At 38.2% G+C, this 143,595-nt stretch overlaps 7 protein-coding genes and 1 long non-coding RNA gene across 14 annotated transcripts in view; 5 read left to right on the top strand and 3 right to left on the bottom strand.

Moving 5' to 3' along the window:
- LOC102236622 (protein phosphatase 1B-like) overlaps positions 1–20,828 on the top strand; it is a 29,428-nt gene extending 8,600 nt beyond the window's left edge. Inside the window, exons 1-6 of one of the 3 annotated variants that reach the window (XM_023340894.1) lie at positions 861–984; positions 4,299–5,141; positions 9,456–9,573; positions 10,492–10,603; positions 12,018–12,075; positions 19,588–20,828. In XM_023340894.1, the coding sequence (XP_023196662.1) occupies positions 4,311–5,141; positions 9,456–9,573; positions 10,492–10,603; positions 12,018–12,075; positions 19,588–19,617 (1,149 nt within the window). In that variant the 5' untranslated portion in view covers positions 861–984; positions 4,299–4,310 and the 3' untranslated portion in view covers positions 19,618–20,828. Of the gene's footprint in view, positions 1–860; positions 985–4,298; positions 5,142–9,455; positions 9,574–10,491; positions 10,604–12,017; positions 12,076–15,175; positions 16,566–19,587 lie in introns of those variants that run through there. The other 2 variants (XM_023340893.1, XM_023340895.1) reach the window with 2 other exon arrangements.
- Positions 20,829–28,754: 7,926 nt separating this feature from the next.
- LOC102236374 (homeobox protein SIX3) lies at positions 28,755–31,155 on the top strand. 2 transcript variants are annotated; one of them, XR_002753371.1, is made up of 3 exons: positions 28,755–29,550; positions 29,916–30,157; positions 30,319–31,155. XR_002753371.1 is itself a non-coding variant. In XM_005794640.2 (2 exons), the coding sequence occupies exons 1-2, from the start codon at positions 28,856–28,858 to the stop codon at positions 30,052–30,054; spliced, it is 834 nt and encodes a 277-aa protein (XP_005794697.1). In that variant the 5' UTR covers positions 28,755–28,855; the 3' UTR covers positions 30,055–31,155. The 2 variants fall into 2 exon arrangements, 1 of the variants encoding a protein (XP_005794697.1); XM_005794640.2 differs by having other exon boundaries at positions 29,916–31,155.
- A 4,756-nt stretch (positions 31,156–35,911) lies between these two features.
- prkce (protein kinase C epsilon) lies at positions 35,912–79,166 on the top strand. Its single transcript, XM_005794639.3, has 15 exons — positions 35,912–36,256; positions 55,256–55,319; positions 63,799–63,964; positions 64,073–64,107; positions 65,519–65,607; positions 66,156–66,285; positions 68,626–68,768; positions 70,422–70,524; positions 71,522–71,712; positions 72,802–72,975; positions 73,087–73,241; positions 74,253–74,391; positions 74,934–75,122; positions 75,385–75,531; positions 76,585–79,166. Exons 1-15 carry the CDS (start codon positions 35,912–35,914, stop codon positions 76,732–76,734), a joined length of 2,220 nt encoding a protein of 739 aa, XP_005794696.1. The 3' UTR covers positions 76,735–79,166.
- Positions 79,167–79,258: 92 nt separating this feature from the next.
- Positions 79,259–87,667, top strand: epas1 (endothelial PAS domain protein 1). Its single transcript, XM_005794777.2, has 9 exons — positions 79,259–79,521; positions 80,317–80,483; positions 80,886–81,115; positions 81,189–81,273; positions 82,325–82,422; positions 82,503–82,666; positions 86,110–86,216; positions 86,322–86,496; positions 87,503–87,667. Exons 1-9 carry the CDS (start codon positions 79,382–79,384, stop codon positions 87,564–87,566), a joined length of 1,230 nt encoding a protein of 409 aa, XP_005794834.2. The 5' UTR covers positions 79,259–79,381; the 3' UTR covers positions 87,567–87,667.
- A 20,161-nt stretch (positions 87,668–107,828) lies between these two features.
- LOC102235867 (glutamate dehydrogenase, mitochondrial) lies at positions 107,829–126,323 on the top strand. Its single transcript, XM_005794638.2, has 13 exons — positions 107,829–108,378; positions 115,147–115,227; positions 115,393–115,448; positions 115,845–115,908; positions 117,699–117,793; positions 118,543–118,722; positions 120,923–121,060; positions 121,153–121,290; positions 121,381–121,461; positions 122,408–122,531; positions 124,289–124,380; positions 124,603–124,665; positions 125,449–126,323. Exons 1-13 carry the CDS (start codon positions 107,982–107,984, stop codon positions 125,566–125,568), a joined length of 1,629 nt encoding a protein of 542 aa, XP_005794695.1. The 5' UTR covers positions 107,829–107,981; the 3' UTR covers positions 125,569–126,323.
- LOC111609946 lies at positions 122,540–124,278 on the bottom strand. The gene is made up of 3 exons (XR_002753414.1): positions 123,740–124,278; positions 123,257–123,338; positions 122,540–123,056 (listed from the first exon to the last, which is right to left on the bottom strand). It is a non-coding gene; the product is annotated as an uncharacterized LOC111609946 (long non-coding RNA).
- A 1,349-nt stretch (positions 126,324–127,672) lies between the features above and the next one.
- Positions 127,673–140,045, bottom strand: LOC102235452 (synuclein-like). Of its 3 annotated transcripts, none has more exons than XM_005794636.2 (5): positions 139,646–140,045; positions 134,736–134,777; positions 133,620–133,747; positions 130,854–130,895; positions 127,673–129,790 (listed from the first exon to the last, which is right to left on the bottom strand). In XM_005794636.2, exons 1-5 carry the CDS (start codon positions 139,764–139,766, stop codon positions 129,782–129,784), a joined length of 342 nt encoding a protein of 113 aa, XP_005794693.1. In that variant the 5' UTR covers positions 139,767–140,045; the 3' UTR covers positions 127,673–129,781. The 3 variants fall into 3 exon arrangements, with proteins under 3 accessions (XP_005794693.1, XP_005794694.1, XP_023197272.1); XM_005794637.2 differs by having other exon boundaries at positions 133,629–133,747; positions 139,646–139,864; XM_023341504.1 differs by lacking the exons at positions 127,673–129,790; positions 130,854–130,895 and adding an exon at positions 130,902–131,866 and having other exon boundaries at positions 139,646–139,864.
- A 1,400-nt stretch (positions 140,046–141,445) lies between these two features.
- Positions 141,446–143,595, bottom strand: part of LOC102235006 (LIM domain-binding protein 3-like) — a 20,225-nt gene continuing 18,075 nt past the window's right edge. For both annotated transcript variants that reach the window (XM_005794635.2, XM_005794634.2), the window contains 3 exons: positions 143,230–143,399; positions 143,099–143,135; positions 141,446–142,038 (listed from right to left, as the gene is read on the bottom strand). In XM_005794635.2, coding sequence (XP_005794692.1) covers positions 141,942–142,038; positions 143,099–143,135; positions 143,230–143,399 — 304 coding nt within the window. In that variant the 3' untranslated portion in view covers positions 141,446–141,941. The remainder of the gene's footprint in view (positions 142,039–143,098; positions 143,136–143,229; positions 143,400–143,595) is intronic.

The raw sequence follows: 143,595 nt of genomic DNA, 5'->3' as shown, positions 1-143,595 counted from the left end.
ATATTTCAAAGTTTAATATTGTAATTCAGTCAGTATTAATACAGCTGATACAATGTAATCTTAACATTTAACTGTTTGTTTTTTTAATTCAGCATATTATAAAATATTTTTGCCCTTCATGGAAAGATGGTCGGCCATCTTGATACAGACAAAACTCAGGTTTGTAAGAAAAATGGCCGCTTATCAACTAATTGTTAATTGACTGATGAGATCATTCATTAATCAATAACTTACATCCGAAGTAAAAATGGTAGAAAAATATTTGCAATATCGGTTATTGGCCATAACAGAAATATTAATATTGGAAATTGATATTGGCTCATATTTTCATATTGGTGCATCCCTAGTAAACCAGAGATGAATATTTATTCCCAAAACTCTGCTTTGTGCATATTTCACATTTTAAATATCCAAAAATAAATACATGCAAATTTAAATTGAGCTTGTCTTAATTTATTATACGGTTAATTGATTTATTGCTTACTGTTATCCTTTTAAAATCTGTCTTTGAATTGCCCTACAAATCTGTTTGATGTGCTTTTTTTGTCACCAGGTTATTGTATAAAAATGTACCCAAAACCAACAATTTTGAAAACTTTTAAGAAGTAAATTGCGGTAATTTTTTTCCAAAAATTTGGCATTAGTTTGCTTTAAATGTCAGTGTATTGGCTCTGCTCTCTCAGTGTGTAGATGATTGTCGTTCAGCCTTTTCTTCCAGGTTTTCTTTAGCTAGTTTACAGCGACGGCTCATATTTTCTGAGCAGCGTTTGGATCCTCTGCAGCATTATGTAATCTGTGACGTTCCGCTTCTCTCTTGAAATGCTTTTTTTGGCTGACGTGAGTTTTGCTCGTTGGTGTTGGTTTCGGCCTGCGGTTGCAACACTGGTGACAGCAGTGACTGAGCCTTCCTCGTTCTCCTCTGGCTTTTTCCGGGGTTTCTGTCTTTGTACATGTCTGTTCGCGTGATTTCCCCTCGCTCTAAAGGTATTGTGAACAGCCAGTATAACCTCACAGTATCTGTGTGTCTTTAGAAGCCAGACTGACATCTTTCTGGTTCTGTCTGCTGCGACTGCTTTAACGGACGGATGATGCAACGACCCGCTCCTCTAGCTAACCAGCAGCTGACTGTGTGCGCCTCTTTTTAGGAGTGTGAGAGAAAGACTTTTGGGAGAAAGAAGGGTAGGGAGGGGGTGTTGCTGAATGAAGCTCAGGCTGGATGTTTGCACTGTAGGGTGGGCGGTTGCTAGGCAGTAGCAGTGTGTTTGTTTTATTTTTAGAGCGAATCACAGCTGGTCAATGTTACAGAATTGTCTTTCTCTCATATGTTGCACGTGAGTGCAGCTCCACATTTACTAAACGACACTAAAAACGTGGGGCAACATCAAACGGCGAGCCTGAGAATGCATATTTTTTTCTATAACCGTGCGACAGGAAGGTGGCAGAAGTATGAATGGCCCGTCCTTGCTGTCTCACGCTGGACGTGAAATGTAAGCCGACCTGCCGTATTTATAGAGCATCTTTTTCTCGCACACAGACCGTGACGGTGCACACATGCGCAGACACACACAAAAACACACACGGCGTCCTGAGAAAGCAGCCGGAGTCGCTCCCTGCATGTAACGACCTTTTTTGGGCACACTCTTGTCATGGCGCAGTCATGCTCATGTGTAAAGTGAAGCTCTGTGAAGAATCAATCCTCTCATCAGGACGGTTTGATTATTGTTGTTGTTATTATTATTATTATTACTTTTTTATAGACTTCCTGATCTTAGTATTGCTTGGCAAGCTGTCTCTAAGAATTTTTACTTCTTCTGCGTAGAACTCAAAATATTTTTACCAATTGGTAACAAGAAATACCAAAAACCTTGATTGCTTATTTGATTATTTTTCAAGCCTAACCTTTTATTAGCTTTCTTACTGGATAGCAAAGTGTATTGGACCATTCTTCAGTTTGCCACAAATCCACTTTGATTGTGATTTTGGGCCATATCAATAATCTGAATGTTCTTAAAGGGCCGGTTTGCCAGAATATTTTGACAAAACCAATTAAACTATCAATAAATAGCTGTTCCTCCATGATTTTGATTGTTTTAGTGTTTGTTGGAATCAAAATGATAGATTTTGTGGTACCAATTTACAAATGTTTGTTAGGAATTTTTACGATATTTGCTCTAATGTATGATGTTGAGTGTAACGTTTTATTACTCGCCGTATAAATTACATTCTATGACTTGACGTCAAGTAAGATGAGACAGCAGTTACTTAAACTAAATTTTTTGACCAATTTTGAGAAAAGTTCCATATAAAAATGTGGAGATTTGTTGATTTTGTGTGAATTTTGCAGATTTGAGAAAAGCTGGGAGGACTTATTGATGTAATTTGGAGTCCAGAGGGCCACATAGAAAGCTACAGCGGGCCAGATTTTTTCCCCAGGCCTTGAGTTTGACACAGCTGCTGTAAATCATCACACAAACCCCAAATAGAGGGATTCAGGCGGTTGTTTTGTTCAGGCAGACTTTTATTAAAATTTAGTTTTAGAAATCTAGTCTCAGGCTGGTTTCAGAGAAAGGAGTTTTTCTGTGCTCCCCTTTGTCTGTTTCAAACGTTCTCAGCAGCATTTTTAATTTATCTGTAGAGACGGAGGCGATTTCCAAATTCAAAAGGGGCCTCTTTGCAGGTTCTTGCCTGGTGTGATTGTAGTTCTGGGCCTCTGGTGCTCTAGGTCGGCTCCAGTACTGCCAGGATCACTGCTTCTGTCCGCAGTTCATCTGGAAAGTATTCACAGCACTTCACCATTTTCACATTTTAATCCAAATTGTATAAATTAACTTCTTTCCTAAAAATTCTGCACATTAATGTATGACAATGTGGAAATGTATTAAAATAGAAAACCAAGAAATCATCTTTCTTTGAAAGTTTGTTTACAACAGATTTGTGAAAGTAGTAATAACTTTCTTGTAGAAACCTTAAAAAAATCATCACAAACTTTCTTAATTAAGCACATAATGTTCATATACACTGCTGTCCTTAATTCTTTAAATACCCTGAAGTTGCCTCAAGTAATAACTGAGAAGGCATTTGGAAAGTCTCTTTCTTTTTTCTTTTTTTTTACCATCGAGATGATTATATAAAATCACATACCTGGACAATAAAACACACAGTGGAAACATTTCCAGTCATGAATCTGCTTTACCAGAGCCCAGAAATCCACATTGTAGAAGCAGAGAGCGATCATTTTGACATAGAACAGGACACAAGGTGTCCAGAAAAAATCTGGGATGTTCTTCGGAAAGCCAGGAAAGCCACTCCTAAAGAGTGATTTAAGGACGCAAAAAAAATTATATAAATCACTAAACAGCCATGATTTAAAGGATAAAAGTTTGTGGATTGTAAATAATTTGACAGTTCAGTGCAGAAAGATTTTATTCTATGATGTTCAGATGGGGAAGTAGCAGCATTTAGGATAAGAGCAATGCATGAAATTCACTGAAGCACATATCTACTTGATATTTGACTCAAAAATCTACTTGATTTTTGTATAGGGCTGAAACGATTCATCAAATTAGTTGTGATGAATCAATAATTGAAATAAGTGTCAACTTGTTTCATAATTGAGTAACGGGAGTACACAGACTCAGAAAAAGGCCATTTGCTGAAAGTACAGCAATTAAGCCAAAGCTGTGCAAAAGATATACATATTTTTGATTTAAGATAAAAAAATAAAATAAAATAAATTAAAACCTTTGTCTGTAATTTACCCAAAACTGTAGTGGCACTTTCAGCTTCACTAGGTGCAAATTATGTAAATAAATAAAAGAAATCTCCTATTGCTAGCCAATTATCCCAAAAAAATAATCAATGCACTTAACACTGTATTGATGTTAAGTCAAGCAGAAAAGGCTGAGCTTTCCACTTGTTGATGTTGAAAGCATTTTTTGTAGCTGCAGATTCATCCTTTGCTGCAATTAATGAAGCGTACATGACAGGAATGCTTTATTATTATTGTATTTCTGGCAATAAAATGTTTACTTTCTTATTTTTTTTCAAGAAAGGACTTGAATTATTTGTTTGCATAATCTTTTTCAAACATTGTATAAAGAGTTTGTAAAAGAAAAATCTGCAGAATGTGCTAATTTTTATATCAGTTAATCATCAGAATAATCTATTGCTAAAATAATCGCTTTGTACATGTATGCTTATGGCACAACAGTGAAACTGACTCGGATTTTAAATCATTTCTTTGCAGGTGATCGTATAAAAGTTTTCCTCACAGTTTTTCTCCTTTGTTTGTTCTCCAGTTGTAGGCAGCGATGGGTGCTTTCCTGGACAAGCCGAAGACGGAGAAGCACAGCGCCCACGGTGACGGAAACGGGCTACGCTACGGTCTGAGCTCCATGCAGGGCTGGCGGGTGGAAATGGAGGATGCCCACACGGCGGTGGTGGGCCTTCCCCATGGACTCACCGACTGGTCTTTCTTTGCCGTTTACGATGGCCACGCCGGCTCGCGGGTCGCCAACTACTGCTCCGGGCACCTGCTGGAGCACATCCTGTCAGGAGGCACCGAGTTCGGATCGGGGCCCGGCTCCGTGGAGGGCGTAAAGGACGGGATCCGCTCGGGCTTTCTGAACATTGACGAATACATGCGCAACTTCTCCGACCTGCGGCAGGGCCTGGACCGCAGCGGGTCGACAGCCGTGTGCGTGCTGCTCAGCCCCACTCACCTCTACTTCATTAACTGCGGCGACTCGCGGTCCGTGCTGTGTCGAGACGGAAAGGTGGGCTTCTCCACTCAGGACCACAAGCCCTGCAACCCCCGCGAAAAGGAGCGCATCCAGAATGCTGGCGGCTCGGTCATGATCCAGAGGGTAAACGGCTCCCTGGCAGTGTCACGAGCTCTTGGGGACTACGACTACAAATGTGTGGATGGTAAGGGCCCCACGGAGCAGCTGGTGAGCCCGGAGCCGGAGGTTTGCGTGTTGGAGAGGGCGTCCGAAGGAGACGAGTTTGTGGTTCTGGCGTGCGACGGAATCTGGGACGTCATGTCCAACGAAGAGCTGTGTGATTTTGTACGATCACGACTATTGGTTTGTGAAGATCTGGAAAAGATATGTAACTCGGTGGTGGACACCTGTCTTCATAAGGTAAGCCGTTTTTAACAATTACTATCTGCTTCTATTGAATACAGTGCTTTGCTTTCTCTTTAACATAAGTCTGTCACAATTAACAATTAATTAATTGCATTATTATGAGCTTGATCATTTATAATCTGATCATTAATATTTTTTGAAGGGCAATTTTTGTTACAGAGACCCCATAGTTCACTTTATGTATAGTTTTGGTTGTTTTTTATTCCTTTTCATTTACTGTTTTTGGTTGCAGAGTTTTAATTTGAATATATAAGCCTCAAGAGCAGCGCAAAAAATATCACAATGGGACAGCGGGGGTTTCTCCTCATCAGACCACCAACAAAAACCAAACAAAAACAAAAAAACCTGGTAAAAGCGCACCAGGTCAGTGCGACCCCACCAGTCCGTGCACAAAGTAAAAAACCCACCATCTTTCCATAACATATAGAGCTACATTTTTTTATATGTTCATTTAGAACATATAACAATTTTAGTTTTAAATTTAAAATTTTTGTCAGGTGCATTAAATACTGACTAAAAAAAGCAGAAAATGTGGGTTCTCTCACACTAATAAACTGACACATATTTATAAAATGTAACAAAACAGCAACTTCTCTATTCATCAACTTAGATTGCTGGATAGAAAAATAAAAAATTAACAGGATAAAATATGTGAAACAATTCCTCATTATCAGAGATACAGTATATTCACACAGAAACAGTATGTGGTTGGTCTTGAAGAAATGTTAAAATGTTGCGTCATTAACAGCCCTCAAAATCAACCTTGCTTATATTGGCATAGTGTCTGTTTCCATCGTGTTACAATGCTCTGCCATGAAGCTCGGCTAAATAAGCACCAATAAGGTGAAACTTCAGAATATTGGTGAGTGTTTGTATGTCAAAAACCTCATAAAGTGCATTTTGGATAACATGCCAGACTCTGTTTGAACTGTTTCTCTTTCTTATTCTGGTATGGCACCGCCATCTTTATTCCAGTAGTAATTGGCTTTGTCTAAGGATGACCAGTGGTGCCCTCTGTTGTATGGTGGCCAAACTACAACTCTGAATGAAGGTCTAAGTGGAAATTATTTAATTAATTGGAACTAATTTTAATAGACAATTAATCATAAGTTTAATTGTTTGCATCCCTACTATGGAGTGTTCTGTACAAAATTAAAGTTTATTGGTTTTTGAGAGGACAAACTTGCATTTTTATGACATTATTCAGCTATTACTTGAAAACGGTCTGTAACAACATTATCGTTTATCGCAATAATTTGCTGGACAATTTATTTTCCAGCAAATTTGATCATTACTCACCTAGTTGAACATCTTGTCTCATCACATCCACACACACAAGAATGTATTTTGAGATTTTATGTGAACATTTTCCATTCAAAGAGCAACTTTTCTTATTTTCCTTCCACTTCACCACAAACTAGTTTGCATCAAATCCCAACAAAAAAAACATGACATTTTGTCTCTGTAATTTGTGAAAAAGTGTGAAAAGTAGGGCTGTTGTAAACGAATATTTTAGTATTCAAGTAATCTTGAATACTAAATTCAAGATTACTTTTGTAAGAATCGTAAGAATTACGATTAATCGTAATTCTTACGATTAATCAAGTAATCGGATAAAAAAAAAGATAAAATAAAACATTGGTAAATCTAACATAACAGCAGAGTTAATATTAGATATCAACATCAGTCCAATTTTTTCAGTTGAGCATCAGCTAACAATAACATTTCGTGCCAGTTATTTTAAGGATGCTTATTGGTCCCTGAAAAACGACGAAGACCCAGACATCATCATCATCGATCAATAAAATCCTCCCAGGCTGAACTTGAAAACTGGATGTTATGCTGCCAACACTTAGCTTTCGTCAACAACTCAGGCGAATGTGAGAGCTCCGCACAATGCAAGTAATAACTCGGCCGGAACACGGTGCGCTAAATAATTACGTAAATATAAATTAACAAAGCTTCGAGGCAGATAAATTTTCCTCGAGAAATTTTAACAATCGAGGTACTCCGATCACTTGAGGAATCGTTTCAGCCCTAGTGAAAAGTATGAATTCTCTTACAAGTTACAGTGTCTTGGGATAAAAGTTTATGTAGAAAAAAAATTGCATAGGTTTCCATCAGACCTTACCTCCTTATTTAATAATCCTAAAAACGGTAATCTTCTGGAAGTAGTTTATTAACTGAGCCATCTGGGAGGAGGTTTATCACCTGTATTAGTGCTTAAAATATATACACCAACTGGCTCCTGCTCTTCCTAGTTCCTGTCCACATCTTGGACATTTCACTGTCCACGTGTCTTTAGCTTTGAGTCCTGGGCTCTCCAAGAACCAGCAAGCGTACAGCAGACGAGTTATTTTTACCTTACTGGATGGGTTATCTCAAGTATCAGCCACACAGGCATAAATCTGCTCTGCTGCCGCTACCTTTTGTGAAGTATGTGAAACTGGACACCTTCAAAAATCTACTGTGACCACACTGAGTCCTTCGGTGTGGCGAGAAGTCGACTCCTTTGTGTTTTTTTTGCTGCTTTGGGCTCCATCTTCTGTCGCTGTTTGACTTGAAAAAGGCAATTATGGTGATGTCTAGTTTGTGTATTTATTATGTTGAAGACTTTGAAACTTTGAAAGACATTCCAGAAGCTTTTTATTATAAAACTATAGGTAAAAAATAAATAACTGGTTCACATTTCTACAGTGCATCAACATTTACTTTACATTTACTAAGAGCAACATTTAAAACCACAGGACTTTTCTAGTTTCCTCTTTTTTTTTTACCCCTCCAGGGGGTCTTTTTGTGTGCTCTAGTGTCCCTTTTTACGAAAGTAGGCTGACAGGAATGGGGAAGGAGAGGAGGGAAGACATGCGGTAAATGTCGCCGGGTCCAGGAATCGAACCCACGACGGCCGCGTCGAGGACTCAAGGCCTCCAAATATGGGTCGCGCTTAACCACTACGCCACCACGGCACGCCCGTTTCCTCTTTTTTTAATTGGGTTTTCACAGAAAAACAAAATGAAACTTCTTAGAAAAAAAAGTAACTTAACCATAAATAATTTAAGTGTTGAAATAAATATGAGATATAATTAAATGTAATAATCAAATCTAGAAGTTGGCTAGATTGCTGATGTTTTTGGTTTTTTTCTTCGATTATCAGCTGGTGTAAAACTAATAATTCCCTATTTTTGTTTTTGGTCTGTAAACTAGTCTACAAACATGTGGGTAATTCTGCAACACCTTTGTCGTCTGTTTTATTCAAAACTACAACCTTTATTACAAATATTTAGTTTAAACAAATAATTTTTATCTGTTAAGAGGCTAAGAAAATTTGACAGACTTCGGCATTGACCAGTGAAAACCTGAACGGTTCCTCTCTTGTTGCTCCTGTCTTTGCGGAGTAATTCATTAAGTTGATGGAAAAGATGTGAAACCATTTTCATCAAATACAAAAAAGAAATCTAAATTGCTTTGTTCAATAATAAAACAAATTCTGTTACTCAAAAATACTTAATTTATTCCAATGGGAAATTAAATGTTATAACTTATATGATCCAAGTATCTTCAATGAATTGTGGATGGTGGAAGGATCTCTGGTAGCAGTCAGTGTCGCAACAAATCTGAAAAGGCTTCTGACTGAAGACAGTTGCTGTATGACGGTCTCATAACTGTCATGACATGCTGACATCTCAACATCCAGACAGCAGAGGCGATATTCCACACCAACCCCATCAGTCGTTTGCAATCACTGCTAATCCACTTCATTTGCTTTTGCCACTCCTCTTTAAACTGTCTGTACCGAATCCATAGGAGATTTTATGCAACTGTAGTCATTTATGAAGCTAGTTGCAGTAAAGCGTAGCATTTCCATGTAATTTCAGTTGTAGCTCTCAAAACGTGCCACAGCCTGGCACGGATTAAATGTCGGCTTTAGGGAGTGGTTGCCGCTGCATGCCACTGTTAAGAAGGAAGCTATGTCGGATTTGTGAGGCAAGACAAAACAAGAGTAACGTTGCAAAACAGCATTTAGAAGAGCATCTCGTTTTTGTTGTTTTTATAACCTGTGAAGAACCAAAATCGTAATTAGGAAAAACTGGATTAACTTGTGTCCTAGACAGAACGTTTTGTCTCCTGATGTTGATTGCCTCACATTCACAGGTTCTGAGTTGCTTTATTTTCCACACAAGCAGAGAAAACTCCTAGTCGGGTTCAGTGAACCAAAGCCTTGTTATTAAAATGTTCTGTTTGCATTTGCATAGTACAAACCTTACCCAATGAAGCTGAGTTGTCTTCTCTCTGTCTGTGTTTCTGCAGGGAAGCAGAGACAACATGAGCGTGGTGTTGGTGTGTTTGCCCGGAGCGCCTAAGATCTCAGAGGAGGCCATGAAAAAAGAAGAAGAATTGGATAAATATCTAGAAACGCGTGTTGAGGGTCAGCATTTCAAACACATGCATCCACAGAGACGCGCGTTATTTTAAACTACATGTTTTAAACCACTCTGCTAATTATTGCTGACGCTACATTCAGTCTTCTACTTAAATAAAATATAGCAACAAAGTGTCAATTCATATAATTGAATACATTTTAACAACTTTAAGTAAAAAGTATTGATTTAATTACCTTCGTTCGTCACACACAGAAACACATCTCCCAGCTATGTAACGCCATACATCTGTTGCGACTGGAATTTTCCAGTTTGTCCGTTAATCAACTACAGCACAGTCGCCCGCAGTGTTCAGCCTATATGCTCACCTCTTCCCTGCCGTTCGCTCTGAACCAGCAGTTCCAGGAGGAGAAAGGCTGCCGTACTCCAAGCATCGCGTCAGTCAATTTAAGGATGCTTATTCATTCCCTGAAAAACAACAAAAACTCAGACATTATCATCAATCGATAAAATCCTCTCAGACCAAACTTGAAAATTGGACGTTATGCTGCTGGTACTTAGCAACAACACATAGGCATAGCGTTGCCCAACACAAATAATGACCCGGCCGGAACATGGTGCGCTAAATAATAAAACATACTTTAACGAAGATCCGAGGCAGATGAATTTTCCTTGAGGAATTTTAATAATTGAGGTAATCAATTATTACCTCAGTAATTCCTCAAATCAAGGAATCGTTGCAGCCCTACTGATAACGAATAAGAACATTCTGCTTATAAATTTTGAGCTGATAGTATTTAAACAGAAATAAGTAAAATTGTATAAAATCAGCCTAGTATACCAAACTTCACAGGCAGCAAGTATTTTTCTAAACATCAATTTAGCACCGTCACACTTTTTTCAGCGTACAACCAATGACCACAACATCTGGCCTTATTTGTCTATTCTGCTTCTTTTGCTTGCAGAGCTGCTGGGAAACTGTGGGGAGGAGGGAGTCCCTGACCTGGTGTCTGTCCTAAGGAATATCGCCTCAGAAAACATCCCTAACCTTCCGCCTGGTGGAGGCCTGGCCAGCAAGTAAATATAACCGAGCTGCATGTTATGAACGCTCACAGCAGATCAGGAATAGACGCAACCTTGACTATCCACGTTTTAGGTTTGATTACTTAGAAACTTGTCCTCAAACTGATGAATAAACAATGAATTTTCTAGACTTTTCAAAACACCAGCTATTAAATATCGATGTATTTCTGCTAATGAATCCAGTTAATAATACATGCTATAGAATAGACCTGTCACAATAAACAATAAACCAATTAATCGCATGATAAATCAGAAAAAACTCAATAGTTTTCATTTGCTTGATTTATCGATTTCTCTTTTCTTTCTCTTTTTTACCAAAAACTAGATGATAAAAGTCGTCAGTCTGGTGATTTGGTCTCAACTAGCCCGTCTTTGAAAGAAATTTTGTATAGGAAGACTTCATAATTAATTTTATTTGTTGTTTTATATTGTTTTCTTTATTTATTTTGGATATTTAAAATGTCTTCCAGTTCAATCTTTAAATATTTATTAGAATTTAAAGGCAACTGATCCTTGAGAATGTGTTCTTGCATTATTGTACCATTATTACTATATTATTACTTGAAAATGGTCTCAAAACAATATCATCAATTATTGCAATAACTTCTGGGTTAATTTATCGTCTGGCAAAATTTATTTTGACAAGCCTAGTATAGAATTAATGCTAATATTTTGTTTGATATTAGCAAGATAAGCAACAAGCAAATGCAGAAGTGCTTAATTAAGAAATCTATCAAATTAATTTGTGTTTAATCAAAATTGGTGATTTTCAGCATTTGAAATGATTAAATCCTGATTGATAAATCTGTGAATATGAGTTCTTACAGAAGAAAACTCATTTTAGAAGTTAAAGATGTTGAGTGGAAATGTATTTTTATGTGTGTGCTGGATTTGTTTGTGATGGCACAGCACAAAGTAGCGTAGAACTTTGAAGAGGAAGAAAAATATGCATAATTTTCCACTTTTTTTGTGAGAAGTGTGGTGTGCATCTATATTCTTCCCACCTGAACCAACACTTTGCCTTCCGCTTCAAAATTAAGCACTACCTTGTGCTGGTTTATCACAAAACATCCTAGTAACATGCATTGAAATCTGAGGTTTCAACATGACAAAATTGTTTAAAAAATTCAAAAGATGTTTAAAACTGGAGGTTTTGCATCAGCATCTTTGTCCTTTCTTGATGATTTAGGTAAAAAGTGAAGCAATAAACAGATAAACAAGGTGGTTGTCATTCTGAGCAGAACACAGGCCAAAACCCGACGCTGCGCCGCATTTTCAACTGAGAGTTTTACTTCCATTAACCTCTCAATCAATACACATTAGTGAAGAATGAACAGAGACTGCATTATGTTGGGTGACGTTCTTCCCCAGGGGCCAATGTGTGTGTGCTTGTTTTCTGTTTTTTCAGGCGCAGTGTTATCGAGGCGGTGTACAACAAACTGAACCCTCACAGAGAAGAGGAAGGGGTGAGTTTAATGTTTTCTAAATTACCTCCCAGCTCCACACCCTCCAAACACACACACTCCAAACACACACACAAAACAGGACATCCATCTGTGTGTGTGCTGTGTGTTTGTGATGCAATCTGAATGAGATTTGAGCGAAGATGGATGAAATTAAATCCTCTGTCTCGCTTTTACGTTCGATATTGAAACAAAACGCGCACAAAATACTTTGTAAACCTTCTGAATTTTTCATTTACGATCAACATGAAAGTCGTGACACTCTGCGCTGATGGTCGGTTGTTGGGAACACTTTGAATGTTTTTGCCGTTTGATTCACCATCGTCAGTCTTGTCGGACCAGTACGACATATTTCGAGTTTCTTAGCTCTCAGCTAAGTCCACAAAGCACCAAAAAATTCAAAGCAATCTCTTTATATAAACTGAAACTGCTTCCGCTGGGGTGTAACGGTGCAGATATTTGTGCTAAAAGTATTCTGCCTGCTCGGTAAGCATCTGTACCTAGGAAATATGGAGTTGTTTTATTGTTTAATTCATACAGAATGTTTGTATGCGGAACTACAGTAAGTGCACATTGCACAACAAAACAAAACGGAGAGTCCTCTCTGAGCTAAACAGCTAACGTTTAGCTAAGGTTTAACTCAGCTATCTGAGAATATTAAGGATTTTCATGGAGCTACAGTGGAGAAAGAAAGTGAACTGAAACACAACCTTGTCAGCATATACTTCTTGAACCAGCTAAAGTCCAAATTCAGCTTCATGTAGATTTCAGCCTGTCCAAAACGCTGCACAGCGTACGACTCGAGACGAAGCAACTCACTGGTGCCGTTTCTAGACCCTCTGACCAGAAGGGATTTCTCAACAGCTTTGTTTTTACAGCCCATTTAAGTACATCTAGTAAACTGAACTGTTTAAATATCAAAAGAGCTCTAAAGTGGTTTAGACTTGTTTTATTCTCAAATGTCTGCACAGTTGTATTAAAAAGAAATCTTAAACACTGTTGACCATTTGCAAATGGTTTTATTGTTTTATAGTCAAAACAAATCTCCTGTCAGTTTTGTAATGACCACTTTTTGTTTCTCTTGACTGATGCAAAGCCAAAAAAAAAAACCATGACTTTAAATCAAAAGTATGTATCGAACATGGATTCTTGTGTACTGGTACACCATGAGTCATACCCAACTTCGCTGAAAACAAGTTGTATATTTAAGAAAATGAATTGCTAATAACCTTACTTCATTCAATTAGAGTTTTAGTTGTGTTTTTATTGACATAAAGCATGTGGTGACAGTAGGAAGCCTCTATTCTAACAGGAAGAAATCTGCAGCATAAACCTCTATCTGCAGTTTTTCACTGGGTGCTTGAAAGAGGGGAATGAGACAGAAAAAAACATGCAGGACTACCATTTGTGGTCCAGTAATGCCTGTGTCAAAAAAAAGGAACCAACTAAACACAGGAGTGCTTTTTATGAGAACGTTGAATTAAAAGCAGAGGTAGGAAGCAGACATAGGTAAACATGGAAGCCAACAGTACTTCCCGTGGTGGTAAACAAAGAAAGTAATCAGTTAATTGGAGCAATATCTCTGTTATTGACTTCACCCAGGAAATAGACACGGATAAACACTGAACCATTAGACCAGGTGTGTTTTCTGTTGAAAGGAAAAAACTGATGAAAATTACAGAAAATATTTCCAAGATACATTATGTCTCCTAAAAGAGTCGGTGTGTGACAAGTTGAGATTGAAATTATCTTCTGGCGTTTTGATTATAGTATTTTTCGATATTCCAATGGTTATATTGAGACAAACAAAAATGAAAAGAACGTCTCGTTTTTAATTTGTAAAATTAGATGTCGTTTGGGTCAACTTTATAGTAACAACATACAACACGCAAAATCTACAGTTATTGTGTAATGCATTTAACTAAATTAGTGAAACAAAACAGTTATTTTATTTTGATAGTCCACTTCACACATCACATTTATTTCTGTAGCCAAAGAAAACACAAAATTCCTTTTCCCAGAAACTAAAATATAGTTGTTTTTTGGGGGGAGGGTTTATGCAGAAAGGCTATGTTGTAGCATCGAGTGGAAAACTGTAAACTGTAAAATACTTCTTCCATTGGCAGATTATTTCACCTATAATATAGGGAAATTGTCTTGTTAAATTTATCTGTCAATAGAATAAGCACTTTTTAATCAATATTAAGGAATTATTTACTTAAAACAAGCCTTAATATCTTGGTGAAAAGATACTTGTAAGTTTGTTTTGGCTTATTTCAAGTGTGTTTTGTGTTTTTACAATGTAATTGGTAAAAGTGTATCAAAGAAAAATATACATAAACATCCACTTGCTCACTGCAAAAACAGAAAATCTTGCCAAGTATTTTTGGTCTTGTTTCCAGTGCACAAATCTTAGTATACTTTAAATAAGGCAAATTTACTTAAAAGTAACTTTTTAACAATATATAGAGATTTGTTTTAAGTAAATAATTCCTTAATATTGATTCAAACGTACTAGCTCCATTGGCAGATTATTTCACTTATAACATGATATTTTTCCCTGGTTATAAGTTAATTCATCTGCCAGTGCAACAAGTACTACTTTTTATTATTTGCTTTAAAAAAACTTCTATTTCTAGGTAAAAACTTGCTTCTAAGTTAGTAGATATTTGCACGAGAAACTAGACCAAAAATACTTGGTAATATTTTCTGTTTTTGCAGTGCATGCAAATATTTCCAATAAATTTTCTGAGTCATCCAGTTCATGTTATATATAATTAAACATAAACAACAATGGCTTTAGCACAAAAAGTAGAAGAAACTTATTTTCAGTTTTTGAACTGAATTAGTAAAACAAAAGAATTTTTGACATTTAGATGCACGTGTACAATCATTACATCGATGACTTCATTTTGATGAAAAGTGTGTGAGGAAAAAAATCTTTTTTTTTTCCCTCTGGGCTGCCCCCTCTCCCAGCTAAAGCACGACACCGGGTCCGAACAAAGTCAGCTGTTGTGTGCCTGCTTGTTGGATGAAATGAATGCTCTTATGTGTTTGAACATGGAGGCTGTCTGTAGTGTCTGACGCTGGCGTGTCACCTCAGGGGGGAGGAGAGGAGGTGGAGGATGAGGAGGAGAGTGAGGAGGGAGGTGGCAGCACAGCAGCTCATCTGATGGAGGCTCTGCGGCAGTTCCGTCTCCACCACCGGGGGCAGTATCGCACAGTGCTGGAGGAGTCTCTGGCCTCCTACCATCTGCGAGGGGAGGGCACTGTCGAGGGAGCCGGGGAGATCAGGAGGACCTCTGACGACGGCGATGAAGAGGAGCAGACCGACTCCCCGCGCTCGCCCCCGCCCTCGCCCGCTCCTGTGGAGGCGGAGGCCGGCCAAGATGCCCCAAAGCCTGATATCTCCTCTGACTGAGCGCGCAGCCAATCATCCACCCTCCTCCAGGGATGACCTCACTCCTCTTTCCCCAGCCACAGACCTTGACTAGGCAGATTGGCCATTATTTTTGTTAATTTTCTCATTAATTAAACAATTTTATGATCATATTAAAATAAAAGTAGCCTTTCTGTGTATTCAAATTCTGTTTCCAACTCTCCACCGTTTAAAGAAGAGTCTATTTCCTTTTTTTTGTAGAAACTAGTCAACCATCATATGTTGGTTATTGCAGAAATCAAAGTGAAATTTCCCAGTGCTTACTTTGGACTTGCATTCTTCCTCTGCACTCCTCTTTCCCTCTCTCCATGATTCACTCAGAAACACATAGTTTCTCTTTGCACAGCAGAAAATGAAACTATTATATGAATAAGGGAGTAAATGTAGCTCAGAGCGTCCGAACAAAAGCTTAAGGTGGAAAATCTTGAAAACCAATTTGTTTGCAGATGCGTTTAATCTGTTCGTAGATCTTATCTGCCCTCATCAACCTTTGACCTTCTCTTAATCCAAACTACATGGAGGGTGAATGCAGATACCTGGTTAGAAGAAAAAAAATGAACAAAACAATTTATTTGCAAGTTACAACACATATAATGCCTTCCACATTTATTAGCACCCCTTGGTAAAGATGTGTTTAAAAGATTTAAAGTTTTTAATAAAGCCCTTAGTTTTCTACTACATTTCATTAGATCAGTGTTTCCCAACCCTGGTCCTCAAGACACATTGCCCTTCATGTATCAGATTCCCCACTTTACTGAACAATCAGCATGAGTTAATTTTCTACAATGGAGTTTTAGAGCCACATTAAGAAAATATTCACTAAAGATTGCAAGAAGAAAATCGCGCTTTCTTCTCGTAAAGTCAAAATATGAGAATAAAGTCGTAGTATTACAAGAATGAAGTAATATTATTACCAGAATGAAGTCGCAATAGTCCAACGCGAATAAGCAGTGTTACAACCGCTGTGTCACAGTTCTCTTAATATAACTTTATTCTTCTAATACTACAACTTTATTCTCGTATGAGTTTTTTCTCATAATATCACTTTTCTTTTTACCCCTCCAGTGGGGTCTTTTTTTTTGTGGGCTCTAGAGTCCCTTTTTACAAAGTAGGCTGACAGGAGAGGAGGGAAGACATGCGGTAAACGTCGCCGGGTCTGGAAGTCGAACCCACGACAGCCGCGTCGAGGACTTCAGGCCTCCAAATGTGGGTCACACTATCCCCTACGCCACCACGGCACGCCCATAATATCACTTTACGCTTATAATTTTATTATGTTTTTTTATTTTCTTAGCATGACTCTACTGCTCGGTTGTACTTATCCTATTTCAAGGCCTGAGGTTAATTCTCACCCCACTAACAAACCTCTCATGTTAGCATTTGGTGGTTGTCATGGCAACTCCAAGATGCCATTCTTGAGATTATATACTGTTTTAAATTTTAATTTCCCTTATCATCCATCCCTCGGTGCGTGGCCTAGCAGGCAGCTATTAAAAGAAAATACAATGTGTCGCGTCACATTTATTCCTTAGTGCAACAAAAAGCGTTTGGGAAGTTCCTAGAAACTGTTCAACTTAAAGAAGGATAAAATAGAAGAATGCTTACATTTTTAGAGATTTTACCAATGAGTGTTAATGAAAAAAATAGTAGCATGAATACAGATTTCTCAGTGTGAGATTTAGCTGCTGTGATAAAGTCTTGAGGGTTTTTAAACATTTTTACCAAGGCGGGTTAATAAATCTGGCTGCTAACATGAGACATGCTGTTGTGCAAATCTTTGCCAGGAAATGTATATAATCGCTGCTGATGTTGACATGTAAAAATAAAATTCATGTGAAAGATAGCTTTAGGTCGGTGCAAGACAATTACAAGCATGCAGTAACTCCCAACTCTTTACATGAAGCATATTTCTCTCTAGGCCTTTCACTTCTGTAACTCTTCAGCACTGGACGCTTCATCTTAAATGTTTACTCTTCTTTAAATGCAGCTAGTCGGGGAGTATTGTTTGTCCGGTAATGCTCGCACTGCAATTATCCGCTCAAAAGCATTTAGCAATTTGTATGGCAAGATTTATGCTAAAACTGTCTGTATGTGTTTATGAATCAGTTGTTTGTATGTGGGACCTAATGAGTCCTGCAAGAATGACAAAATTATCAAATAAAAAGATTCAAAATGCACTGCTCTAGATTATTTACATTTTAAAGGCTGTTTGTATCAGTGTGTTAGATATGTGGTCCTGTGACAGATCAGGCATCTTGTGCAGAATCTTGATTAATTCAGTAATTTGATGAAAATAACTCAGGGTTTGATGCAGGGCCTTTCCCTCACTCTTTTACTGGTGTTTTTCAGATTTTTTATCTAGTTGAATGTGACTTAAATATGTGTTTTCTGTGGCTGTGTGTATCTAGTATATATGGGCTAAAAGTGCTGCTTTTATTCAAAATGGAAGAGCAAAAAATATTCCTAACGCTTCAAAACTGAAAAAAACTCTGACTACTATATTGTTCTCTATTGAGATAATTTCTGCTATTTTTTTTTAGGTCCGATTAACTAATTTTGATTCACTTTTGCTTTTTTTTTTTTTCTCTCCAAGGTTCACAAATGTGTGATGCATTGGGGGTTGTAGTTCTTAATTCAAAACCCACACTGTTGGGTTGCATGTAAAGACAGAAAATGGTGGCAGTTCTGAGTTTTTAAGCAAAAATATAGAAAAAATACTAACTGATAGTATTAATGTGATCAACTCTCATAAAACCAGATTTATAAAAAGGCTACATTTAGTTTGTTTTCCCAAAGCTACTTTTATGTTTAGTACTGGCCAAAAAAAAAAGACAAGAACAAAAAGCTAGGACATTTTTAGCATATTTGGTATCAAATATCGTTACTATTAAATCTATTACTATTAGTAATAGATTTACTATTAGAACCTCAAAACATTGTCCTGAGCCGTATGCAACGAAATTTCGTTCTGTATACACCCTGTGCATGCAAAATGACAATAAAGTCAGTCTAAGTCTGATGCTGATGACGTCAAGTCAAAATTTTATTTACATAGCACATTCAAAACAACCTCAGCTGACCAAAGTGCTTCACAACATCACAGGCTGATAAATGATGCAACAAAAAATAAGATTAAGTTTGGTAAAAATTATTAAGACAATTGTAAAATTGACAGAAAATACCAAAAACTAATATGAATAAAATAAGGACATACTTAAGTTCAGTTGTAGCGATTTGCCGAAAAGAAAAAAAAAAGTCGAATAAGCGAGGTATCGATATCCCCCTTTTTTTTTTTTTACTTGCATAACTGAGATTTGTGGATTCTGTGCATAAAAAATGGAAATTTTTGGAACTCACAAATTCCAAAATTTTGTTTGGAATTTGTCAAATCAAGGTTTTTTCCAGAAAATTTTTGACTTTTGACATTGTAGCAAATTTGACTTTTTAAACTTAGAAATTTCCACACATGAAAAATCTTTTTAAAAAAATACTAGAAAAATATCACATTTTCTGAGTTGTTTTTTTTTTTCTAGCAAATTTTCGACATCAAACTCAGAAATTTTCACGTTCTTTTCTAGACATTTGCTGACTTTTTTGTTGCTAATTTTTGACTTCTCAAACAGAAATTTCCTTTAAAGAATTCAAGAAATAAAAAACAAATTTCTAGGAAATTTTTGAGGGTTTTTTTTGGTCTTTTTTAAATTTTAGCGGAAATATCTTTTTTTTTTTTCTCTTCTATCTACAATGACCCTAAAACGTCGCCGTAGATTTGCCTGGTATGTCATTAAAAAATACTTTAAACTTAATGGTAGCTTGCTCTCCATTCCTAGCATCTAGATCGTAAAACTCTCTCCAGTTTCCCCCAGTCCCGCCCCGTTTCTTTTCCCAGTCTGACAGTTCTGATTCTCCGTAAGGTGAGTCAACTGAGGTACTGGATGTGTTGGGGATCATCTCCAAATGTGAAGTAGAAAAAATAAACAATAGGTTGTTGAGTTTAGTAGAATGAGTCCTAGCTGCAGTAACAAACCTAACATTTGTCTTTCTTCCTGTCTTTTCTGTTTTTGGTCCGAACCCAGAGTGCCGTCGACCTGGACGACCCGTATTAGCCGCGTCAGCACCTTTCCCGTCTCCTCCCAGCGATCCGAGCATCCACCAGGAGGAGGCTCGTCTCTCCATTGCGCCGTGTCTTTCTCCACTAAAAAGACGACATACAGTGTGTGCTGGAATGCGTGTGTATGTATTGGTCGTGCATTTGTGTGTGTGGGTGTGTGTGTGTGTGTGTTTTTCGCAGAAGCGGGACAAAAAAAAAAAACCTACAATTGAACACACGCATAACTGCTTGAAACCCCCCCTTGGAGGAAAAACCGAATCAATCTTCAACAAAAAAAAAAGAAAAAAAAATTGTATAGATTTTACGAACTGAAGCGTTTTGACGGTAGAAACTGATTTTTACCGTTGGAATTTTTTTGTTTTGTTTTCTTGAATGTTGAACACCTGACGTCACAATGATATGAGGACCTATCGTGCGCATGATTTTTTTTTTTTTTTCTGTGAGCGTGTGTTTGATGGAGAGAGAGTGTGTGTGTGTATGTCTGTGTGTGTGCATGTGGGAGTGTTTAACTGAGAGGGCCAAGAGGACACACATGACGGATAAAGACATTATGTAATTCTTCACATTTTTTTGTGCTCTAACACCCTTTTGCTTCTTCCCTCTATTAAAAAAACACACTCTCTCTCTTTCTCACACACACACACACACACACACTCCCTTCGCCCGCATCACTTCCACCTGTGCAGGTATAAATGACGTGCCACAGGCGCAGGGCACTGCATGAGGACTTTTGTTGTACGTGGACAGCTACGCGGTTTTCTAATAATCGTCCTCAGCGGACAGCCATTGGTCGAGGCTGACTGAACCTGGAAGCTCTCTGGACTCTGATTGGCTGTGTGAGAATTTATTTGGATTTTATTTTTGCTGATCGAATTAGGACAAGATGACGATAATCATGGTGGGGAAGGAGCGGGGAGTGAAAGAGCGGTTGTTGTAACACTGGTTGGACTTCCTCGATATCGTCTGAGACGCAGCAGACTATCCTGACGGAGGAGGAAAAGGCTTTCTTTCTTTTTTTTTTTTTTTTTAAATGTTGCCCATGAGGTTACTAGTTGCTCGCTGTGTAGAGTGAGTGAACTCCCAGTTTTAACCCTGTTCCTGGTTCTCAGACTGCATTGGTAATATTTGTATTGCTGTTGTTTGATTGCACTCACATTTGATTACAGAAAAGCGTCTATATATGAAATAAAATACCTGCCAAGGACACAGCGGCGGTGGTTGTGTATTTGAATACAAGAAGGAACATTTCCTTTGGGAAGCTCAATCAGTTCGAAAATTATAGAAAAGTTGCATCAGTAAATCAAATTTAAAATTTTAACTTCATTGCACACAGTGATTCATATCAAGACTTTATTTTTGTTTGCTACAGCTAATGAAAACCCAAATTTCAGTTTCTCAAAAGAATTTAAAAATGATGTAGCAGCAATTTAAAGCTACGTAACGTTTATGAAAAAAAATTATTTTTTTTTTGCATATTTGTTGAAACTGTCACTATATGTCCTGTCAGTATATGAAACAAAATCTGTGAGAAAAAAAAAGGACACCTTCTTCCAGGGCTCCTAGTTCTAACTAGAAACAACCAATCAGAGGCGCTGATTCATGACAGGCTGTCTCTCCAGTAAACGAGTATGATTGACAGCGCTAAGACCCTCCTCCTGGCTCTGATTGGTTGATTTTGATCTGGAGCGACACATTTCTTCAAACTGCAGTATTAGCTCAGGGAGGCGGTGGGGGAGATCAATCTTTTCACAGGTTATCCGTCTCATAATATTCTGTCACTACTTGGTAACAGTTTTAATGAATATATAAAAACCCATATTTTCATAAAAGTTACAAGTTAACAAAAATAATACAGCAACATTTTCACCTGCGCATCATGTGGAAGACTAACCAAATATTTGTCAAACTTGGAAAACTTGTTAAAAGGACAAAGTGTGAAAAAAGCAGCACCAACTTGTGGCATGACCTTACACAGGCTGCTCATTTTGGAAAACTGATTAAGATGCAGATTAATTAGAAAATAAAACGTAAAAGATTCATTGCCAGTTATGACAAAAGTTGCTTAACGATCTGAAGCAGTTGAGCGCGACAGAGAGGCAAAAACAGAACAAAATGTGATCTGTAATTCGTTTTTATGAACTGCAGGTGTCATTTTTAATCCTGCTGTGTCTGTTTAAATGTTATAAAACAAAAAGAGCTGAAAGCTGAAGCAATGTTCAGGATTCAGGTAAAAAAAAATAAAAGGGGGGGAATGCTGTAAAAATGACACATCCCAGTTCACGAACAAAAGACTTAAATTCAAGATATTTCTTGTACTTTTTCATGTGTTATTCTGAATTCAGCATTTTGTTTCTGATTGTCAAAGAAAAATAACTTAATGTTTCTGTCATAAAAGCAACTAGTTTACTGAGGTCGCTTTGTGCTAAAGAGGTTTGCTAGCAATGATCAGAAAACTTGAGCTCTGCGGCTCTGCTCACATAAACACATATTATGTTTAATCTGTCACTCTCTTATAATTTGATCCTAATCCCTAATCATAATCACATCGTATCTTAAAGGTGTTCTCAATCTGGTGTGGGGATTATTTGTGGGGGTTGTGGGGTGTTGGAGTGAGAATGAGCAATCCAAATATATCATGACGGGCAAATTTAATTTGATGATAGCAGGCGGGGGGACAAATCGCGCCCGCTGAGCCGCCTTTAAGCTGCGGCTTGTAACAAAACAAAACAGAGGCACTGACCTGGTAAAAGTGTGTTTAGGTTTTGTTCATCTTTAATCTCTTTCACTTTAATTTGTTTTCCTACAGGAGAAAACACAACAAGTTGTGTTTAAGAGGTACAGGTCTACTCTCCCTTATCAGACATGCCAGCTTGGATGGTGATCTAATTTCCCCTCAACAGCTGATGAGATGCTGGGATTATAATATATTTTCTACCTCTAAAGTGTACCTTTTTTATCAAATAAATGTTCAACTAGTGCTTACAAAACAGTACAGGAAGATTTAGCATGATTTGTGCAGGAGAAGTAAACAGAAATAACTGAATCAGTGAATCTGACCTGTATAAACAAGATAGAAATGTAGCATTTTTGGTTGCATTTGTACCAATTATGACTCTTTGCAACTATATTTTTTAAATAAAAATCTCACCTCCATCTTGATTTTAATTAACATAGAGGCAATTTATTAAATAATATTTACATTCTGATCGATTAACAAAAATTTAAATGAGCAAATATTAATTACAAAGTACTTATTTACGCAAAATCTATAAGAATAGATGTTGAATTGAGAAATTTCAATGTTTGGTGACAAAAGAAACACATTAAAATCAGTCATTTATTCTGTAATGGGAATCCCAACTATTTCAGATTCAGGATTCGGTTCTCATCCTCTCTGTTACATAATCTCATTAGAAGATTCAAAGATGTTGGGAAAAAATCTTTACACATGGGAACTGGAGGAAAACTAATGAAAACTCTTTATCCTGTCCCAGGAGGCATTAAATAATAAACTTTTAAAACCATAAAGAGTAGTTCTATTGCTTTTCTAACTTCTTAAGCAGTTGGCTGCGCTGCCATGCTAATGCTAACTTTTATTATGTTATGCTAATTTTATTTTGTATTGCCAAAATTGGTACTAAACAAAAATCTGTAAGTCAGAGCTAAATAATCCCACTTTAGTTGAGAAATGTTTAATTTCCTACTTTTCTGACTTTTTTAAAGCTGTGCTGCAAAGTGACCACAAAGATTCATTTAGCTGTGATAATTTTGTAATTTCCATACAAACCAATATTCAAAATATTGATCATTATAGTAATAATAAAATTTGAAGCAATGATTCATGAAAAATTTAAAAAGATACTTTTCTAGCTTCCGGTTACTGGCTAGCTGTGCTCCAGTCTAGAACTAGCTTATATCTCAGAATCTGTTTTAACAATGTTACATTTTACTTTATGACTTTTCTTTAATTTTTTCTGGTGCGATAACTTGTACTGCAGATTTTGCATAATTATTTTAGCACGTCTTGCATTTATGCTTCCGACAGAAGACAAAGAAGAACTGCAAATTTAGAAAACTGACATTCAGCTCTCCACTGGAGTGAGCGAATAAACTGCACATGTGTACATAGAAAATGCAGACCATTTTTTGTCTTTATATTTTTCCTGCTGTTTTTTATTCGGAAAGAATTTCGCCACGTTCTTTCACCTGCACCATTTATAAAATTTCATCCGCCTCAGACTGTGACTTTACCTACAACCTGATTTATATTCTCCTCTTTTGGCGTTTATATACGTATTCACATTCTTACTTTTCTATTGTACTTGCAGCCTTCTTCCCACTAAAGATAAACAGTCCAATTGGTTTTTCATTTCAATATCTCCTGACCCGGCTGACCCCGACAAGCTGAACAACTTGCGCCAGCGGAGTAACCCGAATTCCTTTATTAGGAGGCAAAAAGATGCAGATGATGTTTTTCTGTCTCCTTGTTCTTCCCATTTATCTCCTTTTCCTTCGCTCGTCCACTCCCGCCCACTCGAGTCTTTTCAATGTAAAATCTTTTGCACTGACGACTTTAACTTTGCGTGAGAGGAGCTGGGAATGCATGACTCTGCTCAGGTGTCTGTCGTGTTTTGTGAATTTCAGAACGTAACTTACCAAATGAGATGCTAACGTCGAGCACTTTGTGAAAACTAATTCTGTGGCGACGCTCTGCTGGTGTTTGTGTGTCCAAGCATATGATTTTTGAGTGGAGTAATTTAGCAGATGAGCAACCGGCCATTGTTAGAGGGATAATCTGGCTCTTGCTGCTCAGATAGGTTAACATCCAGCAGATTAGAGCAGATTACCCCCAACCACACCAGACACGGCAGGAGTCTGCCCCCTCCCCCACGTCGCTCTCTGTCCCTTCACCAAATCACTCTCACCACTGATTCATTTCGTTTATTTGGACACTTTTGCTCCTATTCTGCTTCTAAGATCAATTTTTATTTTATTTTAGCGTTAGAAAAACGAAATCTCTTGTGAAATTGCCAGTTCGTCCTTACTACAGTTGACAAAGATTAACAAAGTTTTGAAAGTTCGCAGCTTCCAAGTTATTTTTTGAAGAGTATTTGTCACTTTAGCGCATCCTTGTTTCGTATTTGGCATTTTGCAACATCTTGACACTATTTATACAGGTAACTGTATGAAACACAAATGCTGTTCTTGAAAAATATTCCCATTTCTAACATGATTTGTTAGGGAGTCAGTCACATGAAGAAATGTGATTTGTATCTGGATTTTCAAAATTTGCTGTATTTATTGATGCTTTCATTGAACAAACAATGGAGAAATTAGTAAAACCTGACACTAGGGACAGTTTTAAGTCGTTTTAGACATTATTGTTTGGAATTTATTGTGACAACAATAAATCAGAAGTCCTACAAAATTTATCACAATAAATGATAAACGATAATTGGTTTCATACAGGTTAACACGTTTACCTTTGAGACAATTTTAGCTCTGACGGTAATTTATCCAGGGGAAGAAAAACTGAAAACAAATCTAGTCTTTTTCCTCTCCTCCTCCTCCTTTATGGCTTCATTTCCTCCAACATGGCAACCAGCAGGATGTTCCTGTTCCACCTCAGAGAAACCTGACAGCCAGCTGTTTCCTCGAGCTCCAGCTGTTTATTTCTCTGTTTATTTCACCCGGCCGATTAATTAAAAACCCCGTTTTGAGTGGAGAGGTGTCACTAGCAAAACACAGGATAATTATGTTATTGGAGCCTTTACATCAGTCCCAGCTGCTCCATATTCTTAAATCAGTCGCACATCTGAGTGATTATTAGTCAAATTATGGGATTATTGTGTTTGGTGCTGCCCATCTGGTTACATATTTGTGAACATCTGGGTCACAGACCTGGCGAGGTGTTTGTGACCTCTCAGGTTGTAAACGAGGACCCTGGCGGTAAAACGGCGGGATTAGCTTGGGATGGGGTATTGAGTTACAGACCAATCAGGCGGAGGGATTAGTCACTCAGGTACAGTTACTTGAGTACCTGTCATCCTCGGCTCTCTTTGACAAAGGTCAGGAAGCGGTCAGACGTTGACCACACACGAGGAGACTCACCGCGGCGTCCCTCGGCCTTCCTCGGGCTCTGAGCATCAGCTCGGTCCGTTCGTCCATCTTTAATTTCAACCTCCAAAAATGCTCACCCTGCCTCTCCTTTACTTGGGTGCCATTGTCCGCCAGATTCTCCTGCAGCCGTGCAAGAACCCAGAAGCACAACAAAGACTCAGGAAGTGATTAGGAGCTTAACGAGGAGGAGGCTTTCAGGAGGGAGTTAGTGTGTGGGACGGTGGTGGATGGTCTTTTCCAAGAGACTGGTAAAGGGGTTAAAGTTTCAGGGCTTAAGAGGTTAGTGTTAAGTTGTCCAGGTCAGCGGGGAGGTTAATTAGGAGCTGGGCTTTTGTTTACAAGGGATAAAGAAATTCACTTTGTCTCTCCTCCGGCCGTCCTGGAAGTGTCATCCACCCGTTTCCCCTCCTCCACCCCGGCGCTAAATAAAGAAGTGTCTGAATTAACAATAACCATTAAAACATCCCCATAGTTGCCACAACATACACACCTTGAGTATGTATGGCATGTCCTTTCTGCTTTCATTGCATGAATGTCCTTTCAGCCTGGAGGATCTCTGGGCAGTGTGGGGTTTTCCCGATTTTGAGGCTGCTGCAATAGTCAGAGATGCTTTTCTTCTTCTCTGAGTGAGGCAGACAGAGCCATAAGGCCTTTTCTTTTCTATTTCTGGTGGCTAAGAAATAGAAAAGAAAAATCACTTAATTACTATAAAAACTGTCAAATGCAACCAAAATGGGTAAGAACCAACTGTGATTCATTGTGTTGCTTTCCAGACTGGATAAATGCAGATGGTTTTCGTCACAAATGATGACTTGCTGTAGCAACCTCTGGAGGGAAAAGCCAAAAGAGAAGAAAAAGAAAAAGATCTAATAATAATTTACCTCTCTTAGTCTGACACATGAGTTCAGTCTTACCTTTAGTCATGTTTTTGAATTGACGGAGGAAGCTGGAGTACCCGATGAGAACCTCACCGACACATTGGGAGAATCTGCAAACTCCACACAGAAACGAATGAATTCGAACCAGAGCAGCGTTTGTTTGGTCAGAGTGTATCGTCTTGTTGTTGTAAATGTCACTTGTTCTAATTAATCCAGGGTGAAGAGGAAAAAAAATAAATTAAAAAACGGCACACGCCAACTCAATCCACTAAAGAGGCGCATCTGTCTGGGGAGAAAATTGGCATTAACCCTTTAAAGTGGGGTGACCCCCTTTTTTCACAGTGGATGTGAGTGTTTGTGTGGCAGCACTGGGTCAGATTGATTTTTAAAAACAATGTTTCGTTCACACAACAATCAGCGAGTTTACATTTACGTCATGTGACTTTTGAAATAGACTTTTAGTACATTATGAAATACAACAAGCTTCCTCTGAACATGTGAGCATCATGGAGGATGGCAGCATACGGTGCAGCGCAGGCGAATGCTGATGTGGACTGGAGATGCCACATTATATTATAATGTCACCAGGCTGCGTGTCCCTGATTCTAATCCCCAAATTGATGGATTTTAGAGAATATGAAAGTGATTATAAAGTGATTAGAGTGATGGCTGAACACTTAGAGAAACATACGCTTTCAGGTATGGATGAGATTTCTGGTCACACCGGTGGCAGCCGCCGTATTAATGATGCAAGCCGCTTACTGGAAGGCCTAGAAAGGCGATGAAATTTGGCCGATAGCAGCGATTTTAATTCACCTCATTGGAGGCTTTTGTGTAATAACTGTTTTTTTGCTCCTCTTGGTAATCATTAGTTTATTAAATCTCTAAGATGTTGGTCTTTTCTTAAATTTTGCTATAGACATTTGAAAAGTTGACTTGTCTAGAAAATTCTGGTTTTTCACCAATCCGTCATCTAAAATCCTCTCGAAAGTTTTCACAACATCTGGAGTTTCTTCACAATAAATTGTATTCGAAACTGAATTTCTACATAAACGCCATCAAGTGTTAAAAATTTGCACTAGAGCTGCGATGTCAAACTCAGTTTCATTTTGGGCCATATCAAAAATCTGAATGTTCTTAAAGAGCCGGTTGTGCCAGAATGTTTTGATAAAACCCATTTAACTGCTAAAATATGAATAAACAGGATTTTATGACTGTTTTTGTGGCTTTTGTAATCAAAATCACATATTTTGTGGTGCTAATTTAGAAATATTGGCAAGGAATTTTTATATTGGCACTTATATATGATGTTAAATGTGACTTTTTATAACTTGCCGTATCAATCACAGACTATGGCTCAACATCAAGTAAGGCTGAGGCAGCAGTCAGTTAGACCCAACGAGGAAAATTTGCAGTGAAATCAGAAAAAAATGTGGGGATGTGTTAATTTTGTGTGAATTTCGAGGATTTGTGAAAAACTAGAGTCTTGTTTATATAATTTGGAGTCTAGAGGGCCAGATTTGGCCCCCGGACCTTGAGTTTGACACATGTGCACTAGAGTGACAAATTTCACAAGCTATGGTCACAAACGTCTTTGTTAAAAAAAACTGGGTGGCCACAGAGTGCTGCATTCAAATGAATTAAAAGTTGAGTGGAAGGAAAAAAGATGCACAAATCAAGTATTAAAGCAGTTTAATACCTTAGACTGCTACTGACTGTCTCCTTCCTTGGTGTCCTTTTTATTGGCTTTATCTAATGCATTAATTTTCCAAGAAACTGGATTATTATTCTCATTTGCTGCACGCCATGTGCATAAAAACAAAGAAATAAACTAAAAAAATGTGTTTAAGTTGGTTTCATTTCTCACCTGTGGTGTCGGTTTATCTGTGTGTGTTTTTGTTGTGCAGAGAAATAATATTTTGGTTTGATTTTTTTACTTTATTGAATTTTCGTAAGAAAAAGATGAGCGTTTCACGTTAAAGAGGCGTCGTGTGCCCCGCCTTTGCATGAGAAGCGCTATAAATCCTCTGCGTTTGACTGACGGCGCCGTTATGACGATCCCCCATCACCTCCGGGCGTCCAATCAGAAATCAGATCCAGGGTCCGTCCCTGACTCCCAGGTGAGCTAAATAGTCACACTTTAGCAGATTTCTGTCAGTCTGTTCCAGGAAACCTCTTGGGTTTATCGTTTGTTTATTTTATTTTATTTTAATTTTTTTTTAGCGTCACACTAAAATGGTTTTCAGGTCTCCGCTTGATTTTCTATCAGCCTCCCGGCTCCTCCTGCCCCACTTTGCCGACGGGCCGCCTCACCTGCCCCGCTCCCGGTCCCCAGAAGACCCCCCGGCGGCCGCCCATCCTCTGTCCCTCCCGGGACTCTGCTTCTCCGCCACGCAGATCGCCAGCGTGTGCGAGACCCTGGAGGAGACCGGGGACATCGAGCGGCTGGCCCGCTTCCTCTGGTCGCTGCCGGTCACCGCCGACGGCCGCGACTCCATCTCCGAGCACGAGTCCGTGCGGCGGGCGCGCGCCGTGGTCGCCTTCCACACGGGGAGCTTCCGCGAGCTGTACCGCATCCTGGAGACGCACCGCTTTACGCGCACCTCGCACGGGAAGCTGCAGGCCATGTGGCTGGAGGCTCACTACCGCGAGGCGGAGAAGCTGCGGGGCCGACCGCTCGGGCCCGTCGACAAGTACCGAGTCAGGAAGAAGTTCCCGTTACCGAGGACCATCTGGGACGGAGAGCAGAAGACGCACTGCTTCAAGGAACGCACCCGCGGGCTGCTGAGAGAGTGGTACCTGCAGGACCCGTACCCGAACCCGGGGAAGAAACGGGAGCTGGCTCACGCCACCGGACTGACACCGACCCAGGTTGGGAACTGGTTTAAAAACAGGAGGCAGAGGGATCGCGCGGCGGCGGCTAAAAACAGGTTGGCGACTTTATTTCTATTTCTTTAAATAAACAATCCTATTACTATGAGTCACGCAGATAAATGCAAACCATTTATAAATCACTGCAACTCCGAAGTCAATCGTTTTTCAGCCAAACTGGCCAAGGTGGTGCGTAAAGACGCCATTCGTGCGTAAAAACGCACATCCCTTCGATTTGTTTTAGCTGGATGAGAGTTACCGAGTTTATGAAGTAAAAGCTGCACTCAATACTGCAAAGTTTATTTTCTGTTACTATATCTCAGTTATAATATGCATAAATATTTAAACTCCGTGAGTTTTATCCAGTTACATTTTATTTCCTCATTAATCTCTCTTTAATGTGTTTTTTTTTTTTACTCGTCAGGTTGCAGCATCACCGCGTCTGCACAGATGGTTCCCGTCCACGGAGCGGAGGAGACTGCAGTCCAGATGGCAGCGCGGAGCGGGCAGACGGAGAAACTTTCCTCTCAGTGACGGACAGTGACTCAGACTTGGATGTCTGAAACTTTTGGTCAATATATATATATTTTTACAGGGATCTTTAGTGGACTGTGAGTGTGTGTCGAGGGGTAACAGAGAGAGAAGGAGCTACAGGGCCTTGTAAAGGTATTCATGCCCCTTAAACTTTTCACATTTGGCCACGTTTAAAACATAAACTAATATGTATTTTATTGAGATTTTACCTCCGCAGTGTTGATTTTCTTCGCGGTCTCTAACAGATTTTCTCTATGTTTACCTGCCTCTATCTTCTCATCAACTCTGACCAGCATCCATAGATGGAGCGCACCCCACCGCATGATGCTACCTCTTATCTCCACACAGGGGGATAACATTTTCAAGATTATTTATAATGTTAGCTTTAAGCCGAACATTTTTGTTCAAGTACATTTTTTTTTTTTTTTTGATTTGTAAGAAAATCGCAAGCCATTTAAAAATGTCTCTTGCTATACAAACACACTCAGAGTAAAACACATTAAAGGCTAGTGGTTATATTTTGGAGGAGTCTGGATACTTTTAGAAGACACTGCAATACGATCACTTTATGCCAGCCTAACCAGTAGAAGCACAGGTTGCATTAACATTTTTATGCTTCCTCTGTTTTCTGGCTGATAGTTCTTTCCAGAAAGATCTTATGACCTTTGACCACTTTCTGTTCCAACCACATCCAGTGATAATGGGTTCATCTGACAATCCAAATTAGAGCAGCACTGAGCAGAAAACCCCCCCCGCCTGCTGGTCTCCGTCTGCAGCAGCTGGAACTTTTTGGGCTGAAACCTGCTGGGGAGCCAGAACCTCATTTGGTGTAGTTTTCCTGAATGAAACTAGTTTTTAGAGACAACCTGGACCGACTGCTGTACAATCAACTACAATAACTAAACCCTACCTCCCTGTCTGCCTGTTTGCATTTTCAGCCTTTACCTTCAGGTTCTCTGTGCAGTTTGTGTGAAGCCATGCCACGGCCTACTCCATGTTCAATTTGATGCTGACAAAATGTTTTCAGTATTTTATATTAAATTTATTTAATTTTAAAAGGTCACTTGAATTCATTTGTTATGTATGTGAACAAATGTCTAATGTTCTTTTTTTTAATGAAAATTGTTTATTTGTTGAAAAGCAAAGATCATTTTTAAACGAGCATATTTTAAAATTTTTCAAGGTTCAACTTTTTTATTCAAAGTAAAAAAAAAACAGGAATACTCAGAAAATAAACCTGAAATATATTTAAAACAAGATTAAACAATCAAAATGAATGGCTCATTTATTTCTTGTAATTGTTTTTATTTTTTTGGCTTAATACACAAATATTTGTTTATTCAAAACAGGAAATGCAGATTCAGTATTTAATGATACACAACAGCATGCTAATTTGTAGTATTTTTTTTTATAAAATCATTGAGTAAAAACAAAAGAAACTGATGCAGTTGTGGGTTTTCTAAATTTTAAATGTGTGATTTTATTGAATAATTGTTTAGTTTTAACTACATATTTTCTGGAAAAGACAAAAACAGCATAATACACATAATCAATTTATAATGCTGGAATATTTAAAAGTTATATGGTGTTTACCCTAAAAAAGGAAAATTGTACCATAACTTTTGTTGTCTGTTTTGTGATTAGTTAAATTACCAGCAAATAATTTAAAAAATGTTCCTATTCTGCTATTTTGAGCATATAGAGAAAAGCAAAAAAGGACTATATTCATTATTATTATTGTTATTGTTATTATTATTATTATTATTATTATTATTATTATTATTATTATTAAGTATATTTATATTTTTGTGCCATGTAAAAAAATAGAGTTAAGTTGTTACCGTTTGGTTTTGTTTTTTTAAATTTCCAATCTGCTTTAAAAATCCAAAATCTTGTAAGAATACACTGCAGCGCCACCCAGTGGTAGGGGAAAATACCGAGCTTCTTTGTTACACAAAATATACTTTACACTGTTCCAACGTTGGAGTTATAATTTTTATTATTTAAATTTGAGTTTTCTCTGATTTGTACATTTTTAGTACAACGCTTTGATTAACAGCACTTAGTAATAATGATATTAACAACAACAACAATAATAATTACTGTTATATTAATATTTATAATCACTTTCTATCTTTTATTTTATTGTTTTTCTCACCAAAAGGTGAGATTTAAAAAGAAGACATGTTTAAGTGATGCAGTGCTGAATACACGTCTGGGTTTCGTCTTAATGTCCGAGGAGCAGTTGAACTCGGCAATTGGTGACGTCACAGAAAGTTTGCGTCATCATGTCTGCAATACAACCTTTTAGCCAGCAGGTGGCGCAGGTGACCGGTCATTATAGTGAAGATTGATGTTTCGAGGGAATAAATTGTGATTTTTATCAGACCCGTAGTTTCAAATTATGTACTGATTTGATAACGAACTAAAATAAACAAATTACTGACACGTTTAGAAACCTGATAAGAACATAAACATGAATATGTTACAGATGCCATTTTATGTACTTTAGGAGACATGGGTAAGATGGCAATTTTTTTCAGATTAGCTTAGTTTATTTTGGTTTTAATTCTTTGTTAAGGTATCAAAATAATATAATTATGCATTTCTGACAAATCTTAAACGTGGCTTATCATGTTCAAACCTTGCATACCAAAAAGAATACATTAACAATGTCTTAATGTACATTTAATTGGCTTAAGTTTAAGAAATATGGACATTTTATTAAATACATTTATATACAGGCTGTTATATTTTATTGAACAAAGGCATATGCATGATCACGCACAACACGTCGTATTTTTCCTTCAATAATAACCATCAGAGTATAACAGGTATAACTGGTGTGAATTAATGGTTTAGGTCAGCCAGTCCCGTGTAGTTAATGCAGTAACAGTTGAACGGGAAATAAGTATCTAAGTGGTTTTAAGAGTTGACAACTTAAAATTCAAAGTTAATAATTTCAAGTGTTATCATCTTTAACAGAAACATGTTTATTCATTAAACAGAACATGTATTGCACTAATATGTGATCATCTGTTTTCACATAGTCAGTTAGCTTGGATTCATTTTTCACGTACAAATGAAATAAATTAAAAACTAGATTATTACGTGATGCTCTGTATCTGTTATTAAGAAATACTTGATAATTTGGCACATTTAAGTTGTAAAAAAACAACAAAAGAGTAAATATTTAAGGAATTTATAGATAGATAGATAGATAGATAGATAGATAGATAGATAGATAGATAGATAGATAGATAGATAGATAGATAGATAGATAGATAGATAGATAGATAGATAGATAGATCGACCTGTTTGTGCTCTGACGTGTTTCTTCTGTGTGTGTATGTGTGTGTGCGCGCTCGCTCGCTCGCGTGCATGTGTGTGTGTGTGTGTGTGTGTGTGTGTGTGTGTGTGTGTGTGTGTGTGTGTGTGTGTGTGTGTGTGTGTGTGTGTGTGTGTGTGTGTGTGTGTGTGTGACCATGCATAAGGACAGACTGATTGACTGGCCCTCTCGTCTGTCTGGTAATGGCACGCGCCCTCACACAAACGCACGCGCGGGTGCACACACGCGCTCGCTCGACGCCTGCGGGTGAATTCCGCTCCAGCTCTCGCAGCGCCTCTTCCAAATGATCACGCACACGCCCGCGCACGCACACTCGCACGCACACACAAGGGGTTAGCAAGAGTCCGGCAGCGCGTGTGACGCGTTTTGCGCATTTCCTGCATTTCCGGTATGGCAAGCCAGTGTAACAATTATTCAAGCTGAATCCTAACTACATGGTTTCTTTTTACCATTATTGTTCCGCACTGGGGGAATTCGGGTGCAGCAGCGGCAGCAAGTTACATAAAAGCATGAATATTCAAACTAATCCAAAAAAGATACAAACCGAAGAAGCTGTACAGTAAGGGTAAGTTTACAATATAAGAAAAAAAATACTGTGCAGTTAATAAAAGAAAGTTGTCAAAAGATACAGTAGCTAGAAGGAGTTGATAGAGAAACAAATAACAGCATTCTTTGGTGCCACAATGTCAGGATTTAGTCAATGATTTAATGTCTTTTACTAAAATTGCATCACTACTTGTAAAACATGTCACAGATATTATAATTCAGTTCATTTTGATCAAAAGAGAAGATTTTTGATGTCAAGAGAGGCTTCATTTCAGTCAGGTTCATTTCTGTACCATACAAACTTATAGTCAAATGGTACAAAAGTGTAGAGTAAATCCAATACTAAGTAAATACAGGGCTGGTGTACCAATACCCATACTTTAAAATGTTGTTTTATTATCATTGAATAATATTTATTATGGATAATTATCATTTCAGTTATTTATGATTATTGTAAAGGCAGAAGTTACCAGATAATAATACTCAACTTGTTATCGATACAATTGATATTTAGATTGATAAACCCAGCTGATATACTCAAAATATACTTTTTGTTTTTAAGCTGCAGTACATAACTTTGATAAAAAAAAATATGTTTTGTACATATTTATTAAAATTGTCACCATGTCCTGAGAGTATGGTATGATAGTGATAATCTGTGAAAAGAAATCAAGATTCTCCACCTTTTGCAGTCTGCAAAAGTGCACCTTTTCTGGTTAAAAGCAACCAATCAGAGCCAGGAGGAAGGGTTTAATGTTGTCAGTCATGCTTGTGAATGCACTGCTAAATGTGCTAAGGGTGGATAAACAACTTACCGTTACAGGAAAACTGTGTATCTGCCGTTAACACTGGCAGTGCTAACTAGCATGAGCGTTAATGATAGGCTGATCTAGCTGCAGCATAGCAGAGAGCAAGAGGGAGTAGAGGGGAATGAGCAGTGCCACAAGGATTGGTGATTGACACTGCTAAGACCCCGCCTCCTTTCTCTGATTGGTTGTTTCTAGTTAGCACTGGGAGAACTGAGAGAAGGCAGAAGAGCCACATTTTTCCACAGATGACCTATCTCATACCATTCTGTGACAGCATAGTGATAATTTTAACAAATATGTTTAAAATAAACTTCTTTTTTTTAAAGTTACGTACAGCGGCTTTAACTTGGACTATATTGTGTCAACACATTATATGGTAAGTCAGCTTGCCATACCCGCTCACTGACGGCTTGGGAGAGAGAGGGGACGGGAAGCGAGGGTCGCGCGCAGGGACTGAAGGGAGGAAAAAAACGGATCGGGAGCGGAGCTCCGTGATGTGTCTGGGAGCTCCCGAACCCGAAAAACCGCCGCATAGAGCGGATTAAAACGCACTCTTTTTGACAGACTCAGCGCAAACACCCGCTGCGGTGGGAGATTGAAGCCTGGAGATTACCCCAGAGGAGGACCGAGCGAGCGAGCGAGCGAGCCGCGGCGGGGCTGGAAGCGGAGCAGCAATCCCGGATGGCTAGGCGCGGCTGCCCCCGCTCTCTCCCACCGTGACCCGGCGGAGACACTCACAGGACTGCCGCGGAGCTCCGTGTGAGGACAGTTACACCGCGTTTCCTCCGTTTCCAGCCGTTAAGCCCCGGCCTGTTTCCGCGGAAACGGGAATTTTGGGATCGAACATAAACAAACAACCGCTCGGGGTGGGTTCATCAGGCAGCCTCGGAGGGGAGTGAGTGTGCGGTAATAACTGCGTGTTTTCAGCCCGCTGGTGCTCCTTTATTGCGGGTATCGCGATGTTCTGACATGGCTGTGTCAGAGTGAAGGAACCAGCGGCATTATGGGATGTAGCAGGACTGTGCAGTGACCCCGCTCATTGGAAGGAAACATTCTGTGTGCGGGAGCGGGAACAGCCAGACCCAAACACACACACACGCACACACGCCCACTCACAATCACACACACACACGCACAGACTGCCATCTATTCTGTTAACACACACCTCATCAGCCCGCAGCCATGCCCGTCTTTAGTGGCCTGCTGAAGGTTCGGGTGGTTGAAGCAGTGGACCTGAAGCCCACCCCGTGGGCATTGCGTCACGCCGTGGGGAAGAGCGGCTCCTTCCTGTTGGACCCCTACCTGGCCTTGAACCTGGACCAGACCCGCCTGGGCCAGACCGCCACAAAAACCAAGACCAACAACCCGGCCTGGCACCAGGAGTTCTGCACCGAGGTCCGAGAGGGACGCTGTCTGGAGCTGTCGGTGTTCCACGATGCTCCCATCGGGTATGACGACTTCGTGGCCAACTGCACCATCAAGCTGGAGGACCTGCTGCAGAACGGAACCAGGCACTACGAAGACTGGGTATGTGCAGATGCATAACTTTAGTGCGTGTGTGTATGTGTGTGGCATGAATGCTACAGGTTTGCATGACTACACACTAACCCAAAAGGAACATCATGGTTTGCAACAAAACAAAAATACAACAGTGTCTACTTTATTTGCATAGTGGTTTGATGCATTGTGTTAAGTAGTGGAAAGTCTCCCCAGGTACACAATGTACATATGTTTTGAAAAAACTGCCACACCAATCTGCTGCAATGGCTTCCCTTTCCTTCCATCCAATTTTAATAAACCTCATAGCTGTTAGTAGACTATGTAAAACTGAGCAAGGGGATAATATTTAACAAATGATAAAGAATTGGTGAATAATATACAGCAATCTAGCTCTGAATTATGGCTGCAACTAACCATTATTATAGTCATCGATTATTCTATTGATTTTTTGGACGATTAATCAATTAATCCGATAATAAATTGGTGCATTCTGCAGATTTTTCACTTAGTCACTTGTTGTACAGCATTGGGAATTTATTACAAATAAGCAAATAAATAATTTAATTGTTTTTTAAAAATGAGAATAATAAGTAACAGCAATCCTTTAGGTACATTTGATCATTTGTAGCAAGAGACGAATTTGAAGCTAAAGAAATACTTTTTACAGAAACATTTGAAAAGCTCAGCCCTTTCTGCTTGACATAGCACCAATAGAGTGAGTTGGTCTGTTGATCATCTTTATGGATTAACCAATTAATAAATGATACTTAGATACTTAGTTGGAGATTTTTTCTACAGAATTTGATGCAAGTAAAGCTAAAACTATTCCACTTGAGGAGTATTGGGTAGAGCAACATAACAGACAAAGAAGTGGTTTTTTTTTTTTACTTAAATGCAAAATGTTAAAAATTTTTTGTATAGTTTTCATGTAAGTACTCTTCTGAGTTTGTTATTCTTTCAGGAGATTGCCTGTATTAAGTCTGTATACTCTCGTTGGCGATTAATTGATTAATAAGCGAGTCAATGATAATTGAAATAATCAAGTAATCACGATTAATTGTTTTCAGTTCTTGTTCTGTGAAAGGCTCAGAGGTTTGTTAGAGTATAGTAGTAAACAAACAACATCATAAACACTAAGGATCAGAGCAGACTGGTCGGAGTTATGGAGAAGCTAAAAGTAAGTTTAGGTTCAATCAGTCAGTCAATAAAAAACAACATTTGTTAAACAATTCGTTAAACATCTCACAGTGAACAGTTCAGTCCAATCATCTGAAAATAGAGACAGTACCCACTTTAAATGAGACAGCATTAATCAGAGAAGCATCCAAAAGGCCTCATGGTATCTCTGGAGGAGCTGCAGGAAACTGCTCAAAAACAATGTATGTACTCAGGAGGGTGAATTCATATCCATCCCACACTTTTAAGATTGTAATTAGTACAATATTTTCCCAAACCATGAGGCATTTTCCTTCCTACTTTATAGCTGTGCACTGCTTTGTGTTGGTGACGTCCAAACTAAATGTCTAATAATTAAAGTTTATCGCTGTAATGTGACAATTTGTGAGAAAGGCCCACATTCTCTGTCGTCACCTCTCAGACGTCTTTCTCTCGTTTTATCTTCTTATCAGTCTAAAAATCGATACCGAGCTCGCTCAAAAAGCACTGGCGCCATGGGCCCAGATGTTGCGCTTGTTCTTACACTTTTACAACCACAAGTGCAACATACAACCACCAGCTTTCTAATCTGCACCTGTGGAAATTTTGTAGTGCAGAATGGAGCCAGAGTGTGCGGCTTTAACAAGGCAAAAACCTTTAGTAATTGTAGGTAAATAAAAACGTATTTGCAGTTCTCATCAGAAAAGTGCATTTGTTTATTATTGCGTGTGATAGTAATTGGGGGTATAATAATGATAATTTCTAATATTGATTTTCTCTAATCCTTATCAGGTCAGGATTATACATACAGGCTCACATATAAAATTCACCAAATTCATGCAGGTTCCACCTCAGTCACATGCTGCTTAGCCATAAAATGCTTCCATCTTATCTTCTCATCAGAAAAGAGAAGAGAAGATGAGATGCACTTTTTGAATTGATTGGTTTCCTGTTGCAGACCTTGGTTAAAAGCAATACAAAAACACACCTTCAACATGGTGCTGCTTCCGCCAGTTTATAGCAAAGTTTAGCCTTGATGGATTGCAGGTACTCTTGAAGACAATTTGGGCCAGAAACTTTGATACAGCAAGGTTTCCCCCAGAAAACTTGCTAAGTCTGGTGGCTGGGCGCTTGGCAGTCATTCATCCAGCAGCCTGTCGTGTTTTTGAGTTAAAAAATGTTTAAAGTTGACAGGAAATGTGAAAACTTCACTCAATAATTATGTGTTATTGAAAGTTTGGAAATGAACACCAACTATAAAGTCTTAAAAATGCAAATATTTTAAAAAGACTTAAATAAATAAGCAATGCTAAGCCTGGTGGTAGCACAAGTAAAGCCTGGTGGCCCGCCAGGCTTATAATACAGTGGAGGGAAACCCTGGTTCAGTTCCAGCAATGCAATGATCCCAAACAAACATCAGATAAAGCAGGCTACTATTAAGCTTCCGTATTGACCTTGATACTTAATTTCATGTTCTCCTACTTAATCTTTTTATTGTGGCTTTAAGTTTAATGCATTTCCTGCATTTAAAAATGGAGAGCAGAAGTAGTTACTGGCTGTAGATCTGTCACCTATATATAGCTGGTCTGGATCTCTTTGTCTTCCCCTCTGCTGCAGAGTATTTTATGATGTGAAAAACAGTCAGGAAACTTTCAGTAAAACTGCCACAAGGCCTAAAATAAAGACTAATAAACCGTACCCAGTAGAAGTTCTGCTGGAAATGAGATAATCTGTGAAGGATACGTCTCTGTATCCTTAACTATCTACTGATAAAATGTGGTGAGAGCGTGTTATTACAAAAGTTACTGTGTCAAGCAAGCAACTTTTCAAAATACAAAAAAAAACGAAAAACAAACTAACAAGTCATTGTCATCAATCTATATGTGGCTAAGAGTTTTTTTAAATGTATTTTTACCCATGCTTTTAAGCTCCAAACTCAGATTTCAATAGTAATTATTTGCAAGATGCTGCTGAAAACCACTAGCCAGTGTAATCAGTTTTCTTCTCTTGAATCTTCCTGCTCGTTTTGCTTTCTGAACTTACAACATCCTTCGTCTGTACCTGCCTATACTGTACGTACAGGTCTGCTGCTGCCTGTCATTATGCAAGAGGCATGTCACACTCTGGATAAGTTGTTAGCCCATGCCAAGCCCCACAGATACAGGACTAACAACCGCACACACACTCACTCATAAGAGCAGTTTTGAGATGCCATTTAACCCAACAGCTGTATTTTTGGACTGTGAAGCCAGAGTACTCAGAGGGAACCCATGTATGCACAGGGAGAACATGCAAACTCCATGCAGAAAGACCCCAGACCAAGAATCAAACCCAAGGCTTTCTTGGTGCAAGACAACATTGCTAATAGTACACCACTCTGCAGCCTCTCTTATCATAGATATAAGAAACAAGTTATTGGATTTAAAATCTTGTCTTCTTAAAATCTTAAAAATGCTGCTTAATTGTTCTAGCAGTAACGTTTTAATAATTTTTCTACTATGTACTTTCTATCGTTGGATAAGACTAATGGGGATTTATTGGGGACCAATACTGCAACATTTGCTGCATTTTCAGCTGGTGCGGTTCACTTTCACACTGCACTGTGTCAAACTATCCCAACCCTTTGGGGGTCATCATCGCCTGTGATGATGCTGCACCAAGAACTACTAAAAGAAACTACATGAAAACCTCTGGAGAAGATGTACTTCTTCACAAAATGTAGACAAAAATGAAGCAGCATCAACATTTAGCAGCTGTGGGATTTCTCTTTTGTCTTTCATTAAAGCCACTAGCCATTTCTCCACTAGCCAAACTTGCACGTTGGTTTTGTACCCAGAATTCCCTGCAGTATGCACTGGTTTCTGGTCCGCTTGGCAGTCACATATGAAGTCAAACCGCATCAGCGTTCACTTCAACCGAACTGTGACGTAGGTTTTTAGGTGGACCAGAGTTCACATTTTTGGACTGCATCAAAATTTGATTGCGCATCCACACCTCCCCAAATGAACCACACTTTCTAGATAAATGAACTAGAGTTGATTGTATCATGACAATAATTTAATGTGAGGACAAAAATCATTCTACTGAATTGAAGTCAAATTAAAGTCTTTAGTAAGCCTTTTTTATGATGAAGTACTATGAAATCCTTATTATAATTTCTGTTTAAGGCTTTTAGAGGCAGCATGTCCACCTGAATGAGGCCTTTTGTTTGGGGAAAAAACAAAAGGGAAACCATTTACTATGTCAGCATACGTCAGTGTATATATAAATAGGCGCACACACTCGCACGCATCTCAACTCTCAGCCATCTAAAGTTAGGTCAGAGCATATGGATCACTCTGTTGATTGAGCACATCCTATTGATCTGCCAGCCGGCGCTTCAATACATCTGCATCAGAGCGACTGTGTCGCTCTGATGCAACTTCCCCTCCTCCCTGCATTACTCCATTACTCACCACTCGTGCCTGCCATTTCTCCCTCATCTTTTCTCCTCCCTCCCCAACAGGAAAAGGTCCTTCTCATCTTACACTTATCCCTTCTCCTCTTCTAACTATTATCTTCCTCCTTCCTGCCACTCGTGTGTGCCTGAGAATCCTCTTTTATCTACTTCCTCCTTATGCTCTTACCTTCTTTTGCTCTTCACTCTCCAAGTGGGGATGGGAAGGACTCAAGGAGGCAGATGATGGAGAGGTTTAGTAGCTTGTCTGAGTCAGATCAGTCAAGCTTTTCTTTTCAAATGTTTAAACATTTGTGCTAATAATAGAGAAGCTTTTTCTGTAGCTAAATTATTGCAAAGATAAATAACTGTAGGATTACATCAGCTCAATCCTGTAACCCGCTAGAGTTAACGTACCGTGCTTTCAAGTTATTTACACATAATTTTAAAATAACAACTGTTTCAAATTACTTTTATTTAAAACAAAAAGCAGCAATTATTTATAATGCTGCTAAAGTGTTAAAACCTATAATGTTTATAATAATCTTACCCATAATATGTCATACTGCCATGTATTTTTATAAGAAAAAATAACTTATGATATCTTTTTTGTTATTCTTCACTTACTGTCTCCTTAATATTGAATATTAACTTCCTAGGTCAGGTGTACCCAGACTGACTGATACATTCGTTGGGTGGGAACATCTTAGCTAATATCGCCTTGTGTTGGTTCATCAGTATTTATGTATGTGGTCATAACACTGGAGTACAGTCAGCACATAATGTCACAGCAGAGCAAATGGTTGTTTGGAGTCTGGTTGAGTGTATCATGCTTTCACATTCACTCTGAAAAATCAAAAGTACTTGCCCTGCGGTTGACCCTTTATGTAGCCAGAAAATCGTTGCACCTCAAAAGCTGGAATGAGGTGCTGTTTTAAGTGGGTTTTTCCACAGGTTGGCAGATTGACAAACAATGTAGTTGGTAACGGTCAATTTTAAAATTTTGCTATTTTAAGCAACTACATGATGATGACATCTTATTGGTGGAAAAAAGGGATGTTGTTTTTGATCTGCAGTTATGTGGAAAAAGGTTCCTTGATGTTAGAGGGCAGTGAGCAGATTGGTTCAAGATAATATCAAGGCAACAGTCCTTCAAACAACCACTTGTTACAGTTTGTTCAGAATACCACCTTTGAAGATCCAACATGCAAACTCTTGAAGGAATTTGACTTCAACAGCAGAAGACCACAATAGGTACTGCTTGTATTACCTGAAAACAGTAAACTCACACAGGTTTATCAACATATTAGAAAAATGTTGCCTGGTTTGATGAATCTTGATTTTAACTATGATATTCAGATGGTAGGGTTAGGGCCAGATCTTAGCACAGGTACATCCATCCTACGTTGTGGTAGTGTAATGGTGTAGGACACATTTTCTTGGTACATTTTGGGCTCCGTAGTACATAATCATTGTTTAAACACCACACAGTAACTGTAGTCCAGCCATCTTTTGATGTATCCTCACAGCAGATTAATACAACATGTCGTAAACTCAAATAATCTCAAACAATCACAGTGAATTCACAGTACTAAAGCAATAGGTGGTTCACTATCAAGGTGAACCTAAAAAAAAGTGGCCACTGGGTGTGCCAACAGCCTGCTTTTGTAAAATCTCACTCAAGAGACAGACTTCACTAATAAACAAGGAAGGAAGGAGGACACTGTGTAATGTTTGGTTGCAAAGAAGGACCCAAGTACAGAAAGTTTATGGATGAAAGAGATTTTAAGGATGGAAAAATAAAAGGAAGCTTACAAAGAACACCAGGAACAATGGAGAATAAAGAAGGTAAAACATGAAAAGCTGGGGTGCAATGGAAGGAGCCAGTGGGGGACAATGAAAACCAGGAATCTTAAATACAATCAGGGAAAGGTGGACATGATAAAAGAGCCAGAAGAGTTAATCTAAGGTAAGTAGAGTAGAATGGCAGACCGAAGAAGAGAAGCAAAGTGAATGAAATAGAAACTTGAACCAAATCTGAACAGTAACAGAAATGTAAAGAAAACGCACAACCAGTGAGAATAACTGAACTAACAAACGGGATAAACTAAAATAGCAACATATCAGAACATAAACAATAAGGAAATGATCAAACAGAAGCATGAATGAAACTAAAGTCCAAAAACCCACCCACCATAACACACTGTCTTTAGGGTAAACAACGAAATGTGACTGAAAAGGGAAAGATGGAAAGACGTATACCTAAGGCCCTATATTGCTGTCTAAATGTGATCCAAAGGTGGCTAGGATTGATCAAATTGGCTAATTGAGCCTGACATTAAACATGTTTTTTCAATCTACATTTGGATGGAACCTTGCAGCTTGATACAGATCATTTTTAACATGTTTTTTGGGCTTTATGAAGACAAGGTCTGGCCAGTCCATTACATAGTTTGTTTCCTGCTCATCAGATGACTACTGAAGCCCGAGCTCCTCAGATTTGTTGTTTTTTCTCACTTTCACCCCTGTCTTGTCATCTCTTCAGTCTCTTCTTGTTCTCTTTTTGTCTCCGGCCACTTCTCCATCTCCCATGGACCTACTTTGAGTCGCTGGTGAAATATTAACCAGGCTTTGATGCTTATTAATTGTCCCACTCAGTAATTGAGATGCTCGGTGGAGCCCGTACCCATGGCGACAGCAACAGTCCGTCCCCATGGAAACAGTATCTCACCCACCGACACACCGGAGAGAGGGAATGGTTGGGTGAGAGTTGGTGGGAAATGCAGGACAGATGGCAAAAAGTAGAACTGGTTATGGGTATTTAAGGCACCATAATAAAATTTAGAAACAAACTAAATTTTTTTTTAATAGTAATTTCTGTGTCATTATATCAAATACACACAATTTCACCATGAAGTGATTTGTTTTTACAATAATATATATTTGATAATGTATGTAGAAATTATTATTTTATTGATAAAACGAAAAAAAATAAATTGCTCTTGGGGCCCCCTGGTGGCCGCGGTAGGTACCGCACACTTCGCCGGTATCATGAGCTGCTGTGCAGAGCGCATCCACACGTCCAAAGCTCCGGTCAGAAGTTAAGTAAGCAAAACAATGTCTCATAAAATGACTTATCCTTCAGGGAGGGAGAAAAGAGGAAGAATAGAAAAAAGCCAAGATAACGTTTGTTTTAATGTGTCTTGGTAATGTAATGTAAAAGATTTGTAAAGCTGTTAATAGAAAATTTGCTTGAACGGTCCAGTTCAACAACCAAACATTTATGCTAGGGTCTTTGTGTTCTAACTTCTAAGTTATGTGAAACTTCTGTTAAAATCATTTGAATGCACAGAATCAGTCCAGTACTGGTCCACATTCGCAGGGGAGAAAGATTCACCTGGTGTAAATTAAATTTGTGTTTTGGAATAACGCTTAAGAAAAATTTATTTAATCAAAAAATGTCATGAATATGTGTGTAGGGCTGCACCGATTGCAGTTTTCTGGCCAATCCCTTGTTACCGAACTTTAAAAAGCCTGACCTGCCCATTTTGATTTTGGGTGATATGAATTTATTTTGTCTGAAATGTTGCTAAATGTAGCAAGAAAATCACTGAGTTGGTAACAGTGGGATGAATATTGTTAAATGTTCACACCTGACCTGGTGGGCTGGTCTGTCAATCACACCTCTCACTGTAGAGCAGAAGAGGAGAGAGACTGATTTTTAAACCTTTGCTGACAAAGGTAAGATTAGGGAATAAGATGGGCTTCACTTGTAAGTATTAGCAGATCATGATCCTCCAAAATTAAGAAAATCAGCGCAGAGAAATCAACTGGTCGATAAATCAGTTGGCCAATAAATGTATCCTATAATATACATGTATGTAAACATAATGTAAACAGCACTGCCATAGATGCAATAAGTTTATGGCAAGTGTGTGAATGATCTAATGATCGGACTGCTGATTGCAGCCAGTCCACATTGTTAGCAGAACTAGAGGGCCCAAAACCACATTTCGCCTAGGGCCGCATGGAGGCTTGGGCCGGCCCTGAACTGGAGCTTCACTTACAGTGCTGATTTCTGACATGAATGATATGGGCAAATGCCCAGGGCATTATCTTTTTAGATAAGCAGAACAAAGAGTTTGTTCTGCTTTTAATATTGGTTAAATTTATTTCAGCTCTAAGTATTTTATATCTAGATGTTTTCATGGGAATGTGAATCTTTCAGATCAATTTGATTAGTAATTTTGATCATATCTCACATTTTATTGTGTCATGTAGCGCGGGGCGCTGGTCTTGGTCTTGACTCGATCTCGACTTCCCTCGGTCTTGGTCTTGACTTGGTCTCGGACCCTAAAAGTCTTGGTCTTGTCTCGGTCTCGATACACTCTGGTCTTGGTCTTGTCTTGGTCTTGGGTTAGGTGGTCTTGACTACAACACTGCCTGCCAGTACAATAATCTGTGAAAAAATCAAGTTCCTCTGCCTCTTTCCTGAAGTCCTACTGTCATTTGTAGAAATACACTACTCTTTGTCAGAAACAACTAATCAGAGCCAGAAGGAGGGTCTTAAAGATGTCAATCATGCTTATGTATAAGCTGCTCACACCTTCCTCCACACAGTACATATGAACTCAAGATTGATGGCTTGCTCCAGCTGTGCTAATAACAGAAAAACAACCTAACCTTGCTGTAAACGTACAGGAAAACAGTTTATCCACAGTCACTGGTGGTCATACTAACTAGCACGGCAGGCTACTTAGCATCAGAGTTAGAAAGTGCTGTAGCGTAGCAGAGAAGTAGTGGCAGTGACTATGTGACAAGATCTTTCTTCTGGCTCTGATTGGTTGTTTCTGACCGGGACAGTTGTAACGAATATATAAAAATCTTATTTTTACAAAAGTTATCTACTGCAGCTTTAGTTTAGTTTCTCCATTCCTTGTGGCTTAAGGGAAATTTCACTGCAGTTACCCACATAAAGATGCAGTATGATTCTTGCAGATAACCATCTAAAGTCAACTTAACTATGCTGTCCACCATGTTGCGTAATTTGAAGCAAAGATAGATTTAGACATGTTTCAGTGGGTTATTTAAATCATAGTAACCTGAGAGGTACTCAATGGATATTTTAAAAACTTTTTTTCTGAAGTAAACCTCAGTAAAGCATGTAAAGTCCGGTCACATTGCAGAGCTGAGGCTGTGTGAAAACATATTTTAAAAACAACCCATGTTGAAATCTGCAACTAGAACATTTCAATTTGGAGAAAGTAAAACATTTTAGTAGACAAGGTAAAAGAAATTACAGAGCATGTTGTTAAATTTGTGACTCTATATATAAGCAGCTCCTCACTCTAATTGAGAATATTGATGGTGTTTCTGCTTTTTCACAGTGCCATGGATAAACTATCACTGCTTTTACAGTTCACTTTCACACTATACACAACACCCAGATGTGCTGCCATAACATTAATGAAGCACCTCGATCTAACCACAGATGTTCTTGCTCAAAATAAACAGATCATTTTTATGAACTCTCTTATAAACATTTAAGCCCATTTATTTTACCTTTGTAGTTTGGTTGGAAAAGGAGGTTTATATTTTATATTCTTTCAACTGTATTATCAGCAGTTATTGATAGCAATACACCAGTCAGTCGGTGAAATCAGACTGATTGGTGGTTGATAGGTGAAATACTGAATAAATACCGTCCCTAATTCATTAAATGCATCACAACTAAGAACTACAACGGTTTGGGCTTTAACCCAATGACACTTCTTTTGAGTTCAATGAAATTAAGAAATAACCTTGGAACATACTGTAGTGTTTTCACTCATAAATGACAAAATTATTTTTTAATTTATTAATAAATTTTCTGTTGGATTAAAAAATACCTCTATCCAAGAACCTGCAGCAGTTTGTTAGCCTTCAGAATAAATAATGAGAGCCAACTTTTAAGTCCTCAAAGAATGGATATCCATATCAACAAGAAAAAGTCTTGTTGGTGCAACTTTACACATTGAGACTGTAGATGTTTTTCTGTTTAAGTCATAAGTTGTATGTAGTGTTAAAAGAAGTAGGAAGAGGTCTCAGAGGAAGAGCAAGATGAGAGTTTTAGAGGAGATGAAAGGAAGATGGATTAAACTGGGGCTGGTTGATGAAGTAAAGGAAGCTGGAGATGAGGTGTAGAATGAAGCTGTGTGTACATGTAAATATGCCCTACTGAAGGCTGAGAGCTCTGAGGCTTTAAAAAACTTGTGGGCTTTTGAGACAGGATGATCAGGCTCTGGAACGCCACCTTGCAGAGCCAGATTCGATGTCAGCCATCGATAGTTTGACACTTTTCACTGGCACATGACACATGCTCAGCACAAATCAGAAGATCCACAATCCATCACCATTATACTGGCCCTAGCCAGGTTATTTTCCATGTTTATGAATTAAAAACTAATAAACAAGGAGTTTTTTCCCCCTGTATAGCTAATACAGACAACACCTTCATACTAAACATATTTCTCTGACAGAATTTGTTATAAATCCTGAACTTATTTAGGTGTTTTAGACAAACAGTAAATTTGATTTTATTGTTTTTCTTTCTTTAATATAGTAGTTTTAAGTAGCTGGTGACCAGACCAGATGATCTTCAGATTTGCAGTTTTTGACCCAGCAAATGCACCATACTACTGAGCAAGACTAGGTTGTGCTTTGTTACCACTCTTCTGTGTAGTTTCTCTTACTAAGTGGAAAAGACCCAAACTTACATACAGAGTCGATTTTCAATCGAGTTAGCTTTTCTTAACAGTAGCCATGTTGTGTAACTGCAATAAATGTCTATGCTTTAAGATGAACCGTGGAGTTGACTTGCTGCAGATTTTGAGTTTTTGTACGATGTTTTCATCATACAAGATGATCAAACCGTCATTGTAGACACATACTGCATTAGTGCGGACAGAATTATGCGTACTATCTGATTAGATAATTTCCTCCAATCACGCAGCCCCAGTCAAGGCTCCCTTATGCAACTTGGATCTTTCTGAAGGCAGTTTCCATCCGATGGCAGTGACTGGCTGATCCTCAGAGGCTGCTCATCAGACCGTCTGCCAGTCCATCTGGATATCACACGCTCATCTGCACTGTTTGTGATCTTTAAGATGACTAAACAGGCTTTAATGATGTAACTGGAAATGTCCATTCTATTTAATCTACGGGTTTTTCCAAATGTATTCATGCTTTTCACAATTTGTTACATTACAACACCGGACTTCAATTTTATGGGATTTTATCTGAGAAACCTTAAGTGGTGGCCAATTAATGGTTTTTACATTTTTTTCAATAAAAATCTGAGAAGTGTGGCGTGCTATCTTTATCTGTGGTTGCAGTTGTTACAATTTGATGCTTATCTACCAGTTTTGCACATCTGGGCACCAACATTTTGTCCATTCTTACTTTTAAAAACAACTGAAGCTTGGAGATGGCAACATTTTTTTATTCATTTCTGGATTTTGGTTGGGCTATTTTTCTTTGATCTAAACCAGTACTTCCCAAACTTTTCAGTAAATAACAGTAGAAGAGGTTTGTGATCTTTCTTCTTGGTTTCTACAATGTCATTAAGACACATTAAGTCATTAAGATTCACAGAGGAAAAGCATAGTAACAGATTGATGCTGCTACCACCAAGTTTCACTGTGAGGATGGTGTGATAAGCAGAGTTTGCCCTTCCCACCACCTAATACAATGTTTTTTATGATGAAATGTACTCTTTAGGTTCAAGTTGACTCTTTAGTACATTTGCTGGATTTTATTTAGGGGTATCAGAGTAAAGGGGTCTGATTACAAATGCATGCTGCTTTTCTAAACATTTGTAAAAAAAAAAAAATTAAAATCATGTATACTTGTCCTTCCACTTAACAATTACAGTGCGACCTCCACCTTATTCACAGTTCAGAGCTCATGAATTCACCTGTTTGTGTATTTTTCTATGGAACCTTAATCCTATTTGTTTGGAGAGAATTTGCTGATTTTTTTTTTTTTTGTAGAGCCTATCTAAAATATTGAAAAGGAAATGCAGGCATTGCAATGCAACCAGTACCTTATGTGGTACTGATTGCAAAGCAGCCAGTCCAGGAGCACCATTCATTTTGCTTGATGTTGATTGGCTGTATCCCTAAGAGTGGGAATAAGGAAAAGTGCATTAGTGCGTACGAGTGCCTTAAAATTGGCACTTAAATGATTTTGAGGGGCTTTTGTGTATTCAAAGATGTTATCCTTTAGGGCTAGGTTGTGGTCCCTAACCCTGACGAATACTGGCTGAGTATTGGCTGTTTCTGTGTCTGTGTGTCACAAAGGCTCACTGTAGACTTCATCGAAGTTTGAATTTTGTGAAAGGTGTTGAACTTTACAGAGTTGTTGAAGCCATGTCTTGTGGCGGGTGACAAGCTTTATCCTCTCCGTTCGTCTCCACCCCCCCGACCAGCACAAAGCTCCAGCTCTTCTTACATTATTAGCCGTCTGTGATGTTACATTAAAGATGCATGACTGTCATGCAGTCTCACTCAGCACGAGCCTCCTGTGTGTGCTCGAGTTGCTGGCCAACAGAAAGAGGGACATACACACACACATGTTGGTCGTGTAAAAGTGTGGCAGCTTTCTCAAAGCCCAAATTTGTTATCTGACAGATGGATGTGGGAGGCTGTCACAGAGACTAAATGCTCCTGAGAGAGACAGAGAGAGCTGTCTGGTTGGATGGCGATGGTGAGCTCTGTGGACTGAGAGTGGGAGGGGGTTAGCCACATAGTATTGATATAATGCAAGCAGTGAGTGCCCTGTCTGTCTGGTTGAGTGCTTCTTTGTGCTGTGGCATATGGCTCCTGTGTGTTTTTATTATATCAGTCATATGTGAGAGCAGGCTGATTGAATGAACGTAACAGAGTTAGGTTTGTGTGTTAACCTCGCTCTGAAGTCCAGCTTAAATTAACTTCACACGAGTCTGGAAAAATGTGGAGTAGTATGGCATTTTATTTAAGTGGTTTCTAAGGATGGATAAGTGTGGAAATATATTTGTTTTTCCATCAATCTATCCATCCTTACAGTCTGTTCATTGTAGAAATACCTCCCTCGAATGTAGTTTTATCATAGCCATATTTAACCTCCTCTGTATATAAGTCTGTGCTGCACTGATTTTGCATCTAGGACACCAAGGAAAGTGACTCAGGTGTGGTGTTAAAATGATTTTTTTTATCATAAGGTATTCTTAGAGACTGAAATGAAAGGAATTTAATAATTAGCAGAGCATATCTAGTATAGGTTTGGTTGGACTGTTGGAATTCAGCTGCTACCCAGGATCAGATCTACAACACTGGACGAGTAAATTCATGACCAATACTTTATTACTGCTAACGAACAAAAGGATTAAAACCCCTGGAAGATGGAGTCTGGAAAAGGATTGGATTTTGACATGTAAATGTGTTGGAGTCATTAAATATTAAGAGGACTCAGTTGGCCACACACACGTCCTTCTCTTGGTGTGTGTTTGTGAAGTCTCCCTGCTCGTATCAGTGTCCTAATTGGTCTAACGAGATTAATGAGGCGAACTAGATTCTTCTGCTCTCCCTCCTCCCATCTTTTTGTTGTCAGGGCGGGGAACATCGTTGTATGTGTTCGTCTGCACATACACAACCTGGTAAATCCAAGTCACACTACAATCCATTTAACAGGGTGGTGAGGTAAATGCCATCTTCTACCACGGTGCCTGGAATTTTATTGGTGCTGAAACTGTTAATCAGTTACAGAAAATTAATGAATAACTCACTTTTCCTCAGCTTTTTTCTCTAGTTTTTCCAACTAAGAAGATAATAATAATTTTAAAAATCGCTTGACAAAGTCTGCAGGGTTTCACCAAAATTTATTCTCAAGATACACGGCATTGAACAGTTTGAGATTCTGATGACTCTGTAAAAATACCCAGTTTTTTCATGATATCGATACACATTTCAAATCAGAAAACACTTTATTGTTTTTCTATAGTTGGAAAACAAACACTAGTAAAATGTCATCCCAATATCGTGCGATATTACCAAAGAATTTATTACATACACAGTGACATATTCTCAGCATTTCTTCTGTCCATTTTGATGGCTACTGCTTAGAGATAGGTTCACTCAAGATAAAGGAAACACAAAGCATGTACTCTGTCATTTGCTACATGAAGGTAATTTTTCCTACAGTCAAATAACTTTTAATTCTAGTGGATCCCCAGTATTAGTGGGGTTTAGGTATCACAACAGTCTGCAGACAGCTGTAAGTTGAAATCTCCTTTGAAAATGCTTAAAACTGGCTGCTGTCTAGTCTCAGTTCTAGTTCTAGTGAGAAAAGAATAAAGTATTTGCCTTTTCTGACATAAAATCACCTCTTGAATTTTTTTATATCCATTTTATTCTTGATTGCTGCATGCCTTGGTAAATCCTGTAGATTAATCACTCATCACAGGCTTTGTTTCCAACTTCTAAATGTTCCCATGTAACTAAGTCTCAGGTGTCCTAGTTACTGTCACCTGCTTAAGGAATGATAGGGAACACTCTACATGGTTTGTGTTTGCTTTATCCTGAGTAAACTGATTGGGGGACATTTTAGCATGATTTGGTTTATGACAGCTCAAACAGAAACAGATGAGCTGAGCAATCCCAGAAATAAAAGACTAGAAATTTGACCAAGGGTGCAATTCTTCTGCTGAAGGTTTTGTCCCATTTTTGCATCATTTTATTAATCCAACCACACTGAAATGTTTCCTGTGCACTTTTCATGGTTAAATCTCACACTTTTATAAGGACAGATATGAAAGACTAACATGAATTCATAACAATGGAATAAAGAGCCCCTATATAGATACAACTTTTTATAGCTTTTATAACTTTTTCATACCATATGGCAATTTTATAGTGTTTCTTGTTTTTATTGGAACATATTGTACAGCAGGCATTTAACTAAATTTTCTATTTTTAACATTTCATTATAGTTACAAGATTCCAGCTTTTTGGCATTCCTAGTAATTTAATCCCTGAATTAAGCTGTTCTTGGGATGGGTCCTGGTTGCTTGGCAGTCTAAACTGATTGAAGTTCAGGAATTAACTCACATCCAGTCAAAGTACTTTACAGGAAAATTGGTCTGATGGGAAAGTAACTGCAGCCATCTTTGAAATAACAAATAATATTAAAGCTTTAATTCTTTCGAAGAGAAAAAAAGAAGATAAAACTCAGGTTTCCATCAGGAAAACATCGCACTAAACCTCCTGTTATGGAAGAAAACACTCTTCTAGGCACCACATGATTCAAGTGGCCGTCGTCAGTGATGATGTGCAGTTTTTGGCTGGCGTGTCACCCCGGGAGCCGAGCACTAAATCAATAATGGTGCTGTCCATTTGCTGCGCTCTGTTCCAAATCAGTCTGAGTCCATCTTTCTGCTGAAATCCCCGCTGAGACTCGCTGTTATGCAAGAGGTTACATTTGGGGATTAGCACATCATTTTCAAGGGTAGACATCAAGAATCCAGAGGCATTTATAGGTCACAAATCCCATGCTGTCATGTGTTATACTTACAACAAAAGGATTTTTGAATGCTTGTCCTTACGTCATCTGTATCTTTCAGTATGTTTAGTTTGAAGCTGATTCCTTTACATAAAAAAACAGTCTACACAGACATTTTAAAGAAAAGTGTGTGAGTTATTTCTTTATGTATTTGATTACCTATTATATTTTGTAGATCTGCATTTGATAGTGTATATTTTCTGCATAGATTGCAAGTAATTGCCTATGATGAGAGAGAATAAAGAAGAGTCTTTAAACACTCTTAAAGAAGAGTCCATTTAGTATTTGTTTGTGTTCTTTGTCTCATGTTCACCACTGCCTGATGGAAGTGCGTGTGTATGCCTGTGTGTGTTGCTGCCTGTGTGTGTGTGTGTTGCTGCCGGTGTGTGTGTGTGTGTTTGTGTCAGTCTGACTGTTGCATAAGAGGATCTGCTGCTGTCCCAGAGCTTAACGAAGGATTTAAGCCACTCTTTCTCACTCTCTTTCCTCCTCTCTCTCCTTCCTGAGTCGTCTGCCGCTTTAGCACTCTGTTGTACTTGCTAATCTCTGTAATTGCATGTACATTGTATGTGGACTGTGTAATTGCACTGTATGTTCCATTTTATATGCAGGGTGTCTATTAAGATTTTATTATTTTGAGTTTCTTGGATCATGTGTAAGTAGAGATTACGCCAGAGATTACAACACAACTGCCTTTTTATGTTTTTAACTGTTGTAAAAATGTAACAAAAAGATCTGTTGTTGAATAATTAACTTTATTCACTGTGTGTTTTATCGTTTTTGGCGTATAAACTGTCTGAGGCATCTAAGTATCACAAAATGTAATTACAAAAGCAAATATACAGTATATTACTATCTCAAATCTCCAATTTCAATTGAAGAAGTACATTAACCAGGATTCAAAATATATTTTATATATTAGCAGAGATGTCAATTTAAGACAGAGTTTTATAATTATTTTTAAACCAAAGAAAAATACATTTATGAAATTTCAGATAGCTTTTTTAATCATCCTCTATTACCAATTAGCAGTATTAATGCAGTCTCTTTATATATTCTCCAGAGAACGTAGCTCCATACCTGAAGGGATATTTCAGGTTATTTGACGTGATTTTACTGGGACGTTTTAATAGTAATAGCTCCATAGGTGTAGTAAACAAATGACATATTTCAATGGGTTTGTACAAAAGTAAAAAAAAAAAAATGAGTGGTGCAATCTGAAGAGCTAGCATGCTTGTCTCTTGGTTTTAGCTGATTTTAGAAATTTAAAACAGATATAAACATTGCTACATTTGTGGACTAAACATTTTCACGTTTAAATGACACAGTGTAGTTTGTTGCTGTTTACTCAGCTGTCTGCGTTACTAGGCAAAGTGACTGCTGACACATCAGTATGCTGTAAATCCAACAATGATCAGAGTAAAGTTTAGCATTTTGTATCAGACTACCAGTTGTGCAGAGACACCAAGTCTTGTAACTCCAAGAAAAGTGATTTTTTTTTGTTTGTTTGGAGTGAAAGATTTACTCCAAAATTTTAAGTTACCAACATCTGTGCACGTTTTTTAACTTAATAAGAACTTCACAGAACTTAAAAAACCCACTCCATGTCTTTATCTCCTTATGTTTCTGAATATTTCTATTTATCAAGCCAATTTTTTTGTCTGAAAAGTTGCTAAATATAGCGACAAAGTTGCTGAGTTGGTAGCAGTCGGGTGAATTTTGTTGATCACAACCTCTAGGTATCAGTTCCAAATCCAGGATTTTTAATGGAAAACATAGACTGAAAGATAAAAGCATACAACAGGACAACCTTTCTGTACTCCTTTCACCTTCCTGTTATCTGCTCTAGTCTGGCTCTCTTTTTTTAAAAGAAACTTGTGTTAACCAGAGATGCTTTCTCTGGCTTCCACTCTGAAGATTGTCATTCAAGCAAACGGGTAGCTGTGAAGTACGGTGTGTTCACTGAAGAAAGAGTAGATTTTTGAGTGTCGGACCAACCGTTTGTGGTTTCAGGTTTTACAGAGTAAATGAAAACATTTACATTATCTCATAGAGTTAATTAATGTTTTTAAAAACTTCGTAATGTATCCAATGCTTCATGTATGTCTGAACAACTTTGCTGTGAAAGAAAAAGTGTCAGTAAGTGGCTCCTCCTTCTTTAGTAATTGGTTTTTAAGCTGACTACCCTTTTTATTGACATCAACTAAATGCTTTTGAGTCTGCAGTTAGACACTTTCTTCCTGCCTTTGTGTAATTTGTGCACCATGTGAGGCATCATGGGAGTGACGTTAACCCATCGCCGTTATGCTTGCTCTGAGGGAGATGCACAGAGAGGTTACAACAGCACAACATTGTGTGTTGGTACAGGGAATTAAACGCTTTATGCAGTTCGATTTGGATGCTCAGCTGCTTTATCTGACTAACTGCTGCGGCACATGTGTGGGAATGGCTCAATTTAATCAACTCTATCACTTCTGGTTTGAACCTGACAGCTCTTTTTTTTTTTTTTTTTACCAAAGGCCAGAGTCGAGATAATGGGAGAGCTTTTAAACACGAGGTGTGAATGAAAAGTTCAAAGAATCCAGTTAGCACATCACATACAGATTTGCATTGAATAGCAGCAGTAAACGAGGTCTGTAATGATGCTGAGATAACAGTTAAAAAGACAATGGAGCTAATGGTGATAATGATACGAGTGCTGGTGAGAAGTGTAATTCTGGTGAAGATAATGACCTCTTATGTGTGGGTTGTTGTGTTTGTTTGTGCTGGAGGACAGCACCGTCTGCTGCACTCGCTGTTCTGCTGCGTTTTTCTCCCTGTGATTTACTTTTGTTTTTTCCCCCATCTTTGTCTTTGCGCAGCTCGACTTGGAGCCGGAGGGGAAGGTCTACGTGGTCATCGATCTGTCTGGATCCACCACTGAGGGTAAGATCACAGCAATGCGACATTTTAGTGCAAAACAAAGGGAGCACAACACAGTTAATATTACCAGAACAGCGTTTTTTCTCATAACTGTGTGTTTTTTGGTGGGAATTATAAGAGCAATCCAGAAAGGATGGGAATATTTAGAAAGTATATGCTGAATGTATTTGCATTCTTCTGATCATGTTGTGAGTCTCATGGCGTGTTATTAGGAATATTTAAAAATGTACTGTTTATCCTTCGAAATTTTAATTCCCTATAAGCGGAATAAAAACATTGCATTTATATGTTAATATCCACCACAAAACCAAAAACTTCTTTCAGTCTCACGTTTGTGCAATTTGGATGCGTGTGCGCTTCTCTCCTGCGCATACAGATCTCTCCTGCTTCTCTCTTTAGAAGGAGAGAAGCCTTATCTTTCCCTCAAGAAGAATAAACATCATACACATTTAGTTGAAACCAGAAGTTTGAACTGTTTTACCAGCTTCAGCCGCATTTTCAGAAAATCTTTTATTCTGAGGTAGATTTGTTCATTTTGGATCAAGAACCTGTCTTCTTCTTGAGCAGTATGATGGTTGGACATTTTCATTATGACACATATAATTGTTTGAATAGATTAACGCGGCATTTCCATGCATCGATAAATTGTTCCCAAGGATGAACCAGACTTTTGCAGCTCCACAATTCTCTTCCTGATAAATTCATTGATTTCTTTTGACATTCCGAAACAAGAAAGCAGTTCATTTCAGGTGTGGCTTTAAAATAGATCCACAGGTGAGCCTCCAATTAGATTGGTAATTGAGAGACTGAATTTAAACTATTTTCTTTGAATAGCTTCAGGGATTTAGTCAATTTCAGTAAATGAGACAGCATAACAATCTTCTTGAATGTGTGTTATCCAAATAAGTGACGGACGAAGTAGCTTGCTTAGAAAGTGCTCTGATGCAAAGAGAACAATATGTTTTGATCCATTTGAAAAGCAAATAAAAATGAATTATTCTGGCTTTTATGTAAGCGGTTTGATTAATTGATTGGAATTGTCAGTCTGCATGAATAGCATCACTCAAAATGTGGTTCATAATTACAAATAAGTGTCTCTTGTGAGAAGTTCTTTTCATTTAGATCTCATATTTTATTTATGTAGCAATAAACTACGTCTGGTCTAAATGTACATTTTATTCATATAGATAAGCTATAAAATTAAAGACATGTAGCAGCGCTGAATTCTGCCTTTATGTGGCAACCTGTCCGCTGCAAGGACAATAAACCCATCAGTAAATACTGAGTCATAAAGGGTTAATTATTAATTTCAAGTGGGATTTTTCAGCTACATTACCAGCTTGTAGTTTATCTAAACAGTCAATTGCTTTATTTTACTTCCTGTACCATTTGCTTATCGATACCGTTGGTGAAGATGTGTTAAAGAAAAAGACCATAAAATATTTAACTTTTACTGTGGTAAAAGGTAACTTGGTTAGATTACTGACTACTTGATTTGGAAAGTAACTAAGTTACATTAAAAGTAACTTTTTAAGTTACTTTCATCAGCTGCTAACAACATTGCTCCGCCACCTGAGTATTGGCAAAGATCAATTACATGGATCTTTGCCAATACTTAATTGTAAGCTATTTTATAATGGTAACATCAACAATGTATCTCCACTTATTAGGTTGAGCTGAAGAAGAGATTTTTTGATGGTTACAACAGTACAAAAAAATAAAAACGTTAGTAATTTGTGTGGTCCACTATTGTCTGAAAAACTCTAAGTTGTGCGTTACGGCCCTGCGTTTGGTGTCGGAGCGCAGAGCTGCTCCTGCGGCTCCACGACTCAGTTGGCTGCACAGATTTGTGACACTTATCTTAATATTAATAATTATAACGGTGTTTAGCTACACAACTTTACAGACTCGTTCATTCGTGGCTGTTTTTACGTTTACTGCACTGTTCATATTAGTCTCGATGTTTGAAATTTCTGGAGCGCAACGTGAAGCTCGACATAATTCACAGGTAATAGATTAACTTGACATTAACAAAGACAGAGCTGGATGGATCATCCCCAAAATGATGGACAGGGAGAGCCTGACTAAAACTACCTTAATGACAGACAAATTCTGGGATTTATTATGAGTCTGCTTATTCCCAAGCCCAAATGAGCAACTTCACTTTCAAAAACGAGCCCAAAAAGGCTGATGATACGTTTGTGATGTTACATTTGTGATGTTACGTTTGTGGCCGTGGCTTGTTTCCGCTGCCCCCAAGTGGTTGCTGGATAACACAAATAACAAACACCCTGAAAGTTGTCAGCTCACTTCCTGAAGGGCAGGATTTATAAAAGGTGCGCATTCCTAAAAAGCATTCCTAAAAAGCATTCCTAGATCCGTCCTTATTACTCCTCCTTTCTCTGTCTCTTCTGTTTCCATTAAATAAACATGTAAACATCCAGAATGCCTCTCTCTGTCCACACAAATTCCCTCGGTCACATGCCACCCGATAAGAGCGGTTTTTGCCTGCGCACATGCATCCTTGCACCTGGTTATAAATAGAAACGTTCTCTGCCTTGCACTCAGCGTCTGTGTGTGTGTGTGTGTGTGTGTTTTTTTTTTTTGTGATGGTGCTTGGATAACCTGACCAGATGAGAACGCAGCAGAGAGGCTCGGCAGATTGCTTCTGCAGAGGATATCGCTCTGTTTAAATGCGGACAAAGACAGGAGACGAGAAACCGAGCAGATTCTTAAAATAGAAGGTGATATTGAACCAGGGATTACCACACACACACATACACACTCCCCTCCACACACAAAAGGCAGGAGCAGCAGCAGACTCGGGCGTCCACGTCTTGCCCTCCTCATGGATGATTGGCCACTCTGCGGTGACCTCACAACCCACTCTCCGCCCACTCCTGAACTTTTTCTCTTCAGTTCAGCCGGCTCAGGAGCTCGTCACGTTAATGCATGCTGATAAAAACAAATGGTGTGTGTATGTGTTAGTATGTGTGTACTTGTGGAAGGAAAGGAGTAATGATTGCAGAGATGGAGGGTGAGAAGTAGAGGAAGACGTGGTATTTTTAGCAGATTTATTTTTTTTTCCCCTGGTGCAATCTGTTCTCTGCAGCTTTAGAAACTGGAAGGACATCTTTCTCTGCTTCTTATTTCTCCACTTTTCTCTCTCTCCCACTACATCTGTTGTTCCAAAGATGAACACACCTACAGTATAATATCACTTAAACTGAGAATATTCAGAGATTTTTTTGCAGATGTGATGCACTCAGTTACTTGAACTAAACCAAAACAAAACAAATTGTTTGGGAATTCGGAGATTATTTCCATAGAAACTCTGAAATGTGACTTTTTAAGATTCATTTTTACTAACACCAAATATCTGTCGTCTCTAAAACCACAGCAGAAATGTAGAAGCCATATTTCACCTTTATCTTTTTCTTTTCTTGGGTAGCACAAAATTGTCAAGATAATACTAATATTTATGAAACTACAGAAACCTTTTCTTCTTTTATTCATCATGTGTAATTTTGCTGGCTTTCTTTCTGCTTGCTAAGGCTTATATGTTAGTGTTATCTTTCTTCTAAGTGCAATAATGCATTGTCGTTAAAGACCTGTGTTGATTTAATCAGATTTTCAATCAGACAGCTGTATCTCGGCACATTGTACGGCTTTAATGTGGTACATACTATTGTTTGGTTGTTTATATAGCAAGTACTGGATTTACAAGATCAAATCAAAATGTTGTAAAATTAAGAATCACATTTTTTTTGGTTGACATAAAAAAGTACAGCTGGGTCTCCATAGTTCGGTCCTGTAAGTGATTTTGACCACAATACAAAAATGGCACAAATGTGATTTTCAAGGTCGAGGTTGATGGAGTTAAATAAAGTCTCACAGTGAAATGCCATTAAAAAACATACTGGCTAATTAAAATCTTTTAAAAATGAAAGGTGCAACACAAAGTGCTAATCTTTTATCAACCATGTTTTTGTCTTCTTATTGAAGTCCATGGCAAATACTAAAGAGCAAACTTTGACATTAAAATTGCTTAAATGAAACATGAGTTTTTTAAGAAAGTGACCCATGTTCTGTTGTTGTTGCTCAGAATGAAAACAATGTGAAGCTGCAGGATAGCTGCCTGAATGGTCCATTCGTCTGTCCATCTCCCCATTTGTTCATCCATCCACGAATGATGATGCATGTAGAAGTTTTTTCTTTTATTACAGCCTCTTGTTTCTGTAAAACACTTTGTGTTGCCTTCATTGTGTATGAAAAGTCTCGATCAAACAATTTGGCTGATTGTCACCAAGTCTGATGATCTCAGTTTGTGAGCTCAATGCAACATAGCAAAGTCAGAAATTCTCTTTTTCTTGCTTTAGAATCAGAATCTCAATTATAAAGACCAGGTTTCAAGATTTCAAAAAACATCTACCTTTACATCTGTGGAAAAGTCACAAGACTTTTATATGCTTTGTGAGATTGACTTCACTTTGACGAGACACATTGTGGCATTTTATTATTACGATCACGTGGCACATAGTTTCTTCTCATGTAATGAAGTGTGGTGCTCGGGGAATACAGATAATATCAGACAACCGCATCACAAGGTTTACTGTAGATTCATTGTCCTTTGAAAATCCATTTTGTTTCTATAAAGCTTCTGCTTTGATGTTGCTGTCGGCTTCTTGCTTGTTTTTGTCAGAGTTGGACATTCGTGTTTCTGTTTATTTGGCGACCGTCTCCCAGATGGTTGTTCTTCAGGTCCAGAGTACGGCCGTCTCCAAGACATTAACTCTTACCAGTTGTTAGGCCTCTTCTCCTCTACTACTCAGCGTGTGTGTGTACGTGTGTGTGTGTCCGAGACATATGGATGATGTATTATGTAAAGCAAAATTAATTCCGTAATGGACTATTTAGCTGCTGCTCCCCTCCAACCAACGTGCATCACACACAGATACAGGAATACAGATTTACACCCGTGTCCACATACACAAACTCCCTAGACATCCTGTCTGTAATCGAACTGCGGAGAGGCTCAGCAGTAACCACATCTACAGCGTACCCCGGAGAGAGAAGCTGGCGGAGTGAGAGAAAGGCTAACTAGGACAGGAGCGCCGAGGGAAGGAGTGTGTGTGGGAGTTAGAGTGGAGGTGGTTCTCTTGTCTTAAGGTTACTCTTCGAAAGCATTTATCTATCGGGGGGATGCAGAGAGGAAGTAAAAAGGACTGGTTGGATGTTGTTCATCGAGGAGGAGTATTTTAATATGCTGTCCTTCGTTTTGGTGCCCACACACGGCAGCATAAATAGCTTTCCACACGTATATATATGCATAGGCCTCCGGTAAGTGTGGGGCGTCTTTTTTAAAGAGGGAGGAAGGACTGAGGAGGAAGAGGAGACATTGAATGATTAAACATCCTGAGCAACATGATGCCTAATCCCGATTTTTACAAACCGTTGTGCTAAGAATAAAAAGAGTGGTTGGAAGAAAGTTTGTGGCTGAATTAGAGATAAGGACTCGAGAGCTGAGAGCTTGACTCACATTTAAGTTGTGAAAAAAGATTTGTGGTGAGTTTAGGGCTGAAAGAATTAATCACATTAATTGTGATGAATGAATTATTGAAAGAATCGTCAAGTAATTGATTAATTCATACCTAGAGCATGCAGACTCAAAATGAACAGTTCTCTTATAGCACCTATTAAGCCAAAACTGTACACATAATACATACATTTTGCATTCAAGATAAAATAAATCCTTTTTTATGTGTAAATCTGAACTCCTCCAGTGGCGGTTTTAGCAAAAAAAGGGATCAAATTCTGTAAAAAAAAAAAAACAAAACATCTCCCATTAAGCACCTTTTAAATTCAAATCATCAATCGGTTAATAGATAAAAAATAATCGACAGGTCAGCCCTATCGAGTGTTAAGTTAAGCAGAAATGGCTGGGTTTTTCACATCTTGATGTTAGAAGTATTTTTTTAGCTGCATCCTTTGCTACAGATCACAAAGTATTCACTGAAGGATTGCTACTGCATTTTAGTCAATAAAATATTTATTGCCTTATTTAAAAAAGGAATTGAATTATTTATTTTGCATCTTTTAATGTGTTTCTAATATTGTGCAAGAAAGGGTTACGTGATTAAATTAAAAATGTGCAGGATGTGTTAATTTTTACCAGAGAATAATCGATTACTAAAATAATTATTTACAGCTGTAGGTGAGATGTAGTTAAGTTGCAGATAGAAAGAGTGAAGACTTTGCTTAGTCTCAAGTCATACTTTTTAAGTTGCCAAAAAAAAGCAGACTCAAGACTCAGTAAAAATTTAAGACTTTTTTTTTACTTGAGTCGCACTTAAGTCACAAAAAAGTTTTGCTTAAGTGACAAAAACTGTTTAGATGCGCAGAATTACTTGATCATATTCAAATATATTCAAACCTAAATTACATACACCAGCCTTTATACATAATAGAAGCACTGACACAGTTGACATAGCTGACAGAATTTTAAAATTTCCTAGAAACCCACAAAAGTTGTGTTTCTCTGTCCTGAACATAAAAACAAACAAACGCAGTAGTGTCTTCATTATGTGTCCTGAGTTCCCAGAATGAACCCGAGCCGGGCTCTGATAACGGTTGAGACGTTTCTGCACTCACTAATTAAGCTACAGACTAAGCAGTATGCTGTTGGTCTTCCTTCGTTACAGGATGAGAGATCAACTGACCGGTTTGGCTTCCACAATATATCGTCTAGCCACCGAAGTCTGATTTACGTCAAGTTGACATAGGGCACACATGCGCAGTAAAGTCAGTTTGCAGCTATCAAAATGACATGATTATAAGTGTTGACATGCACAGCGTTCGGGTTATGAACCGGCATAAACTACCCCTCTCATCCGGATTACAGTTTTATTCAGAATGAGCAGAATTGCTTACATGGTACATTTTTATTTATTCTGATTATTTATGTCCATGTAAAAGTGGCTATTGACTCAAAGCTTAAATCAGACCTGTGGTATGGTGTTTGAGTCTTTCTCTCATGTAATTAAGCCATTACGTAAGGCACAGACAGTGTACACCTCTGCTAAGGATGCACATTCTCCTGTGAAAGGGTGCGTTTGATTTATAGCCTTGGGAAGTTCATTGAAGCTGTGCTAACAATGGCTCAGAACAATCTGTTCTTGTGAGCTGCAGATTAATGATCACATGGCTGTCCCTCAAGCTGATGTCTGCAATAAATGCTTTTAGATTATGTCAGAACAAAATAACTTCTCTATCTCTCACAATTCTAAAAATGTTTTTAATACAGTTGTACAAAGATGCATTTTAAAAGGCATTTTGCCTGTATTTTATTGTAGTTTAATATAACAATGTTGTTTGCTGTGTTTTTGCATAAGTTTTAAAATTGCTCAATCTACACTTACATTCTAAGTTATAAAAATGATTAATTTACATTTTTTTTTGTAGTTTCACAATTAAAAAGCAAACAATTTTTCTACTTGGATTTTATGTGTTTTGTCTGATTCACCGCCATCAGGCTGCTGAACTCAAGCTGCACCATCTCATAAATTATTTACACACACACACACACACACACACACACACACACACACACACACACACACACACACACACACACACACACACACACACACACACACACACACACACACACACACAGACACTTTTTTAGTATGCATATCTATATATCACATAAATTACTTTATAGCTTATTTATTTAGTTTTATTTGTGTATTAAATTTCTTAATCTGGGACCTGAGTCCAAATTTCGTACCACAAACAAGCAAAGGCGGTGTGACAATAAAAAAATCATTGAATATGTCATTAATGTATACCAAAATGTAAACAAATGACACTAAATAAAGATGTTAGATGGTGGGACCTAAACATAAAACACCAAAAAAGGCAATATAAAAAGTTTTTTTTAAGAGAAATGTAAAGCTGAAGTGAAGTTATGCCAAAAACTATTACTCCAATTCATTTCAAGCTTATTTACAGCAGTTCATGTCATGGTTTCAGTAAATACTTCAATGGGACTTGAGACCTGACTTGGACTTTAAAAAAAGGTGATACTTGACTTGTACTGGGAGTGAAACACTTGAGACCTGACTTGGATTTCCCCCTCATATACTTGAGACTTGTTTTATGCACAGCTTTAAAGACACTGAAATGAAAAACTTGACACTTTATTTTGGGCAAGACATTTAAGACATGAGTTGGATCCCTCAAAGACTTGGCCCTTGGCTTTGACTAGAAGCAAAAGACGTGAGACTCGGGGCTAAAGGCTAGACTCTTGACTTGGACTTGAAGCAAAAGATGTGAGACCTAACTTGGATTTGTCCCTCAAAAACCAAAGTTGACTTAAAATGAATGAATTGAGAGTGTTGACTTCTACATGGAGCGAAAACCTGACTTGGAAGTGGCCCTTAAAACACCTGAAACTCGACTGTGTGTGTTTAATCGACAGCCTCGGGGACAAACGAGAATGAGGAGAGGGTTTTCCGCGAGAGGATCACTCCTCGCCGGCGACAAGGAGCCGTCCGAAGACGCGTCCACCAAGTCAACGGACACAAGTTCATGGCCACCTACCTGAGACAACCGACCTACTGCTCACATTGCAGAGATTTTATCTGGTAGGCAACACATAAGCACATCTGTTGCAGCTCATTTGCATCAGAAGTTGAGTTTCTTTGAACCCGCCTGGCTGATAACGCTGGCTGCTCTTGTGTGTGATCTGATAGGGGTGTGCTGGGGAAGCAGGGATACCAGTGTCAGAGTGAGTACTTTTCCCCAACCCTGTCCAAATTTCTCATGTAACATGGCACTTTATTTATTATTGAAGCCGGGGAACATGGGAGAGGATTACATGTTGCTGAGTGACGGGTGTGATTTGTTCTGGAGCCATTCATTATCAGTACTACACCAAGTGTTTAACGCTTTAAAAAATGCAGAGCAGGACCCTTCTGCAAAACAACATGCACATTTAATGCATGAAGAAGGTTGTGCCACATACATGTGATAGTTTGTTTGTAGAAATTCTTACCAGCAAAGACTCCAACCTGACACACCAGAGTCATCAAATCCCCCAAGAATTATGTGGGAATTAGAAACCCCAGCACGAAAGTCATTTGGCATTCGATGAGGCTTAAATGCCCTCATCAGTAATTCAATCTGGGCTTCCTGGGTTTCACATCTACTCACTGATAACTTAAATAGTTTTAACTCTTCTGGGACAGCTTACTGTGTTTTAATTAGAGTACTTTTCATATGTTTATCAAGTAAGGTTTGGCTTAAGTATCTGAGCAGCCTGAAGGAATCTTGATTAGCTCCTGCAACTTAGTTGGTTTGCTTCTGGATATTTATTGTCTGCAGGGAAGGTCTGTTCTTGGAACAGCTCTTCTAAAAATACTTCTAAAATACAAAATGTTGTTTTATTTTTATTATTTACATTTTTTATAGAATTAAAGAAATGTGATATGTTGCTATATCTCCTTTTTGTTTAGCTGACGAGGAAACTTTATGTAACCATAATAATAATAATAATTATTATTATTGTTATTATTATTATTATTATTATTATTCACTGCAAAAACACAAAATATTACCAAGTAGTTTTGGATTAGTATCTAGTACAAATATCTTAATACACTTAAAATAAGTGTATTAAGATCATCCATCCATCCCATCCCAATAAACCAACCAAATTATTTTAAATATAACGTTTCTTTTGCTTAAAACAAGCTCCTATATCTTGCTGAGAAGTAACTTCCAACTTAGTTGTATTTTAAGTATACTAAGATATTTGCTCTAGAAACTGGACCAAAACTTCTTGGTAATATTTTGTATTATAAGTATATTTGGTTAGCAGACTTTTCCAGCGTTGCAAAAACAATTTTTGACATTTTCAGAAGAAACAAAACTAAGTAGACCAAAAGAACCAGCTGGAATTACATGATACTGGTTAGTTTAAAAAGTCCTTTTTAACATCTAAAACTTTTCAATACAGAATTAAGATATATTTATTTTGTTATATTAAAATAAAAAAATCAGTCACTTATCCAATTGTTTCCATTTACGTCAATAATAGTAGATTCTTTAAACTCATTTCCATCTTTTTAATTAATCAGTATTTGCCAAACTTTAATTACAACAGCACAGGAGTGATTGCAATGCATTGGTGCTTTCAGTGTGTACCTGTGTTGTCCATAAGCGCTGCCATATGCTCATCATCACCAAGTGCGCTGGGATGAAGAAGCAGGACGACACAACCGAGAAGGTAAACGTCTGCAAACGCATGCAGTTAAATCCACGTGGTTACATGTACTGTAAACGTCTTTTCTCCCTCTTTGTCTGTCTGTTAGGACCATCTACTTCTTAAATGCCAAAATGTGACACAAAAGAAATGTTTGTGCACCTTGTAATACCTTGAAATACGCCCACAGTGTGCCTCCATGTTGTGAACCAAAAGTTTACAAAGCCAAGACATCAAATTCTGGGCTTCTGATTTTGAAAACAACAAATATTTTGGCAATAGTTCCTAAGACAGAAAAAGTTATCTGGATTTTGTCAGACAGGGAGAAAAAAAATTATGTCTAATTGTTCAGTGTATCTAAATATCTGATTTCAACTGTATTCATGCTGATATTTGTGCTTGTGTAAGTTTTGGTTATGTCCCACTTTTTTCTGCTTCTTGCAGGCTTAATAAAGATGAATAGAAAATGAATCCAGAGTTTGCTACAACCTCAAACATGTTGAGGATTACACAGGATTCCTCTGTGTAATCCTTTGTGTTGAGTGTTTGTGTGGGTGTGTCTCCCTCTGCAGGTGGGTTCAAAGGGGTTCAGTGTTAACATTCCCCACAAGTTCAGTATCCACAACTACAAGGTGCCTACCTTCTGTGACCACTGTGGCTCTCTGCTGTGGGGCCTCTTGAAGCAGGGCCTTCAGTGTAAAGGTGAGTTTCAACTCAACCACAAATTTACCATCTGAAAGAAGACAACACTTTTCAATAAAAGTCTAAATAAAAGCTTCAGGACAATAGCCAATATCAACTCACCAGCTTCAAAGGGAGTTGTTTGCTGTCTGTAGTTTGCAGTAATTGAATCTTACTTTTAAAATTAATGAATATTTTATACAGGAATTTTATGTTTCATATAAGTTGAGTAGTTTTGTGGCAAAAACAGGTTTTGGGTAATTTTTTGCTATTTTTAGGAATAGTGCATGTTTAGGGCATACCTAAATCTCAGGTCTAGTCCCAGATCTTGTACTTCAGGCTTTGTCAGTGTGGCTTCGTGAACAGTCAGTCAGTTTCAGAGAACTGTCAGTAGACATCGGCCTGTCGTAATGACACATTTTACTGGATGATAAATTGTCCCAGACATTGGGATAAACCATAATGTTATTGTTTTGAGACAATCTTCAAGAATTTGATGGTAAAGGTATAATAATGCAAGAACACGTTGTGAAAAATTAATAAACTTTAAATTTGGTTGAACTTCTAACACTAAAACTGGAAGACATTTTAAATATTCAAAATAAACAAATGAAAAAAACAACTGAAATGACTCATGAAGTCTTTGTAAACAACATTGTCGTTCAAAAAAGGGCTAGTTGAGACCAAAGCACCAAACTGAATGAAGCCTTTTGTCATTCAGTATTTGATAGAAGCAGAGAAAAGAGAAAAACAATAAATCATGCAAATGAAAATGATTGAACCTGTTTTAATTTACCGTGCGATTAATCAATTTATTGTTTATTGTGACAGGTCTAAGGACAAACGGGCTAAATTATGTTTAGCAGTGGAGTACTTCAGCTGAAAGATTTAATGTGGATTTTATTTAATTAATTTGAAGTTTATAGAAGCTGATATCAGAAAGGTTCCACATGCAGTGTTAGTTTGTAATAAATTTTAAAGGAGGCTAAAAGAGAAATTATACATTTGTGTAGTTTTTGGACAAGATGGAGGATACTGACAAAAACAAACCCTTGAGTTTCTAAAGGGAAACATTTTGAGGCAGCAGAGAATAAGTTCAGTGTTCCTGCAGCTGTTTACTGTATGATTCATGTGCGATTGATTGCTGACCATTCAAGTAGAAATACCACATGATACAGACAAACATGTAAAGAGGTCTCAACAGATCGGTGATTATTTCAGTAATTAGTTATTCTATCGATTACTCTGACAATTAATCATTTAATCAAATTAAAAAAATGTCACATTCTCTAGATTGTTCATTCCAACATGTGAAAAGCTCAACTCTTTCTGATTGTTTTAACATTAATAGCGTGTAGGGTTGATCTGTTGAGTAGTTTTTTTTATCTACAGTATTAACATCAGACAAAGTGAGATGTAATTTTATCCGGTGCTGTTCTGCACAATATTGTGCTGGACAGACGGGTTTAATTTAGTGTTCTGTTATGTGATGACTGGAGACAGGACCTCATCTAGCACCTCTAAAATGCGACAGGGAAATATTTATTTTTGGCAAGCATGCAATTAAAATAAGATGCGACACAACATTTGCCAAGAGTTTTTTCAGCTGAAAAACCGTGTTTGGTTGGTGTCTTTTGGAGTGACGGCAGTCGCATATTGTAATGAGAGAAAAGTGTCTTTTTAACCATCTTTCGTCTATTCATGTCTCACATTCTGTTGATGCTGGTGGCTGAACTAACAGACACTTTCTAAAAAAGTCTATCTGCATTTGGAGTTGGTGACGAGCAGAAAATGTGTACTAAAGCTTACTGTTGATTAGGCAAAAATAAACTAAATATTAACTGGTAAAATGAAACAGTTTATTACAGATATGCCTCTTAGCCATGCTAAGAACATCACTGAATCATGTCTTTTTGTTGTTGTTTTTTACCCCTCCAGGGGGTCTTTTTGTGGGCTCTAGTGTCCCTTTTTACAAAAGTAGGCTGACAGGGATGGGGAAGGAGAAGGGGGAAGACATGCGGCAAATGTCGCCGGGTCCGGGAGTCGAACCCGCGTCGAGGACTCAAGGCCTCCAAATATGGGTCGCGTTAACCACTATGCCACCACGGCACGCCCTACTGAATCATGTTTTTATGTGATCTATGTGTTTTTATGTTTATTTTCTGAAAGTTCAATACTCTGCATGAACATACAGTGTTCTAGTGTCAGTGGCGTCCTGATGGATACTTGTTTTATGTGCATCCGACTTCTGACCTGTTTCCATACTCCACAGCCGGCACCGGTCCAATATCGGAGCTAGAAAGCCTTTTTTCCAACAGGTCAAACCTGACTTCCTTGCATGTCCTCCTGCTGTTTTCGCAGTGTGTAAGATGAACGTGCACCGGCGCTGTGAGACCAATGTAGCTCCTAACTGTGGGGTGGACGCCCGAGGAATCGCCAAGGTGCTGGCTGACATGGGAGTCACACCTGAAACAATCTCCAGCACAGCACAGCAGATGAGGAAGGTAACTGGATACAATGTGGCCCAAGCCGCCGCCATCATGGCTAGATGATCCGCTATTTAAACTGAAGTACTCTCCAGCAAAGTCCTGTCCTTTAGAAAACAATTTGAGTGGTTTCTTATATTTCTACTTCTGCTTTTGCTTTTCTGTCACAATTATGTTTCATCAAACATGTCTTATCACCAGACAAATTTGACCTGGGTAAATCCAAAATGTAGGAAAAAGCCATCAAATTCATCCTGGACCGGTGTGAAAAACATTTCTCTTCCATTTTTAAGTCACAAATTAAATGTGATCAGCCACATTTTTTTTGACTGAGTTCAATTTCTTCACCTAAACCCGATTAAGTCCAGACCTGTAGAATCACAAAGAGACAACATGCAGTTGAGTAAAATCTCAAAAGCAACACGTCATGTGCTGATCTCAGGGAATCCAACAACAGATAAGAAACAGTCCTACCAGTTTGGAAATAACCCAGAACAAGTTGGGAGGTACTGGAGCACAAGGTCAACGTTCTTGACTCAGCAAAAAGAAAGAGACTGCAGCAAAGTTTTCTGCTACGGAAGAGGTTTGAGACAAAAACAGAACACAAAGACACTTCTCTCTGTTTCCAAAAAGCATCTTAATAATTCCCAAAGAGCTTTGGGAAAATATTTTGTTGACTAATAAAACAAAAATTGAACTTTTTGGAAGATATGTGAAAGAATGTCACACAATCATGGTCTGGGGCTATTTTGCTCCTGGAGGAACATCCAGCTGTTATAGATGGAGGCCATTTATTTGTTTGCTGTCTGTCAGAAAATCTTGAAGTCCAGGCATAAGTTTGTGACCTGAAGCTCAAATGGATTTTGGTTATGCAGCAAAACGATGAACCAAACAGCACCTGCACGTCCACCTCCAAATGGCTTAAAATGCGAAATAAGTTTTTTACTGGCCTCCAAATAAGAGACAAGGTATAATTTTTATCCTCAAGGGGCAATTAGTTTTAGGACGTAGGACAGAAAGGGTAAATATAAATAACTCAAAAGTTTTAACCGTTTGGAGCGTTTTGGGCGTCGAGCGCATCTAACTTGTCCAGTGCCCCACATAGACTTTGAATATAAACCAGACCCGGTTGACCCTCAAAACTCGTTTGGCGTGAACGCACCTTAACTCTATGCTGCAGTGCGCCGCATGCGCTACTGCTCTGCATTGAGTCGGGAATATAACGTAATAAATGGCAAATATATTATTGTGATAATTCTTCACAAAAAATATGACAAACTTTTGTAGCTGAGCCGATATATACAGACTCATTCCATAAAACAGAATATGAAGGAAAAGATCCTTTTTTGTAAATCCTCCACCGAGTGAAAGACTTTAGAGGTTGGATGTTTTGACATCTTTATATCTCTTAGTATGTTTAATAGCTGCTAAACAGTTATTTTCAAAAAGTAGTATTAATCTGGCAAGCCTCCATCAGGACGTATATCCTAATTTATTAAATATGACTGTATGGCTTTCACATTTAAGTTTGTGCCTTTTTCTTAGCATAAAAATGGCTTTCCATAACTGTGGGTGCATCAGCGCCGTCCCCACAATGTGTCCCCACCAACTTGCAGCACAAAGTTACACCCTGCCAGAAGGAACGATTTTGTCGTCTCTCTGTGTTCCCAGTTGACCTCAGGGCAGGACGCTCCCCAGTCTCCGCCTGAGCTCTCTCAGACGGAGGACAACAGCTTCAGCCAGCCAGCTGTCCCCACCTCCCCCTCAGAGCAAGGTAACACACTGCACACGCACAAAATGTTGAGGAAAAACAAGTTTTGGGCTTATTAAAACCATTTTAGGATGAGCTGCTGTAACAGGACACAGTTTTTAACTCTCTAATAAACCAGTTAGAGGTTTTCATTTGATTCCAGCAACAATATTGTGGCTCATGTTGAGAAATAAGTACAGAGAGGTGTTTATGAACATACAGGGACTAGACGTGAATTATCCCGCACCGCCCACAACCATTTGGTTGTCACAGTTAGTCATTATCACACTTTGCAAGCTGAGAAGTGAAAAGTTAACTTTCTCTTTGTGGAAGAAGTCTTGTTTCTTTTTTTATTTGAATATGAGCCACAAAACTAAGAGTCTCCTCCAGTATTATAATAGTAATAATAATAATAATTGTGATAAGTTTGGAAAAAATAATTACATTACTGGTAATTTTCATATTAATCATGATGATAGAATGGCAAACACACACAGTTAATAATATTAATTCATTAAAACGCTGTATTTTATGTTTCTTTTTCTTTCTTTGTTTGTTTTGTGTTTCTTTTTCATTCATGTAATGTACTGCACCATGTATTTTGTACTTTGATGTAAAATAAATGTGTATTAAGAAATAAATAAAAATATATTGTATATTGCTATTATTGGAGGAAAGTGTGGGTTTAGAGGGATGTACACAGTTTAAACCAGAGTCAGAAGTTTATATACACTGAATAATAACATTCACCTTTTTCTCTCACTGCCTGAAGTTAAATCAGGACAAGATTCTCTTGTTTTAGGTCAGTCAGAATCACCAGAATTATTTCTGTGTGCTAAATGCCACAACAATGAGAAATAATATGTAACAGATTTAATTGTTAATGTCTTCAAAATCAGAAGTTTACATACAAACGTCTGGTTCCAACTGTGTATATAACTTAAATAAAAAAAGGAGACAGGAAGGCAGGGTGTTTTTATTTTAGCTTACGTCTGATCAGCTTTTCTGATGACGCCCACAGACTTGGCAGAGCTATCGCGCCTGCAGGAATCGCTGTCGCTCGACGAGCAGAGACCCCAACTCACATCTTCCTCCCCCACCAACTCCTCCTCCTCGCCATCCTCGGCTGCCAGGGAGAACGGACAGACCCAGAGGAGGGCTCTGGAGGACTTTAACTTTATCAAAGTCCTCGGCAAAGGCAGCTTTGGCAAGGTGCAGCAGCATGAGGGTGTTTGAGGGGGATGTTTGTTTGTTTGCTGCTCATTATGCTTCTAATAAAACAGTTTTTTTAATTGATAGCACAGCAGCTGAGTGTTTCCTTCAGGTGTCCTTTCATCTCTGCACTGCATTGTGAGATTTGACTGTGGTTGCTTGTGATATTTAATCTGCTGGATTTTGGATTTCAGCTCAGTGTGTTTTCTTCTTAACACGCACATATTGTATTTTGAGGTTATGTCATTGTTTTCTTAAGTGTCAAACCATGACAGCAAAATCATTTTCATTTTATAATCCAAATGCATAAAATCTTACCAAATATTTTTGTCTAGTTTCATGTGTTAATATCTTAGTACGCTGAAAATGAAACAAAACTAACTTACAAGTAACTTTTCAGCAAGACATAAGAGCTTGTTTTAAGTAAATTATTTCTTAATATTGATTTTTTTTTTTTTAAAAACTATTTCCACTGGCAGATTATGTAATTTAAAATATGGGGAAAATGTCTTTCTATAAGTGAAACAATCTGCCAGTAGTAGTACATTATATATCAATATTCAGGGATTATCTACTGTAAACAATCTCCTATATCTTGCTGAAAGTTACTTGTACATTAGTTTTGTCTTATTTCAAATACACTAAGGTATTTGCACTAAAATACTTAGATTTAAGATTAAGATTTAAGCTTATGTGTTTTTGCAGTGTAAGCATCTGAAGACCAGAACCAATCCTAAATCCAGGTAATTCTAAGATTACATTTACCAAAGCTGAAAAAGTATCCAGTAATGGTAAAACTAAGTACAACTCATGATTCAGTCAATTGTACCGTTTCCTTCTGCAGCGATAAATCTAAGTTCTTTTCCTTATGGCTTTATTAGTTTTCATTTTTGGTGGATCATCGTTGCAGCTTTGCTTCAGTTCATGGAGGTTTCCAGGCGTTTGTTTCTGCTCCTGTCTTTAGTTTCTGCTCCGTATATCAGTCAGGCTGAGTTCTGGCTGTAGATTTGATCCTCTGTTTGAAAGATTTGAAGTAACAACTTTAACTCTTGAACAGAGTTATGATTTTCTTTTTTATGCTGTAACCAGGTGATGTTGGGGGAGCTGAAGGGGACAGACGAGGTTTATGCTGTCAAAGTTTTGAAGAAAGATGTGATCCTTCAGGATGACGACGTAGACTGCACCATGACAGAAAAGCGCATCCTGGCCCTCGCCCGCCGCCACCCCTACCTCACCCAGCTCTACTGCTGCTTCCAGACACGGGTAGGAGCGCAACAAAACCGTGCGCTAAAATAGTTAGATTTAAAATGAAATCTAATCTTAAATCACCTGCTTGTCGTTGTCTCATCCTCTGACGTCTCTTTTTGTGTGCAGGATCGTTTATTCTTTGTGATGGAGTATGTGAACGGAGGAGACCTGATGTTCCAGATTCAGAGATCCAGGAAGTTCGATGAGTCTCGCTCTCGATTTTACGCCGCCGAAGTCACGTCTGCTCTGATGTTTTTACATAGGAATGGAGTCATCTACCGGTAAATATCCCTGGCCTATATACCCTGAGGCTAAGAGATTGATCAATTTCATTGAAACTTTTATAATTTTGAGTGAAACAGAGTTTAGAAACTTCTTTCACCAGACATTCCCACTAAATGGTTCTGATAAGAATGTTACACCAGGGCTTCCCAAACTTTTCCAAAATAGCTAGGATTGTCCCGATCCGATATTCAAGGCAAAAATCGGTCCAAAATCACCCAAAAAACGAGTATCCGATTTCAACCTGTGTCTAAAATCGCCGATATGACCTCATTGTTAGAAGCACTCAGTCTGCATTTCTATAAGGACCTATTGATACAATAAACGGTTCGGTTGTTCTCATATGTGTTGTTGTTGACTATTGTTCTCTGTTTGAGTAATATAACTTGATCAAGCCTTTTTTTACCATTCCACACTAAGGAAAGTATGTATAATTTGTTATGATATTGTATCAGGCGAACACTCAAAGCTGTAATATCTGTATCGTATTGGAAGTGAAAAAGTTATATCTGGACACCCCTACACACATCATTCCCTTTGGTCTGGGAACCATTACAAACCCACAGACAATGCAACAAAATATGTAAAGAAATACTGAGTTTCAGAATGTATTCACTTTGTGTTTATTCACTTTTCAATGATTATTACACTTGTTTAGCATACATAAATGCTTCAACTTTCCTTCTGATTTTAGATAGCCATGAGTTCTTAGGGTTTTTTGCTTGATCAGCAAAACAGCTTGATAAGTTTGATTGGCAGCCGGTTAGAAAGATGAACATGGCAAATACCATTTCAATAACTTAACTCTTATTTTATAATAATAATTGAAAAACAGGTTAGATTTTGTGAATTTTTTTTTTTTCACATCTTACCTCCAACTTTCTGAGGCGACCTCGTAGGCCACCTGGTGGCCGTCACTTTGAAAAATGCTAGTTTACACAACGATTCCAACCTTTGGAGGAAGCAGATGGCACTGACCCTCCCCCTCTGTCTGCATCCTGCTCTCACAGGGACCTGAAGTTGGATAACATTCTCCTAGATGCAGAGGGACACTGTAAGCTAGCAGACTTTGGTATGTGCAAGGAGGGCATCATCAACGGTGTGACCACCACCACCTTCTGCGGCACACCTGACTACATTGCTCCTGAGGTGAGCTAAAATTAGCTTAGCTAGAGACGCAGAACAACAAATTATGGAGTATAAAAAAGCCAAAAAAGAAAAATAGTCTTCTACGGGTTCCTAGTGTATTTTGAAAATTACTCATATTAATAGTATTATTGTTATTTAATAATAATATATTAATATTTTTAAATTTTAATTCTGAAGAAACTATAAAAGTGAAACTATTTCACTTTGAGAAGAGATAGGAACCCTCTTGTGTGTCAGTGCAGTCAGACTGAATGATTTGCAAACTGACGTTAAAATATTCAAATAAGTAGTTGGATGAACTAAATTATTAGGGAAGTTATTTTTTGTTTAGTTTTGTTTTTATAAAACTCTTTTGATTGAAGAAAGAATTCATCAGCAGTATTAAAATTCACCTTTCAGATCTGATCAAAATAAGCTGCCATGGAAGAAAATAATAAACAGCTAATTAAATAAAATGTAGGTAATAAAGATTACAGGTCTATGTTCCGGGTGTGTGTCTGTCATGCTGATCTGTGTGGTTCTGCTGGTTCTGCTGGTGTTAGATCCTGCAGGAACTCGAGTACGGAGCGTCTGTGGACTGGTGGGCTCTGGGGGTTCTGATGTACGAGATGATGGCCGGCCAGCCGCCGTTCGAGGCCGACAACGAAGATGACCTGTTTGAGTCGATTCTCCATGATGACGTCCTCTATCCCGTTTGGCTCAGCAAGGAGGCCGTGTCCATCCTCAGATCGGTGCGTTACAGCGGACATCCAACCAAACATCCAACCATCCATTCATCCATCCATCCATACAACCAAACATCCAACCATCCATCCATCCATCCATTCATCCATTCATCCAACCATCCATCCAACCAAACATTCATCCCTCCATCCAAACAAACATCCCTCCATCCATCCATCCATCCATCCCTCCTTCTCTCCCTCCCTCCCATCTCATCTGCCTCCAACATGTTCATCTTATTTTCAACTCGTCGTTCATCTTTGTTTTCAGTTCATGACGAAGAACCCGGTCAAGCGTCTGGGCTGTGTGGTGACCCAGGGCTGTGAGGAGGCCATCAAGACCCACTCCTTCTTCAGGGAAATCGACTGGGTTCTACTGGAGCAGAGAAAAGTGAAACCGCCGTTCAAACCCCGGATTGTAAGAAACTCACACACTTAGAAACAAATTGATTTTATCTGTGAATGCACACAGCTGGTTTAATGTGGGGTAACTTCAAGCTTTTTGAGCGAAGTTAAAACAGGATAGTCAAAGTAGTGTTGCACAGCTGTATCTGCACATATACCTGTAAAATATACCTGTAAAGCCAAGAACACAGTAAATTGAACTCACCAAGATATCTGAGTAAAATTTTCATTTTGTGGATCTAAAGAAAACACACTGAAGCCAACTTCAGACAGTTAATAAAACCTCCTTACATAAATGCTGAATGTTGTACTCAAATAATGGATGTACATGTGAATAAATCACATCGTCCCTGCTGTTAGATATGGTGGAGGATCTGTGTTGCTGTGGGCCTGTGATGTCAAATCTGCAATTTTCCAGTGTGGATTTTTAAAGCAATTTTCTTGCCTTGAAAACGCAAAAAAAAGTTTTGGTTTTAAATCAGAATTTTAATTTTATCAAGTGGACAAGTTTACCATTTTTCATAAGTATGGATTGCTCATTAATCTTTAATTGTGAGCTTTTATAACTTAATACAATTGTAATTCAAACCAAATAATTATTTCACAATATACAAAAATATTGCCCTCATCTAGTTGAACCATTGCACATTCCTGTATTATTTAACTCACATTATTAAGTTAAAATAAGAACCCATTTAAACGGGAGTGGGGACCATTTCAAGTCCCCACTTTATTTCTTCTTACTTTTTTTTTTTCTAACTTAAAAAAATCTTTTTTACACAACTCTGAGGTAACACAAAACTAATAAAAAGTTAGCACAACTTACAACTGCAAGTCTCCACGGCAACCAATTGTTTTCAAGGTTTTCACACATCTACGTAACATTGGTGCAGGAGGGTGTGTGTTCCTGCTGCTGTTGTCTAGAGCAAATCAGGGTGGGACAGGCTTTTACTCGGTTTTTTGTAAAGTGTAGTTAGTCTTTTTGGTCAGAAGGTGTCGCTGTGGTGTAATCTGTTAAGCATCAGGTTATGATAAAGTTTCAGAATTTGCTTCTTTTCACTTGCAGAAAACCAAGCGAGATGTGAATAACTTCGACCAGGACTTCACCAAGGAGGACCCGGTGCTGACGCCGACCAACGAGGCCATCATCCAACAGATCAACCAGGACGAGTTCAAGGACTTCTCCTACTGCGCCCCTGAGGAGCTGCAGACCTAACACACACACACACCTATCAGACAACAATAACGCCTGGCGTGCTTACACTCAGCAGAACCAGAACACACTCTCTCACTCATTCGCACGGTCAATCTTTTCCTTTTAAAGCTCTTGTTTGTTGTTACTTTTCTGGAGCGTTATTTACTTGCATTGTGTCGTTCTTGTTGCCTGGGTTTTATGATGAATATGACTATGACAATAAATATGAACACGCACACCGCTCTTACACAAACGTACTCTACTTAGACACATGGATACACTCACACTGCTTCTCTAACCAGCACCAGCTCTCTCTCTCTCACACACACACACACACACACACACACACACAAAGAGCGGAGTGGCGGTGCGAAGGCTTGTACATAGCCTGTGTCGAGTGGCTGTATCGTGTCGGTATCGTCTGCTATTTAAGGGGGCGTCGTTGCGCATGGACAAGCACCCTTCCTGTGTTATTACTGTCCTTATCGTGGACCAGTTAGGGCCAAACACCCTTTTGTGCAATACCATGACTATCTATATATTTTGTTGTTTGTTTTTTTTCTTTAAAAATGTTTTGTTCTGTTGGATTTTGGGTGAAATTGCTTTGACTATCACACTTTCTGTCCTCCTGTCCTACGTACGGCGCCTTGCAGAATCATTCAGACCCTTTTTTTTTAACTTATTCACATTTATTTTCAGGTGACAACGATAAATAATGATGTAATTTATGTTGATTTTTTTGTGATAAACCAACACAACAAGAATTAATAAACGTAAATTGGAAGGAGAATGACAAATAGCACATTTTCACATTTAGAGGCCGACAATTTCCCTCGTTTTTCTTTTTCAGAATGCTCAAGCTAATTCCTATTACTTGGAAAATGTCTTCAGTTCTTGCTATAGATTCTCATTTAATTTTAGGTCTAGACTTTAACTAGGCTGTTCCAAGACATGAATAGGCTTCAATCTAAACCAGTGCAGCTTTGGCTGTATCTTTAGAGTCGTCTTGCTGCTGGAATATGAAGTATTGTACAGCCTCAAACCGGTCTTCTTCAAGTATTTTTTTATCTCCATACAATGCAGTGCCACAGCATTATGATGCCACCACTGTGTTTTATGATGGAGATGTTGTTTTCAGGGTGATGTTCAGGAGAAAAAAAATCAAAAAAGGAACATTTTGGGCACAGAGATTGCTGTCTACATGGTTTGTAGTGATAGTAAAAACAGCAAACAGAAATTCTTCTGCCTTTGCTTCAACAATGGCTTTCTTGTTGCCTAAATGTGGTTTCTATTGTTTGGAAACTTCTTGGAATACTGTACTTTGTTTAGACATATTACAGTAAAGGGGGATGACTTTTCTGATTTTTATCTGTCAAATATTGTGAAAGTGATTGATAATTTGCTTCTACTTTGCAGTGATGCAGCTTTGTGCTGGTCTGTTTCATAAAATCCCATTGAAATACGTTTAAAATTGTTGTGAAATTACAAAACAGTATGGAAACCTGACAGGGGCATGTATGCGTTTTACAAGGCGCTGTATGTACAGTGAATGTTACAGGCTATTGAACTAATTATGTGGAGCAGAGTGTTACAGGCGGCCTGTGTAGCAGTAAAAAAAACTCCGGTGTCCAACTGTTTCATCCGTCTGTTAAGTTTCAGAGACCTGCCGGCCGGTGTGAATGTGTTGCCCCGTTTCTTTCTTTCTTTTTTTTTTTTCTCCAAGTATTGTGAATGTACTTGTGTACATGAATGTGTGAACTTTAATCTCCTCCACGTCGTGCGTGACTTTTTGTTTTCTGCATTTCTGTATCTATAGCAACCACCGATGTTTCGCCCATCTTCCCTTTCAGCAATTCCTCTTTTCCCTGCTTCTCTTTGTCTCTTTCTGCCAAAAACTGCTCTCACTTTTGATTTATTATTATTATTTTTGTTTTTCAAAATGGCTTTTCTTTCTTATTGGTGTCTTTTTTTAATTATTATATTAATTATTATTATTATTATTATTGTAAAGTGTATCTGGAGGATTAAAAACCTTTATGTGTAAAACTATAACTATACCATTATAGGTCTGTTACAGCCGGTTGTTAGGAAACTTGGTGAACCAGCAGCTGAATTACCTCTCACTTCAAACACACAGCACTCACTGACTCTCCCCTTTGCTCGCCCTCTCCTCCTCCTCCTCCTCCCTTTCACTGTCTCTCTCTCTTCCTCTGAACCACACATGCATACACAAAGAGGGACGGTTTGTCGCGTTTCTTGTACAGCGATCTGAAGACTGGCCGGTTTGCTTGTCTGTGCAGTAGAGTCAGTGTGTAGTGACGCTTTGTGCACCCAGGGGTACGGCTGTTCCTGGTCACTCTTATCTTTTTCTCTGTGCCAAAAATGTAGTGCAACAGCCGGGCTAGTCCCCCGTCTGGTCTGATTCCAATAAAACACTGAGCTGTCTACATCCATCCCAGACGACTCTGTCTGCTTTTTTCCCCCTCTTTTTCTCCCTTTTTTATTACTATTATTTCAAGCTGTTGCGCTTTGGAGTCAAATCTGAGGGATGCTGAGAAAGTTTGAAGCCTGAAAAGGGAGGAGCGGAAGGAGGGGATCAGGTGATGCTTTTCCTGGCCAGCCGACCAATCACAGCTCTCGGTCTTTGGAGACCTGCTTGACTATTTGCATGCAGGAGGAGAGAGGTGACACTCACTGGAGCCAGGCCATCTCATCTGTGCTGCAGGGAAACCTCTGTTGGCATCATCGCCATGCCGCCAGTCGGGGAACTCCGCAGGACGCAATGACGGCCGACAAGGAGAAGAGACGGTAAACCTTTCATTTTCTGATTGCTTTTTAAATCTGGAGGAAATTAGAACACGAATAAGTTGGCAAAGATCCGAACCCAGCCTGAAATTGGATAAAAGAGAAGTCTCATTCGCTTCCTCACTTGTTGAGAAATTCGCTGCAATTGTTTTATAGTCGAGGTCACAAAGTCACAAAGTGAGCGTTTTTTATTTTTAATCAGGCAGTGTCAGTGTTTTAGCATGTTTGGTTATTTAACTTGCATAACGAGGCAAATTCGACAAGTTAAAAATATTCTGTACATCACTATTATATGACTTTAACTCAGGAAACTATAGTTCATGTAAATTCTGAACTTTTGATTTGAATGTTGTTGTTTTTTTCATTTCATTTACTTCGCAGATGTATTTATTATTTACATGTTTTTTATTCCCTATGCCATTTTTGTTTACATTTCTGTAATTAGTTATTGTTTTTGTTATTTTTTATCTATTTATTTACCTGCACCAGTAGGTATATATGTGTATGTATGTGTGTTTGTGCATATATATACAGACCTATGATTTTTCTGTATTTTTTCTTCATACTCCAGTAACCAAGCAACAATATTTTGTTGCCAAATTCACTATTCTTTATCCAATGACAATAATTGTTAGTTTTTTATCAACTAAATTATTTATACTTTATAGTTTCTTACCTGATTGCCCCTACTATATTATTATTACAAAAATTATTTCTTATTGATGGTATGAAATGTGATTTCTTTTTGATGTAAGTACTTACATTCAGTTTTTCCCCCCTGGTCTCTGCCACCTGCAGAGCGATCAGCCGTGAGGCGGCCCGGCGGCGGCGGCGCGTGGAGTCGGACGTGTTTGGTGACCTGTCCCGCCTCCTGCCGCTCCAGCCCTCCGTCAGAGCTCATCTGGACAAACCCTCCGTCATCCGCCTCACCCTCAGCTACATACGCTTGCAGACGCTGCTCAAAGGTGAAAACACCTCGAAAACAAATCAGCCGTTTATTGTGATTAAATAGTCAAACAGTGCAGAAATGGAGATGAATTTTGGCTGCAGAGACCAAATTTTAAGAAATATTTTTTGAGTTATGAGTTCATGAAAAACGAAATTCTCTTTCAGTTCAAATGAACAAAGGCAAATAAAAAATACATGATTCATCATTTATTACCGCCTGTAATCTTTGCTAGAAGAATACAAACTGACAAAGGAAATGCTTTAGGTGTCAGACTGAGAAAGTACTATTTCACGCCTGGAGCAGACTCACATGCATGTGAAATTTACAAAAATACACCACATCCTTTCCTCTGCCGTTTGCATCATTCACAGCAGCACAACTTTCTAAAAACTCATCTCTGTTCCTGGGTTCGAAACAGAAACTGCCGGGTCGCACGAGGAGCTCGGACACGGCGCGAGATACCGCCACGGAGGAGAGGCGCAGGACGGGTGTCTGTTTGAGTTGGGGAAAGAAACGGAGGGATTGGACCCGTTGGATGAAAACAGCATGTACCTGAAGATCCTGGAGGGATTTCTCATGGTGCTCTCCACCCTGGGAGACATGATCTTCTTATCGGACAACGTCAGCAAGTACATGGGCCTGAGCCAGGTGAGTCTGCAGGTGAGAGGTTTTACTGGTACTTTCTGCTTTAAGGTTTTTTTAACTCTTTGTTTCCTGGCAGACTGAGCTGATGGGGCACAACATCTTTGAGTATACTCACCCATGTGATCACGAGGAAATCAGACATAACCTACGTCTGACTGCAGGTTGGTGTGTTTTAAAGCATATCAGTGAAAATCCCATTTCTTTTTCGGTGATCTCTTTCCACTGCAGTTTTTCCCTACACTCAACTTTCCATCAGCATGCTTGGACATTGCTCTCTGTGAAGAGCCACAGGTCCCATTTGTAGAGTCTGATTTTATGGAGAGCAGTTGTTCGTTAGTTTTATAATGATTGTTTAGGCCATAATGCATTTTTTATTTCATATTCTAACTTTTTCAAGATGTTGAATTCTGGATTTTCATTATCTGTAAATCATAATAATCAAAATTACCAGAAATAAATGCTTGAAATACATCCCTTCGTGTGTAAAGACGCTACCTAATTTTCACTTTTTAAATTGAGCCCTACCTTTAAATACACATTCAATAAACTTGAATATTATTGAGAAGTCAGTTTATTTCAGGAACTTTATCACCTAGTAACTCGCATCACACGCTGCAAAAACGCTAAATCTTACCAAGTATTGTTGGTCTAGTTTCAAGTCCAGGTATCTTAAGACAAAACTAACTTACAGGTAATTTTCAGCAAGAAGTAGGAGCTTGTTTTGAGTAAATAATTCCTTAATATCGATAAAAAAAAGTACTTGTGCCCCTCAGATTATTTCACTCATTACAAGACATTTTTCCCATGTTATAGGTGAAATAATCTGCTGGTTGAACTAGCACTTTTTATCAATATTATAAAATTATTGCCCTAAAACAAGCTCCTATGTTTTGCTGAAGAGTTACTTGCAAGTTAAAATATTTGTTTTTGAAACTAGACAAAAAAAATACTTGGTAAGATTTTGTGCTTTTTCAATGTATAAATAAATTTTACACAGATGGTCGTTTGAAAGTATTTATTTCTGTTAGCAATGAGGATGTTCCGCTTACTGTTAATGAAAACGTAACATTTAATATGAGAATATTACATCAGACCAATAAAATAAACCATTTTTAATGCAGAAATGTAGCCTCAAAGAAAAGCAGGTTTAATACTCGCTTAAAAGTTGTTAATTTTCAAAAGTAATGCTCTAATGTGTCTGTTTCTCTGGAGAACTTGGGTGCAGCCAGAAGAGGGATTTTGTCGTGAGAATAAAAAGCGCTCTGACGCACCGAGGAAGAGTCGGGAACCTCAAGTCGACCACCTGGAAGGTCGGTGGTTCAGGTTAGGACTTCAGACCCGGGAAGTCGGGTTCTGACGCTGCTGTTAACTCTGCTCTCCGTGACTCCAGGTGCTCCACTGTCAGGGCAGAGTGAAGCTGTGCGCGGCCTCGTCTTCGGTGTCCTGCGTGCTGCTGACCTGCCGACCTCTGCCGCTCTCACACACACTCCTCAGCACACACACCTTCACCAGCCAGCACAGCATGGACATGAGGTTCACGTACTGCGACCAGAGGTGCATAAACTCACCGCCGTTAGCCACATTTTGTAGGATTTCAGGTTTCAACAATCCTCCTGCAGGTTTGAGTAACTTTAAAGAACATTACTATTCAAATTTAGGACTTAAATGGAAAAAAATTACATTAAATGTAGCTTCTTTTTTTTACTTATGTATGTATGAGTGCTTTGCTTTTGAAGCGTCATTATTTTTACATTATTCAAATCACTTTACGCTGATTATTAAATAAAAAAAGATGCACACATATGAAGAGCAAGATTAGTTTTCACAAAAACGGGACTAATTTTATAAGACAAGTTATGGCACAAGTCTTAGATTCTCCCAAATATTGAATTATTTTGTGTTTGTGACGTTCAGATTAAAATAAATCAAGTATACGAGGATTAGGCCTGTCACAATAACCAATAAATCAATTAATCACATGATAAATTAAAGCAAACTCAATAATTTTCACTTGCATAATTTAGCATTTTTCTTTCATCTAAGATAAAAGTCTTCAGTCTGGTGATTTGGTCTCGACCCGCCCTTATTTTGAAGGACAGTTCTGTTTATAAAGACTCCATGATTCATTTTATTTGTTGTTTCTGTTTTGTTTATTTATTTTGGATACTTAAAATGTCTTCCAGTCCCAGTAGTAAATGTTCGTCAGAATTTAAGGTTTATTATGTTTTTGTCTTATGATTACTTGAAAACAACAACATTATCGTTTATGGCAGTAACTTCTGGGACAATTTATCCTCCGGCAGAATTGGTTATTGTGACAGGCCCAGCTAGGATTGGCTTTGATTGAGTTTGAAAGTGCATTTTGTTTTGTTTTGTGGTTCTGAGTCCGACCCACCTCTGGGTGGCAACCTCTGTCTTCACAGTGGTTAAGATGGTAAATTACGGGAAACTTGAGGTTTAACAGGAAGAGGCCAAACTGCCTCGAGTGTCAAATTTTGGTGGTCAGTTTTACCTCTTGCATTCTGTCTCGCTCTATTTCTGTATTTCTACTTTTATTTGTCCGAATTTGTAACTGTAATTACTTCCACATTTACGCGTTCAGTTCCGTTTTGCTATATTTTATTATCTTTATTTTTCTGTGACTGTCTTTGAATAAGATGGGAGTGCAAGATGCAAGTGGCTTTTTTACCTTCAACAATGGTTCTTTGATTGAAAATAAAGAAAATATTTTACATATTTGATTGAGAATAACAGTAATTAATATTTTTAAATATGAAAACAAATGCTGGGTTAAGCAGTTCTTCCCCATTTTTCATGGAATAAATGCAATGGATTTTCACGACAGAATGAAACTAAAAGTACAAATATTCATTGAAATCAATTTTTGTCTACCATTTATGTTTTCTTACATTGTTTTAAAAAAATATTAACATCTCATTGGAAAAATATCTATCCTGTTTTTGTACGTTTTTTACTTAAATCTTAAAAATTACATGTTTCTTTCCTAAATGCATTTTATTTTGCTAGACTGAGGGCAGAAATTGAAAAAAAATTTGGATTGTAACTGTTGCAGATCGTTGGTGTCGTATCAGTGACTGTCGGCCTTTTTTTAGGTTACGAAATGTTATTTTTCATTCGAAGTATTTTTAACACTGTCACTTTGTTCTTCAGCTCATAAAAATATGCAATATGAAATTAGAGTCCAGATCAACGGATGTGTTATCAGGGGAAATCCGCAATGAATCACCAAAATAGCAGATTTTTGTTTTCCAAACCTCCAATTTTGTCCAAGAATTAAGAGGAATTTCCCTCCAGCGTGAAACGGCAGGTGGAAGAGTGGAAGCAGTCCGCGACGTGACACACGCTGCAACCACACAGAAAACTCCAGTCACTCCAATTCCTTTCAGTTCAAGTCAATAGAATGCTACGTAGGAAACTTTTAATGTTCTCTAAATTAATTGTTTTTTTTCTTGAAACCACAACCCAGTCTTTGTTTCACATGATAAACGTTTTCTAGCAACAAGCAGGAAAAAGACACAACAGCTGCAAAGTGAGCATGTGCAAAACTCAATAACGGTATAAACAAGCAACATGTTTTGATGTGTAGTACTCTGCAAAACGTTCTGTAATATTTTATTTATTTATTTACAAAAGTAGGGGTTTGTTGTAAAATAGAAGGAAAATTGTTTAATTTTTTATCTGATTGTGCTGTGCATTTATATTCAAACATTTTAATTTGATAAGCCTGAATGAAATCCAGTACAACCAGCAGCTATCAGACGTCATCTAGTTGGTAAATAAAGTAAATATAATGTGGATTTTAGTCTTTATCTGGTCTGTGAAGGTGTTATATGCATCCAAAAACACAACAAATGGGTCAAATTAAAAGTTTTAAAGCAGAGTTACTCTAAAATAAATGATACCACAACTCCAAACCTACCAAAAAATGTCTGTCCACCAGCCGTTAGGTCACTGGTGGCTCTGAGGGAGCTGCAGAGATCCACAGCTCATGTGGGAGAAAGAAATCCACATCTTTTATATAATAATATAAATTCATAAAATCATTTTTTTCTTACTGATGCACTTTTTCATGTCACATAAAATCCCATTAAAACACAGCAAAGTTTGTGTTTTAATATGTGAATCTGAAATTCTTAAATATGAACACTGTGATTATTGATAAATACAAATAAATGGATAAATACACAAAACAAAACAGCTAAAGAAAGTGTAGCAGCTTGGAAGCAGTCAGTAGAAATATTTCCTTCTGTTTTTGATCAAAATCTGTCATCAAGATTTTGATAACTATACTAGATTTTGATAACAAAACTGTAAACTATAACTTCTCAGTTATCTTATGTTAGATTTGCGCGTCATTATACTTGTGTAATTAAGCAGAACTAATATTTCCTTCGTCAGTGCTGGATGTGATGAAATTGTTTAAAAAGGAAGTAAAATTATTACATGTAACGCATGTCAATTTGTCAGGTGTTTTCTGGATAAAATTAATGACGTTGCTGAAGGTGTTAAAGGTTAAATTTGCAGAAGGTGCTTTAAAAAGCCTTTAAAAGTTCAACCTGCTCAAACAGTACTACACAAATAATTTATTTAGTTAGAAAAACTTTGTGTTTTTTCTAAACTTTTAAGTTTATTAAATTAAATGAATCATTTATCCTAAATAATTAAATGATTCAACATTGAAGATTAATGTTGAGTAATTTTTATTCAACATTAATAAAGATTATTTTTATATAAACAGTCTTATGTTTTATAAATAATCTGAGAGATTTCAAGAGCATTTCACATTAATATGTCTAATCTGGAGATAAAAATTTAGAAAAAGCAACTATGTTTCCTTTTACCGATAATTGTTTCCATTTCTGCTGCTCAGGTTTTGATATTTTATTCCAAATCTTTCATTAAAAATGTTAAAAAATGCTGCGTTCGTCTGAAAGTTTCTGTTTTCTGAAATAAATGAACCTGGTATGTTTGTGCAGAGTGACTTCTCTTCTCGGCTACCGGCCAGAGGAGCTGCTGGGCCGATCCATCTACGATCTCTGTCACACGCTGGACACAAGCTGCCTGAACAAAAACCACCTGAACCGTAAGCCCTGACACACACACACACACACACACACACACACACACACACACACACCCACACACACACAGAGCTACACCTGTGTGACTTTCTCACCTGATCCTGCAGTGTGTCTGAAGAGTCAGTCCGTCAGCGGTCGGTACAGGATGCTGGTGAGGAGCGGCGGCTACGTCTGGGTGGAGAGTCACAGCGCCGTCATCCCGGGCGTCCAGCCGTCCAGATCCAGACCCAGACCCAACCCCAGCCAGCCGCTCTGCATCCTCTGTGTCACCTACATCCTCAGGTGTGTGTGTAAAAAATGAAGCTGATAAAACTTGAATGGTGTATAGGTTAATTCTACTTGTTTTTCTTTTTCTGTTCATTTCTGTGGCTTACAGATACTGACAATATTACTTTTAAATCTAAGAATTTCCAAGACTAATAAAAATGTTTTTTTCATTTTCAAATGTTAAGACTGACACAACATCTTAGTGGAAAGTTGAGTGGAAGGAAAATATGTGGTGGAAAAATATCTACAGGCAAAAGAAAAAGTAGTAAATTCACCCTGTACTCTATTTGCATGAAGTTGGCCACCTACATTTTTCAAATTAACTGAAATTGTTATCAAATGTTTGTGCTACATTTGTGAAGAAATTTTTTTTGTATATATAAGAAATTAATAAATGTTTCCAGAGGTCAACCAGCCCACCACTTTTACAAAACTAAACAAATTTTGTATGAATCAACTGCACTGCAAATAGGTAATGACTCCTAAAAGCTGTGAATCTTTTGGGAGTCATTATGTCCTAAAAGCTTGTCAAAAATCTGCTGGTAGATGGCTGTGCTGCTTTTGGTCTAGATAAAGTACAGAGGCCTACGACCAGCAGATGACATGGATCTTTAAATCTTTACTGAAAGTTTAAACTTCACACTGGACATCAATTTCCAAATGAAAATCAAAGGTTATTTTTATCTGAAAACAGAACTTTGCTAGCATCTAGCTGTTGGTTGTGTATTTTCTCCTTCCACTCAACTTTTCATTTACTTGCTTTTATAATCTGTAAGCATTCTGCTTCCCTGGTAATGACATTTTGTGGCTTACAGTCAAAATCCAAAGTCTGCAGTTTTTTTTTCTTGATTTTGTAGATCAAAACAAAACTTTTCTATACTAAAAATAAGTTTTTTAGTCTTTTCTAAGAAAAACAAAGTTTTATTTATCAACTAAATTAGCTTCAAATGTTTTATTAATGATATTCTGAGAAGCTTTTCTGTTGAACTGAGTCTTTACTGATATCTGCTCTGTGTCACAGCGGAGTGGAGGAGCCGTCTCTGCAGCTCTCTTTGGATCAAACCTTCCAGAGATACTTGAGATGAAATCAGAGTTTGAAGGGGACCAAAACTCTACTAGCTTTTTTTTTTTTTTTATGTATTATTTTCCCTAATTTTATGTTTAATAAATTGGAACTTTTATCTTTCCAAAACGACTTGTGCTTTGTTCTGCTTCTTACGATATCTCGATGCAAAGCTGTGACGCACCTCCAGAAATTTGTTGTAATGTTGAGTTCAGTGGCGGTTCAGGCAGAAACCCTCCAACTTCTCCGTTTGCTACCGTAGTTTCATAATCGCTGCTGCAGACTGTGGTTGTCAGGCAGTTGACAGGGCGGAGTCACATGAACAAACAGGCTGTTTGACCTTTCCTTGACCTCCCTGGGTCTGACCGTGCTTCCTATGGGGTCGGCTGCTGGGCCACCTGACACGTGGGGTGCGTGCAGCGACGCGCACACACAGATACGCACCCTGCTGATGAGGAGATGTGAGTAGATGCAAGTGGAAGCCGCAGCTTCCTGAATAGAGGCAGTCGACAGGAAAGTTCTCGTGGGAACTGTGTAAACTTTTTACCTCTCGACCTCTGAATGCACGCCAAGTTTCAGTGTAACCGGCTGCAGTGCAAAAAAAGAAAGAAAGAGAGAGTAGAAAATAGCTTCAGAATGAAATGCATGAAGATTGTTGTCAGTAAAATAAAACTCAAACTCATCTCTAAACTCATCTCAACTGATTTAAATTCGTTCATGTGACTAAACAGATCAGCAGGTGCAGCGATATTTTTAGATTAAGGTAAAACGTAACCGAACAAAAACGGGAAAAAAACCAAAGTCTCCTTTATCAGCCTGAATACAGAATGCGTTGTTGAAATGCAGAAACAAATGAGGAATCTTTAAAATTCCTAATTTATTTTGGTCTAAAGGGTTTAATTATTCATCATCTGGAATCTGAAGCTGTTCTTTAAAAGGTTAAAGTTGCATCTTTTAGTGCAAACCGTTTGCGGTCTGCAACCTCTGTAACGTAAAGAGCTGTTTTGCTCTCAGGCAAAAAAGAAAAACTAAAATGTCACATGACTTTTAGAAAAAAAAAAACATCCAATAAAATTTAGAAAAATATCGCCTATAGACATTTTTTTTGTAATTTGTAGAAAACCACCACTTTGTCTCTATTTTTAGGATTTAAAATAAAGATATACATAATTTAGCTAAAAGAGGATGGCTAGTTTTTTCTGTGGGGAAGAAAATTATGTAAACTAGAAAAACAAAATTTCTGAAGAAATTTAGCCGGGGCCTGCCAAGGCGCGCCCGTCTGGTTTGTGCCCGGCGTCGTCACGCTACAAATTGGCATCGACGCTAAAGGATGCTGCAATGTAATCAAGTTCAGATTTCTTTAGCCGAAATCTCTTTGCTTCCTTGTCTTTCGTTAGGCGATGAAATACGTTCATGTTTGGTTCGGTTCAGTTCTACTCTAGTGGGCAGACTGTACCGCAGCTGCTGCGCTACAGATATTTCTCCGCTGATTTTCAGTAAAACTCTACAACGGAGAACCTGGAGGTTCTGGTTCGGATGAACAAAATAAACCCAGATATTTTATGTTTTATTATTTGAAATTATTGATAGGCCAAGCATAATGAAAAAAAACTCAGATCATGAAGTTATTTTATGTAATTCAAACAAAAATTATAATTTACATCATACCAAGCTAATATTATGTAGTTCTGCTGTTTTTCACTGTCGGCACAAGACGGCAGCTGAGAGTATCTGTATCCGAAGCAACTGATTCAGTGAAGTAGCTTAATATGCTAGTTCCGGTTATTTGTGGCAATTTCTGCAAGTCACAATAGCTCTAGGTTGAGGTAAAACAAAATTGCCTTATTTCAGCTGATCAGATTGATGTTAACAGAGATTTTGTAGCCTAACTGGTTTCACGAAAGCCAGTTAGCAAAGTGCTAACATGTGAACAAATTGTGGTTCCATCAAGCTAGCAGCTACGCTATCAGAGCCACAACAAAATATCCCACAGCAGTCAAACTTTTAAAATCGATCACATTTCTTAAAGAACACATTACATTTAACAACTGTAAGCAGTTCTAATAATATAGTAATGAAATTAAATAGTATATTTTATGGACATAACACAAACACTTCTTACCTTAACCAAACAGTCGGAAGCAGAAAGCTCTTCTTCTTCTTTTTGTTTTTAATGGCGGTTGGCAAGCAACTTAATGGTGTGCATTACCGCCACCTACTGGTATGGAGTGTGGATCAGGGCGCAACTTAAAAAAAAAAAACACTAAATCCTTTCTATCAGTTTAGTTTTCTTAAGAAATTTTATGAAATAACATAAATATTCATGGGGCGTGCTGTGGTGGCGCAGGGGGTTAGCACGCCCCACGTTTCAGTTAACCGCTCCCCAATCTAAAGTCTTACATATAATCCTGTTACCTTCAAACATGTAATAACCGCTTTATTTATTTTGTGTTTAATTAATATCTTATTAAGTTTAAATGTCTCTATATCATATTTCCTAATTTATTGTACTTGCTTTATATTTTCCACAATTAATTATTACATGTTCTACTGTTTCCATATCCATACCACACTCACATCTACCTGTTGGATGTTTACCAATCAAATTTAAAGTTTTGTTTAATCCAGTATATCCAAGGCACAATCTTTTTTTTTTTCATACTTGCTCTTTTCGCTTTTCAGACTTACAATACTTCATTTGAGCCAGCTGGGGGAGACAATTCTCTGTTTTAGCCAGTAGGGTATTAGGGTTTTCAATGGATTTTCCCCATTGAATTATAATGGGGTTTTTTTCGTAGTTTTTTGCGAATTATGTCGCCATGTTCATCCCGAATCCCACCAAAAGTAATAGCTGGAATGGCGTGAATTTTCTGCAGGTTTTGATACCTCTTTTGTAGGTGTGCACGCAGCGGTATGAGCCGCATTAACGGTTACGGATGAAAAATAAAGAATTATAACTAGAAAATTTCGGAAGAAATTTAGCCGGGGCCTGCCAAGGCGCGGCCGTGGGGTTCGGGCCCGGCGTCGTCGCGCCACAAATCGGCGTAGACGCCAAAGAACGCCGCGACGTAAGCAGTGGCACGCGGAGAACCGCAAGAACGTTAAGCGAGGCGGACGTGCACCGTTCGGTACGATTTAAAATGTTGTCAAGGCTTTTATTTTGGAAGTTTTGTTAAACTTCATTTCAAAGGGCCAAACTAATCCTATGCGTAATAGTCCTTGGGTTAAAATAGTTATATAATGCTCAAAACACAAGTAGCTGATGTAAAAATATTCAAGGCTTTTATTTTGAAATTTTAAGTATGCTTCATTTCAAAGGGCCAAACTAATACCACGTGTAACAGTGCTTTGGATGAAAAAGTCAAATAAAGCCAAAAAGAGCAATTACGTCATGTAAAATTATTCAAGGATTTTATTTTGAAATTTTCAGAATGCTTCATTTCAAAGGGCCAAACTAATACCACGTGTAACAGTGCTTTGGATGAAAAAGTGAAATAAAGCCAAAAAGAGCAATTACCTGATGTAAAAATATTCAAGGCTTTTATTTTGAAATTATTATTATGCTCCATTTTAAAGTTCCAAACTAATCCCATTTGTAACAGTGCTTTGGATGAAAAAGTCATATAAAGCCAAAAACAGCAATTACCTGATGTAAAAATATTCAAGGCTTTTATTTTGAAATTATTATTATTCTCCATTTTAAAGTTCCAAAGTAATCCCATGTGTAACAGTGCTTTGGATGAAAATGTCAAATAAAGCCAAAAACAGCAATTACCTGATGTAAAAATATTCAAGGCTTTTATTTTGAAATTATTATTCTCCATTTTAAAGTTCCAAACTAATCCCATGTGTAACATTGCTTTGGATGAAAAAGTCATATACGGCCAAAAAAAGCAATTACCTGATGTAAAAATATTCAAGGCTTTTATTTTGAAATTATTATTATTCTCCATTTTAAAGTTCCAAAGTAATCCCATGTGTAACAGTGCTTTGGATGAAAACGTCAAATAAAGCCAAAAACAGCAATTACCTGATGTAAAACTATTCAAGGCTTTTATTTTGAAATTATTATTATGCTCCATTTTAAAGTTCCAAACTAATCCCATGTGTAACAGTTACTGAGTTAAATGAGTTATATACAGCCCATAGCAGCAGTAGTTCTAAAGGCCAGTTCTCAGTCCTGATCTGTTTCAACTGAGGATAGATAGAACTACAGTGATGCGTATTCGTAGTCCAAATCAGCAGCCAATAGCCTCTTGAGTTCCGTTGCTATGGCAAATAATGGTCTCAGCAGGTGTGAGCTCTGAGCTGTGAGCTCTCAAACACACAAGTGTGTTTGAGCAAACACACTTTACTGAAAAAAAGCATTGGAAACAAATCCTTCTTGTTCGGGAACCGTAATACATATTCGAAAAGCGTTTCGAGCGTATGACAGTTCAATGTGTCTTCTGCGATAGTCCCGAGATTCATATCTGTACCTCACTCAGAGCATTTACAGTGATGAGAGAAAGAAATGTTGTGCCCAGATATGAACCGAGATGGGCTGTCACTGTAATTTGAAGAAAAATGAGAAACTTTGGGTCGCTTAGAGGCAAATTGTGGACAAACCGTAACTGGTATCGACGAGCCGTCTTCACTTTCGAAGAGATCACAGACGTATCTACAAAATGAAATTTGAATGGCATTTCTAGGTGAATTTGTGACGACACAGCAAATCCTCAAAAATAGGGTATTTCTAGGATTTTTCCCATTGAGTTATAATGGGGTTTTTTTCGTAGTTTTTTGCGAATTATGTCGCCACGTTAAGCCCAAATCCCACCAGAAGTAATAGCTCCAATGGCGTGAATTTTCTGCACGTTTTGATACCTCATTTGTAGGTGTGCACCCAGCGGTACGAGCCGCATTAACGGTTACGGAAGAAAAATAAAGAATTATAACTAGAAAATTTCGGAAGAAATTTAGACGGGGCCTGCCAAGGCGCGCCCGTGGGGTTCGGGCCCGGCGTCGTCGCGCCACAAATCGGCGTCGACGCCAAAGAACACCGCGACGTCACCAGTGGCACGCGGAGAACCGCAAGAACGTTAAGCGAGGCGGACGTGCACCGTTCGGTACGATTTAAAATGTTGTCGAGGCTTTTATTTTGGAAGTTTCAGTATGCTTCATTTCAAAGGGCCAAACTAATCCCATGCGTAATAGTCCTTGGGTTAAAATAGTTATATAATGCTCAAAACACAAGTAGCTGATGTAAAAGTATTCAAGGCTTTTATTTTGAAATTTTCAGTATGCTTCATTTTAAAGTTCTGAACTAATACCACGTGTAAGAGTGCTTTGGATGAAAAAGTCAAATAAAGCCAAAAAGAGCAATTACGTCATGTAAAAATATTCAAGGCTTTTATTTTGAAATTTTCTGTATGCTTCATTTCAAAGGGCCAAACTAATACCATGTGTAACAGTGCTTTGGATGAAAAAGTCAAATGAAGCCAAAAAGAGCAATTACATGATGTAAAAATATTCAAGGCTTTTATTTTGAAATTATTATTATGCTCCATTTTAAAGTTCCAAACTAATCCCATGTGTAATAGTCATTGGGTTAAATCAGTTATTTATTGCTCAAAAGAGCAATTATCTGATGTAAAATATGTCAAGGCTTTTATTTTGGAATTTTTGTTAAACTTCAATTCAAAGGTCCAAACTAATTCCATGTATAACAGTCATTGGGTTAAATCAGTTATATAATGCTGAAAACGCAAGTAGTTAGCAAAATGCTAATGTTAGCATCATTGCTGTCACTAGCATGTGGGACATCACTAGGATGTTCTCTATAATGGACTTACTCCATTCAGTATACTAAACATGGCTAATAAGTCCAATAAATAGCTAATAGCTTATTTAAGCTAAAATGCTAATGCTAATGAACTGCCTTGCTGTGCAAGGCAGTTCCCTAACCTGAGAGAAACAGATAATGCAGAATAATATTATTGCACTGCCTGCGGCGGTGCACTAACCTCAGGGGCATGTTGAGGCTTTTATTTTGAAATTTCAGTATGCTTCATTTTAAAGTTCTGAACTAATACCACGTGTAAGAGTGCTTTGGATGAAAAAGTCAAATAAAGTCAAAAAGAGCAATTACGTCATGTAAAAATATTCAAGGCTTTTATTTTGAAATTTTTAGTATGCTTCATTATAAAGTTCTGAACTAATACCATGTGTAACAGTGCTTTGGATGAAAAAGTCAAATAAAGCCAAAAAGAGCAATTACATCATGTAAAAATATTCAAGGCTTTTATTTTGAAATTTTTAGTATGCTTCATTATAAAGTTCTGAACTAATACCATGTGTAACAGTGCTTTGGATGAAAAAGTCAAATAAAGCCAAAAAGAGCAATTACATCATGTAAAAATATTCAAGGCTTTTATTTTGAAATTATTATTATGCTCCATTTTAAAGTTCCAAAGTAATCCCATGTGTAACAGTGCTTTGGATGAAAAAGTCATATAAAGCCAAAAACAGCAATTACCTGATGTAAAAATATTCAAGGCTTTTATTTTGAAATTATTATTATTCTCCATTTTAAAGTTCCAAAGTAATCCCATGTGTAACATTGCTTTGGATGAAAAAGTCATATACGGCCAAAAAAAGCAATTACCTGATGTAAAAATATTCAAGGCTTTTATTTTGAAATTATTATTATTCTCCATTTTAAAGTTCCAAAGTAATCCCATGTGTAACAGTGCTTTGGATGAAAACGTCAAATAAGGCCAAAAACAGCAATTACCTGATGTAAAAATATTCAAGGCTTTTATTTTGAAATTATTATTATGCTCCATTTTAAAGTTCCAAACTAATCCCATGTGTAACAGTTACTGAGTTAAATCAGTTATATACAGCCCAAAGCAGCAGGTAGTTCTAAAGGCCAGTTCTCAGTCCTGATCTGTTTCAACTGAGGATAGATAGAACTACAGTGATGCGTATTCGTAGTCCTAACCAGCAACCAATAGCCTCTTGAGTTCCGTTGCTATGGCAAATAATGGTCTCAGAAGGTGTGAGCTCTGAGCTGTGAGCTCTCAAACACACAAGTGTGTTTGAGCAAACACACTTTACTGAAAAAAAGCATTGGAAACAAATCCTTCTTGTTCGGGAACCGTAATACATATTCGAAAAGCGTTTTAAGCGTATGACAGTTCAATGTGTCTTCTGCGATAGTCCCGAGATTCATATCTGTACCTCACTCAGAGCATTTACAGCGATGAGAGAAAGAAATGTTGTGCCCAGATATGAACCGAGATCGGCTGTCACTCTAATATGAAGAAAAATGAGAAACTTTGGGTCGCTTAGAGGCAAATTGTGGACAAACCGTAACTGGTATCGACGAGCCGTCTTCACTTTCGAAGAGATCACAGACGTATCTACAAAATGAAATTTGAATGGCATTTCTAGGTGAATTTGTGACGACACAGCAAATCCTCAAAAATAGGGTATTTCTAGGATTTTTCCCATTGAGTTATAATGGGGTTTTTTTCGTAGTTTTTTGCGAATTATGTCGCCACGTTAAGCCCAAATCCCACCAGAAGTAATAGCTGGAATGGCGTGAATTTTCTGCATGTTTTGATACCTCATTTGTAGGTGTGCACCCAGCGGTACGAGCCGCATTAACGGTTACGGAAGAAAAATAAAGAATAAAGAAACACTTTCTCCGACAATAGCAATAGGTTCCTGCCATTGCTTTGCATGGCAGGCCCCAATAATATTAAAGAGACGCTTGTTGGGTGTAGAGTAATAGGTTCCTGCCATTGCTTTGCATGGCAGGCCCCAATAATAATAATAAAGAAACTTTTCTTGGGAGAATAGCAATAGGTTCCTGCCATTGCTTTGCATGGCAGGCCCCAATAAAAAAAGCATAGATTTCAAACGACAAGAAAAACAGATATAAAAGCATATTACTGCTACGTTTATTTTTGTAAATAGTCAATGCAACTATGCTAAAAAAAAACTGTTAAAAACCTGATGGTTTCATTATATCTATGTTTAAAACTTTAACTGGTCCCTTTGAATTTTTAGCAAAAGTTATTAAGAGCCACTGTGGAGGGTCCGAAGAGCCACAAACCCCTGACCTATCGGATAAAATACCTTTAAAATAATTTTTTTTTCCTTGTAATGTGAATACTTTTGACTAAAAGAAAATAAAAAGCATAGTTTCAATTACCATACAATTCACGTTAATGTGTAAATTTTGTATTTTCTCCTTAATAATTATGGGAGGGGGAAAAAAAATGGAGGTTAGGGATTCCCCCCTAGAGGGCGCCAGAGATCTCAGTTTGAAACCGGGTCTTTAACGTCAAAGGGATAGTAAAAATAAAAATAACACATTAAATCAAATATCTTGGTGAATTCTTCGAGAGTGATCAGCAAATTGTAATATGGAATTGATATAACTGATGAATCATCGGACTTGTTCGTGTTTAGATAACATTTGTCTTGAAGCGCTGCTTTATACGTAAACTCAACGTGTATGTATAATTTGGTTCAGTTTGAAGCGTCAGTTGCGCAGTTTGCCTCCAGATTTGAGTCACGGTGCGGCATCAGAACTGTAAGGTTTTAGCTCCACCTGGTGGTCAGATGGAGTTACTGAAAGCTGCGTTTTTCAAGATTCACAAATTCAGGAAACCCGGATGCAGAATAAACAATGTGTTCATCTGATGAGCTTCATCTGGCTCCTCTTGGACAGCAAAGGTACTATTTAAAGATTTGACTAAAAAAATGTTCTGTGAATTTGCTGATTTGATTGGATTATTTGTAATAAGTCTATGTGAATTGAATAACTGGAGTAAAGAAACCTGTTGCTGATATTCTAGTTTATTAAGCTGCACCTGTAGTAAATACATTTATTCTATTTTTTTGCTATGTTTTGCCATTTTAAAAAAAATTAACAATGTTTGTAGGTATGAATGATTTATCATGTGCACAATTATTGACAGAATACTACACATTAGAGACGTGTGACGGTAATCTTCTCGCCCTTTGGCTTTTGCTACTCAGCAGGTAATTCTGCAACGTAAAGCCATAAAATTAAACGTGCGGCCTTCTTTTTTAAAAATCTGAAGTAAAAGTTGTGGTGAGTAGAAATGGCATCTCAGAGTAAGTTTTAAACAACAAAAATCTGGTCCTTTAATTCTTTAGAGGAAGGGTGTCCAACGTGTGGCCTGGGGGCCATTTGTGGCCCTTGAACTAAGTTTTGTGGCCCCAACTGCAACTCAAAAATGATACAAATGTACTTGTTGAATTTTTATTCCAGGTGTAATCATTGTTGACATAATTCACTTGCAATGGAAAATGTTAAGTATGACGCAAATCATTAGTCTTTTCTCAACCATTTTTTTTTATAATAAGTAGCACCACTTTTATCCAGAGACTTTTTCTGAAAGCCAACATTTTGGCCCCCAAATCAACTTTTATTTAACTTGTTAAACTAGGCTGATCTGAATTCCTTCCTTATAACAGAGTTTGACAATTCTACCTTTCATTTTGTGCAACAAAATGTGCAAAATCTGGGGATGTCATAATTTATCTCACAAAAACAAAAGAAATTCTGTGATTTCAGTGTTTTAATTATTTCCCTGTAATTACTTTTGACTAAATGATTTTGAGACTAACCGTTTGGACACGCCTTCTTTAGAGGCTTTGGACTCAATTGCACATTTGTGCAGAATCATCAAGTTTGACTTTTTCTTTTAGGAAAAACTTCTAGGACCTTAATCTGATCCAGGTTTTATTGTGCAGTTATTCCTGTGCATCTAAATGATCTCAAAACTCTTGTTGGGTTTTCACTGAAATAACTCAAATTCAACTGATTCTTGCAGGTTTTGTGCATGAAAAGGCCTGATGAGGACAAGGACTGAGCAACAGATGAGGAAGCAGCGGTTCCTCTGACAGCTTTAGGATGTAAAACTGAAAGAATAAAATGCCAACATGAGCAGATTGTGGGACAAAAACCATTATTAAGCAAGCAAGACGCTTTCTGTTCCACTCCAAACATGCATGTAATTCTGCTGAGCAGGCCTTTATTTTATCATTCACACAACCCATCACCTGTTTTTATGCCAACCCCCTCCCTCACCGTCACGCCGCTCCGGCTGGGTGGGAGTTGTCCGCCTGTCGGCCAATCAGAGGACGGTGCTCACCCTTTAACGTGAACCCTGATAAATCAAAGTGTGTCAGTGAGAGAAAAACAGAGAGGAAACAAGCGATAAGATTAAAACCAGAGCACACAAGGAGGAGGCTCTCGTTCTGACAGAAGTGATTTTTCTAGGAGTTTGTTTGCTTTACATTTCAGAAGCCTCTTTTGAAATATGGTTGCATATTTGCAGAAATCCTTTAGCCACTTTAGTTCATTTTCAGCAGTCAGAGTCTTCATCAGTTCAAACTTTCTGCTAGTTATATTGAGTTTTGATGAACATAAATAATTTCAGCTTGTATGACAGCCTCACTTCTGTCACTCAGGGCAGCTGTGGCTACAATGTAGCTCACAATCATCGGTGTGTGAATGTCGTGTAGATTGCTTTGGAGTCCTCTGACTTGATAAATCACTATATAAATGCAGACTATTTATATAGAGCCAATACACAAACACATGTCATCTCACTTAGCAAAGGAAAGTAATTTTAATCTACGGGTGGGCGATATGGACTTAAAATTTCATCATAATATTTAATGAGACGATTGTGATATCAATAAAAGTAATTATATCAACTATTTATTAGTTGTCGTTTAGGTAAATAGCCACAAACACAAATATTGCTCTTGAGAAACATTCCCATTTGTAATATGCTGCATAAAAAATATAATTTGTATCACTGAGCTACACGCAGTAACAGCATTTGATCCTATTTTTCAATTTATTAATATTTATTGATATTCTCATAGTAAACAGTGGAGAAAACAGTAAATATTTAGACAGATTTGGGGTTAAAGACTTTTTAAGGATGTGCGGTCCTCCTGATGTCACAGATAAACAGATGTAGCTTCTACGAAGGGTGAGGATTTAAAAACTGTAAACTTCTGAGAGCCAGTGTATGCATATATTTGGGGCTGTATGAATAATTATGAACCTTTGTGAAGGCTTGTGAATTCAAACTTGAACAACACCATACAGGTTGTGATAAATTCCAGATCTTTCTGAATTCATTTAAACGTCTCACGTCTTCCTGACGTTTTTCTACATCTTTTTGTGTCTCTGCAGAATGCGCTCACCCCTCGTTCCCTTTACATGCTGTTTGTCGGGCCTCACCTTATCTTCACTGCTGTTTACTTATCTGCTTGAAAGAACAGAGAGAACAAACACATGAATGTCTAAAATCTATGTACTTTCTCTCTTGGTTTTCATAAGAAAGGTAAATTGTGTGGTTGTTTCCTCTCCGCCTAAAGTCAGGATATCAGCTTTTGGAGCCGATAACGTTTATGATCACTTGGACAGGAGATAAGCTCCGGCATTATTGCATTAATTTAATGAAAGACCCGTTTGTACATGAATGACTAGACATAAAAGATGAACTTCAAACAGATCTGAAGACTGCATGTTAAAGTCCCAGCTGAGCCATGAAGCCTATTGTTTCATACAGCGTTGTGTAATTGTGCACTTGTTCTGCTGTTCAGCCACATGGGCTGATATTTGCACTTGCATCCCAGGAAATGAATCTAATCTTATCGCGTGGGCAGAGTCCGCAGGTGCAGGTCTGGGGTCAGGGCCTCATGCAGACACGCTCAGCACTTAGCGCCATGTTGACCAGTTGACGACTTAATAACTCTGTTATTCATTCTGTTATAAATGAATAACAGAGTTATTCATTCTGTTACACTGCTGCTCAGTCGGTGTCTTTGTGAAGCCTGTTTTTATTTCTGGATGATTACAGGCAGGCCGAAACAGATAACACTGATCTAGCAGCATCTCCAATTATATCTCCAGAACCAATTAAAAAGCTTACTGACTGATCTACGTAACTACTGGAAAGATCAACTTTGCTTTAACTCTGTAAAAGTGACATGCATCATCAATCGCTTCTCTTTTATTCACACAAGGAACACAATTTCTTGCTTTTGTTGCTGTAAGTAAACACAGTTTCTTGTGTGAGAAATTTATAAAAGATTGTACATAAAAACAAGAAAATGATGGACCACCCTCTTCACCAGATTGTCTTAGAAAAACAGCGTCTTTAGTCAGAGGCTTCTTCATATATGCTGTAATACAGACTGCTGCAGGAGATCTTCCCTGCCCAGATCCATCACCATCAGCTCATGGACTAGTTGTCCCTCATGCAGGTTTTGGACAGAAATCAACACCAATGCATGTTAGGAAAAATATCTATATGCCAGTAACCTTTTCCAATAAACATTTATGGTTTCAAGTTCAACATTTCATGAACTTTAGGACTCCCACGGTTACTATAATTGAAGTGTTTGACCTGAACTAACAGTGTGTCCTCCGTGTAGTCAGAAAGGACATAAAGTCTCATGCCATTAAAACAATCAGACATCAGTTTAGCTCCTTCAGTAATCATTTGTGCTAAGGAGAAAGTTAATGACTGATGAGTGAGATCTGGACCTCCGCAGATCCTATCTAGCTGTGTCATTCACCCAACAGATCAGGGAAGTGCTGATGACAGCAGCCTCACAGAGACCCTTTGATCAAACCACAAAGTACAAAACTGTTACCCTGTTGTTACTCTAAGTAAGCTAATGAATGACCTGGCTAGGGTACAAATAATAGCAGAAGGCTTTTGCCCTCAAACGAAGTATCTTTATCCAAATCCACATATTCAATTGAAACATGAGTAATATTCAATAATATGATAAAATGTGATTTATGAGTGCTAAAAATCCAAGCCTTCATGTCTCCTAAGAGAGACTTACTCCATCTATTGATGCCCCTCTAATCAACAATCATGTAATATGGAGGCCACTTCAATATGGAGTGCCTTTTTGTAAAGTTACAGACAAAAATTTTAGCTATTTAGCCTATCATAAAAGCAAAAAATGGAGGTGTATTTTTAAAGTCTTGTTATTTATTAATTTATGGATATCAACATTTCAAACTAAGTATTTATGAGCAATTATATTAAATTTTTTTGTTTAATTAATCAATTACCGCCCGGGTTCTTTCTGCACGGAGTTTGCATGTTCCCCCTGTGCATGCGTGGGTTCTCTCCGGGTACTCCGGCTTCCTCCCACAGTCTAAATTCTCTCTAGGTGAGTATGTGCGTGGTTGTTCGTCCTGTCTGTCTGTGTTGCTGGACCCGGAACGTTAGCTGGAGATAGGTACCAGCACCCCTCCTGACCCCACTAGGGACAAGGGTGTTAGAAAATGGATGGATGGATGGATTTAGTGGCAAGCTAAATATTACACTTCATTAATACTGAAGTATTAATAATTTTATCACTGGGTAAGAGGATTTTGAGCGTGTCTTTCAAAAATATTTTGTTTTGAAAAAACGTCTATCGTGAATGCTTGATTATTATTGGTCCAAATTAGACGCAGATTACGCATGGGGGCGGGGCATCAGTCAATATTTTTGACATTATGGCGGACAACAGAAAGTATGACAGTGGAGTAGGTGGCGGTAATGCTCACCTAACGTTTCTTGCCAACCGCCAATGAATTTCAAGAAGAAGAAAAAAGTATGACAGTGGAGTCCTGTAAATAAAGGAACGGGAAAGAAAAAGACGAGCACGGCAAAGACGGTGATGAAGAAAATGCCCGAGCTTACGGGCTTTTTAAAACCTCTCAGCGGAGATAAAACGGAACCATCGTCCTCAAAACGTTAGCATTGCTAACAGCGGCACTACGATCCCGCCTGATCCTGTAACTGTGGCCGATCTGGCAGTGGAAGCCAGATCCACTGGCTACTGGGCTGAGCAAGGACCGGGGATCTGGCAAAATATGGACGTTAACAAGCATCGGAACGGGTGTGCAACTCTTCTCCAACTCTTACTTCAAACGTAGGCTCGCAAAACGTGAGTAAGTCAGTGGCTGCTAGTCAGCAGTCATGATTTCAAACGGGCATCAGTGACCGGAAGCGCGCATTCAGCTTTCACGCATTAAAGAGCATGAAAACAGCCAACATCACGGAAAGCGATGCAGAGCAGACTTTATTAAATAAATTACGATATAAATCGCGATAGACACGTGATAATTATCAATAGAAAATACGAATGTTCTGTAATTTCAGCGAACTCCGATCCGGAACTGTGGAGAATTCTGGAAAAATGAAGGCGGAGGAAACGGCCTTCTCGGTAGCTTTGGTTACCTAGCAACAACCTGTTGAGTAACTGACGCAGCAGCAGCGGGGTGTTACTCAACAGGTTAACTGCTCCTGCGGTTAACCTGTTGAGTAACGGTGAACTTTAGTGAGGGCTAACCGTTAACTGAGGCTTCAGAGCTGCTTAAAAATAACAAACAACGGTGTGGAGTGAAAACTATGGATAAAGTAGAAAAGGTCATATAACCAGTTGGGCAGTATTTTAGATATTTAAAACAAAAAAACTAATCAATAATTATATTTTTGACTTGCATGAAACCCTTACATTTTTTTGTCATATTGTCCAGACTTAGCTGACATCTTTTACACTTGCCCCTGTACCAAAGAGTTAGTACTAAACCAATTTGCTATGGTGATATGCCCTGACACAAAAGTCATAACATTTGGGTCTCTTGCACAGATTTGTCTACTTTCACGGTTTTACTTTAAAAAATCACTTAAACGTTTAGCTTCAGCCACATTGAAACAGAATCACAGTCTTTTATACCAGCCTCTCCAGGCTGTGGAGAGGCTGTTTAAAATATTAAACCAGGAGTGTCAAACTTAAAGAGCTGGTTGTGGCAGAATATCTTAATAAAATTACCCATTAGCAAACTGTTAAAAGGACAGTATTTTGTATTTTCCCACCACATAGTGCCTTTTTATAGCTGTTACCTTCAGTTGTTTATGAAAATGTGTATCAAATATGACTTGAAAGAAATTTGACTTTGTAATTTAACACCTAAATTGGGACTCTGTCTCTTTAAGAAACACCTATGCCTTCAGGAAGTCATCACAAAATCGCTCCTCTATTAACCTTTTAACAACATTTTACCAGCGTTTCACCAAGAAGTGGCTCATATAATGCACAATTTCACCAGATGTTTGCTAATTGCTGCTGGCTAGTCTGAAGGAGCTGCTCTGTGAGGTGGAAGCTCGGAAACTGCAGCTCTGAGGAGGAGCTTCGTCCTAGAAGGCGGTGCTAGATCCACCCAGGCATTTTGCAGAGCTTTATGGTCGCCACGGGCGATTCAAGGATTTCTCCAACATGCATGAAACAATCAAAACAACACCCCAGGCATGTTTTTGATGAGGGAATAACATCATAGCAGACTATTTTACACAATACTGCCTCTAAACTTTCTCTGAGCTTGATTTGTACTTCTTAAGATTAAAGTCCTTTTCACATCAATTTATTTGGTCTTATACAGAGGTGAAAGTAGTTTAAATTCTTTACTTTTGTTCTATGACAAAAAAGTGAAAGTGAATATATATATATAAAAGCTAACTGGGTAGCTCTTGAATTGCTGCAAAATGGAGCCATATTTCCCTCAGCCTACTGGCTGGCAATATTGACACCACAAGATGCCATGAGATCTAAATTCTGAACATCATGGCAGGGAGTGCGCCAGTTTTCCATGTCTGGCATATAACCATTCATTTTAGCTTTTAAACTGATTATATTGATTTTTGTTCAGATAGAGGGACAATCAGTAGGCCTAGCATCATGACCTGTTTGTTCTGAAGATCCTGCAGCTTCCACTTCGTCTTCCTGACATGGCGCCTCCTCACCCTGACTCTTGTACTGAGGAACCACAGAGCTCTGTTAAGTTAAAAGCACATCTTCTGAAGTTGGGATATTTTACCTCTAACAGGTTCCAGAGGAATCACCTGAAGTCAGACATTGGACTGGAATTTATTTCAATGTCATTTGTGAATGTTAGCTGCTCATGTCCAACAGTGGAGCTATAAATGATAACCAATGAGGTTATCATTTTGGAGAAAGTCTCATCAACATAAAAAGAGATGAAAATAAATGACATGCTTGATGGAGCAAAAGCCTTTCAGACTCTGAGCTCAAAGCAAGATGCCAGAGAACACCAAACATTTAAAAAAAAAAATTAGACAATTAATTTAATTTCACATAATTATCACGGTAGAAGCCACTTGTTGAAATATATTTGTCCTATTTGATGTTTGTTGTCAATGACATACTCACAGACGAACGAGGTAATTAGCCCCAAGTTTGTCGTTTATTGAACGTTCAGAAACTACAGCGGCTGTAACGCGCCACAGCAAAGGTACACAAAGATGAAACAACGTGAACAGGTGATCGACTCAAAACCACTCATACCTTTTTACTCTCCGTCTCTCTTTGTCATTTAAGCACACCCGTTTGCGTGGCAGCCACAAGCCGAGCAGAGATTACGTTAAAAACATAACATTCAGCCCCTTACAATATTAGGTTTTCAGGTTTGATATTTATTTTGCGATTATTAATAAGCGCTCTCATGAACACAGAGGTGGTTGATTAGCTAATGTTAAACTTCTGTTCTGCCAGTCAGTCAGTCTTTGAGTCCCTTTTTATTATTTTGGTAATGGAACGAAAGGTACAGAATTGCGCAACACCTAGTTGAAACAATAATTATTGAGATTGTTATGGGGGTGGGTCATTAATTTAAATACGTTTATTATTCTTTAATAAAGTTACAAACGTTTTGGATCTTAGTGAATATTTTGATAAGCGCGTCAGAAGAGGAAGTGGTGGTCTCATCATCCTGGCGTCGTTCAGTTTGTCACCTACTGCTGAGATCGACCCAAAATCTTCCGCGATTGACGTATTGAGCACCCTGATCTAGCATAACACGAACAGTTCAGACACAATATGAAATGAGGTGGGGGGTGGGGAAGGAGCTATTTATGAACTGATTACGTCGTGTTTGACTTAATCAAACACAATTAAGTCTTTGATTAAGTGCTAGAAGTGATTAGTTCTAGAGAAACTAATCAGTGACTGCTGATTAATGGGTGCACCCAGTGATTTTTTTTTTTTTTTTACAGCAGACAGCCGCTCCCCTCTCTTGCAGGTACTGAGTATACCCGCTAAATCAGGTACGCAGTACCTGACCGTACCCCTGGTCTTATATAAACAAAAACTGTTTTGATTTGACTGATAAAATAATATCTAAGTACACAACTGTTATCTTAAAGTTAATTTTATGTGGCCGTCTAGAATAGTTACTGCAGGCAGGATTTGACCCGCGGACCTTAAGTTTGACACCCGTGTAATAAGTAATGAAATTTTGTTTTGTTTCGGGTTTTTTTGTTTTGTTCACTCATTAAAAAAAGAGTTTCCCCCCCTGGTAAATTTGGTGTAGGTGATTGGGGCATTTATAAATTAGTCTTTTAAATCGGGAGCGCGCGCTGTCAGTGGACGCATGCGCGCGCTTCGCGTGCGTCTGTCTCGCGGTGCCAGCTCTCCTCTAGCTGAGTGAAGCTGACACCCCACCCACCTCAAAAAATTCAGCAAATAGTCTGAGTGGTTAGTGCTCCGTTAGTGCAGGTTTGTGCCGTTAAAATTTTCGTTTGTGCAGCTTTCGTTTTCGAGATATTAAAAATTATATTTTAGGTCATCCAGAGTTCACCATCCCCCCATGTTGCTCCAAAACAAACCAAACTAGGCTACTTCGTTAGTGCTCCGTTTGTGCAGGTTTGTGCAGTTAAAATTTTCGTTTGTGCAGCTTTCGTTTTCGAGATATTAAAAGTTATAATTTTGGCCGATGACGTCACCATCCCCCCATGTTGCGCCAAAACGAACCAAACTAGGCTACTTCGTTAGTGCTTCGTTAGTGCAGGTTTGTGCAGTTAAAACGGACGTTTGTGCAGCTTTGGTTTCTGAAATATTAAAGATTATTTTTTAGGTCATCCGAGTTCACCATCCCCCCATGTTGCTCCGAAACACACCAAACTAGGCTACTTCGTTAGTGCTTCGTTTGTGCAGGTTTGTGCCGTTAAAATTTTCGTTTGTGCAGCTTTCGTTTTCGAGATATTAAAAGTTATAATTTTGGCCGATGACGTCACCATCCCCCCATGTTGCGCCAAAACAAAACAAACTGGGCTACTTCGTTAGTGCTCCGTTAGTGCAGGTTTGTGCAGTTAAAACGGACGTTTGTGCAGCTTTGGTTTCTGAAATATTAAAAGTTATAATTTTGGCCGATGACGTCACCATCCCCCCATGTTGCGCCAAAACAAACCAAACTGGGCTACTTCGTTAGTGCTCCGTTAGTGCAGGTTTGTGCCGTAAGCTATCCATGCATACATCCTCTCTGCTTTGCATCGAGTCAACATTTTATATGAAACCTGAACATTAATTTACTTACCTTGTTCAAAAATCAAAATCAGGGTTGGAAAAATTCCAAAGATGACTCTTTCAAAACGATTTCTTTCAAACTGCTAGAATAATTTCAACGAGAGGCTGAAATTACACTTGCTCTTCCGCAAAAACAACACTCGCTACAGTGTGGGTGGAGCCAATCACAGTTGACGTTGTGTGAGAACTTTGTCAAAGTTGGCAAAACATTTTACGTGCTTTTAAAAATCCTTGAAGATCACGCATATACATTTAATGTCAGCAATTGGATGAAATGAAACTCGTTGCATTTAAAATATATTTACTAAATATTAAGTACATTACTTGGATGAACTTTGTTGAACCAATGACCCTGCCATGCACTTCCGGTTTAACTCTGCAAAAACTTTATTTGCTCAAGAAACTAGCATGTTAGCTATGGATTTTTTGTTGTTGTCGTTTTTTACCCTTTTGCTGCATAATCAGCAGAAAGTAAGTCATCAATGTGAATATAATTGTTGAAACCACCTCCGAAACCAAAGCACAGTTGAACAGTCGTACAAATACACACATTACGTTACGGTCACGGCCGCATGTCCTGTCTTGACAGGATTCATTTATTGTGGAGAAAGTTATATTGGTGAGAAAACATTACTATCTAAAAACATTTCTTGAAATGAGACAAATTTCTTCTTGTTCGAAATCTTTATTGAAGTTCAAAACAAAAGAAGGTACACATTGTACAACAGCTGAAAATCTGCAGAATTTAACTTACACAATAACATACGAAATTAATAACTGCTTGCTTTGTGGTTATGTCCAGAGCAGGCCACAGTCATCAATTTAGGTGAAGTCAGTTGGCGTATGAAAGAAAATTATGTAATATCTCATGATGAGCAGTAGCCCAGTTTGTTTTGTTTTGGCGCAACATGGGGGGATGGTGAACTCGGATGACCTAAAAAATAATCTTTAATATTTCAGAAACCAAAGCTGCACAAACGTCCGTTTTAACGGCACAAACCTGCACTAACGGAGCACTAACGAAGTAGCCCAGTTTGGTTTGTTTTGGCGCAACATGGGGGGATGGTGACGTCATCGGCCAAAATTATAACTTTTAATATTTCAGAAACCAAAGCTGCACAAACGTCCGTTTTAACTGCACAAACCTGCACTAACGGAGCACTAACGAAGTAGCCCAGTTTGTTTTGTTTTGGCGCAACATGGGGGGATGGTGACGTCATCGGCCAAAATTATAACTTTTAATATTTCAGAAACGAAAGCTGCACAAACGAAAATTTTAACGGCACAAACCTGCACAAACGAAGCACTAACGAAGTAGCCTAGTTTGGTGTGTTTCGGAGCAACATGGGGGGATGGTGAACTCGGATGACCTAAAAAATAATCTTTAATATTTCAGAAACCAAAGCTGCACAAACGTCCGTTTTAACTGCACAAACCTGCACTAACGAAGCACTAACGAAGTAGCCTAGTTTGGTTCGTTTTGGCGCAACATGGGGGGATGGTGACGTCATCGGCCAAAATTATAACTTTTAATATCTCGAAAACGAAAGCTGCACAAACGAAAATTTTAACTGCACAAACCTGCACAAACGGAGCACTAACGAAGTAGCCTAGTTTGGTTTGTTTTGGAGCAACATGGGGGGATGGTGAACTCTGGATGACCTAAAATATAATTTTTAATATCTCGAAAACGAAAGCTGCACAAACGAAAATTTTAACGGCACAAACCTGCACTAACGGAGCACTAACCACTCAGACTATTTGCTGAATTTTTTGAGGTGGGTGGGGTGTCAGCTTCACTCAGCTCTCTCCTCTGGCTCGCGCTGCCTTTTAAAGCAAACTCTCACAGTATGCTATTTCCCACTCGGCCAGACGAAGGGACGCGGTGCGGAGCTGCTGTGTCTTTCATCCAACCCCTCCTCTTCCTGCCGTCACCCCCATCGTCCTCGTTTAGTTTAAGTATTTAGCAGTTTGTTTACACAGTTAGCTTGTTTCAGTCATGTATCGCTATTTCGGAGAGCTGTTGAGCCGCTCTGCGGGAAGTGCCCTGGCCTCGGGATGCGTTGACTCCGCTCTCCCGGTGTCGTCCTCGCTGATGCGGGTCCGCCGTTATGCCGACGCGGCCGAGCAGCCCGACGACCCGAACTTCTTCAAGATGGTCGAAGGGTTCTTTGACCGCGGTGCCACTATCGTTGAGGACAAGTTGGTGGAGGACCTGAAGACCAGGGAGAGCTCCGAGCAGAAAAGACATCGTGTTCGCGGCATTCTGCGCATCATCAAGCCGTGCAATCACGTCCTGAGCGTGTCGTTTCCGATCAAGAGGGATAACGGAGAGTGGGAGGTGGTGGAGGGGTACCGCGCCCAGCACAGCCAGCACAGGACACCATGCAAAGGAGGTAAGAACCGAGTCAGAACCCGCTCTTCTGGCGCTGTTGACGGCTAGCTTTAGCAGGCTATGTAGCATTAGTTAGCAGTGACGTTAGCTTTTTCAACAAACTTCATCACAATCCAGCAGGTGTTTATAGTGCTTCACAAATTCACATATTTAATTTATTTTAAGTGAACACAGCAGTAGCTTTTAGAAGAATTAGCAGTGTTTTCTCTCTAGTGACATAGTTTACAGTGACCTTTCTGTTTATATGTAGCTGCAACAAGCTGTGAATGAGTTTGTACTTTAACTTTTATTATAAACATGTTTGACCATGTATATAAAAAGTTGTAGGAATCTTTTTGAAAGAGAATTAAACACATTTCAGGTGATACCAAGATCATCTGAGTAGATTAAACATTGTTGCCACATTTATAAATTTGACATTCTTGGGTAATTTATACTCTTAGCTTAATATTAAAATTAAAAGCTGTGTCCCACAGCAGAAACCTTAAAAACTAGCATAATGTTGTTTACATTTACATGTTACCATGACAGTTGTAGCCAGAGGTAGGTAGACTAGCCAAAAATTATATTGAAGTAAGAGTAGCAGTACTTCGACAGTAACTATTTTATCTGAACATCTTATTTAATTTGTGAAAATTGTCATCAGACAAACAAAAATATAACATAATGTGCAACTTCTATAATTTTTTAGATTAAAATAAAAAAAGGAAAAACAAATTAGATCATTACAAAATAAGAAATTCAAATAGAATAAATTTTTTGCTACATGACGATTCAAACTTTATTTTTAGAGGAGATTTCATACAGTCAGTTGAGAAGTCATGACTTACAATAGGTAAAATATATCTTGGAGGAACAGTGCAAAGTATTTCCAGTGACAATCTACCATTTACTGTATATTCACTTGACCTTCAAATGGCTCAACAGGGTGAACAGAATGATAGAACAACCATGTTTATAAACATGTATAAGAAATCTCACTGTAAGATGTGTATCTGGTGGATATTTGACTAAATCAAGGAACTTTATGTGGGTAGAGCATCCAGGAAGTTCAGACTCAATTAAAGTCTGTCTTTGAAATTAGATTACTTGGAGTTACAAAAAAAAGTATGTTGCTGTAAAACTACTTATGTACAGTTGGTGGAATAAATATTAATGATGTTATTAATAATTACCTTTTTTGAGCCAAAAAGTTGACTTTGCTAGAATTGAACAGTGAGAATCTCAACCGTTGGCATCAATACATAAAAAAATATATATTTTTGGGGGGGATTAATTGTTGCTTTCATTTAGACTTTTACTACATTTTTAGCATGACAGATTCCAGTTTTTCAGGTTGAAAAAGCATTTGCTCTCATGTCAGATCAGGTCATACATTAATTTCTACTCTGGGATAAATCAGACATTCCTAATGTCAATTAATGACATTCCTCAGATCAAAATTTGAGTTTTAGGCTATGTCTGCAACACAAAGTAAATAAAACAAATGACACAGTGAAATCTTGGCATGTTGTAATTCAAACAATGGGGATTTTTAAAACTTCCACCCACTTCAGCAAATAAGAAGCTGGTCATGAATGAATTGTTGTCATAAATCCAGCAACTGGAACAAAAACGTGAGCTGCAGAAACACAGGTGGTAGCATATTTATTCATAATGTCTTCCAAATAACACATATTAAGCCTCTTTTTTTCATGAATGCAAATAGGCTGTCCTCCTGGTAAAATGTCTTCCAAATACTAACTTCACCATGCAGCAGAATTGCACTGCCAAAGCCCTCTTTTACATTGCAACTTTATTTGAAGCTGATTTTAAGTAAGCACTTTAAGGGGACAAAATCTCCTCCTGAATCCTTTCAGTCAGATGCATGTTAAGGTTGTGAGCAGTAATGAGTTACATGTATCAAAGTATAATGAGATTTTAAAAACTTGCTTTCAAAATTGCTAAAAGTTTTCCATCATAATGGCTTCAAATCCTTTTAACAAAATGCCAGCGTCTCTGGAGTTGTGTCCTGCTGCATGGAGCACAAAGTAATGCTGCTCTGCCGGCTTAAAGAGAGCTCACATATTTGCATTTCTGACAAGAAAGACAAAATTGGCTTTCTGGAAAATGTTCCAGTTGCAAAAACACAGTGAGTAATGCTGTGGAAACTAAAGCACCACCCTTTTTAAGCTAACGCTGTTTGAAAATACAGTTGGCAAAGTGCAAGCAGCCCTTGTGTTTAGCTGCAGGCTTGAAGCAGGAACAGATAGCCTGATATCAACTTGTTGTATCACTATGCTTTAATATAATACACTGAAAGCACTGGAAAGCTGTGTAAACTAAATGTAGGTGTTTCTATATTCTTGCTTCAAGCATCCTGGATTATTGTACCAGTATGTTTTGTTGCTAACACCAGTTTACAGTGTAGCATATTTTCATGCTGGCCCATGATTTCACTCATCAGGCACATCATTGTGACTGATGAGTCATGTGTTAACATGTTAACACATGACTCACTGTGAAGTACTGCTAGTGATCAAAGTGGCTCTGTTTGTGTACGTTTTGCCTCATGGATGCTTCGTGGTTTGAATTTTGAGTTTCAAAGCAGCAGTAATTTGAGCTGGGCTAATTGAAAAAAAAGAGACGTGACGTATGGGGAGGAGGGTGGGTGTTTATATAGGCGCTCCTATTTGTCAGCAGAGTTGCTGGAGGGGAGGCAGGGAAAAGAGACACACCTTTGTGTTTGTCGGCCTTTCAGAGTAAAAGTTTCATTGCTGGGGAGAGAACCTAGAGCGTTGTAATTTTCTAGATTTACTCTAAAAAGCATTAGTATCAAAACTGTTTTAAATTGCCATTTAACCATTAATGCCACAAGGCAGAAATCTAATGTTTTTCTCTACTAAATGACTGAGTAGTAATGGGCGATCCTTTTGAATAGCTGCCACTTTGATTGTCTGTCTGTGTCACAAAGTTCAGTAGTCTATAAAAATCAGTGGTGTTAGAATAAATCTGTCTGTATTTAGAAAACCTACAGTGAGCTGGTCGTGATCCTGGTTTACATTAAAAGACCCCAGTTTTAAAGCAAAATATGTGGTTTTCTGTATCCCTTGTGCCAGAAAGTTAACAGTTAATGGTTGCAGAGGCAGGTCGAACCAATCCCCAGAAGTTTTAACTTTCCTTTCTCTCCGATTTGTTAGAGATATGTAGAGAATTTGGCTACTGACTGATTGGCCAGGAACTCAGATGTGTAATCTTGATCAGTGGAAATACCATACTGAGTGTCACCTGGCCACACTGACACTATTTAGCATTGGGGGACCCGAAGCTAGACATGTTCAGCATCAGTGAGATGTATAAAAATGAAGCTTGAGAAAATATAAAAATGTGATGATCTCATGTTGACACATTTCTGTGATCTATTCAGGCTGTTTCTCATAGAATGAGTATTTACAGGAAAGATAATAACTATATTTATTGAGGAAGTTTGATTTAAAAACTTGGTTTACCATTTTTAATAACCAAAAAGTGTTCAAAAATAAAGTTGAAGGAACTATGGAGCTGTAAGAATAAATCCTAAACTGTTTTTTCTACAACAAGTTGACATTTCTGGGGTTCATTCAGGCTTAGTGAACAACAGAAAATCTGGACAGTGTAGAAAATTTCCTTTGTATTTCTTTTGAACCATCAAAGCCTACTTTCTGTAGTAATACTTAATTGCTAATACAAAACGCTAAAGCTAGCTTTGTAGTAAATTAGTATTTGTTTTAAATCTCTAAGATTTACAAAATGACCTAAAACTTGAGAAGTTTGGTGTCAGATAATTACTTTTTTTCTTTTTAAAGAACATTGGTTCCTGCCATTACTAAACCACTACTACTGGAAATAAATCCTGTACTTTATGTAGGACTGCATCATCTAAACCACAGGTGTCAAACTCCAGTCCTCGAGGGCCGCTGTCCTGCAGTTTTTAGATATGCCACAGGTACAAAACACTGGAATGAAATGGCTTAATTACCTCCTCCTTGTGTAGATCAGTTCTCCAGAGCCTTGCTAATGACCTAATTATTCTATTCAGGTGTGGTGCAGCAGAGGCAAATCTAAAAGTTGCAGGACACCAGTCCTTGAGGACTGGAGTTTGACACCCCTGGTCTAAACAAATAATTTTTCTTTACTCCCCTGAAGTAGCCGACAGGTTATTGTTTCTGGTTTGCTCAACTATCAAATTGGGATGCAATAGCATGACTTTCAGGCCAGATCTTTTGATAATAAGAACATAAGCAGCAGTTGTTATCTTTCATATGGTTTAATGATTGATGCATTGTGCAGACCCTTGGCTACGTTCAGAGCAAACTACAAAGTGCAGAGGTTGTTTTTGCACTTCAGTGCAGGTGTATGCATGCAGTCAGCCGCCCCTTTAAGATCCAAGGTGACTGACGGATGTCAAACTGGACAAAGCTGCTTTTTACCAGACCTGTAGGGATATGGGTGGTGCATGTTTAGTTTTACATGGGCTGGAAAATAATCATCAATCAAGTCTGTGCAATATTTTATATTGTTTGCTCATGAGGAGTGGGTTTATTCTAGTTTGCTGAAAAAAAACATAGAAAGTAAATCTAGATGTGCATCAAAGATCAGGATTGGATCAGCAGGTTGGTCCTGCAAAAGCTGAATTAGATTTCTGACCAATAAATGCTACAAAGCTAGTTTATTCCAAAAAACTTGGGGATATATGTTCTTGTAAAATATTTTTTCTCCTGTTTTCTTCACTATTTAGAAGAAGACAAATTCAAAAAAAGCCAGAAAATCCTGATAAGTTCCTCTCGTCTTCCAATTTAATCAAAGTTGGTTTTGAAGAAGTGTTGCCCTTTTAAAATCAGCGTTTTAGCTTTATCTGGGTACATTATACCTTGATAAATAAAATATCCTTTCATGCTTATTGTGCCACAACTATGAGGAACACCTAAAGTTATAGACAATACAAAAAGAAAGACCTTCAACCTTTCAACAAGGATTTAATAAAAAAAAAAACCCAAAGAACAGAATCAATGGGAAATGACACCACAAATGCAAAAAAAAAAAAAATCGTCTGAAACCTAAACTTTAATGTATCCAAGATTAGATTATTTTTTCATAATCATTGGTGGGAGAAATATAAAATTGATAATGTAATAATAATTTAATAACTACATTTGGTAAAAGTGATGCTGCAAGAATATGATGAAAGTGAAGCAGTAGTGATAAAAAAACAAACACATGAAGTAACACTACATACAGAAATTGTTTAATTAAAAGTACTGCATTAATCCCAGAGGAAAACTAAATGTTGTAACTCATAGAGAAGTGAATTTGTTTTATGTGTGTTTGAAGTTCTTATTTTCTCTTCTTGCTCTCTGTTTGTGAGTTTTGGTTTCTGCGTCGAATCTCCGTCTGGAGAACCAAATACTGGAAGATAATCTGACTTGGTTAGATTTTGACCTCTTTGATGAGGTTGCAATATTTCAATTGCTTTCATTTATGAAGGATCTCCTGTTGCAATCTGTGTTGCATCATACCTGAAGAAGCCTCTGACTGAAGACAGTCTGTTGTTGTATGACACTCATGAAGAGTGTCATGCTTGTCTATAGTTTTCTTTTTTTTTTAATTTTTATGAAGAATCCTTCTTTGCACAATAATCTGTAGATAAAATGTTGGAGTCAACACATAAATATGCTGAGCTGTGAGAGTCTTAACTATAAAAATTAATTTAATGAAAGTACTGAAGCATTAAATTATGATACGAGATATTTTAACAGCCAGATTCAGTTCTTTATTTTAGAAAAATGTGTTTTCAGATCTGTTTTAGTTTCTGTTGCTATGGTGGGCTGCATGTTGGGTGGATAAACGGATGGTTGGATGTGTGGGAGCCATGTTTTTTTGTGTGTTTTTTTTCTTCTTCTACTTCTATTTAATTTGATCAGCAAGCTCTAAATTGTCCTCTGGCTTGAGTCTGATCTGCTGATCTTTGGATGAATGGAAAAGAAGAAAGGAGAGCTGCAGCTGCTGCGCTTTGAGAGGTGGCGCTTTGTTTTTGATCCTTTTCATTCTTATGCTTATGATTTTAAACTGTTTTCCAGTAATGACACACAAGGAAAGAGAGAGCAACACATAAATATGTAATTACTTGAAGCCTTTTCTGGTTCTGACCACACATAATCAACTCTTTTAAGCTTGACAAAACGACGCGCTGTCTCATGTTCATGCAGGACGTCCTTGGATTTCGCTCTGGTTGTGCTATTTCTGTAGCTGCTGTTAAATTACACTCACACAGGCAATGTGCCATTAAGATGGAGTAGTTCGAAACATCCACCCTGGTTCTTATGATCTCATTACAGGGCACTTGTTGCCATAGTAACAGTAGTAAACGCCAGGCAACAGGAAGCGACGACTGTAGCTTGAGGGATGGGCTCGGATAGGAGGGCAGTGATTGGTTCCCTCAATCTCCACCCGTGCAGCAAAGTACACCCAAGTGCCGACTGATTTCTGACCCCTATCTGGTATTGTGTAATCATTAGCAGCATAGGGTCCTGTATTCTGCCTTCATAGCTTCCTATCAAATCTGTTTGACCCCTTTTTTAATGAAAGTTTCAGAAAAAAAAAACATTTTCTTGTTTTAGAGCTTTGAAACAGTTTCTTCTCATTAAGCACAAGAACTGATATTGGTCTTTTCTACCGGTGGTTTGTGTTATCAGGTTTTCTTTTTATGGTGGCTCTTTCTGTAACTTTCTCCTTGTTACTGTGTTTCCTCCAGGTATCCGTTACAGCACCGACGTGTCTGTGGACGAGGTGAAAGCCTTGGCCTCTCTGATGACCTACAAGTGCGCTGTCGTTGGTAAGAGTTCAAGTTTAACCTCTGCCGACCATCACCTAAAGCTCCATACATTGCATATGTTTCATGACTGCATTTTTATATAATTGGTTGTATTAATTATGCTGCTCTGTACATAGTTGCTCTGCTCTGTTTCTTGCTCTTTACACACTTTCTTTGGTTTTCCAGATGTGCCATTTGGAGGTGCCAAAGCTGGAGTAAAGATCAACACCAGGAACTATTCTGTAGGGCAGCTAAGACTTCATTTTCTTATGTGTAGAGAAATAAGTGTTTAAAAGGCAAGTTTTACAACTTTTTGTATGCAACTCTGTTAAGGTTGTGACTCATAAAGGATGAAGTAATTTCAATGTAGTTGAGAAATTTGTCAAAGAAAAAATGGAAAAAGGAGTGAAGGGCATAACATTTTCAAATATGTGGTGCAAACTTGCCAAAGAGTTATGATGTTACATTACAAACATGAAACTCAAAGTGTAACACAAAGTCAATCCAAGACAAAAGTGAAAATCTTCATCAGGTGAAGACTCAAATATTTGTCTTAAAGCAGTGTCTTGGTGACCTAAAGCACTGATAGTACTGCAGTTTGTTTGCTTGAAACGATGTAAATGCAACATTTTGTGCAGGATAATGAGCTGGAGAAGATAACCAGGAGGTTCACCATTGAACTGGCCAAAAAGGGTTTTATTGGTAAGTTTCTGAAATCTTTTGCTTTGGGATAAGGCTTACTGGGTTCAAATCTTAGTGTGAAGGATGTGAATGATATTTCCATTTCTTCTCTCTCTCTGCTTATTCAGGATAAAGTCTAAGTTTCAAAATTTTTGTTTAATTTAATGAAAACCTCAATTAGATTTTCAGAATATTTACAGAAGCTCATTCTTACAGATTTTGGGTAAAGAAGCATGAGCCTGCTGAAAAGGCTGCCTGTAAATGCACCTCTTTTTGCATGAGTTACTGAATCAGTGTGTCGTGGCTTTGAGGAGACGCGTCTCTGTCTCTGCTGCGTCATTGAGTCTGGTGTCTCGTCTTTCTTTTGACTCCATAGATTCTCTGTTGGGATTTATATCAGGTCCATTTGCTGGTCCATCAAGCACATTAACCCGGTCATAAAAGTGTGCTGTCAAAAGGATGTTAAATCCTGCTGAGAAATAAAACCATCATCTCCACCTGAAAGGAGGATCTTTGTGCTCTGAGCTGCAGTTCAGTTCAGATGTTTTGCATCTTCTTTCATCCATTTAACTTTCCAATAATCAGTCCCTCCAGGAAGTTGTGATTCATTCATGATTCATTTATTAATTTCTTATTGCAACAGGCTTACGTGGATTTGCAAGTTTCACCAGTCATCGCAACTCTACAGCAAATCTGACTATTCACCGCAATGTTTCCTTCCCCTCTGACCAATCACTGAATTTTGACCAATCCACTTCTGATTTAACTTCCTACGTTTCTTGAAAGCCGAACCTGTAAGATGAAAGCATGTGTTGCTCAACGGTAACATTTGCCTGGTTACATGCTGCACAGTTAACCAATCAAGTGTATCATATTAAGCTACTTAACAAGATCATTACCTATTTTACATTCCTTGGTAGTTAATTAATTGCAGAAATAAACCCGATCCTCATTCATTTCAGTGCAGACATTGTGCTCATTGTTGCTTTTTACATATTTAAAGTAAATCTTTGTCACGATAGAAAGAGCAAAGAGTCAGGGAAGAGACATTAGGCCAGAGGTCAGCAGCAGGAGGATGATGCAGGGGCTTTTCAGGTAAAGAGGGATAATAACTTGCTAAGAAAAAGAGAAGGAAAGGAAAAGTTATGTGGAGCAATTTTAACTTTTCCGTAAGACCAAAAATAAAGCTAAAAAAAGTCACAACTTGGACTGCAACTTTTTGAAAAAGGTGCTTAAAATCAGTAATTTTAGGCCACAACAATCATAAAAAGACATTGCAACACCCTGGAGAAACTGAATAATATTTAACTTTTTAAATAAAATTACTAAAATGAATTGAGTTTTCATTGATGATCACATTTAATGAGGTGGACCAAGTAAATAAATTTACTTGATCAAAGTGGAGAAAATCACAAACCTGTGAGACGGAGATTCAAACAAACAAAAACGAATCAAAAGAGAAGAATTGGTAAGAAGAAAAGCATGCATACGTTTTTCTTCTTCTTAAATGTCCTTAGCTTCAACATATACAAACAAATCCGGTGCGCCGGTTCACTCTGGTGATTGCTTCTATGCAGCTTCACTGAATACAGGCAAATATTTGCAGTGTTCAGTTCAAACACATTAGAGCGTTTTGTTCTTGGTTATTTGCATCCAGTTTGAAAAGTGATCATTTTCACTGTGCAGTTTAAAGCATACTGGCCGTCTTTTCTCCACTCCGCCGTCACTCTGTGAGTCAGAGTTTTCCTGCACCACTTACTGAAACTCCACTTCTCCCTCCCTTCCTTCCTTCCTTCCTCTCCGTTCGCCAGGACCTGGCATCGATGTCCCAGCGCCAGACATGAGCACCGGAGAGAGGGAAATGTCCTGGATCGCCGACACTTACGCCAACACCATCGCACACACCGTGAGTTCTCAAACATGCATAACCGATTTGGATGGCGAGTGTGGTGGAAACCTTTTAAAAATAGGCTAAATTAAAAACAAGAAATGAGTCACATGTAAACCACGAGCGCTAATTTCCTGCCCCTCCCTTCCCAGCTCACCAAAGACACATTCCTCCTCTTTTTATTTGCTCCTTATAGCAGCTTCTGAAACCGAATCCAGAGCTGGCTGAAAGGAGGTTACTACACTTTTCCCTCTCTAACATTTCAATTTGCAAAACTTACACCTTTTATAGCATGGAGAGTTTATAGAAATCACTCACTCTTTTTATTAATATGTCAAAAATAATTGTAAATAGTAATAAGCAAGCAAAATATTTTAAACTTTGAATTATGACAAACTGTTTGACTTTCCTCTCCTTTAAGCCAATGCACTCCTGTCCCCTTTGGTCCAGTTTCCCCTGACTGAGTTTGTAAAGGTGACAGATTCCTGGGCAGGGTAGCTGAGAGCAGAGGATTGTGGGTAGCTTGTACTGACGTTTGTTGAGCTTTATGCTTTCTACACAGATGGCAGTGCATTAACTTGAACAGCAGTCTCAGTATGCAAAGCATGCGGCACCCAAGTCAGAGCCGATCCCCAAACAGCAGAAAAAATCCTAAAAACTGCAGTTTCCACCATTCATTCCAACTTCTGTAACATTTGGTCCATATCTGTGCTGTGTTTGTACATAAAAAGGAAATGTAATCGGATCCTCCTTGCATGTGTTCTTAGGACATCAACGCTCATGCGTGTGTGACAGGAAAACCCATCAGTCAGGGAGGAATCCACGGCCGCATCTCTGCCACCGGCCGTGGAGTTTTCCACGGGATCGAGAACTTCATCAACGAGGCGTCCTACATGAGCATGGTGGGCCTCACGCCGGGCTTCCAGGACAAAACCTTCGTCATCCAGGTACGCTGAGGCTCACCGTTTAGGGTTTTTATTTTTGTAAGTTAGTGTGGGCGACATGGACTTATAGTTTTATTCTGATGTTTTGTGGTACTGGTGAGATAACTATAAACATTATGACCTAACACAAAAGCATATTTGTAGGTAACTGTACAGAATGAAGGAATAAAATTTTGTCATATAGGTTGTTGAAATAAAATTCATAGGCCTGCCACAGGGTTCGTTGAAATCTATGAACATGCTTGAATTTCAATTTGGTGTTTTCAAGGTTTTGAAAGTGCTTGATATTCAAACTGCACAGTTTTGTAATAACATGAAATGTATTGATATTTAAAATTTCCCTAAAGCACATTGAACTTTCTGGTTAAACGAATGCCTCGGCAGGGCAGTGGATCGCTGAAAACCACAGTCAGAAGTTTCCTTTCTCTGTTCATGGAAAACGATGACTCAGTAAGAGAGGAATGAGTAAACAGAAGGAAGAGCTTCCCTCTACAGCTTTCTACAGCTCAATTTGAGTTAGAAATCTGTTCTTTGGTTGAAAAGTCATCAAGTTTAAAGTGTGTTCAGTAAACTCATCCCTCTGTCTGAAACGCACGCCGTTGTATCGAGTGTGTAAGGAGAAGTTTCTGCAGATGCAAACAGTGAAAGCTTTCTCCGTGAATCTCACTTTTATTCATCTAATGAGGGTTTCTGGCACACAGACCCGCTAAACATCAACACATGGGTAGAAAACCCCTCAGCAGTGGCCTCTGCTGTTTTCCCAGAATGCCTTCTATAATTATCGGCTCTCTAGACAACAATGCAACACGATACGCCGCCCTGATGCATTTCACTCAGTAAAATGTCCGCTGGGTGGCTGCAGCTTTACTTTATCCACATAGACTTCTGGGTTCACTCAAATATCGGTTATCTGGTTGAAAGATTCTACAGTTTTTACACTTTTACTTTTACAACATCAGTGAAAAAGGATGACGTTTGCAGAGAGGCTGTTTCAGTGACGAATAACGGAGAGGAGGCTCCTGAGAGTGAAGTCGTGGAGACAACAGCTGAATCCTGATGTGGATTTTTTTTAAACCTAATCCTCTTGTTTGTGTCTGAGGATTACTTCACTCTTAGATTAGTTTTCCTAGAGATTTAACATGAGAATTAATCGAGCAGATCTCTTGTACTGTGTTTTGGATTTTAGCAAATAAAACATTTATTTTCTTATTTAAAAAAGGAATTGAACTGTTTATTTGCTTCTTTCAATATATTTCCAATATAGCATGAAAAGATTTAGTTGGTTAAATGAAAAAATCTGCAGAATGTGCTAATTTCTTTATTCGATTAATCAATTAATGGTCAGAATAATTGATTACTAAAATAATCGTTGGTTGCAGCCTTAGTGTTATTGCAGCGTTGCTGTGAGTCGGTGCATTCTGGCATCACTGAGGCTTTACGGAGGCGCAGGTTGCTTTGCTAGGGCATTCATCGGCGTTACTGGGTGTGGCGTCTCTCCTCTTCCTCTTGACGATTCGCCATATTGGTACCTTTGGCAGTGTGGAAATGTGCCAAGTGCTGCAGGAAAATGAGATCAGCATTTCTGTAAAGGAAGCATGAAGTCCTCTAAACCTTCCTCAGTGGTTACATAACTGATCCAAAGCTGAGAAAACGTAACATCTGGCTGTACAGCAGAGAGGCTGGATGGACAACAAATGCCTCATTCTGTTACCAACAAAAGAAAAAGGGCACAAAAGATTTAATTTTATGAAAACACTTGATTGAAAACTCATAATGAAAATTCATAATGACTGAAATAGATTCTGGACGTTACGAGTCATTTATTATCTGTTATCTGTGGCTCTTTGAATGGAGTTGAGCCGGATGATTTCTACATTTGAAAATAAATTATTAAAAGAAACAACTTTTCACTGATGCACCTTTTTTTATTAAGCTGGTATTGTCAAATAATTTATATTGTAGCTGGAAGGTAAATTTAAAAACGCATTTATAAGTCTCAGCACTTATAAAGAACTGAGTATTAACTGTATTAAGCAGTAGAACAATTTGGAACCAACTTTGGCCACAAGAGGGAACCAAAGTATTTAGTATTTGAATTTAGTTAGGCTGATTCAAGCTTCAATTTGTTTTCTGTTGAAGAGAATTGAATTTTTTTAATGTCATAATTCTATATCCATCATTTATTAATAACTTTTCTCTACAGGGTTTTGGTAATGTGGGTCTCCACTCCATGAGGTACCTGCACCGGTTCGGTGCCAAGTGTGTGGGCGTTGGTGAGATTGATGGATCCATCTACAACCCAGACGGCATCGACCCAAAGCAGCTGGAGGATTACAAACTGGTACCAGCAGCAACGCCTTACCTTCCTTTACTTTAGATTGACCTTTTATTGTGAATAAACATTAAAATATATCTGTTCTCCCCTCTTTGCAGCAACATGGCACCATTGTGGGCTTCCCTGGAGCCAAGCCCTACGATGGGAACATCCTGGAGGCGGACTGCCACATCCTGATTCCTGCTGCTGGAGAAAAGCAGCTCACACGCAACAACGCCCGCCGGATCAAGGCGAAGGTAAAACACTCGTTTCCACTAACAGAAGGTGGCTGATAGTTGATGTTTTCTTTTGAATTTACATTAAAGATGAACTTTTGTTTCTGTCAGATCATTGCTGAGGGAGCCAATGGACCCACCACCCCAGATGCAGACAAGATCTTCCTGGAGAACAACGTCATGGTTATTCCTGTGAGCAGACTTGGAATCCACTGATATTTTACTTACATTAAACAAAATTAAATCTGCCTTCATAATTTAATTGGTACACATTTTAAGGACAAGTGTCTGTCACATTGTCTCTTTCTGCACTCATTGAAGAAAAGACTTTGGTTACAATTTTTAGTTTTTTTCAGTTAAGATGAATGGCTTTCTTTCTGCGCAGCTAGCACCTTTTTAGTCTGAGGTAATTCACGTTTCATGTTTCCCTGTTCAAATATTTAAACAAATCACAAACCGCTGCCTGCATCAGAAATGATTTTACCTCGACTCAGAATGATTGTGATTTAGTTGAACTAAAAATTCCCAGAAGGTGTTTTATTTAGATGGAAAAACAGAAAATTATCTGTCTTTGTGTGGATTGTTATATGTAAATATATGCTGTCAGATTTTCAGTCGTATATTAACCCTGTTAATGTTGAGAGTTGCTGTGAAAGCAAAGCTATTTGGACACAATTTTTTTGTACTCTGGATTTTTATTTCTTATTTCTCTTAGAATATGTAGGATATTGAGCCCAAGAAATGTTTTTGTTTTCACTTTCATTACGTTTTACTTATTTAAAATGCATTTAGTTTGTTTTATAACAGCAGATGACTTTTTCAAGTGTTTATTTTACTTTTAATGCTAACCTTATTTATATATGCATCTAAACAGAGACAAACACACGAGGGAGTTACTTACTCATGAAGAAGTGACTTTTTCACTGCATTTTCAATAGTATTTATTAACCTTTAATGCAAAGTGTTTTTATTTAAAGCTCCTGTTTGTAGTTTTAAATAATTTACAGACAATAATTTCACAGGAAAAGTTTTATTGAACAGAAATCAAATCAAATTTTGAAGCACATTTTTGGTTGCAGAAGACATTTTGTTCACAACAACGATCAGGACTACATGATGATGATGTTCTTCCTTGCAGGACATGTACCTGAATGCTGGTGGTGTGACTGTGTCGTATTTCGAGTGGCTGAAGAATCTCAATCATGTCAGCTATGGGAGACTGACCTTCAAGTACGAGAGAGACTCAAACTACCACCTTCTCAGTGAGTACAAAACACCCCGCAATCCTAACATAACCTCCAGCATATGGTTGGGGGGCAGGGAAAAGTTGAGACAAAAATATTAAAGGGTTGATTTATCAGTAGAATATTACATCAAAAGTCATTAGAAGAAGAAGAATGACTAGAAACTGTATACGGTACTTAGCACTGCCGTTGTCATGGTCTGTCAGTTTCACCCTTATTCTGACCAACCATTTTTTTAAACCAGCTCAAAAATTTGTCCCTTTTTGTTTTTTTGCCTTGTATCACACATAATCCAGTTGTAGGATATAACATAATGGTGCCTGCTTCTGTTTTCCATGTATAGCAAACATCAGTTGGATCGGAGAAGGCTTCTTGTAGAGTGTTGCGCCATTCGTCTACAGACTCGGTGTAAAACATGTATTTGTCTTCTTCTCCTTCACTGAGAGTGACAAACAGCATCTCTGGGTCATTTTTCATTTGGTTTTTCCGTTCCTTTTTTTTGGACTGTGCTGATTTTCCAGTAAGCTTGAATCTTTTAGGCATCTACATAAAAAAAAGACAGGAGACTTGTATTATAAGTGAAGTGGTACTTTGGCATGCTAAAAATAGTCAGTTTAATTTTCTATGTAAAATAGTGTATGATGCATTTGGACTAAGTCATTTCAAACTGTCAGAGATTTTATCTGCGTCTGCTTTTTTTTTTTTACTTGATCAGGGCTTCAGATAAAGTTAGCTTTACTTACCTGTTCGGCCATCTTTTACTGTTTATGTTTCAAAGTAATTTGTGGTGAAGAAAAACAGACTAATAGCTGTATCAGTAGTTTCCTGAAAACACAGAGAGAAACTTCAGAATATAACTCAAAAAGCTAGTTACTGCATATGAGCAATTTAAATTTGAACCTTTACTGTTGTTGTGGTAAAGGATTACTGTTTGTGGTCTGAAGAGAACAACAGTGGTTACATATTTTGCTGTTGCTTCCCTGGTATGGTGAAAAAGTTTCATATCCTTATTTTTGTTTTTTCTAAATTTTAAGGTTTTTTCAAAGCAAAACTGGTTACTTATTTTGTTTAGTTGTATTATGATTACTTTTTAATGTTTCAATGTACTGAAAGTTCTTATTTCTTTAAATTATGATTGTCTTGGTTTGGTCTGTACCTGTGTTGTACAGCAAGAACATGTATAATAATGTAATCAAAGATGTAAAAGTAAATGGAAATCCACTTACCCAGTGCTTGAGGTAGCTCCACAGTGTTTGTCTCTTTCAGGCTTTTCCTGCTTATTTATACCTTCTCTGTTTTGCATAGCAGCCAATCATATCGGGTTTAAGTTATGTTTCACTATGTATAATAGAGAAGAATAAAATGTACTTTGTAGAACCAGTTTGTCTTGAACTTCCAGATATAAAATGCAGACGTGTTGCTGGTATATTTTCATACAGAAAACAACGACTTTGTTATAATAAAGAATGCAGCCCTGGGTTGGGTGACCCGATGTTCCACTTTGTCACGGTGCCGCATTTTGATTCACATCTGTCATCCCAGAGATAAGATTACCAACATCTGTATTGATTTTTGGTTTCACGGTGAGCAATGTGGGACAAATGTTTCTACCGTGAAGCTTGTGAAGAACTCTTCTGTTTTTTTCAGGGATAAATGCTGCAACTGTGGTCATTTCTACCTTTCAGCCTTTGTAACTGTCTCCTTGTTATGAAAGCATTTTAAAATGCTCTAAAACTAATCCACATCTTTCTTCTTTCCCTGTTGCCTCCCTCCAGTGTCTGTGCAGGAGAGCTTGGAGAGGAAGTTTGGGAAGCAGGGAGGACCCATCCCCATCGTTCCCACCGCCGACTTCCAGGCCAGAATTGCTGTGAGTAACGTCTGCTCTCCTAAGCTAACCTAAGCTAAAGCAACGTAGACATTTTAAAAGATCTGTACCATAAAATACTGTCTCCAGAAAATGGCCACATCGTCACAAGCTAACGAAGTCTAATGTTAATCATTCATTATGATGTTTTAGGTTTAAAAAACTGTTGCATTTGTTTTGTTTCCAAAGTTACATAATTTAGTGTCTAATAATCTTAATTTGCAGGGCGCCTCAGAGAAGGACATTGTTCACTCTGGTCTGGCCTACACCATGGAGCGGTCCGCCCGGGTGAGTTTGGCACCACAGTTACAAAGGCTGAAGTTATGAAGTCAATTTAAAAAACAAAACCGTTTTTAAATGAAACGCTTTGCTGCAGCTTCATAAACCCTTAAAGAATTGCAAGAAGACTTTTAAAAACATCATTTAAGGCAGCATTGAATAGTATACTGCTGATTAATTTGTTTATTGGACCATACAGGTTTCAGTTTACAATGTTCAGTAAATCCAGTGTGACTTAAAGTTGAAGGAGTAAAGATGGATTCCTTCTTCCTGTATTTGTAGAGTGCTTTCTTGCCTCCTTACATTGTCTGTGTGTGTGTGTGTGGGCGTGTGTGTGTGTGTGTGTGTTTTCCCCAGCTTACATGTTTTATAGCCTCAACAATATAGAATTTGATTGAACAAATTTATTCTGTTTTATAAATAAACGTTTGGGTAATTTTCTTTCAAACCGCTTGCTATATTTTGCCACATTTGAAATTAGTAAAAGCTGATATGAATTGCAGTGAGGGGGGCCACACAAAATCACTCCGAGGGCCACAAGTGGCCCTCAAGCCTCACTTTGGACATCCCTGATTTATGAAGTAAAAATGTGTAGGAATCTACCCATTTTTCTAGCGAGTCCTATCTGCTGTTTCCCAGTACAAGAGAGCAACATTTTCAAATAATTTCTTTTTCTAAAGCTGCTTATTAGTTGGTTTTGCATCAGTTAATCAATAGAAACATTATAATACTGTAGGGAATTCTATTGTTCTTATTTTAAAAATAAATAAGCTTTAACTTCTGACTTTGCAGCAAATCATGCGCACAGCAAGCAAGTACAACCTGGGTCTGGACCTGCGGACGGCCGCCTACGTCAACGCCATTGAGAAGGTCTTCAAGGTCTACAACGAAGCTGGGCTGACCTTCACATAAGCACCAACCTGCACTGTTCCTCCGCTCTCCCTGCTAGTCATCCTTCTCTCCAGCTCCCCTCTGCCTCCTCAGACAGCCTTCTGAACATATCACCGTTTACCGCAGCTACCCACAGACACAACCTCACATTTCCACTGCGATATCTGTGCAGCCGCAGAGGCGCCGCCCTGTTCTCAGAGTTGGAGCAGACTTCGGTGTTTGTAAAGAGAGAGAAGACTCTTTCCCTCCCTCTGCAGCCCTGTAGGTGTTTGTATTGTGGCGGCCATGTTCACGGCGCTCCTATCGTAGTAGTTGAATGCATGTGTAACCTTGGTGTTGCAGCCGTTTTTGATGCCTTATTTCAGGAAGAGGTCGCACCTCAAAGGGAGCCGACCTCTTCAGTCTAACGTTGATTAAAAGGGATTTAGATTTAACTCCATGTGAATTAGTTGGATTAGCCTTTAATCTTTCTGGTGAAAAGATTAGCGATTCTAAATTTTAAGGATTTGTTTTTTCAAAAGTGTTTTTACTGTCCTCTTCATATTTCTGCTTCCCTTGTTGCTTTAGCTTGACGCAGATTCTCTAGACGCCGCCGCCGGCCTCTAGGGAGGAGCGGAGGTTTGGCGAGCGCATTGTGATCACCATGTTAGTTCTCATCAGTTTAACCGTCCTATTGCTGCATTGAAACAAGTTTTTTTTGGAGGAAACTGCTTTTTATTTTTATTGTATTCAATTTTTTTTTTTTTGAAACGACAAATAAAACGTTCTTAAAGTGGCGAAGTTTAAACTTCTTTATGACACTTTTACAGGAATCAGCTAATGTAGGCTTAACATGTACAAACAGAGGTTTTCATGTTGATACTCTGATTTTTATCTAGGGGTGCGCCGATAAATCAACCCCGATTTTCTAAATTTTGGGAGATTGATGATCAGCCGATACTTGCATCTGAAGTTGATCTTATTGATCGTTGTCTGCTTTTGTTTTGCTGTGAAATATTTTGACTGACGAAAGCACCAGGTTATATCTGCATGTTCATCGTTATTAACCCCTCTGTTGCCAAGTGAGTGACTTTCTTGCTATATTTAGCAACATTTCAGGCAAATCAGCAAAAATCGGAATCAAAAGGTCAGACTTTTTAAAGATCTGTAATCGGCGCATCCCCAGTTTTATTACAAAAGTAGGAAAATCCCAAAAGAAAATATCCAAGTCTGGAAAAAATATTTTATATTTATACACTTTTATTCATTTTCCAGTTATCAAGATTCAAAAATTTAGATTTTTTCTGAGTAAATTGCAAATATAAATCAGATTTTGCATAATCTGTAATTGTAAGATGGTGTAAGAAATTAGTTTCCCTCATCGTAGAATCCATTTTATTGGTTACCATGTCTTAGACACTAAGACACCATGTCCTAGTGTCTAAGACATTAAGACGTGGTGTCTTAGACACTAAGGCACCACGTCTTAGTGTCTAAGGCACCACGTCTTAGTGTCTAAGTCATGGTGCCTTAGACACTAAGACGCCGTGTCTTAGTGTCTAAGACATTAAGACGCCGTGTCTTAGTGTCTAAGACATTAAGACGCCGTGTCTTAGTGTCTTAAGACATTAAGACGCCGTGTCTTGGTGTCTAAGACATTAAGACGCCGTGTCTTAGTGTCTAAGACATTAAGACGCCGTGTCTTAGTGTCTAAGACATTAAGACGCCGTGTCTTAGTGTCTAAGACATTAAGACGCCGTGTCTTAGTGTCTTACACATTAAGACACGGTGTCTTGGACACTAAGACATGGTGTCTTGGTGTCTATGACACCATGTCTTAGTGTCTAAGACATTAAGACGCCGTGTCTTAGTGTCTATGACACCATGTCTTAGACACTAAGACATGGTGTCTTGGACACTAAAGTTGACCCAAGGATGTTGCCTTTGACACTCATGGACAGTTTTAGGCATTGTGTAAGATACTGATTGCACATAAGCTCTCCACACACCTCCACTTGAAATAATGTGCCTATCCTTTTAAAGGAAACGGTTACCAAAGTTACCAGTTTGCTGCATTTACTGGTAACTTTGCTTTTATTCCTTTGCTTCTATTCCTCCATAACAAATAAAGACGTCGACACCATTGTTGGATTTCAACAAAACCTTTTTTATTTTCACATTTACGATTTATAAAATCAGCAAATTTGATGTGATGCCAACTTAAACACAGTGCGTGACTCAGGTTAGGTGTGTGTGTGTGTGTTGGTTTGTGTTTCTTTTTCTCTGAAGTGTCTCTGTGCGTTTTTATGGGTGTGCCGCTCTGTAAGGCAACATGCAGTCGTCGGTTTCAGTTGACCTCAAAGTAAAAAAAAAAATTTTTAAAAATGCACACACTCTTCTGGCTGAAGCTCCTCTACTTGAACACACGTACACACACTCTTAAAGCGATGACTGGTGGTGTGACGCTCAGCAGCAGGGGAGAGGGTATCCGACTGGCCGAGACAGCAGAGAGGGAACACATTCAGCGTAGATAACCACACAGAGCTTAGCTAAAAACAAATCGTAAGCCTTCATTCCTCCTCTTCATCAAACTGGACTCACTGGTATATCTGGTGTAGATGAACCCAGAAACTCAACTGGATGTTTCCCGTAATTGCATGCAAAATGGTTTCCCAAAGCTCAACTCGCACGCGAGGGAAAAGATGAATATTTCTCTTTTTCTTTAATTTCTTAGCATTTTCCGTAAAGTATTTTCTGTTGAAATAAGCACGTCTATGTCTAGAAGTGAGCATCTTTTTCTTCTTCTGCCAAAGGGATTTTAACACCGACCCGAAAATATCCTGACAAAAATGTTATTTGTCTGTAAAGGTGATTAAATCAACACTCATCATGCTGGTAATATAACTTTTTTAGTTGTGTTTTAGTTTTGAAATAATTATATTTTGCAGAAACATTAGAGGACAGATTTAAGCTACAACCTGATTCAGTGATAGTTTTTGTTTTTACTTAATCTTGTTGCTTTTGATGCATAGAATTTAAATTGTTTTGGAAAATGTTTATTTAAAATCCAATTGTTCATCATTGGTACAAATTTGTAAGTGTTGAATCAAAAGGCAACTGGACTTCTCGTGTTTTTTCATACCTCTCATCCAAAAGACTTCTTCAGTTCATTGGAAGCAACTTTTATTGCCTTTACGTTGCAGTCAGAACAACAACACGACTTACTGACCCGAACCTCCATTTGGTTCGATATTTGGGTTGTTTTGGTCACGTTTCAAGGTGTGAAACTGCTTCAAGAGAGAAGTGAAAGCTGTAAAATAGTTACAGCGTTTAGGCGGTAATTGTTTGACACTTGCTGGTTTTCATTTTCACATTAATGGTGAGACAGAGACTGTCCAGTTGTTGTCGGTACGAACCGTAGGGACTCTACCTCTTCACCCAAACCCAACCAAACGAACAATAACTGATTGTTGAACGCTCTTTCTTCCTACCCCGACGTTGCGGACACAAACACATCACCGCATGTACAGACATCTGAAAATGCTCATGCATGACGTCACGTTGCACTTGCTCATCACTTCTACTGCGCTGACCCTGTTTCTAAATGCTGAAGCGAACACATACGCACAAAGCCGGCGTTTTGCAACACATAACAGCCGCCCTATAGAGAGACAAAACACCACGGGGAACGTCAGCTCATGCATCCTACTGCCACAAACTGAAGCACAGTTCTTGAACGCGGGGATCCCTGCTGAAAACACATGCACACAAGCTTGAACACGGACACACGGCCTGCAGCACACGCACAACCTCTCATGCAGCTCCTTCGGTTTCACAATGACTTCTTCTTCTGCTATTAAGACAAGTTTCTCTGTTGTAATCTCCTACAGCTACTCGTTTGCCCTGTGTGTGGTCTGCTGGTATTTATGGTGTGTTCTGTATGTGCGTGTCTCATGCTGGCACCTTCTTGAGGTGTGTCTTTTTGTGTTTGGTGTGATTTTTGAAATTTCTCAGTCGGGTGGCAACGACACGGGGGAGGCGGTTTATCTACACGAACACACAGGTGAGGCCGGGGAAGCAGAGGGGGCGCTACGGGCTGCAGGGTTAGACGGTGAGGGGAAAGCCGAGGTGCGGCGTCTGGAAGAGTCTGTTCTGATTTTGGTTCCGAAAAGTCACAAAAAAATATGCTGAACATCTGGAGTCTGGTACGGCGAGGCGAGGAAGGCGAGGGGCAGCTGGAGGGTCCGGAAGGAGACTAGTACCCCTAGAAATGAGAACAATGGAAGCATCACATGACTGCTAGAAATGAATTAACTGTTTTTGATACCTAAATGCCTGTTTTAACAAAAGTCGTCCTTATCAATGGTAGACGTCAATGATGATGAGTGAAGTCGCCCCGATCAAATCAGAGAGAATTGATGTCAAACGTTTGTGTAGCAAAAGTTTTAGTTTGTGCTGCTATCATTTTAAAAAATATTCAGAAATGTTTCCAGAGGTCAAGAAAGGTCAACCGGCCTCTCCCCTCTCTCCCTCTCCCTACATTGTACAAATCAAAATTGGGGACAATCAACTCCACTACGATTGTGCAGAAAATGTTGTTTGTGCTGCTTTGAAAGTTTAAAGGTCAACAGGTCAACCAGCCCCACCACTTTCACTAAATCAAAATGACCTTCAAACTTTAATATATATCTTCAAAGTCAAATGAGCACAAACATAGTTGAGTTGATCGACACCAATTTTGTCTGATTTGAAGAAGGTGGGGCGGCTGGTTGACCTTTCATGACCTCTGGAAACATTTCTTAATATCTTTAAAATGATAGCGGCACAAACAAAACTTTTTGCTGCACAAAGGTTTGACATCAATTTTTGTCTGATTTGAAGGTGTTTCTAGTCCAAAAATCTTATTGCACTTAAAAAAACCCAAAACTAACTTACAAGTAACTTTTTCTATCGAGTTATAGAAACTCGTTTTAAGTAAATAATTCCTTAATATCGATTGAAAAGCACTAATTCCAGATAAATTTACTCATAACAAGACAATTTCCCCATAATATGCCAATAAATCTGCCGCTTGTTCATTAATATCAAGGAAATATTCACTTAATACAAGTTTCTGCAATTGCTGAAAAGTAACTTACAAGTAAGTTTTCTTAATTTCTGTGTAGTAAAACATTTCCACTAGAAACTAACTAGACTTAAAATACTTTGTAAGATTGTGTTTTGTAAGGACAATTACCAACCAAATAATTTAGTATGTCATATGTAAATGAATGAACTCTGACTTCCTGTTGAAGTGTTGCTCGTCATTTGATGGTTTGTTTTCTTACCTCTCCTCCTTCCCCTCCTTGCTCCATTCCTCCATACTCTCCCTGCAGAGGAGAAAACAGCATAAATGGTCAAAAAACATTTTTAAAAAAACATTTGGAGTTGATTATTACTGTCTGTCACAACGAAAGAGTGAGACGGTGACAGTGCAACGATCTCAGCATCAACAAATGTTTAACTTTGGATTTCACTAAGATGTCGTTTTACAAACTGGTTTGAATGGAAAAACATGCTGGGAAGAAGAAATCAACATGCTTAGTGATTTTTAGGCTGTTAGTTTGTTATAGTTTGTTAAGTTTGCAAACCGAAAGTTGAAAGGGGGATAAAAATATCAAGAAATACTTTGTGTGTCAGTAACTACCTGATCTGGTAAGCTGGAGGAGAAATAATGATTAGAAATGAAAAGATTTTGTATAATTTAGTAAAACGTTGCCTTACACCAAAGTGAGCAGCAGAAAAGACGGTAAAAGAAGCAGAATATAATACATTGTGAAAGTATTTGTGCATTTTCCCCCTACATAAAGAAGAATCTGAAAAGTGTGGCGTACATTTGTCTACAGCCAAAAGGTCGGTAATTTTTTAGGACCGTACTCAGAGTTCATGGGGTTCGAATACTTTTATAAGGCACTTTAAAAAAAAAAACAAAAAACTTTTCCCTCTTTTTGTTGTAATTTGCTTCCAGATAATCTGAATATTTTGTAATCCTTACAAATTAAGAGCATAAATATGCTTTCAAATCTTCAAAAGGTTTTGAAGATTTGAAAGATTTTTTTTTTACATTATTTGTTGTTTTAAACTCAAAATGCTGTAATGTGACCAGCAGCTTTCATACCGTCCCTCCTGATGCTCACCTGCAGCAAGCAGCAATAAACCTTAGACTTAAATTAACAGATTAGACCAGCGGCTATCAGTTAGCATGCGGGGCGTCGCCTCCTCATCACCCAAACCAAACCCAAACCAGGTAGAGCTAAAAACCCCCATGTTGCTGTTCAGTAGGTACCTCAGTGGGCTCCTCCTATCAGAGAAACACAGACGAGACACAAACGGCATAAAAAAAAGAAAAACAAATAAAACAAACAATGAGAACAACAACAACAAATTCTGGTCATTTCGCCCTTTCACCACTTTGAATGTTGGTGTTTTTGTTCCCAGTATCCATTGATTATTTTCTATAATGCTGTAAACTGGTAGATACTAGAAGGTTTTCAAAAGATCCTAAAATGTTTGGTAAAACACAAACTGTTGCAGTTTTTGTGTTTCCTCCTGACACACAAAAACTGCTCAAATTTCTTGTTGAAAATATTAGGCTAAGTGTATCTGCAGCAATATGATTTTAAATGATTCTGGTTTTAGTTCTTATTTTTGGAGCTTATTAAGCTCTAATCATGCTATTAATCCAATCCAATTAATCCATATTTCAACTTGTGTTTTCAAAGTGGAATGATTATGTTGTTGTCTTGGCCAATAAGACATTTTAGATCTTATTGAGATTATTCCAGGTAAAATAAAGAATAAATAAAATCCTCTACTTATTGTATATTTGGATTATTAAAATTCACAATTCATTTCAATAGTTCAGAACCAAATACTAAGTGGTTTTGTACATGAGTACGAAACGTTTTTATTTGTGTGTACATTATGAATGTAGGTGGGAAGAAATGGTAAATTGGCGAAGGGGAGAATTGACCTGAAGTACAACAACAACACAAGACAGGAGACACTGGCACCACAAAAAATAGAAATAAAATAAAATAAATTCTTGCATTCAAGATCAAAAGTCACAAGAGTTAAATGTGAGAACATTTAACGTCTGACAGAAAAGTTAACAGAAAAATCAGAGAAAGGGTGAACAGGTGTCAGGAGTTCGCAAGTTAAATAAATAACAGCACAGATTTGCATCCAAAAATACAAATGCAAAGTGTATTTGTGCAATATTACACACAAACGATAAATATAGAGGAATGGAGACAGAGTAAACAAAACTCACTAGACTCTGGTCCTCCTCTAATCACAATAAATTAGATTATTCCTGAAAAGCGTTTTTCATTTCACTAATTACATTTCAAAAGTTTGTATCCCTGATGGAAAACTTTTTCCTTCCATTTAACTTTCCTTTGATATGCTTGGATCCAGATCTCTGTGAACAACCAATTTCCTGAGCAAAGACCTTTTGTGCCTCCAGTGATTCTCTGATGAACGACTGTAACGTCAGTAACATTCTGCATAATTGTGCAGACCACAACTTAACATTGTGCATTACAAAAAACGTTTTAAATTGGTCTTATGTAATATTAATTCTGCCGACAAACGTCATTTTTGGGGCATAATCATCTAAATTATCCAGAATAAACACTTGAAATATATTACACTTATTGTAAAAGTAACATCCGGGTTTCACCTCGTGAAGTGAAAAAATCCGCGAAATCTTTATGTTTAAGATGGATTCAGATTTACAGTCGGAAAAAACAAACTGCTATAAAACCTGGAGGAACTTAGATCAGAATAAGTTTTTAAATATATATATATATATTTCAAGAATACGTTTAGAGATCAATTTAAATAAACAAGCACATAATACATAGCAGAGTTACACATAAACGCTGCGCTTTCAGTGCTGCAGCGTTACAATGATGTGAATAGCTCCCTCTGGTGGCCAAAAAACCAAACAGCAGTTAATAGTTTGATCGACTCGTTACATAAAGAGAAGTTGTCGTTGCTCAGCAACTCCATGATGGATGACTTGTAAAAACGTCACCATGGTAACCGACCTGACTGACCATCCCGGTTGACGCAGCGACGTTCTCCACGCCCTCGATGGTTCCCTGTGACGCCTCGTTGGCTCCGGCGACCGCCGCGTCTCCCACGATGTTGGCCTGGTCCACGGTCTTGTTGGCCACTGACACGGACAGAAACGACAGAGGTAATTGGGATTTTCTTGCTGGGTTGCGGTTTTGTTGGGTTCTCGTCAGTAGGACACCAGTCACAGCCGCAGTACAGGGATTATTGTTAATCTTTACAATCCAAAGAGCAATTTTTGAGTGTTTAAAAGCCCGCCGTCTTTGCAAAAAAAAAAAAAGATAAACAAATAATCAAAATGGCTCAATTCTCCTGGAGAGCGGATCAGATGTTCAGTGAACCCGAAGCTTTTCATGGATGTAATTTGAATGCTATCTAATAAGAGCTGCAAGATTTCTGTTGCATACTTTAATCTATTTATATCAATATTTGAAATGAAATGGTATACAAACAAATCTGTCATATGAAAAAAACAATGAGTTGCATTCTTTATTCCATATTTAAAACAAGTCAGACTGATTTAGATGATTGAATCAGTTAAATCTTTTAGATCATTTTAATAATTTAAAATTTAATAGGTGAAAAAGCTGGTAATCCTGATTTACTGAGTGAGACGTCTTCATCTGGATTATAGTCTGGTTTTCTGTGAAACATTGAAGCTTTTTTTTTAAATCTTATAAAACATTTCTGTGTGTAATACGACAGAAAACACTCAGAACATCTCAAGAAAGGAAACTTCAGTCTTAATTTAAGAGTTAGTGTCTCTGACCCACTGATCGTTTCCAATAATCAGCTGACTAGATTAAATGCTGTTTGTTGTGTTTTAAAACAGGACTTATGTTTTTAACATATTAAAAATATATGCGACAAACGGTGTGATAGGGATCCAGTTTCAAAGCTTTTGTTTTCTGCTGCACTTATATCCATTTCTTCTGTGAAACAAACGGCAGAATATATATTTTTCTTTCATTGTCAATGTTTGTTGCATTTAATTAGATAATTTTGTGGTTTCTAAACTGTAAATCAGTCTGGTTAATAAAAGCCTGATCAGTGCATTTTTATTTGTTATCAAATGAAGCTTTGCTTACCTGTGTTTACTGAGGACACAACTCCTTCCTTTGTCTTGCTTCCTGCAGACCCAACAAAACAAAAATTACATTCTTTCACAATTGACATATTTCACAGTTTTCTGTTTATCTATGAAATAATTTTGTTTTCCAATTTCTATTTCGTAACAAGCAGTTTTCATCTTGGTTTTATTTGAAAATAGTGAAGAAGTTAAATGAAAACAAGACGCTTCGCAAAACTATTTCAAGCTTTTCCCATTTTGCCACATTAGAGCTGTTAATGGAGTATTTTAATGATTATGTGATGAATTAATTTTCAATATTGTTTACCAAAATAATCTGAAAAGTGTGGTGTGCTTATGATGTATTCAGCCACTGTAAAGAATATTTTGCATAACCACCTCTTTCTACTGGTTCAGCTTTGCATATTTTTCTTGCATTAAATTGAATTTAGGTGGATTTGAACTTAACTTTTAAAACGTTTTTCTTTCAGGATTGTCCTGTATTTAGCTTCATCGATCTTCACATCCACTCTGACTCTCTTTCCTGCCCCTAGTGAAGAAACTCATCTCCACAGCATGATTCTGCTACCACCGTGCATCATGTAGATGATTTACTCAGAGTGGTGCGCTTTAATTTTCCAACACACATAATATTTAGCTATTAGATCAGAAAGTTCATATTTTGTGTCATCTGACCAGAGCGCCTTCTTCCATGTCTGCTTTGTCTTAACAATTTAATAACAATTTATTGCGCTAAACAATAATATTAAAATTTTCAAGTAATATTATAATGAAGACATAATAATGGAAGTGCACCCTATCGAAGATCAATAAACTTGAATTTCTAATGATCATTTAAAACTGGAAGTGGCAGACATTTTAAATCTCCAAAATAAATAAGCAAAACACCCAAAACATTAAACAAAAAGGACACAAGTCTCTGTGAACAAAATAATAATAATAAAAATGTGTTGGTTGAGACCAAAGCACCAAACTGAAGACTTTTGTCATCCAGACTTTGATAGAAAGAGATACGAGAAAAACAATCATGCCTTATGAAATTATGGAGCTTGTTTTTCTTTATAATGCAATTAATTGATCTGATCGCTGTAGATTTATTTGTTTTCACTAAATGGTTTGTTACAAACTACAAGTAGGATTTTTTTATACTCTCCTTTCAGCAGTGGCTCTCTCCCTGCAAATCTTTAATAAATGTCAGATTGTTGGAGATTAGACTGAGATATGTGGAAGCATTTTGTTTACACTGGATTTTATTCAGAGGCACAAGAGTAAAGGGCTCTGGATGCAAAAACACTTTTGAGTTTTATCTTTAAAACATTTAAAAACCGTTTTAAATTTTCTGTTGGATTCATTACAAAAACACAAAATTTTTACTATTTTTGGTCGAGTTTCCTGTGTAAATATCTTAGTACACTTAAAATAAAAAACAAAAATAACTTTTCAGCAAAAACACAGCTCTGGAAAAAATGAAGATACCACTGCACTTCCACCAAATATTGATTTCGGAACTCTTCCTGAGTTAAAACATTAGTATTATTGTTTCTAAATTGATATAAACTTGTTTTCTTTGCATTATTTAAGGTCTGAAAGCTCTGCACCTCATTCATTATTTTGACCATTTCTCATTTTCGGCAAATAAATACAAATCTTTGCTTGGATTTTTGGAGACATGTTGTCAGTAGTTCATAGAATAAAAGAACAATGTTCACTTCACTCAAACATTTACCTATAAAAAAATAAATCTGAGAAACTGGTCATTTAAAGTGGTCTCTTTCTTGTTTCCAGAGCTGCATATGAGCTTGTTTTAAGACAATAATTTCTTAATATTGATGAAAAAGTTCTAGTTCCACAGGCAGATAATTTCACTAATAATGTGGGGAAAAATGTGGATCTAATACGTTTTCATCAATATTAATGGATTATTTACTTAAAACAAGATCCTACAGTTTTGTTTTATATCAAGACAAAACTAGACTAAACACTAAAACTAGACAAAACTAGATACTTGGTAGATTTGGTGCTTTTACAATAAAATACAGTGAGGTTTGGCTGTAATCTGACCAATTGTGTTTGCTCAATATTCTGAATATTTTCTTCTCCTCGCCTCCTTTTGTCCTGCAATTTGCTGTTAGTCATGAGTTATTCTTTTATATTTTGGATCTTTGAAAAGCTCGGTTCTCCTAATAAATCCCCAAACAATTAAAACCTGCCCCGCCCTCCTCTCCCCAGCGCTGTGCTCTCTGCAGCATGATCCTGGACGGATTAAACTCCAGTTATATAATCTGCAGAAATGACGGATGGATGGAAAATATCTACGCTGAAATAAGAGAGAGGAAGAGAAAACTCTGCAGAACGTGGTCAGTAGCATCAACCCGAGCCTCCTCTCTCTGTGGATGGTCGGAACAGATGCAGAAACTGCGATTTGCTGCCTCATGCATCCACACCACGTCCTCCCTCCCCTGCCTGATGCTCGCCCTGCACGCTCTCCGAGGTACGCCATCCACGTGCCTGAGTATGGAGCAGTACTGCAGGACACACCACACACACACACACACACACACACACACGCTGCAGTGAAACAGACATTTTTCGCTTAGTTTAACCGAAGGAGCCCCCACGAGTGGCGCCGTCTGCACAACAAGCTGCATAAATGTTCAGAGCTTTTAAATTATAAACGGCTGACCGTCAGGAGAAGGTGACGCGCAGGACACGACTGATCAGAGCAAGAAATAATCCCGACCATAAATGATAATCCCAATCTAAGTCTTGCCTGAATAAATGAAGATTGCTTGGATTAGAGGGAATATTTTTATGAAATTTTAATATCAAACATGCGAATATGGAGCTCTAATCGTTTTTTTGTTTTTTTTTGTCCAGCAGAGGATTTGCTCTGTAGTGATCCTGATTTGATGAAAGCTGCGACCGATCCACTAAAACGTGATTATTAGAAAAATAAAATTTGAATAATGCAGCTTGTGAGAGAACACCAGCGTATAAAAATCCCTAATTTATAAAGAAGTGCAATAAAGACAGATTGAGACTTTAATATTTTCTGGAGATTATTTTTTAACTTTTCAGGCTTATTTCTATTCAGAATAAGAAAAAAAAATCAAATAAAATAAACAAAGTCATCTTAACATTTGGATGTTTTCCTATAACAGAAACTTGTCCTGCTGCCCTGCATGCAGACCTTGTTAACCAATGGCTGCTCTTGCGGTTTTCTTCTTTAAAAATGTTAAAATGCAGTTTTATGTTTTCACAAATCAATTGAATAGATTAAATCTCAGTGTCATGTTCGGTGGAGAATAATCTATTGCAATGATTTATTTATAATGCACTTTACATGTAAGTCTTAACGTAAAATGATAAGAATAGCACTAACATATGTAAAAACAATAAAATCTCATTTAAAATATCAAAAATATTTGATATCTAGCTCAGGTTTGAACTCCCTATAATATTATTTAAAGATTTTGAGCTGCAGATGATCAAATGCTGCGACTTTATCAAGCAAAGCTGTAGATTCATATTTCTTTTACCGACTGTAACTGTTTCCCCAATTGAAAACAAATTGTCGAAAATTGAGAAAATAAAACATGTTTTTCACACATGAAGTCCTGACATCTTTGAAAAATGCTGTGAATAGTGAATGTTTACTGGGATCAAAAGTGTGAAATTCGCAGGCCAGATTTAAGAATCGACTCATCATCGGGGGAAGAAATTTTAATACTCCGCCTTTTCCTCCACTGATCAAATCATTATTAGCTAAATTACTCAGAAAGTTGGTCATGTTGTCAGCTTCAGTAACTTGACACAGAAGTATAGAGCTTGCTATAAAAATGAAAACAAAAGGCCGAAATGCTAAAGTGTGATGGGATGCTACAGAACTTACACTGCAAAACAAATCACAGCAGATGCTCTCAGCTGCCCTCGAGGCGGTGCTGCTCTGGGTAAAGAGCCACATAACCCAGATGAACAACCTCCACTGCTTATGCTACTGTCTATTTTTAGACTGATGCATGTGCACTCGACTGCAGGCGGATACTGTCGTCTTCATCAGAGCCATCGATCCTTCTCACTTCAGTGACCTCATCTTTCCTCCCTCTCTTTTCCCCCCTGCTCAGGTCCACCTTTATTTCCCCCCCCTAGTATCTGCAGCATCCTGTTCTTGTCTTTTAAAAGATGATTTTTCAGAAGAATAACAAACAACGTAGAGTTAGAGCTGCTCTTCTTTGTTTTCACCTCCTGACATTGACTCCTGCTTTCGGACGCCACCATTAAGACTTTGCAGCAGCAGCCTGACGTCAGAGACGATGCGGAAGGGACGGACTGCGGCCAACAACTGGGACCCATTCACCCACCTCCTGCTTTATCACCCCTCTTCCTTATCTGCCCCCCTCCTCCTCTCAGGCGGTAACCTTGAGATGTGACGCAGTCTCTGCTGGAGCTAAAATTAAAATCGCAGCAAACAGCAGCAAGAGGGGTTTAAAAATGTTTAAAAACGGTTTCATAAAGCGACATTCAGGATTTTGTCATCCCACTGTTTCGCTCGATTGATCTTGAATTTGTGCTTCGAAAGCCTGCAGCACCGTCCCGGGACTCTGCAGTGTCCCCCCTTTTCTTTCCCTCAAATTAATTTTTTTTAAATTTCTGCCCATTAGACGCCAGATTTCCACCTCTTCCCATCCAGATGCAACTTCTTTACCCCGTCTGATTCTGTCATCATCACTTATCCCAGCCCCACACCCTGAGTCCTGCAGCAGTCCTGCAGCGGCATCCTGAGAGCGCTCACTTCTCCCTCCTCCTCCTTCTGTCTCTCGCTTGTTTTCACCCAGATAGAAAACCAAAATAAATTATTACACATCATCCAGTGCATCTTCCTCTCCTCTTCCTTTTCAGGCTACATACCTACATACATCACCCCTTCTTTAGTCTTGGCTGCTGCCTCCTCCATCCCTGCTTTGGTCTTCTCTGCAGCGGCCGCCATCCCCTCCTTGGCCATGGAGAAGCCTTTCATCAGTACATCCATTGTGGGCGACGGATCGGCTGGGCTCCCCTGCTCTGAACAGGCCTGGCTGGTGCTGACAGTGAGCGTGCAGCAGAGATGATGATGATGGTGGTGGTGGTGGTGGTGATGATGATGATGTGGGATGTCTGAGAGTGCGCGTGCCTGTTTTAGCTCCTCCTCTGGTTGGCAGAGCGCTGATCGCGGTGCACAGCAGGACCACAGCGCGCAGACTGAAGGAGAGACGGGAGGAGAGAGCAGATACTGACGAGATGGAGAGAAGAGGAAGAGGATGAGGAGGAAGAGAGACGGCTGGATGCTGCAGCATTTCCCTCCCGCCCCCCATGCAGCATCCCCGCCCCTAACCGCCTCTCTGGTTGCACATCCAGACCGACTCTGGTCTGGATGCAAACCCATGTTATATAACCGGCCAACCAGCTGACATTTTGTCATGTAATCCTGACGTGTGATGTCATTTCCTCCTCTTCCACATCAGCTTTCCAGCTTCACTGCAACAAGTTACTTCTAATTAATGCGAAGATGACGAGCCCCCCACGGCCATTTTGTTGTTGTGAAGAGATCAAAAAGTGCTTCGTCATCCCCACCTGAGTGAGTCACAGCCACCTTCCTCTTCCTCCTCCTTCCTCTGCTGACTCTGCAGCATTGCAGACACTGATGCAGCGACGGATCAGGTTCTGTGTCATCAGATTTAGTGATGAAAAAGAGCAGCTAGTCTTCCAGACTGAGTGTTTTCTGCTCAGGGAGTTAATACCTGATTAACATCGTTGATCGTGACTCAGCATTGTGGCAACGCTCAAGAAACTTTATCTGACTTCAGCTTTAAGCAGATCCTGCAAAACTATTCAGACGCCCTAAACATTTAACACATTAGGTCACTTAAAAACACACATCTTAATGTATTTTTTAAACATTAAACTTAAAGTAGAGCATGATTGTGAAAGAAAACGATGCAGAGTTTTTAAATGTGCAAATTAAAATCTGAAAAGTGTGGTGTGAGGACGTTACAGCTCCACCTTTCGCTGCAGTTGCAGCTACAAATCGCCAGATTTCATCCTGGGGGGACACTTTAAAGTCCTTCAGGGGGCCACAAATGGCCCCTGCGCCACACTTTGGACACCTCTGATCGGAACCTTTCCATTTAAACTGGTTTCATGTTTTGGGTCGTTTTCACGCTGGAATCAGTGCCAGTCTGAAAACCTTTAACTGGTCTGTTTCCAGCTGCCCTGGCCCGAGTGCAGAGGAGTGTCCCCACAGCATGATGCTGCCACCACCATGATTTGCATAGGGAATAGTGATTTTGTTGTAATGTTACAAGTTTTTAATGGAGACCTGATTTGTGTCTTGCATGGCTTAGTTTTCCCGTCTTTCAGTGACAGAAACTCACTGGAAACTTGAGATGTATAAGACATATTATTTATGTATACATTTTTTTATTTAATATCCATTGCATTTTAACCACAGATGCAGGCAATCCCACAGAATTTGGACTACAAAGACTGGAAATGCCAATAATGTTCCATCTATTTATTTCAACAATTTTCTGTTATTCATGCTTACTAAGAACTAGAAAACATGTTTAAAAAATCTATTTTTTCTCCAGATTATACACCAGTAACTATCACATTATTATTAATCTCATTTTCTTTATTTCCTCAAGTCATTTCAAAACACTGCACCATCTGTAGATTTAATAAAACATTTATTCACATTGACATCAGTACATTTCTGAGTGCATTTTTACATACTGTACTTGTGCATATAGATAAACTGTGTATTCTTCTTGCTGTCACATCTGACAAATGTGCTCATATATTTTTTTTTTAAAATCCATACATCTGCGATTTATCTCCAGCAGCAAAAAAAAAGAAACATTTCTGCAGTTTCACTTCAATATTTGTTTTCTTTTGTACATCTTCCCCAATAATCAGGACATGAAAAAAGAAAGAACCTATCACGAGAGCAGATCTACATAGGAGGCAGATATATTTGACACTTTAACTTATAAACACATAGCATTCTCATACTAACATTAATACACTTTCTACTAATCTAGGCAACAGCTATAGCTCACTTTTCTCCTATTGTTCATTTTCTCTCACACTTCCTGTTCTCTCTTCCCATGTTTATATGTCCTCCTTTTTTTCTGCGACTCTTCCCTCTCTTTGAATTTCCTCCTCTTTATTCCTGGACGTTGAGGATCTGTGCAGACAATCCGTGGTGCCAGTTCTTCAACTTGGCGAAGCGCGGCCCTTTGACCTCTGACTCGAATCGCTCTCTGTTGGCGAGGGCAACAGGACAAGGCGGTCACGTCAGAAAAAGCAGCAAAGCAGCTTACGTTAGCGTTATTCTCTGAGAAACTGCGAGCTTCTGCTCTAACACTGCCTTTGAAAACGCATTCAACCTGAAAAAACAGTGTGGTAGTGTGTGAAGGATGTTTTCTAAAACTATTTCTCAGAATCAAATCATAAATATTTAGAAAGCTGATCCTGTGCAGGGTTTACCCCAGAAAACTTGCTAACCCTATCCAGCCTTAGCAAGCATGTTTTTGAGTTAAAAAATGTTTAAAGTTAACAGGAAATTTGAATATTACTTGATAGTTGTGCATTTTTGGAAGACTGGAAGATTAATACCTAAACACCAACTATAAAATCTAAAAAAAAAAAGGCAATAATTAAAAATAAAACTAAGCTAAATTAACAATGCAAAGCCTGGTAGCGGCACAAGTAAAGCCTGGTGGCCCGCCAGGCTTATAATACACAGAGGGAAACCCTGATGTGTTAAATTCATACTGCGTTTCTGAATTGCATTGACATACTGTGAGGAAGTAACGCACAGCGTGCTTAGTGTGATCTAATGATCCTCAGTAATGGAAAGTTAGCAGAAATTTAACAGTAATGAGGGCAGAAACATTGTAAAATCGCACATATCTGAGAAATTTACCATCCAACATTAAATCAAATAAATATTTCCTTGTATTGGAGATACATCATAAGAATTAATTTCAAACAGCTTTAAGAAGGAAAATAACCATTTTGATTGATGGATGGTTATTTTTACTTTCATATTGTATTATATATTTTTCTGTAAGGATATTAATATTCTTTTGTAGAGTATTTTTCATTATCATACAATTAATTTCTTTTGATTGATATCCTCTCTTTTGTATTTGCTTATTTTTCATAGTTATTTTTATTTTAATTTGCTCTCACATAACAGTTATTTATGTTGAATGTATTTCTCTGGATCTTTCCAGGACCCTTATTTTTATTTTTGCGACAAAAGTCTAAAGAAAATCCAAAAACATTTGCTTCCCAGAAAAGTAGATTAGCCTTTACCTTGATTTCTGCAGTGCCTCCTCATCTGGATCTTGCACTGTGATGACAAAAAGTACAGAAATAATCAGAAAAATCTAATTGGAGTATTCGAAAAGAGGGGAGAGGAAACGTTCGATTAGCCTGGTACTGACGGTATTCAGTGCCAGTGATGTGAGCCAGGATCCTGAAGCTTTTCGACTGCAGGTTGGCGGCACGGCGAGCCCACTCAGACATGTCCTGGTTTGTGTCTGGTGCCCGGATCACGGCTTGGTACACAGGAGATGCGCAGTCCACCACTGGCTCCTTGATCGGGAGGACTCCACTGCAGGCCAGAGAGGAAACTCAGGCCACAAATGGAAACATTTTATACCCTTGTTTATAATTTCTCTCTTATTTGGAAGGAACAGTTTTGAAGAATCGGTCCTGCCTTCTTGATGTACACGTTAACTACCGCCACTAGGGGGCACTAATGAGCTATTTTACATCTGTAACAGATCCAATAAAAACAATATATATAT

This window comes from Xiphophorus maculatus, chromosome 10, assembly GCF_002775205.1.
Source record: "Xiphophorus maculatus strain JP 163 A chromosome 10, X_maculatus-5.0-male, whole genome shotgun sequence".
In the NCBI taxonomy this organism is placed as follows: domain Eukaryota; kingdom Metazoa; phylum Chordata; class Actinopteri; order Cyprinodontiformes; family Poeciliidae; genus Xiphophorus; species Xiphophorus maculatus.
Note: the sequence above shows the minus strand (reverse complement) of the source record. Positions and strands in the feature narration are given on the sequence as shown.

What these genes read in the sequence shown, in the direction of transcription:
- LOC102236374 (XM_005794640.2), top strand. Translation starts at nt 28,856, where the DNA reads ATGGTTTTCAGGTCTCCGCTTGATTTTCTATCAGCCTCCCGGCTCCTC. An exon ending in GCGGCGGCGGCTAAAAACAG is followed by an intron (nt 29,551 to 29,915) that starts GTTGGCGACTTT and finishes TTTACTCGTCAG; the next exon opens with GTTGCAGCATCACCGCGTCT.
- prkce (XM_005794639.3), top strand. Translation starts at nt 35,912, where the DNA reads ATGCCCGTCTTTAGTGGCCTGCTGAAGGTTCGGGTGGTTGAAGCAGTG. An exon ending in ACTGCTGCTTCCAGACACGG is followed by an intron (nt 72,976 to 73,086) that starts GTAGGAGCGCAA and finishes TTTTGTGTGCAG; the next exon opens with GATCGTTTATTCTTTGTGAT. An exon ending in CGCCGTTCAAACCCCGGATT is followed by an intron (nt 75,532 to 76,584) that starts GTAAGAAACTCA and finishes TTTCACTTGCAG; the next exon opens with AAAACCAAGCGAGATGTGAA.
- epas1 (XM_005794777.2), top strand. Translation starts at nt 79,382, where the DNA reads ATGCAGGAGGAGAGAGGTGACACTCACTGGAGCCAGGCCATCTCATCT. An exon ending in TCAAGTCGACCACCTGGAAG is followed by an intron (nt 82,423 to 82,502) that starts GTCGGTGGTTCA and finishes CCGTGACTCCAG; the next exon opens with GTGCTCCACTGTCAGGGCAG. An exon ending in TGTGTCACCTACATCCTCAG is followed by an intron (nt 86,497 to 87,502) that starts GTGTGTGTGTAA and finishes TCTGTGTCACAG; the next exon opens with CGGAGTGGAGGAGCCGTCTC.
- LOC102235867 (XM_005794638.2), top strand. Translation starts at nt 107,982, where the DNA reads ATGTATCGCTATTTCGGAGAGCTGTTGAGCCGCTCTGCGGGAAGTGCC. An exon ending in GGCCAAAAAGGGTTTTATTG is followed by an intron (nt 115,909 to 117,698) that starts GTAAGTTTCTGA and finishes TCCGTTCGCCAG; the next exon opens with GACCTGGCATCGATGTCCCA. An exon ending in AGCTGGAGGATTACAAACTG is followed by an intron (nt 121,061 to 121,152) that starts GTACCAGCAGCA and finishes CCCTCTTTGCAG; the next exon opens with CAACATGGCACCATTGTGGG.
- LOC102235452 (XM_005794636.2), bottom strand. Translation starts at nt 139,766, where the DNA reads ATGGATGTACTGATGAAAGGCTTCTCCATGGCCAAGGAGGGGATGGCG. An exon ending in TGTGTCCTCAGTAAACACAG is followed by an intron (nt 133,748 to 134,735) that starts GTAAGCAAAGCT and finishes TGTCCGTGTCAG; the next exon opens with TGGCCAACAAGACCGTGGAC. An exon ending in CAACCGGGATGGTCAGTCAG is followed by an intron (nt 130,896 to 133,619) that starts GTCGGTTACCAT and finishes TCTCCTCTGCAG; the next exon opens with GGAGAGTATGGAGGAATGGA.